Below are 144,179 nucleotides of genomic sequence, written 5' to 3'. Positions count from 1 at the left end.
AAAACTTGATCTTGAATCTTGACTGGTTCTTCACGCAGACTCTCATCTAAACGTTGATGCTCGCTAGCTGTAGGTGCTAGTTCATTGTTCTATAGCTTCTTCTAAAAATGGGACTCCAATGCTAGAGGCTTCAGTAATGTCTTGAGCACTCCACATCTTTTCAACTACTTTTGCATTTTGGATTCACCTATTTTTTCTTTTCTATTCTGAATTGTGACTTCTTCTTTTGGCCATCTCGAACCCTGTACCTCGATGTAAAACCTACTCAGACACCGAAATAAACAAACAAGCAAAATGTTTTTGCCCCAGTTTGCACTAGAAAAATTTCGTGAGTTATTGTAACAAAATTCAAAACTAGTTCTTTATTGAAAGCAATAAAAGTTCGGGAATTGTGTACCTCGATAAAAAATCAGAGACTAGGGAATGGAGACCCTATGTCTAAAATGAAAGAAACTAGGGAGTGGAGACCATATATTGAAAAAGCGACCAGGGATTGGTGTACCCTGATACTGTTAAGAAAATGTAACCAGGGGATGGCACCCTGTATTACGGAAAAGGAAATGTAACCAGGAGTTGGTGCCCTGTATTACTGAAAAGAAAATATAACCAGGGGATGGTGCCCTGTATTACTGAAAAGAAAAGGTAACCAGGGGATGGCGCCATGTATTACTGAAAAGGAAATGTAACCAGGGGTTGGCGCCATGTATTACTGAAAAAGAAATGTAACCAGGGGTTGGCGCCCTGTATTACTAAAAAAAGAAATGTAACCAGGGGTTGGCGCCCTAATACTGAAAAGGAAATGTAACCAGGGGTTGGCGCCCTGTATTACTAAAAAGGAAATGTAACCAGGGGATGGCGCACTGCATTACTGAAAAGGAAATGTAACTAGGGGTTGGCGCCCTCTATTACTGAAAAGGAAATATAACCAGGGGTTGGCGCCCTGTATTACTGAAAAGGAAATGTAACCAGGAAATATAAGATGAAAAGGTTCTACCTGGGTTAAACTACGAAAAATAAAACCTGGGCGAACAGTACTTCTGCCCAAAAATATGAGTTGGATCACCCTAGACGAAACAGTTCTACTTGAGTTAAGCTACATGAAACAACCTGAGCATAGAGTATTTCTACCCGGAACTATGAGCTGGATCCCCTTAGGCGAAATGGTTTTACTTGAGTTAAGCTACGTAAAACAACCTGAGCAGAGAGTACTTCAACTCGGAACTATGAGCTGGATCCCCTAGGCGAAAAGGTTCTACCTGGGTTAAGCTACGTAAAACAACCTGAACGAAGAGTACTTCAACTCGGAACTATGAGCTGGATTCCCCTAGGCGGAAAGGTTCTACTGTCACGACCCAAAATCCCACCACAAGAGTTGTGATAGCACCTAGTCTCTAAGACTACGTAAGCCGATTTTCATTACATTTTTGAAGCCATTTTTTTTAAAATTAAATAAGTAATTAAAGTTAACAACTAAACAAATATGAATACACAACCTTCCAAGACTGGTAGTACTGAGTCATGAACTCTAACTGAATACATAGAATGATCATGAGGACCAAATATACAATATTGTTTGATTACAAGTTAACAGTACAATGAAATGAAAAGACTCCAAGGGACTGCGACGACCAAGCAGCTCTACCTTGAATCCTTACGATCCCGCTTTAACTCTGCTCAAGTCTGTTATCTTCAATACCTAGCTCTGTACAAAAATGTGCAGAAGTGTAGTATGAGTACGCTACGGTCGGTACCCAATAAGTATCAAGACTAACCTCAATGGAGTATAGACTAGGTACAGTCAAGACACTCACTAGTCTAATAACATGTGCAATATAATATACAAAATACTAGGAAACAAATAGCAATAAGGTCAGGATAAAACAACCAGTGGTATGCGCAGCAAGACAACAAGAATACTATAAACATCATTCAACAATTAATAATACACGTACGCCCAATTAATTTCAAGTTTTTCAAACAAATATCCTTCACATATAATTCTTCCAAATAACTCTCTTTCAAATGTAGGTTTTCTCAAATGATTATTTTTCAAATATAATTCTTTCAATAAATCTTTACAAATATAATTTCCTCAAATAAGTATCTTTTAAATTCAATTATTTCATATAATTTTTTTTGAATAAAAATCCTTCCAAATAAATATTTTGAATATAATTCTTTTGATTAAAAAGTCACATGTGACATCTCATTTCATAATCATAAAAATACGGGTCTCGGCCCATTTTTATATTTTTCGTAAACACGGGTCTCAACCCATTTTCATATTTCCACGACACTTCGTGCCCATAATTAAATCATCATATTTCCCCCGGCATCTCGTGCCCTCATTTCATATCACAACTGCACAGATAATTCACGTGCCAAATATCCTCATTATTTACTCACGGCACCTCGTGCCCATATTTTATTTTATAATCCGCTTGGCAATAACCACAGGCTCTCAATTTCAACATAAATCAGATTGTTATCAATTTACCAACAACAAGACAAATTGCACAAGGTATATAAATAAACACAAGAAAATCACAACATCACATGAAAATCATCAACGACACAACCCCACATCATCGCATATCGTCCCTAACAATAGCCACCCTTATCGCTCCTATAGCCACCCTTATCGCTCCATAAAGACAATATCAATAGCCACCCTTATCGCTCATATTGCTACCCTTATCGCTCCGCCCAGACAATATTCCAACAAATACAACCACAGTGAAATGCCACCCTTATACCCACATAATATCAACTGTGAAATGCCACCCTTATATCTTCAAAATAATAATTAACACACCACAATAATTTACACGGGAAATTATCACGGCAACATAACAAAATCAATTCATATCACAATTTGCCCAATGGCTACAACCAAAAATCCAAAGATACAACCAAGTCAATTAATTTCACAACAAATAGCCGAAGGCTCCACACAATGTGTACAACACCCAAAAATAATCAACAGAGATAGAAATTACTCAACATAAAGCAAAGTCTTCATTAACTCCAAATTTTTAATAATTATATAAATACCTCTTCTTAAGCTCATTTAATTAATTATTTACAAAGGAAAAAATCCATAATGAAATTAAATTTTCAATAATTATCAAACTAGAAAAATTCACGGAATTACATAAATAATCAAGTAATAATCACATCAAATTGTCATATAAAAACAAATTCAACAAGAAGTATTTAGGCATGGAAAACAGATGATTTAATAATTTTCCACAATTTCCCAATTTACTACACAATAATGCCTAAGACTTTAATTCAATGAATTTTGCATGTATAAGCCCGAGTACGTACTCATCACCTCGCGTACACGGCTTTTTACATTTCACAAATGGCACATAAGACTCAATGCCTAAGGGGTAACTCCCCCACTCGAGGTTAAGCAAGACACTTACCTTTTTGAAGTTATGCCGATATTTCAAAATCTCCTTCTTGCTTGTATTGACCTCTGGACCACTCAAATCTATCCAAATTAATTGTATAAATTCATTAAAATTCATCGAAAACAATTCCGGATAGTAATACGTCGACTTAAAAATTTATTCCAAAAAGTCAACAAAAGTCAACGCGGGACCCCCCTCTCGAAACCCAACATAATTTTCATGAAATCCAAATATCCATTCCGATACGAGTTCAACCATACCAATTTTATTTAATTCCAATAACAAGTCGACTTCCAAATCTTAAATTTTCGTTTTTGGAAGATTTTACAAAAATCTTGATTTCTTCCATTTAAATCCGAATTAAATGATGAATATAATGATAGATTCATGAAATATAATAAATTTAGGATATAGAACACTTACCCCAACCAAGCTTGTGAAGAATCGCTCCAGAATCGCCCAAATCCGAGCTCCAAAAATCCTAAAATGAAAATGGCGAAATGACCATTTTTGGTCCTTAACACTCTGCCCAGTTTGTGCAACTGCAGACCATTTTATCGCACCTGCGAGCTCGCTTTTGCGAGCCAATTCTCGCTTTTGCGATGTCCACTGGCGCTGCCCTCGCACATGCGGAAGAGCTTCCGCTTCTGCGCTCGCGCATGTGCAGGATATTCTTCGCACCTGCGGCCTCAGTCCAGCCCAACCAATTTCGCTTCTTCGAGCTTCATCTTGCTTCTGCAATGGTCGCACTTGCGCCCCAATTTCTGCAGTTGTGATTCCAATAGGTCTGCCCAGAACAACAAAAATCCCAGCATTTTCAACAAGTCCAAATTCGATCCAAACCTCGTCTGAAACTCATCCGAGTTACCCGGGACCTCGTCTGAATTTACTAATAAGTCTCGTAACACAATACAGACCTACTCGGGGTTTCAAATTACATCACACAATACCGAAATTATGAATCGCATGTCAAATTAAATTTGGACTTTTCAAATCTTCCAACTTATATATTTTGCGCCGAAACGTATCAAATCAATCCGGAATGACTTTAAATTTTGCACACAAGTCATAAATGATGAAATAGAGCTATTTGAATTTCCGCAATCGAAATCCGACATCGTTATCAAAAATTCACCCTTCGGTAGGATTTTCCAAAAATCTTCTATTTTCAACTTTCGCCAAAATATGTCGAATTGTCCTACGGACTTCCAAATCCAAATCTGAACATATTCCTAAGACCGAAATCATCATACGAAGCTATTGTCATCATCGAAATTTCATTCCGTGGTCGTTTCCTCAAAAGTCAACTCCTCGGTCAACTCTTTCCATTTAAGCTTCAAAATGAGAATTTTTCTTTAAATTAAATTCCGAATCTTCCGAAAACCAAACTCGACCACACACGCGGGTAATAATACATATTGTGAGCTTCTCGAGACCTTAAGCTACTGGACGTGGTGTAATTTCTTAAAATGACAAGTCGGGTCGTTACATCTACTTGAGTTAAGCTACAAAAAAACAAGCCAGGCGAAGAGTACTTCTACCTGAAAATATGAGCTAGATCCCCCTAGGCGAAAAAGTTTCTACCTGGGTTAAGCTACGAAAAACAAGCCTGGGCGAAGAGTACTTCTACCCGAAAATATTTGCTAGATCCCCCTAGGCGAAAAATGTTCTACCTAGGTTAAGTTAAGAAAACAAATCATGGGTGAAAAGTACTTCTACCCAGAAATATAAGCTGGATCCCCCTAGGTGAAAATATTCTACCTAGGTTAAGCTACAAAAACCAGCCTGGACGAAGAGTACTTCTACCCGAAAACTATGAGCTGGATCCCCTTAGGCAAAAAGGTTCTACCTGGGTTAAGCTACAAAATAATAGCCTGGGCTAAAAGTATTTCTACCCGAAAATATGAACTGGATCCCCCTAGGCAAAAAGGTTCTACCTGGGCTAAGCTACATAAAACAATCTGAGCGAAGAGTACTTCTACCCGGAACTATGAGCTGGATCCCCCTAGGCAAAAAGGTTCTACCCCTAGGTTAAGCTATGAAACAACCAGGGCGAAGAGTACTTCTACCCGGAACTATGAGCTGGATCCCCCTAGGAGAAAAGGTTCTACCTGGGTTAATCTACGAAAATGAGAGGTATGAACAATAGTGATGCATGCTAAAAATAAAGGAAAATGGAGATTTTGAGAAAACTTACCTTTGGTGACATTCGTCTTTTAGGAGTTGCCATTCTGCACTGCTTTGTTCTTGCTGCAAACGTAGAAAAATTATGAGTTTTAAAAGTGGTGGTCGGTTTGTGGCCTTGATGTCTTTGGCAGCTTGGCTTTGTGCCCATCTTCTTTTGATGATGATTTTAACTTGCCACTAGATGTTTCGTGAATACCATTTGCATTTATGGCCCTAGAGAGCCTTTGACTTTTCAAACATTTACATGATGGTTGGTCGCGTAGAACTTAACCCTTTTTAACTTTATTTTGCCTTTGTGGCATTTCACTTTCGACTTCTTTCCTAAAAATTCTCAATTCCAGAGCATTGGGGAACCTTTGGCTTTTCAAACTTTGCCAAAACAGTTATCCACTTGGGACTTAACCTATTCAACTTCATTTTGCCTTGTAGGCACTTTCAATTTGATTTCCTCCTTTCGAGAATTTTTGATTTCAAAGCATCAGCCACCATGGCCAATCGGGGTTGACTTGATACCCCTGCCAAGGCTGGGTGCCTCTTGAATATTAGCTTGTATCAAACGAAAGCCATGTAAATCAGTCTTGCTACCCCTTCTTTGCCTTAGTTTTTGAACAGAGTTAGACCGAAAGGGATTCAAAGAGAAACAAACAATGGAATGGACAATGAATTTAGACAAGAGGTATCCCTTTCGGGAGAAGGAAAGGAGGACTTATCTGGAGTACATGCAGACTTCAATGAACATGACATGCCTTTTGGACTGGATGCCCGATCTGTTTAAACCGTCCGACTCTTAGAAATTCATCACAACTTTTGCCTCGAAACCGAGAAACCTTGCCCAGGACTGTCAATACCAATGGCTGTGAAGATCCTCTTTTCGATCTTTAGTGCCTTTTGTGGGTTTTCACCAGCTAATCTCTCTCATTTCTCTTCTCACCATCGCCTTATAGTGCCCTTTGCGGGTTTTCACTAACAAGACTCTCTCATTTTAGTTTTTTTACTCACCATTGCCTTACGGTGCCCATGATGGTTTTCACCACTAAGACTCTCTCATTTTATTTCTCTCATTTTGGTTGCACCAGATCCAAGTGACTGTATCCAGTGTTTTAAAAGGCGTGGGCGTAAGGCGGGGCATTTTACATATGCCTCAGCGGGGCGTAAACCCCGAGGCGCGGGGCATAAACCCCATAGGTATTTAATTTTTAATATTTTATAAAATAATATAATGACAGTTAATATTTATAAACAGGTAAAATTGCATAAAAATTGAAGAAAACTATATATATATGTGCTCCATCCCCACAAAAAACTAATCAAAACAATCTGTTATATGTTACTTACAAGCACAAGTAATTTGAGTCTAAAAGAATAGAGTTTTCTATATGGAGGAATAAAAAGGATGATTAATCTGCAATTTGAACTTTGAATTTGCTGCTATGAAGAAAAATGTAGTTCTCTTTGTATTTGTAAAAAAATTAATTTTTTTTTGCTTTTGGGAGATATTAGCAGACTAGCGGACAAGATAACAAATTGGAAAAACCATGAATTATAGCTTAAATCAATCAAAAAGGTCTTTACTTTTAAATTTAATACTTTTGATTTCCTTTTTAAACCTTTTGAGTAATTACCAAACTGACTTTTGAGAATTTGGGTATTATATGAAGGACTAATTCAACAAATTTTATTTTAATTTGAAAAGGTCTCTGGGGCTTACTCCTTACTAAAAGAATGCGCCCCGAACGCCCGGGTGTACGCTCCGAATGCCCGGACGTACGCCCCAAATTGCGGGGCATACGCCTCTTAAGACTTTCGCCCCACACTATCGCCCCAGGGTATTTTTGCTATGCCTTGCCCCGAGGCTCGCCCCAGAAATGCCTTTTAAAACAGAGACTGTATCCTCCAATTCTTGAACATTCTCGTTGATTGATCAGAAGGACTTGAAAAGGATTTGGGTAAAAAGTATTTGGATTGAGTTACAACTTTGGAACCTTTTAGGCGATACCATCACCGAACCATTGTAATATTTACCCCAGTTTCAATTTTTGGGAAAATGTGGATTTTTGTTTTGGTGTGACTGAACCCCAAAGAGAGGCTGCCTACGTATCCTTTCAGAATCAAGTCAAACGTAGTTCAATATAACATGAACTGTTTTTTTTGTCTTTTTGTCTGTTTTGTTTTTTTCTCTTTCCTTTTCCTTTTTTTTTTCTTTCTTGTTTTTTTTTCTTTTCAATAACTCCTTCTGGTTCCAAAGAGGGTAATCAAAGAAAGGTAACAGGCTCAAAGGGTTGGTAAAAGGGTTAATGGTGTTTGGGTAGCAAGAATGAAAGCCTTCGTTATCTCAATCAAAAAGCATTAAAGGTGCGTGAAGGGTCAAACATAGTACCTTTTTAACTGCATCAATTTGGAGCCAATTTCCTTTAGCTTCTTCATGATGCGAGAGGATACATCTCAGAATGAGTTGCCCTACTTCAAACTTCCTGGGCCGCACTTTCTTGTTGAAGGCACTAGCCATTCTTTGTTGGTACAACTATTCGTGACAAACTGCGACCAATCACTTTTCATCAATCAGTGTCAATTATTCCAATCGATTCTTGACCCAATCTTTATCCTCAATGTCGCCTTCAACAATGATCCAAAGAGAGGGAAATTCAACTTCTTCTGATTTCATTCGGACTTGGCCTAGGCCTACTGTTCTAATTCTTTGTTTATTTTCTCACAAGCCTTATCTTCAACACATTCTGCTTCTTGATTCTTTATTTTGAGGTCTGACATCATTTAAGGATCTTGGCATGAAGTCCGCAAGCATGTCATGTCACTAAAATCTTTATTAACAGAACTAAAAAGAGAAAAAGAAAGGTGACAAGATTAAGAAAAGAGACATTTAATGAAATATTAATTTCATTTGATTTGATTTTTTTGTTTTTTTTAAAAAAACTTTTTAAAGATAGAAAGGTTTACATCACAAAGTAAGACAATAAAAGTAAAACGTCCGCATTACACCCTAAAATAATCCGGACGCAGAAAAGATAGCAAGACCGGCTACCGAGACTCCCATGTGACAGAGAACTTTTCAAGTTTGGCGCTCGTTTTTAGGTTTCTCTTCTGCCGCGGAAATGGCTACTGTGTCTTTCAGTGCTGGATCAAATTCCTCCACTTCACAGATCTTTCCGACTACCGGTCCATTGGTGTGAGTAAGCAGATGATTGTTCATCATATTAGGGGCCTCTTCATCCCTAAGCACTATTGCCTTGACCTCGATGTGGTCTTCCACTGCTCTCTTAAGAATCCAACAGTCTTTTGTATAATGTCCCACTGCTCCAAAGTAATATTCACATCTAGCATTAGCCCGGTGCGCCGGTTCGGGGCTACTGGCTGCAGTAGACCTAGCGTGACTAGATTTTTGGAACAAGCTCGAGTATGATTCATCAACAGGGATGAACTGGTTCTTCTCGGGAGGCTTTTTTCTTTTTTTTTTGAATATTTTTTTTTCATACCTTGATTTCTTTTTCCTTTCTCTTTTTGTTGTTTTTCGCTCTTTGTTTTTCTTTTTTATTTTTTTTGTCACTCTTTTCTTTCTTTTTCACTCAGGTTTTTTTCTTCTTTTTTTTTCGGTATATTTTTTTACTCAATTTGTTTATGGCTATGATCAAATCTGATAGGGATTGCCTACGTATCATGACGCCGCATGAATCAGATCATTACATAGATCATGGAGATCGGGAATAGACCAACACAGCTGGCCCTCTTTGCTTGGAAATATGAAGAGTTTTCAAGCAAAGACTTAGTGAGCCATGTGACTAATTTTTGACCAAACCATTATTTAAAAGGAAAAGAAATAAAACATAGGGTGTAACCGAGTCCTGGTTTTGGATAGCCTACATATCCCAGGTTATAGGGGAATCAGGTCACATGTAGCTCAAGGAGAATGGTGGAATGATGTGTTGAGGAGTTGAGTGAGGTTCCGTCGAGGCTTCGGTCTGTAGTCCAGTTATTACATCAAAAATCAAAAAGAAACTAAACAAACCTATCAGCTATGAGTTAGAAGATTCCTATCTATAAGTCTTCTAAAACTTGATCTTGAATCTTGACTGGTTCTTCACGCAGACTCTCATCTAAACCTTGATGCTCGCTAGCTGTAGGTGCTAGTTCATTGTTCTATAGCTTCTTCTAAAAACGGGACTCCAATGCTAGTGGCTTCAATAATGTCTTGAGCATTCCACATCTTTTTAACTACTTTTGCATTTTGGATTCACTTATTTTTTCTTTTCTTTTATTCTGAATTGAGACTTCTTCTTTTGTCCATCTCGAACCCTGTGCCTCGATGAAAAACCTACTCAGACACCGAAACAAACAAACGAGCGAAATTTTTCTGCCCCAGTTTGCACTAGGAAAATTTCGCGAGTTATTGTAACAAAATTCAAAACTAGTTCTTTATTGAAAGAAATAAAAGGTCGGGAATGGTGTACCCCGAAAAAAAAATCAGAGCCTAGGGAATGGAGACCCTATGTCCAAAATGAAAGAAACTAGGGAGTGGAGACCCTATATTGGAAAAGCGACTAGGGATTGGTGTACCCTGATTTTGTTAAGGAAATGTAACCAGGGGATAGCACCCTGTATTACGGAAAAGGAAACATAACCAGGGGATGATGCCCTGTATTACTGAAAAGAAAAGGTAACCAGGGGATGGCGCCCTGTATTACTGAAAAGGAAATGTAACCAGGGGTTGGCGCCCTGTATTACTGAAAAGGAAATGTAACCAGGGGTTGGCGCCCTGTATTACTGAAAAAGAAATATAAACAGTAGTTGGCGCCCTAATACTGAAAAGGAAATGTAACCAGGGGTTGGCGCCCTATATTACTAAAAAGGAAATGTAGCAGGGGTTGGCGCACTGTATTACTGAAAAGGAAATGTAACCAGGGGTTGGCGCCCTGTATTACTGAAAAGAAAATGTAACCACGGGTTGGCACCCTGTATTACTAAAAAAAGAAATGTAACCAGGGGTTGGCACCCTGTATTACTAAAAAGGAAATGTAACCAGGGGTTGGCGCCCTGTATTACTAAAAAGAAAATGTAACTAGGGGTTGGCGCCCTATATTACTGAAAAGGAAATGTAACCAAGAAATATAAGGCGAAAAGGTTCTACCTGGGTTAAGCTACGAAAAGCGGCCTGAGAAAAGAGTACTTCTACCCGGAAATATGAGCTGGATCCCCCTAGGCAAAAAGGTTTTACCTGGGTTAAACAGCGAAAAACAAACCTGGGCGAACAGTACTTCTGCCCAAAAATATGAGCTGGATCACCCTAGGCGAAACAGTTCTACCTGAGTGAAGCTACATGAAACAACCTGAGCGAAGAGTAATTCTACCTGGAACTATGAACTGGATCCCCCTAAGCAAAATGGTTCTACCTGGGTTAAGCTACGAAAAGCGGCCTGAGCGAAGAGTACTTCTACCCGGAAATATGAGCTGGATCCCCCTAGGCGAAAAGGTTTTACCTGGGTTAAAATGCGAAAAACAAACCTGGGCGAACAGTACTTCTGCCCAAAAATATGAGCTGGATCACCCTAGGCGAAACAGTTCTACCTGAGTGAAGCTACATGAAACAACCTGAGCGAAGAGTAATTCTACCTGGAACTATGAACTGGATCCCCCTAAGCAAAATAGTTCTACCTGAGTTAAGCTACGTAAAACAAACTGAGCGAAGAGTACTTCAACTCGGAACTATGAGCTAGATCCCCTAGGCGAAAAGGTTCTACCCGGGTTAAGCTACGTAAAACAAGCGAAGATTACTTCAACTCAGAACTATGAGCTGGATCCCCCTAGGAGAAAAGGTTCTACCTGGGTTAAGCTACGAAAAGCGGCCTGAGCGAAGAGTACTTCTACCCGAAAATATGAGCTGGATCCCCCTAGGCGAAAAGGTTTTACCTGGGTTAAAATGCAAAAAACAAACCTGGGCGAACAGTACTTCTGCCCAAAAATATGAGCTGGATCACCCTAGGCGAAACAGTTCTACCTGAGTGAAGCTACATGAAACAACCTGAGCGAAGAGTAATTCTACCTGGAACTATGAACTGGATCCCCCTAAGCAAAATGGTTCTACCTGAGTTAAGCTACGTAAAACAAACTGAGCGAAGAGTACTTCAACTCGGAACTATGAGCTGGATCCCCTAGGCGAAAAGGTTCTACCCGGGTTAAGCTACGTAAAACAAGCGAAGATTACTTCAACTCAGAAATATGAGCTGGATCCCCCTAGGAGAAAAGGTTCTACCTGGGTTAAGCTACGAAAAGCGGCCTGAGCGAAGAGTACTTCTACCCGGAAATATGAGCTGGATCCCCCTAGGCGAAAAGGTTTTACCTGGGTTAAAATGCGAAAAACAAACCTGGGCGAACAGTACTTCTGCCCAAAAATATGAGCTGGATCACCCTAGGCGAAACAGTTCTACCTGAGGGAAGCTACATGAAACAACCTGAGCGAAGAGTATTTCTACCCGGAACTATGAACTGGATCCCCCTAAGCAAAATGGTTCTACCTGAGTTAAGCTACGTAAAACAAACTGAGCGAAGAGTACTTCAACTCGGAACTATGAGCTAGATCCCCTAGGCGAAAAGGTTCTACCCGGGTTAAGCTACGTAAAACAAGCGAAGATTACTTCAACTCAGAACTATGAGCTAGATCCCCCTAGGAGAAAAGGTTCTACTTGGGTTAAGCTACGAAAAGCGGCCTGAGCGAAGAGTACTTCTACCCGAAAATATGAGCTGGATCCCCCTAGGCGAAAAGGTTTTACCTGGGTTAAAATGCGAAAAACAAACCTGGGCGAACAGTACTTCTGCCCAAAAATATGAGCTGGATCACCCTAGGCGAAACAGTTCTACCTGAGTGAAGCTACATGAAACAACCTGAGCGAAGAGTAATTCTACCTGGAACTATGAACTGGATCCCCCTAAGCAAAATGGTTCTACCTGAGTTAAGCTACATAAAACAAACTGAGCGAAGAGTACTTCAACTCGGAACTATGAGCTGGATCCCCTAGGTGAAAAGGTTCTACCCGGGTTAAGCTACGTAAAACAAGCGAAGATTACTTCAACTCAGAAATATGAGCTGGATCCCCCTAGGAGAAAAGGTTCTACCTGGGTTAAGCTACGAAAAGCGGCCTGAGCGAAGAGTACTTCTACCCGGAAATATGAGCTGGATCCCCCTAGGCGAAAAGGTTTTACCTGGGTTAAAATGCGAAAAACAAACCTGGGCGAACAGTACTTCTGCCCAAAAATATGAGCTGGATCACCCTAGGCGAAACAGTTCTACCTGAGTGAAGCTACATGAAACAACCTGAGCGAAGAGTATTTCTACCCGGAACTATGAACTGGATCCCCCTAAGCAAAATGGTTCTACCTGAGTTAAGCTACGTAAAACAACCTGAGCGAAGAGTACTTCAACTCGGAACTATGAGCTGGATCCCCTAGGCGAAAAGGTTCTACCCGGGTTAAGCTACGTAAAACAAGCGAAGATTACTTCAACTCAGAACTATGAGCTGGATCCCCCTAGGAGAAAAGGTTCTACTTGAGTTAAGCTACGAAAAAATGAGCCTGGCGAAGAGTACTTCTACCTGGAAATATGAGCTAGATCCTCCTAGGCGAAAAAGGTTCTACCTGGGTTAAGCTACGAAAAACAAGCCTCGGCGAAGAGTACTTCTACCCGGAAATATGTGCTAGATCCCCTTAGGCGAAAAATGTTCTACCTGGGTTAAGTTACGAAAATTAATCTTGGGTGAAAAATACTTTTACTCGAAAATATGAGCTGGATCCCCCTAAGCAAAATATTCTACCTGGGTTAAGCTACGAAAAATAGCCTAGGCAAAGAGTACTTCTACCCGGAAACTATGAGCTGGATCCCTTTAGGCAAAAAGGTTCTACCTGGGTTAAGCTACAAAACAATAGCCTGGGCTAAATGTATTTCTACCCAGAAATATGAGCTGGATCCCCCTAGGCAAAAAGGTTCTACCTGGGTTAATCTACATAAAGAAATTTGAGCGAAGAGTACTTCTACATGGAACTATGAGCTGGATCCCCCTAGGCAAAAAATTTCTACCTAGGTTAAGCTATGAAACAACCTGGGTGAAGAGTAATTCTACCCGGAACTATGAGCTGGACCCCCCTAGGCGAAAAGGTTCTACCTGGATTAAGCTACGAAAATGAGAGGTATTAACAGTAGTGATGCATGCTAAAAATAAAGGAAAGTGGAGATTTTGAGAAAACTTACCTTTGGTGACATTCGTCTTTTAGGAGTCGCCATTCTGCATTGCTTTGTTCCTGCTGCAAACATAGAAAAATTGTGAGTTTTAAAAGTGGTGATCAGTTTGTGGCCTTGATATCTTTGGCAGCTTGGCTTTGTGCCCATCTTCTTTTGATCATGATTTCAACTTGCCACTAGATGTTTCGTGAATACCACTTGCATTTATGGCCCCAGAGAGCCTTTGACTTTTCAAACTTTTACATGACTTTTCAACTTGCCTTTGTGGAATTTCACTTTTGACCTCTTTCCTCAAAAAACTTCAATTCTAGAGCATTGGCGAACCTTTGGCTTTTCAAACTTTGCCAAAACGGTTAGCCACTTGGGACTTAACCTATTCAACTTCATTTTGCCTTGTAGGCACTTTCAATTTGAATTCCTTCTTTCGCGAGTTTTTGATTTCAAAGCATCAGCCACCATGGCCAATCGGGGTTGACTTGATGCCCCTGCCAAGGCTGGGTACCTCTTTAATATTAGCTTGTATCAAATGAAAGGCATGTAAATCAGTCTTGCTACCCCTTCTTTGCCTTAGTTTTGGAACAGAGTTAGACAGAAAGGTATTCAAAGAGAAACAAACAATAGAATGGACAATGAATTTAGACAAGAGGTATCCCTTTCGGGGGAAGGAAAAAAGGACTTATCTGGAGTACATGCAGACTTCAATGAACATGATATGCCTTTTGGACTGGATGCCTGATCTGTGTAAACCGTCCGACTCTTACTAATTCATCACAACTTTTGCCTTGTAACCGAGAAACCTTGCCCAGGACTGTCAATCTGTGAAGATCCTTTTTTCGATCTGTAGTGCCCTTTGCATGTTTTCACCATCTAATCTCTCTCATTTCTCTTCTCACCATCACCTTATAGTGCTCTTTGTAGGTTTTCATTAACAAGACTCTCTCATTTTAGTTTCTTTACTCACCATTGCCTTACGGTGCCCATGAGGGTTTTCACCAATAAGACTCTTATTTTATTTCTCTCATTTTGGTTGCACCAGATCCAAGTGACTGTATCCTCCAATTCTTAAACATTCTCGTTGATTGATCGGAAGGACTTGAAAAGGATTTGGGTAAAAAGTATTTGGATTGAGTTATAACTTTGGAACCTTTCAGGCGATACCATCGCCGAACCATTGTAACATCTGCCCCAATTTTAATTTTTGGGGAAATATGAATTTTTGTTTTGGTGTGACTGAACCCCAGAGAGAGGCTGCCTACGTATCCTTTCAGAATCAAGTCAAACGTAGTTCAATGTAACATGAACTGTTTTTTTGTCTTTCTGTCTGTTTTGTTTTCTTTCTCTTTCCTTTTTCTTTTTTTTTTCTTCTTTTTTTTTTCTTTCTTGTTTTTTGTTTTTTCAATAACTCCTTCAAGTTCCAAAGAGGGTAATCAAAGAAAGGTAACCGGCTCAAAGGGTTGGCAAAAAGGGTTAATGGTGTTTGGGTAGCGAGAATGAAAGCCTTCGTCATCTCAATCAAAGAGCATTAAAGGTGCGTGAAGGGTCAAACATAGTACCTTTTTGATTGCATTAATTTGGAGCCAATTTCCTTTAGCTTCTTCATGATGCGGGAGGATACATCTCAGAACGATTTGCCCCACTTCAAATTTCCTGGGCCGCACTTTCTTGTTGTAGGCACTAGCCATTCTTTGTTGGTACAACTGCTCGTGACAAACTGCGGCCAATCGCTTTTCATCAATCAGTGTCAATTGTTCCAATCGATTCTTGACCCAATCTTTATCCTCAATCTCGGCTTCAACAATGATCTAAAGAGAGAGAATTTCACCTTCTTCCGATTTCATTCGGACTTGGCCTAGGCCTACTGTTCCAATTCTTTGTTTATTTTCTCACAAGCCTTATTTTCAATGCATTCTGCTTCTTGATTCATTATTTCGAGGTCTGACAACATTTTAGGATCTAGGCATGAAGTCCGCAAGCATGTCATGTCATTAAAATCTTTATTAACAGAACTAAAAAGAGAATAAGAAAGATAACAAGATTAAGAAAAGAGACATTTAATGAAATATTAATTTCATTTGATTTGATTTTTTTGTTTTTATTTTTAAAAAAATTTAAAGATAGAAGGGTTTACATCACAAAGTAAGACAATAAAAGTAAAACGTCTGCATTACACCCTGAAATAATCTGGACGCAGAAAAGATAGCAAGACCTGCAACCGAGACTCCCATCTGACAGAGAACTTTTCAGGTTTGGCACCCATTTTTAGGTTTCTCTTCTACCGCGGAAATGGCTACTGTGGTTTTCAGTGCTGGATCAAATTCCTCCACTTCACAGATCTTTCCGACTACCGGTTCAATGGTGTGAGTAGGCAGATGATTGTTCATCATATTAGGGGCCTCTTCATCCCTAAGCACTATTGCCTTGACCTCGATGTGGTCTTCCACTGCTCTCTTAAGAATCCAACAGTCTTTTGTATAATGTCCCACTGCTCCAAAGTAATATTCACATCTAGCATTAGCCCGGTGCGCCGGTTCGGGGCTACTGGCTGCAGTAGACCTAGCGTGACTAGATTTTTGGAACAAGCTCGAGTATGATTCATCAACAGGGATGAACTGATTCTTCTCGGGAGGCTTTTTTCTTTTTTTTTTGAATATTTTTTTTTCATATCTTGATTTCTTTTTCCTTTCTCTTTTTGTTGTTTTTCGCTCTTTGTTTTTCTTTGTTATTTATTTTTTGTCACTCTTTTCTTTCTTTTTCACTCAATTATTTTTGTTTTTTTTTTCCGGTTTATTTTTTCACTCAATTTGTTTATGGCTATGATCGAATCTGATGGGGATTGCCTATGTATCATGACACCGCATGAATTAGATCATTATGTAGTTCAGGGAGATCGGGAATAGACCGACCCATTTTTCTTTTTCTTTTCTTTTTTTTATATAAAGACTTTTAAATATTTTTTTTGAGTTTTGTTTTCTTTTTATGGAATTTTGATTTTTTTTTAAAAAGAAGGAATTCTAAAGAAGGAAGAAAATATTTTGGATTTTGATTTGAAAATTGTTTTTGTTCTTTTTTGTTCGAATGAAAAACTTCGGAAAAGAAGGAAAATATTTTTGGATTTTTTTTTTTTTTGGATTTTCTAAGGAAAGAATTCTATAGAGGGAATAAAGGAAAGGGAAACTATTTTTGAATTTTTCTTTTTTTGAAAATTGGGGTCAGAACCGTTGAGGTTTGCCTACGTATCTCACATCCGGTGAGAATCAGACCCGCGTAGTTCAGTCGGTTTTGTCACAACAGGGAAAACATGATTTTTTTGACTCATTTTGAAATGACTTTTCTTTTTCTTTTTTGTTTTTTCAAAATTTCGGTAGAGTTTCTAGATTTTTCAAATACCAGGATTTTTGGAAACCGATGAATTTTCTCTCTCCTACTTCTCACTTCTGCCTTTTCTCAATTTTCTGTATTTTTTCTATCAGCCGGTCAACATGCAAATCAGATCAAACAAAATGTACAAATAGCACGTAGGATGCATCATGATGGTCTTTTATTTTTGGGTACACCTGTCCGTCTCGTCCTAGACGGACCCAACCCCTATGTTGAGTCCCCAAAGTCAAATGCACGTGATGCAAACAAACGTTCCTACTAGGGATCCGGCATGAGGCTATGTTATTCTAGGTTTAAAATTCCAGGGGGGTATTTTAGACCTGGCTTACTCAAGCGGACAGCTCGAGCCGAGGTAGGGGCAACGTACCGGGAGCAAGAAATTCTACCCGGTCTAGTTTTTGATCCAGCCTCGTTCTATTTGGGATGACCTCTAACAGAATAGTGGGCCACGCACATGTGTGCACCATAAATTTAGAAGACTTAGAAGGGAGGCGTAAGAAGACAGTTTATATAGTTCAAATAATATCAAAGCGGTAAATGACCGTCAATTAGCACATTAGGCCCACAAACACAGTAATATCAACAATCAAGAAAGCCAAGTATAGATCACATTACAAGCTCGAATTCTAAACCCCGAACCAGAAGTTCTGGGTTATTGTCCCCAGCGGAGTCGCTAGAGCTGTCACACCTCGATTTTACCCCCAAAAGATATATGTGTTATGGATTGTTGTGGGTTAACGAGTTTTTCTAATTAAAGTGAAAAATTTGAATAGGGATTATTTTATTTACAGAGTCGCCACTTGGAATTGATTTTTTGGGTGTTCCAATTCACCTTTTATTTGAATCCCTAGTCAAAGGAATGTTTGACTCTATTATTATTGGTCTACGAAAATAAAGTCCGGGTAAGGAATTCTTTTGACCGGGGAGAAGGTGTAAGGTATTCCCCGAGTCCCATGTTTCTAGCACGGTCGCTTTATTGACTGCAACTTAGCTTGAATTAATTTTAGATAAACAGTGATTTATTGGTTTCCATATTTTATCTATCCTATTTTATATTAAATATAGAATTATCTTTGAAACGAATCACGTATATGAATATGTTTTGTTTATTGTGCCAAAATCATGTCACGTGTACATGCACTCAATTAATAGCATTTTTATTATATTTAAGGTTGTTTCACGCAAAGTTGCGCGAACGCATACCTTGATTTTAGTTTTGGGAATCGTAAATATGTCACACGAACGTATACATAATCACGAAGATTCAATTAATTATGAGTACTCCTAAAGAATTATAGCGCATTCATGATTTGTTTCTTTCCTAAGTTTGAGATTATTGTGAATGCCATGAATTATGGAGTTACTGGTGGAAGAAGTGTATGATTTTAGATATTTGAATAAATAAACCATCATATACAAATACCCTACAACCCAACAATTAAAGCCCAAACTCACTAGGGTCCAAATCTTCCCAACTTTAAAAAAGGTTTGAATACCATATTTCCAAAAACATGATTAAGCATATAGCATTTAAGGACTAACTTGCATTATTATTTATAAAGTTTAAAGTCAAATAAATAAAATCACATGAAATAAGATAAAAAGAACAGAGGGAAGAATAAACCTTTAATGCAAAATTTCCAATTAAATGAGTCTCCAAGAACAGGTATAATAACTCAGACGAACGTCGAACAAGCATAAGCGACGAATAACATCAAACCTAGTGAACGGAGCTCCAACGAAATCCTCGATCTCGACTATTAACTCCACTTTTTGGCGTGTAAAAAATGATGTTATGAAGTATTTTTATTGGTTTTTAGGTGATGACTTGCTGGATTGTTTGAAAGAAAGACGAAGAAAGAATGACACGAGTAGAAATTCCGTTAGCATAGAAGAAGAAAAAACAATTTCTCTCACTTCCCTCCTCCCTTCTTTTTTTCCCTCCTTCTCCTACCTCTTTCTTTTTTCCTTTTTCTCCTATTTATAGAAACATTTTCGGAATTTTTCAGATTTTTGTTTTTAATGTTTTTATTTTATTATTATTTTTTAATTAAAAAGAATTCCCACTTCCCATTTTTCTTCTTTTTTTAAAACAATAATTCCCCGCTTTACTTTACTTTTATTTTTTAATTCCCAATTTTTTACTTTTATTATATTTAAATTCACACATTTTTTACTTTTTTTTATTTCTCACTTATTTTACCTTTTTTTTAATTTTAATGTTTCACTTATTTTACTTTTCTTTCTTTTAATTTCCACATTCTTTTACTTTTTTTTTTAATTTTCAGCTACCTTTATTTTATTTTTTAATTCAAAATTTCTTTTACTTTTCATTCTTTAAATTTCCACATTCTTTTACTTTTATTTTTTAAATTTTCCACTTTCTTTTACTTTTTTATTAAATAATTTCCACCTACTTTTACTTTTACTTTTTAATACCATACTATTAATTTTCCTATTATTTTATTCCCATCCGAAAATTAAAAAAATTATTTAATTTTTTCGGTTTTTCAATTTATTTTATTTTAAAATAAAGATAAAAATAAAAATAATACTAATAGTAATAATTGACCTTTTAAAATTATTTTTAATTTTTACCCTATATAAAAAAAAGTGTAACAAAGGTAAAAAAAATATATTAAATTTCTAAAAATATTTATATAGTAGAAGGTGATAAAAATTCAAATATAGTCAAAAATTAGGTGCTTGCAGCGATTCCAACTTTTTCTTTCTAATGCCTACGGGGGCGGATCTATGTAGGGGATTAGGGGTAGTACGTCACCCAACCACTTGAGTCAAATTGTATATATATACATATCTTTTCCTCAAAATATTAAACATATATAATCAGTGGCACCCCAAGTCACAAAATGACTGCAAGTGCTATTGTTAAAGGCTAAAGTACTGAAACTCCACATAAAATGCCCAGGATTGAGACTCTGTTGTGGTCCTAGTTGTTTTGTTGTGTAACGACCCTACCAGTCGTTTTGAGCAATTTGCACTTTGCTTGGTAGTTTGAGGTTATGAGTAACTCTGTATGATGTATTATGATTTGTGTGAATTGTTGATTTTGGTTTTCAGGTTATTCGGAATCGATTTGGAAGAATGAATTTCATGATTGAAGCTTTAAGTTGGAAGAGTTGACCAAGTTTGACTTTTTAGTATTTGACCTCAGATTGGAGTATTGATGGTTTCGTTAGGTCCGGATAGTGATTTTGGACTCGAGAGTATGCCCTAATTTACATTTTGATATTTCTAGAAGGTTTCGGCGCTAATTGGCGAAAGTTGGAAATTTGAAGGTTTTGAAAGTTCATAAGTTTGACCGAGAGTTAACTTTGGGATATCATATTCGGATTGTGGTTCCGAGAATTGGAATAGCTTTTTATGTCATTTGGGACTTGTGTGCAAAATTTGAGTTCATTCCGAGTTGATTTATTATATCTCGACGCGAGTTTTGGAAGTTGAAAGTTCAAAAGTTCATTGAGTTTGATTTGAGGTGCGATTTGTCGTTTTGATATTGTTATGCGTGACTTAAGTCCTCAAGTAGGTCCACGTTATGTTATAGGACTTTTTGGTATATTCGGACGGGGTCCCGAGTGGCTCAAAAGAGTTTCGGACGAGGTTCAGACCGTTTGGATCATTCTTGGTTAAGGTTGAGGGCATGTCTGTTCTGTTGCGACCGCATCTGCAGAGGGATGATCGCAGATGCGAGCCCGTAGATGTGGCCCTTTGGTTGCAGAAGTGAAATCAGGCTGGAAGTGTCGAGTCGTAGTAGGAGAATAAGGGGCGCATCTGCGCGTCCACAGAAGCGTAATAGTGTGTCGCAGAAGCGGCGTCTAGCGCAGAAGCGTGTTTGGTTATTGCACCTGCATGTGCACGGAAGCGGGAAAATTATGCAGGTGCGATAGCCTGGTCTTCAGTGATTTCTTGCAGGTGCGAGTCGTTTTCCGCAGAAGCGGAGGTCGCAGGTGCGACTACTTGTTCGCATTTGCGAAAGGTCTGGGCAGAAGCTATTAAATCAAGGGTTTGGTCATTTTATTCATATTTGGAGCTATAGACCTTAGATTGAGACGATATTTGAAGCGCGTTTTCACCATATGGATTGGAGTAAGTGTTCTCCACTCGATTTTAATTTTATTTCATCAATATATCTTCGTTTTTGGCATTTCATTGAGGATTTCAAGAGAGAAATTAGGGGGGGGGGGTTGTCTAAAGTTCATAGAGTGAAATTTTGAGTTTTGAACATTGATTCAGAGTAGGATTTGATTGAATTAGTATTCTTGTACTTGTAATCGAATGAGTTGTCACATTTTGTAAGTTTTGTCGGGTTCCAAGACGCGTGCCCGAGTTTGACTTTTTAGTTGACTTTTTACTTTTGATTAAAGATTTGACCTTTATCATTTGGAATTGTTTCCTTACGATTTATTTGATGTATTTGAGTTGCTTTTGGATAGTTCGAGCCGTTCGGAGGTCGGTAGGCGCGGGGTGGCATTTTTGGAGTATCATTTCGCTTGCTCAGTATTGGATTTGGCTTGTTCGAGCTAAGTAACTCTTCTAAATTTGGTGCTGAGGGTATGAACCCCTGGATATACATGATATATGTTTGGTGTTGAGGTGACGCACATGCTAGGCGACGGGCATGTGGGCGTGCACCGTGTGAATTGTGATTCGGTTATTTCAGTGGTACTGTGTAGTTACTTAAACTTATTTGTATATATGAAATCTCTATGTGCTAGAGTAATTGAGCTGTGATTCATGTTAGAAACCATGTCTAGGATATATGCTTACCCTGTTAGGACCCACCGAGGTTATTTCTGTTGTTGAGTTATTTACGTACATTGCAACTACATACTCAGTCATACACATTCATTTCCATATCATATCTCAGTCTCTGTTATAATTTATTGATATATCACATCATTATTTTGGGCTGAATTTCATGACATTGTGAGCCTGAGAGACTGGAGAGATTTATGACAGAGTGAGGTCGAGGGCCTGATTGTGAGGATGTTGATGGGATCGAGTTGCATGCCGTAACAGGTATTATTGATTTATGATGGGATCGGGTTGTACACCGTAACAAGTATTATTGATTCATGCCATGATTGTCTTATTATAGTGCTTGGACTGGATCCGCCCCTCCGGAGTCTACACACCCAATGAGCGCATGTACCTACTGAGTGCGAGTGCCGAGTGAGAGTGCCGAGAGTGAGTACCGAGTGATTGGGAGGACTGAGTGACTGTGAGGACTAAGTGTCTGGGAGGACCGAGCGACTAGGAGGACTGAGTGAATTGATACTCTGAGAGTATGCATATTGTTTTATCAGTGAGTTGCATTGCATTCGACATGCACACTTGACATACATGCATAGAGATGTATTTTTGTCGTACTGTACGGTATTGCATCATTCATGACTTCACATACACATTGACATGTAGGCATAGAGATGTATTTTCCTCATGCTTTTTGAAAATAAAACATTTACCCGTTGAATGTTTTTGGAAAAATCACTGTTTTACAAACTTACTCATATTTTGGTGATTTCGGTAAAAGATTTGGGTTTTCACTGATATACTTGAAAAGCATGCCTATTTTCTGGAACAGTGAAGGAGATGAGCATTATATCTATGAGTTACCTCTTTTATCACTTTTATTATGTTGTTATGAACTGTTGTTGGCTATTGGTGTTGGACTCTGACCTTTGTTCCAGCTCGTCACTACTTTCAACCTAAGGTTAGGTTTGTTACATATTGAATACTTGGGGTCGGTTGTACTCATATTATACTTCTGCACCTTGCGTGCAGATGTTGGATGCTGATGTTGCTGAGTACGGTGGGAGCTAGATTTGAAGATGTACTTGCGTTTCGGTCATAACTGCCTCTTTATCTTGGTAGCTTTAGAATTTTAATCTGTTCTTGTATATTTCAAACAGATGATGTACTTTATTTCATACCAGCTTTGTAATTTCTAAATCTTGGAAGCTTATGATTTGTACCACTAGCCTTTGGGAAATGTATAAAGGTTTAGTTATTTTATCATTCATTTGTCTCAATAAATCTCATTAAATTCGATAGTTATTAATTGGCTTACCTAGCGGGTTGGGTTAGGTGCCATCACGACTAGTTGGATTTTGGGCCGTGACAAGTTGGTATCAGAGCTCTAGGTTCATAGGTTCTACGTGTCATGAGCAAGTGTTTAGTAGAGTCTTGCGGATCGGTATGATGACGTTCATACCTATCTTCGAGAGGCTACAAGGCATTTAGGATAAACTTCCCATCTTTCTTTCGTTATCGTGTGACATTGATTCAGCTTGGAGCATAATTCTTTGAATTCCTTCCATGTACTTGTATGTGCATGTGAGCGCTCGGTATCAGCTGTGCATCGACGGCTTGTGATTCCATGGATGAGGTGCGAGATATGATTTCTGTATGCTGATGATGGGCCAGTCTAGGGGACTTGAGGCCGGATTTACTGTAGCTTGAGCACGGGGATTTCAGTTGTGTGAGTATATGCTTTTGGACTTATATGTTTGGTAGTGTCTCTATGAGTGGAATTTATAGCTCGATAAGTGATTGGATGGCTATATGATGAAGTATGATGTGGCTATGGGATGTGTTCAGATGGTTTGAATGTGACGAGAAGAGTTTTCTTGGTATGTAAAAAGGACTATTGGGTGATTGATTTCTGTCTTTTATGTGTTGTATAGTATCGAGTTATGATCGTAATGTAGAATCTTTTATGTTGTTTATTTGCGGAACGAAGTAGATTTTCATGTCTTGTTGATGAGTTGAGACTCATGAAGATTAAGTGAATGTGTAGTAGTTGTGGTGGTGAAAGGGTATAGAGAGATGTCAGTTTAAGGCTAAGCATGTGGGTTATCACCTGCAGGGTAATCTACGGATGTGTGATCCTTATGATGTTGTGTGGAGACTTTCTTTTCTACCAGTGGGTTATAGGTGTTGCGATTTGAGTTTGGATTAGTTGGAAAAGTTGACCTGACCGTCACGAGGATGAATGCGAGCTTGGTAGATAATTTAAAGTATTATATGGTTTGTGTTACATGGGTTTATGAAGGATTTAGTCGAACCTCACAGTGGTATTATGTCAATAATAAAATATGGGCATTGTGAGTTATCAAGTGTTTTGATCTATGGCTTTGAGCCAAGTGGGGAAGTCTGTTATCGACGATTTGATTGCATAGTTACATATTGTATTGGTTTTGGTCTGAGGCATACTTGTGGATCGGTTATGGCTTGTAGAGGTTGGTTTTGAGGATGACTTGAGCAAAAAAATTTCTGGATGCATGATGTATTACACTTTATGGGTATATGGGAATCATGGAATGATTGAGTTGTTATTCGTGAAAGGTGTAGTGCGCATGGAGTAGGATTCACTCAGTTTCTTAGAGGTGTGGATTACTTCTTTGGGTGTTGTTGTGCTAAAGGGGCACAGGTCGTTCGGCCCGTTTGAGCGGTGCAATTGATATTTGAGCAGAGTGGAAGAATCTCAAGAAGGTTCTAATGGATTCGGGATTTACATTTGGCAATTGAGAATTTTTCGGATTTGTATATGGCTAAGATCTGGGATTTGCATTGGATGGTGTCGGGACTCGCAATGTTTCTGTATCACTATGGATTCTACATTTCAGTATCAGGAGGGTGAAGGAAATGACTTTAGATTCACAGAAGGTCTCTTCAGAGTGAATGTCTCGGTTGTGGTGCTTTGGGGTGCTTAAGAGGGAATTCAACGGCTTATGGGTCGTAGGGGGGGGGTAGTTTTATGCTAGGATCTCGTGGGGTGAGTTTTGATTAAGGATCGTGGTGTTATGGCAAGGGGAAGTGTCAACTTGAGGGTAATTCGAAAGGAACTCAGAGAAATAGGACAACTTGGTAGTAGGTTGGATCAGCATAGTAATGGATATGATCGGTTCTTTGGGTACTTATGATGTGGTGAGTCTCTACCAGTGTTTTGTGGAAATCATCTTGGTTTTGGTGACCTGTGTGGCATGGTTGAGTAAGAGATATTTAGCTCTGATGGCTTGGTTATGTGCAAATGGGTTACAAAGAGTTATCGATCGTTTTTACCACGGTTTGAGATGGATATTTTCCTACCGGCATGAGGAGCATGTTGTGTATTGTGATTTTCTCATGGTTAGGATCAAATGGAAGGTTTTCGACTGACCGGGTATGTATTCTGCTTGTGACTCAGTGTTGTTTATGTGATTCTTGTACTTTTCATATGATGCCATGATAGATGCAGTGTACTGTGTGGGATTGAGATTTGCGTGTGCAAGGTCACAATTTAGTTTTGAAGGGAAGGTCATAAATTCTTAGGCAACATGGACGGTTTCAAATGACTATATGGATGATATTACTACTTGGTATTTCTTGAGAAGAGTGCAAATCTCAGAAGGCGCACTGAGTTTTGACTTACAGATGCTTCATTAGTATTGCGGTACTCGCCTTGTTGATCGACTACTGATATTCATATTTTTCTATGTGGCACGAAAGAATTATAGAAGTATTCCTCATGAGATGATCGTGTATGAGAGATGTGTTAGACATTCAGGCGGTGGAGTTGGGATCATATATGGTGATTCGTGTGTTCTATGGATTTGGAGACTGGGAGTTATTAGAAGTAGATTGTTTTGTGGTTGTGGATTGTGAAGATGTGTCCAAAGCTAGCCATATGATATTATGCGTTATGGTTAGGTCATTGCGGACTTTCAGAGGATTAATTATCTATTTGTTGATGACCAGGGTTGACTTGGAGGCTCATTGGTAGGCCTAATGAGGATGTGTATTCTATATCGGGTTGGATTGGTTGACTCTGTACTGCTATTGTTGATGGATGTTCCATTAGGCTAGAATTGATCTCATTCGTATCTGGTATGTTTTATGTATTACTCTTCTATGCTATGAGGGATTGTGATTTGTTGGTTATATGCACACATGGTGCGGTTCTGTTTGGGCCTTGTGGCGGAATCTGAGCGAGATGGTGATTGGGGTGTGGAATGGTCGATTGCGCCTTGGTTATTGCCTTTTTCCGATTGTGATTTATTGTGTTGTTTGCTTCTCCATGGTTATGGTCATGCACTTCGTGTACTTGATGTTGAATTGCGTGTGGTTGCTGATTTTGAGGATTGTGGCTTGAGATATTTCATAGGACCGGTGTTTGGATGGGGTCACGCATTGCAGCGGAGTTATATTGGGATATGATCCTTTGTGTTAGATTCATGTATCTTGGTTCTACTATGTATGATGGGTCCATAACATTGCTGTTATGGTGGTACTTGTTGAGGTTGCAGAACGATTCTCTCATTTGAGTCATTTTTTATTTTTGAGTGCATATGAATTGTTGCTTATTGGTGCACGGATTGCACGATTTGTGGCTTAGGTTGTATTGGTATGGCATGTTGATAGAATGGTTTGTTTGATGAGCTGAGGTCATTGGACCTAGAATGGGTACTATCAAACATGATTACAATATGTATGGAGGAATAATATAGGAAGTTGGCTTAGAAAGTGGCTATAGTTCTGGTCGAAGAAGAGGGAGCTCCATGACTTGTTGACCTGATGAGTGGTTATGAGTTTCTACGTGTTTCTTTCCTTATCGGCAGTGTTCGAAGGTTTTGAACGAGGTTTTATTTGAGACGAGGTTTATTACCGGTATTAGGTTTTGTTCTTAGCAGCTACTGTGTTCAAAAGTTATTGCTGTGAGCATCTGAATTATGTGGTATATCATGTGATGGCATCTTGGGCTTTTGTTATGGCTTGATACAACTTGTTCAGACTTATACAGTGTGTAGATGCGAGATTCAGGTTTTGTAAGCAATTTCGGATGTTGAAAATCGGGTTCCAAGGTTTATGGGCTAAGGTTGAATTAAAGATCTTCAGTTATGTTGTGTCGTCAGGCTTATATGAATTAGGGTGACGTGGGATCACCCCCGGGTATGTGCATGGTAAGGTTACACGGTGATTTGATGACTCTGGGATGACTCTAGGCACATTCGAGGACGACCGTATGTTTATGTGGGGGTGAATGTAATGACCCGATCTGTCGTTTTAAGCAATTTGCACTTTGCTTGGTAGTTTGAGGGCATGAGTAACTCCATATTATGTATTATGACTTGTGTGAATCGTCGGTTTTGGTTTTCAAGTTATTCAGAATCGATTTGGAAAAATAAATTTCATGAATGAAGCTTTAAGTTGGAAGAGTTGACAAAGTTTGACTTTTTATTATTTGAACTCGGATTGGAGTATTGATGGTTCCGTTAGGTCCGTATGGTGATTTTCGACTCGAGCGTATGCCCGAATTTGTATTTGGATATTTCTAGAAGGTTTCGGCGCTAATTGGCGAAAGTTGAAAATTTGAAGGTTTGGAAAGTTCATAAGTTTGGCCGAGAGTTTACTTTGAGGATATCGGATTCGGATTGTGATTCCGGGAATTAGAATATCTTCATTATATCATTTGGGACTTGTTTGCAAAATTTGAGATTCATTCCAAGTTGATTTGATATGTTTCGGCGCGAGTTTTGGAAGTTGAAAATTTAAAAGTTCATTAAGTTTTATTTGAGGTGCGATTCATCGTTTCAATGTTGTTATGCATGATTTGAGGCCTCGAGTAGGTACACGTTATGTTATAGACTCACGATGCCTGTCACAAATGCCCTTCACCATCACACACACAACTACACTCAGCAATTTACGGGTGCCTAGCACAAATGCCCCTCACCAAAGCGCATATATAACCTTGTGCCTATGGTTATTGTAATATCAGATTCCGAAGGGGCAGATCCTTGCCCGAGTGCTAATCAATAATCAATATAACTGTTGCAGTATGCAACCTAATCCAAATTTCAATCTGTGCGATGTGCAACCCGAACCAATATAAAATCACAATACGGATTTTTGGCCCACATCAGTCATCAACCTGTCACGATCCAAAATCCCACCTTAAGGATTGTTAAGGCACTTAGTCTCTAAGACTAGGTAAGACTATAATACAACAACGCCAGACAAAATATAATAACTTAATATTAAATAATATGAGAACGTGGCCCTAAACATAGCCAATACAGTAATACAACAATAAAAAAATTCTAAAACCCGGTAATACAAAGTCATAAGCTCTACAATAAGTACATAATAAGTCCCAAAATACAACACTATTTTGGATATGACAAATAGTAGTAAAGAAAACGATAGAAGGTGACGCTGAGGCCTGCGAGCAAAATGACAGGTATACCTTGAAGACTCCACAATATCCAGCTAAGCTCATTAACGACCAGCGCGCTCTGAAGTACCTGGATCTGCACAAAAATGTGCAAAAGCATAGTATGAGTACACCACGGTCGTTACACAGTAAGTATCAAGACTATCCTCGATGAAGGAGTAATAAGGTTCAGTCAAGACAGTCACTAGTTAAATAACCTGTGCAAAAATATCAAACGCTAGCAACAAGAATAATAGAAAGCAATAACTTTTAGCTCGTCAGAACAAGTGATAATAATTTTATACAAGTAAATGCTCTATGTCAACAAGTCAATCACCCTCATACGACAAAGACCACGTGTTACAAAATAAGTCACACCGTACGAAAAAGACCTCGTGCCACAATATATACCATACCCGTATGGCAATGACCTCGTGCCACAACATATACCATATCCGTACGGTAATGACCTCGTACCATAACATATACCATGTCCGCAAGGCATGACCTCATACCACAACATATACCATATCCATATCAATTACCAATAATATATTCCAGAGAAACTTATCAAAGATCAAATAAGATAATGCATGATAACAACTCCACATAGGTAAATCTACCTTGACAACCAAATCATCAAGTAGCAACAAGGCATAGAACGACAGGTTAGAAACCATGCAACAAATTATGTATAAATTAATGACACACACAAAGAAGTCATAAGCACAAACAAGAATATTCCTTTTCCACCAACACACAAATATCATCAATAAAGCGCCCCCAAGCCATCACATATCATCCCCACATAGTCACCCTTATCTCACCGCGTGTGTAACAATAAAGTAAATGTCATCCTTATCTCGTCACACGTATTTTAATAATCATCCAACCATGTCTCACCACATGTGCAAACCCGATATAACCTGCCTTGTCATGACACATGTGCAATATCAATAATAACAATAGCACGACAGAAACCTCGTATAAACATCCGAACAATCATCCTAACAAGTCCACATGTACCACAATCATAGTGCACAAGGACAATTCAACAAGGATATGCGGATGAGTGTTCAATATATAAGCATGAAAGCTAACCCAATCGGTAACAATCTTACAAATTCCCAACTTGGCCAACTAAGGAAAATTAAATCCTAAAACATGATCTCTAGCAGGGAACATAGATTAAAATAATTATCCAAAGTGAGAAAAATGTAGTACAGGAACCTCTCAGTTCAAACAAGTCATTAAAAGCAGCCTTGGGTCAAATCCGTTCATAAGTCACACACTCGTCATCACATGTGCACGTCGTTTACACATAACACAAATAAGCAATTAAGTCAAATCCTTAGGGGTAATTCACCCACACAAGGTTAGGCAAGATACTTACCTCAATTAGGCCAAATCAACACTCAAAAATAGCTTTTTCTTTAAACTTTATCTCCGCTTGGCTTAAATCTAGCCAAAAGTGACTTAATAATGTCAAGCAACGCAAGATAAACCAATTTCAATTCATAAAGTTAAGAGTTTTGCACAATTCTCCAAAATTCAACAAAAGTCAACCCCGAGCTCACTCGGTCAAAACCCGAGTCGAAGGGAAGATCTTGACTACCAATAGCCCCACAAGTCCAAATATATGTTTGGTTTTCAAATTAGAGTCCAATTTGACTTTCAAATCTCTAATTTTTATTTTTCAAAACATAGTAAAAAATCACAAAAAATTCCTTTCAAATCCCATGATTTTAATATTAAAATCCATAAGAAATCAAGTTAAAATATTGAAATTGATTAAAAAAACACTTACCCAATAGCTAGATGTGAAAATTCCCTCCAAACAATTGCCTCCCACCAAGTTTAGGGATCAAATAAAATGAGACTCAGTCCCGAAATCCCATCCTTTAAACTAGCTACAGATGTCGCATTTGCGACCTGGGATTCGCAAATGCGAAAAAGGCATCGGAAAAGTGACCCGTGAACAGATCTGTAATTGTTACAAAAGCACATAAAATTCACAAATGCGAACACTAGCACCTTCGCAAAAGCGACACCTTGGTCGCAAATGCGGTCGCCTCCCTGCCCAGGTGCCCATCGCAAATGCGATCAAAGAGTTCGCAAATGCGAACTCTCCAGGCCCTATCCCACTTCGCAAAAACAAGAAGACTCTCACAAATGTGGTGGTTGCAAATGCAACCATCTCGTCGCAAATGAGAGAACAACGCACCAGCAAAAATTGAACCTTACTCAAAACTCTTCGTAATGCATCCGAAACTCACCCGAGCCCCCAGTGCTCCACACCAAACATTATCACAGTTACATAAACATCGTACGAACTCGTTCGCACACTCTGATCATCAAAATAACATATAAAATCACGAATTGAACACCAAAATGCTTAGAAATCGCCATGAAACTCAAGAACTTCTAAAAATACAACCAAGCTTCCGATTCCTATCAAACTAACTCGGAATGGCACTACACTTTGCAGACAATTCCAAATGACAAAAGGGACCCATTCCAAATCCCCCAAACAAATTCGAACCTGGTACCCATAAAAACAAACAATGGTCAAACTTAAAAAATTTCTAAACCTTCAAATTGCCAATTTTCACCAAAAAGTTCCAAATCAACCTAGGAACCTACGAATCCATTTTCGGCATACGCCTCAGTCCAAAATCACCATCCGGACCTAATGGGACCATCTTTGAGATCAAATATGCAACAATTATACTTGGTCAACTCTTCCACCTTAAAACTTCTAAAATGAGAATCATTCTTCTAAATCAATCCCGAATCGCTTGAAAATAAAAATCGACTATAGATGCAAGTCATAATACATTATACGAAGCTACTTGCGGCCTCGACTCACGACCGGTCGGGTCGTTACATTGCTCAAGTCTCAATGGCTCTCAAACAATATCACATATAGAAGGCATCATCAACATGTGATATGACATACAAATAAGGTAAAAAGACTAAGATATAACATGCGGATGAAGAATTATGACTGAGAATTTGAGTACAACCAAGGCAAACAACTCAAACAACAAAAATGACTTTATCATGTCTCAAACAATTAAGAACATAACCTATACATGATTTCTAACATGAATCATAGCTCAAATAATCATACAAATAGAGAAAACATGGATATAATGAGGCATGGAAGCAAGCTAGTCTCATAGTAGCCTGAAGTCTACCCATATCATGAATACCCCGGTGTACGCACACACGCCCGTCACCTAGCACATGCGTCACCCCCAATACATCCTAAGTATCATAGTTCATAGGGATAATTACCCTCAAACGAAGCTTAGATATGTTACTTACCTCAAAGTGCGTGAATCAATACTCCAAAAAGCCCTTCCCATGCGAATCGATCTCCGAGCGATCCAAGTCTAGTCAAAACAACATAATATCATCAATAAAAGCCATAGAAAACAATCCCAAACAATAAAGCTATGATCTTGAATCAATTATGCAAAGTTAACCAAAAAAGCCAACCCTGGGCTCGCACCCCGGAACCCGACAAAACTTACAAATTTCGAATACTCAAATTGACCCTCAAATAATCAATTTTTCACTCTCCAAAACCATAGTAAAAAATCCCCAATTTCTATCTTTAATTCACATAAATAGATGTAATTACCCATGGGTAATCAATACAAAACAAATTTTACTTACCTCTTCAATTGTAGTGAAATCCTCTCCAAATACCGCCTCTAGCCGGGTTCCACAACTCCAAATAATGAAAAATGACCAAACCCTCGAATTCATATAGTCTTCCTAATGACTTCCGCATTTGCATACAATCAGCTGCATCTGCAGTCAAAGGCCCTCATTTGCGATCCTCACTTATGTCCCGACCTTCCGCTTCTGCGGACACCCAGTCGCACTTGCGGTAGCGCTCCTACACATCAAACCTCGCAGAAACGACTTCGCTCAAGCGCCCCAAATTCCGCAACTGCGGATACAACTCCTCCAACCCAAATCTCACATCTACGCCTTCAAGACCATATCTATTGCATCGCATCTGCAACCAGTCTTCTGCAGGTGCGAAAGCATCAAGCTCAGCAAAACTTCAACAATGCAACACAATCCAAAATGATCCAAAATCAATCTGAAACACCCCCAAGCCTCTCGAGACCCCATCAAAACACACCAACCAATCCCTAAACATAACACAGACCTACGCGAGACCTCAAATCACTCAAAACAACATCAATACCATGAAGCTCACCTCAACTGAAGCCTAAGGAACTAACCCAAACTTCCAAATTCAAAACTTGCATCGAACATGCCTAAACAACTCGGAATGACCTCACATTTTGCATACAAGTCCCAAATGACACAATGGACCTTTTCCATTTTTTGAAACCTCATTCCGAACGTGATATCATCAAAGTCAACTGCCGGTCAAACCTATGAACCTTCCAAACCTTCAACTTTCCAAGTTTCGCCAAAAGTACCAAATCAACCTACGGACCTCCAAATCATAATCCGAAAATAAGCCTAAGTCCAAAATCACTATACAAACCTATTGGAACCATCAAAATATCATTCAGGATTCATCTACATAAAAGTCAAACTCCGATTAACTATTACAATTTGAGCCTCCAACCTTGGGACTAAGTGTCCCAATTCAATTGAAAACTTCTCGGAAATCAAACCAACCATCCCTACAAGTAGCGTAACCACAAAATACACATACGTAAAGCATCAAATAAGGGAAATGGGGCTAAAATAGTCAAAATGACCGGGTGAGTCGTTACATTCTCCTCCTCTTAAATAAATGTTCGTCCTTGAACGAGTCATACCTTGGGTCTCACAAAGGTGAGGATATCTGTTCTTCATCTCATGCTGGATCTCCCAAGTAGCCTCCTAGACCGCCCGACCTCTCTAATTAACCTTCACCGGTGCTATATTCTTCGACCTCAACTTTCAAACCTGTTGGTCTAGAATAGCCACCGGCTCCATATAAGTTACATCTTCATCCAAATACACCATGCTGAAGTCTAATATATATGACAGATCCCCATAATACTTCCATGGCATGGAAATGTGAAACACTGGGTGAACTCCCGATAAACTGTGTGGCTAGAAAGTTTGTAGGCCACCTCTCTAACTCTCTCTAGCACCTAAAAAGGGCCAATGTACCGAGGGCTCAACTTGCCCTTTTTTCCTAACCTCATCACACCCTTCATGGGAGAAATTTTGAGTAGAACATTGTCACCCACCATATATGCCACATCACGAGCCTTCATGTCCACATAATTCCTTTGCTTGGACTGCGGTGCACGAAGTCTCTCCCGAATTAACTTCACCTTCTCCAAAGCATCACAGACCAAATCAATAAGTAATAACCTAGCCTCCCTAGGCTCAAACCAACCAACTAGAGAACAACATCGCCTCCTATATAAGGCCTCATACGGAGCCATCTGGATAATCGACCGATAGCTATTATTGTAGGCAAAAACTGCTAGAGGTAGAAATTGATCCCATGGTTTCCCAATATTAATGGCACATGCTCACAACATGTACTCCAATATCTTAATAGTACTTTTTGACTGTCCGTCCGTCAGGGTATGAAATGCCGTAATCAGCTCGACCCATGTGCCCAAATCACGTTGCACTGCTCTCCAAGAAAACAATGTAAACTATGTGCGTTGACTCGAAATAATAGACACGGGCACACCATGAAGACAAACAATCTCCCAAATATAAATTCGAGCTAGTTTCTCTGAAGAGTAGGTGGTCATGACTGGAATCAACTGTTCAGACTTGTTCAATCTGTCCATAATAACCCACACTGCATTAAATCTCCTCAAGGTCTGTGGAAGCCCAACAACAAAATCCATAGTGATACGATCCCACTTCCACTCCCTGAAGCTAACCACATAGTCTCTGATGCTTGTACTTCACCTGCTGACAGTTCAAACACCGAGCAACATACTCAACAATATCCTTCTTCATCCTCCGCCACTAGTAGTATTGCCTCAAATCCCGTTACACCTTCACAGCACGCGGATGAATGGAATACCGCAAAATATGGGCCTCCTAAAGTATTAACTCTCGCAAACCAATCCACATTAGGCATACAAATACAACCCTGAAGACCCAATACCCCACCATCACCAATAGTAACCTCATTAGCATCACCGTGCTGCACCTTGTCCATCAGGACAAGCAAATGGAGATTATCATATTGACACACCTTGATGTGCTCAAACAAGGATGACTATGAAGCCACACTAGCGAGAAACCTACTAGGCTCCAAAATATCTAACCTCACGAACCTATTGCACAAGGCCTGAACATCCAAAGCTAATGGTCTCTCCCTAACTGGAATAAAAGCATGTCTACCTATGCTCTCAGCCTTCTTACTCAAAGCATCGGACACTACATTTTCCTTCCCCGGATGATAAAGAATGGTGATATCATAGTCCTTTAGTAGCTCTAACCACATCCTTTGCCTCAAGTTCAGATCCTTTTGCTTGAAAAGGTGTTGAAGACACATGTGATTCGTGAACACCTCACAAGACACGCCATAAAGATAGTGCTGCCAAATCATAAGTGTGTGAACATTGGCCGCTAGCTGCAAATTATGCACTGGGTAGTTCTTCTCATGGGTATTCAACTGACGCGAAGTATAAGCAATTATCCTCCCATCCAGCATCAACATGCACCCAATGCCAATCCGTTAAGCATTACAATAGACTGTATAAGAACCCGATCTAGAAGGCAAAACCAGAACTAGATATGTAATTAAGGCAGTCTTGAGCTTTTGAAAGCTCTCCTAACACCCATTAGACTACCTGAGTGGGGCACCCTTATGCGTCAATATAGTCAATTGGGCTTCTCTAGATGAAAACCCTTCCACAAAACGGCGGTAATACCCAACCGACCCATGGAAACTCCAGATCTCAGCAGTAGTAGATGGTCTCGGCCAACTCTTAACTGTCTCAATCTTCTTCGGATCCACCTAATCCCCTTACTGGATACTACATGGCCAAGGATGCCACCAAGTCTAACCTAAGCTTGTACTTGGAGAATTTAGCATATATCTTCTTCTCCCTCAAAGTCCGGAGCATGATCCTCAAATACTACTCAAGATCCTCTCGGCTGCGAGAATACACCAATTTATCATTAACGAAAACTATGTCGAAAGAATCCAAATAAGGCTGAAATACGGTGTTCATCAGGTGCATAAACGCTACTGGGGCACTGGTCAGCCCAAACGACATAACCAAAAACTTATCATGGTCATAGCGACTCCAGAAAGCAGTCTTCAGAATATCTGAAGCCCTGATCTTCAACTGATGGTATTCCGATCTCAAATCAATCTTTGAGAACACCCTAGCACATTGAAGTTGATAAAATAAGTCATCAATACACGGTAGTGGGTACTTGTTCTTGATAGTAACCTTGTTCAACTGCGTGTAGTCAATGCACATCCTCAAAGAACCATATTTCTTCTTCACAAATAGTACCAGTGCACCCCAAGGTGACACACTAGGCCTAATGAAACCCTTATCAAGAAATTACTGTTACTGCTCCTTCAATTCCTTCAACTCCACTGGTGCCATGTGATATGGTGGAATAGAGATGGGTTGAGTGTCCGGCACCAAATCAATATCCATGTCGGGTGGCATGCCCGATAGGCCTACTGAAAACATATCTGGAAACTCCCTCACTACCGGAACTGACTCAACGGTAGGAGTATCATCACTAACATCCCTTACAAAGGTTAAGTATGCTAAGAACCCTTCTCAACCATCTGTTGTCCCTTCAGAAAAGACACCACCCTACTAGAAACATGATCTAGGGAGCCTATCCACTCCAACCTCGGCAACCCTGGCGCAGCCAACTTCACGGTCTTAGTATTGGAATCAAGAATAGCGTGATATGGTGACAACTAATCCATACCCAAAATCACATTAAAATCTCCCATGCTGTGTAATAAGAGATCAACTCTAGTCTGATAACCCCAAATGGTTACCACACAGGATCGATATACACGGTCTACCATAATCTAATCACCTATCAGTGTAGATACATGAACAAGCGTAACTAACGAATCACGAGGCATATCCAAATAGCGAGAAAAGTATGATGACACATATAAATAAGTGGAACATAGGTCAAATAACACTGAAGCATCTCTGCGGCACACGAAAATGATACTTGTGATCATAACGTCAGAAGTAACTGCCTCTAGCCTTGCAGGAAATGCATAGCAACAGGCCTATCCACCACCTGACTAACTCCTCCTTCTAAGGTGAGCTCGTCCCATGTAACCTCTACCCCGAGCTGGGAGCGGATGGTGTAGTAACTGGTACGGGAGCCATATCCAAGCCTCCCTGTTGCACTGGTCCTCTGAGAAAATGGAGGCAATACCTCCTCACATGTCCCAACTACCTACACTCATAGCAACCTCAAACTGGGAATGATTGCGGGGCCTGAGTCATACCCCGTGAACGAGAATAACAACTGGAAGATCCTGGTACTAACAAACCTTAGAATGATGGAGTACGATAAGAGCTCTAAGCCGGAAGCTCACAAACCGACCTTAGCCTCCAATTAAGGCACCACTGAATCCTCCAAAATGACGAGGCCTCTTGTTAGAGGATGTCTCTCTACTCTCACCTCTGATGCGCTCGATCCTCCTAAAGATCTCTATAACCCGAGTAAAATAAATATCATCCTCGGTCTTTCTGGCCATCTGCAGTCCGATACCATATGTAGGACCATCTATAAATCTCTGCACCCTCTCCCTCTCTCAATATGGATCAGAATAGTTTCATGGAGTGATAACTTCACAAATTTGGTCTCATACTAAGTAATGATCATACTTCCCTATTGAAGGCACTCAAATTGACTGCAAAAGTCCCCTCTCCGAGTGAAGGAAATGAACTCCTCTAAGAAAAACTGTGAGAATAGGGCCTAAATGAGAGGAGGTGAACCTGCTGGTCTGCCCCAAACATACTCCTTCCACCATATATTGGCAGAACCATGCATCTGAAATACTATGAAGTCAACATTTTTGGACTCCACTATACCCATGTTGCATAATATCTCATGGCAACAGTCTAAGAAATCTTGGGGTTCCTCAGAAGGTGTACCACCAAAGCGAGGAGGAAACAACTTGGTGAACTTGTTCAACCTCTCCAGCCCCTCAGCTAACATTATCAGTCTCTCTCCAGGTATTATAGTATTAATAAGCTGAACTGCCCTAATTGGTAGACCTGCTGGGGTCTCATACCCATGAGCCATCTGCTCTTGAGTGTGAGTAGCGGGAGTCTGGGCTCCTCCCCGGCCTGAGAAACAGTTGGAGGTACAGGGAATATACCGACCTGACCACACTCTCCATAAGACCAATTAAGTGGGCTAGGGCGTCCTGGAGTATTTGGGTAGCAACGAACCCCTCTCGAACCTGAGCTGGTCCTACTGGCTTGATCGGAATAGGGATCTCCTCCTTTTTCTCAATCTGGTGCTCAATATCAGGTGCTACTACATGTGCTCTTGGCTGAGTTCCGCCTCTACCTCTGACTATGCCTCGGCCCCGGCCACTACCCCTAGTAGTGGCTGCAGTCTGGGTCTCTAGCTCCTATTGAGCTGAATGTGTCTTCACCATCTATGAGAGAATAGAACAGTAAAGGCTCAGACTTCGGTATTAACAAATCTACATGACAAAAATGCAAGATAGTGGAGAGATACGGCTTCGACCCTATGGATTTGGACACGATCTTGACTTTTATAAATCTAGAAAGAGGGATTATCCTCTTGATTATGGCGTGTCTCCATTGATTTCTTCGTGATTAGGGCTTGTGAACTATTTTCCCTTAATCCGATTCAACGTAGGGTTTGGGACTTTCATGTCCTTTACTGATTCCGGTTTGCATGAGATATTTTCTTTCCTTTTTATGATTAGTTTGATTATTTTCCATGTTTGTTCGTCCTAATCAGTCACTATATAAACCCTAACCTAATTCCCCTAAAACGGGCAGAAAATCATTACTCTCTCTCACTCTCAATCACTTGATATTGTTATGAAATTATTGGCTCTTGGCCGGCTAAAAGCCAAGGCCACCAGAATTTGTTTAGCTAACCTTCTTAGTGCAAGCACTTCCTAGGGCCGGGGTTCATCTGAAACCTTTGGGAACTTTGAGACACTGAGTTTTGGGGTTCTATTGCTCTCTTTTCCATTGAAGCACTACTGAGACTGTTCTTCTTATTTGCTTGTTTGATTATTTGCAACTGGTAAGTCTCTTTGGCCACAACAATTTCATTCTCTTTGTTATATTATGTGTTTTGTGTATTCATGCCTCTGAAACTTTCTATGAAACAATGTTCCACTATGTCACCTTGCTTGTAGTTGTGAGATGTATTTATCACACGTGCTAGCATAGTTTTGAGGCCTTCGTGTTTATCAATAGTGAACTTGCTTGGATTCTAATTGTGAGATGTATTTATCACACGTGCTAGCATAAATGATTTCTGGTTCTCCTAAACTTGTTTATTCTACTATGATATGTTGATACTTGAGGTTAATCCTGAGTTTGCCTCTCTGTCTTGTTCTGGATTGTTATGATAGCCCAGGAAGTATTCTACTAAGTCACTCAACTTGCTGCCTTTCTAGGGTTCTACTGTTCATTATGATCCATTCTCATGTAATTTGTGTTTCCATTGTGTGTTTGTTTGACTTGATCAACTCCGTATTCTTCAGTACTAGTTAAAACCTTTAGATTAAACCTTACAACTAGCCTTTTCCCCTATATGTGGTCAACTACTACTAGATTTGATGTCTGCTTGTTTTACTTCTGAAATCGATATGTCTCTTACACTGTGACTAATGTTTAGCATGCTAAAGTTTTTCTCTGTCCAATCAATTAATTTCTTCACCATGGACCTGTTTTGTTATGGCTTCCATATTAAGCATACCATGTAAAGGCTGTGCTCAACTATGACTCTACTAGTTTTTTCATGCGTCAACCTCATGTTTAAAAGTGCTTAAGGCTAGTTCTGGCTATGCTTTGTTTGAAACTTCACTTGAATTAGTATGTTATCTCATGTTGGTCAATCATGTGACCTTAGTTTTGTTCCTAAAATATACAAGCATGAACCTGCCTTATGTACGCCCTATGAAATTGTCAATTTGTTTTAGTGAAAACTACTATTAGCTACAGCTTTGAGAATTCAGTGTGCAGACTTCAAAAGGCTATTTAATTAATCATGTGTGTAGTTTGTTGCTTGTATGGTTAAGTTTGGCATTCGGCTGGGTAAGTAAGTCATCCATTTGGTCCTAGTTTTGATCCATATATGTTGTTGGATTTGTACCTTGCAATTGTCTGTTGCCTTGGGTGAGCCTGGGATTTGAGTCTGCTATTTATGTAAAGAATAGGGCTACTGAAGGCCCAAAAGTGTCGCTGGGTTATTTTCTTTGGGCCTGTAACTGTTTATTGGGCCTGTATCTGTTTCAGCTTGTAATTTGGGCATATTTGAGCATGGATTCTTCCATTTGGGCTTGTAATAGCTTGTAACAATAACATTTGGGGATTAGTGAAAGCTGGGTGGCTTGGATACTCTATCTTCGCATGAATGGGTAGAAAGCAAGTCTATAGGGCCCTAATTGTTTATTTGCTCACAAAGTCCCATCTTTGGGAATTATTTGCACAACGTGTTGATTAACTTGTCTATTCACTTAGGAAGCTTGACCTAACGTTAATATAATTCCTTAACTTGCAAATGTTATCAAGTATGCCTATAGGGTCTGAAATTGGATTTGTTGCGCTTAGATATAATGACAATAGGAATTCAATGCAATGGCTGGAAATGCATGCTTTGGCATATTTCTTTCAGTCACGTGGCTTATCTAGATACCATGTCTATAGGACCTTAATTTGATTAATCAAAAATTCCCTTGTAGCTATTCTTATCACATAGCCCGCCGAGACAACATGCCTATAGGAATAAATAGAACAAGTATGTGTTCTTAACTATTTTGCTGCCCAGATACCAACTGTTTAGAGAGCATGTCTAAAGGATGTTACTTCTCGCCTAGAAAGCATGCCTATAGGACCAAAAATGAGTAATTATGTGCCTTTAATAGCTTCACTACCCATATGCAAAATCATGCAGAGATCATGCCTATATGATCCTTAATAGAATTATGTATTAAAATCAAGTGCTTTGTCAAGACAATATGCCCAGAAATACTGCCTAGAAAGCTTTATGTCAACTATTGAATCATTCAATCACATAAAAATCATGCCTATAGGTCTTGAACAATTCAATGCATCCTTGACTCCAGCCTTGTCTACCTACTGCTAACTGCCTAATAATCTGAATGTCGCTCATAATTGATCGCCTACTTGTATGCATGTTGTTGCGGCAAAACGCACACGCAAGTATACGCTGTCGTCAAGTAATAAAGTGACCAAAAGTCGTATGTTGAATCCACGAGGACTTGTGATCAACTATTAACTAAATTAGACTATCCTAATTATCTAAACAAGGATTAACCCCAAAATCATTTGAATCAAAACTAACTAAAATAAAGAAAAATAAATAGTGAACTATGAACAAAATAAAAGCAAATTTTAATGTTATCAATGTGATGAAAACGATCTAGGGTTATGGGATATTTAACAATCCTATTGTATTCTTCAATTGAATTAAATAATTAATTTATCTGGTAAATTGGTTGACATGGTTAATATTGCTCATAAGAATATGTCGATCTCTTACTCGCCTATTCAAGCTAACCCAACACATATATGTCTATAGAGTTATAATCAACAAGAATGCATTCATATTTCCCGTATAATAACCAAGAAAGAAAATTAGCATATGTCTATCCTAACCACGAATCCATTCCCCGATGCTCGAGTTCAAGAACATGCTCTACTCAATCCTATGTGCAACCTAGAATTCTCACTTTCGAGTTTAACACTAGATTCGTGGATATTATTGAATTAGTGATCAAACAATCAAATAATTAAGCACATGATTTATTAAGTAAACCAATATGATAAACTAAGAAATCAAAATTAATATCCTAAAAACAATCGTTATGAAAGAACCACAACCCTAGAACGTGAAGTTTAGTTCCACATAGACATGGTAGCCAAACAATAAATCGTACAAAGAAACAGAAAAATTACTATGTTTGGCAGAAGAAAGATGAAATCCGATGAATTCCGGCTCCACGACATCTCCATGCTCTCCCTTGGTCAAAAGTCACATTGAAAAACGTCCTATCCCCTCCAAAATAAGTTTAAGACCCCTTTTATATGAGTTGGGGCCGTCTTGGGTCGAAATAAACAAGTCCCGGGCGAAATAGGATAAGTTCCCGTCACCAGCGCCCTGGTAGCATGAAGCGCTAGCCCTGGTGCTGGAAGTTTTGTGCTTCTGGAAACTGTGCCACAAGTAGCGCCCCACTCTAGCCTAGGCGCTGCACAGTGCCAATTTTCCTATTTATTCCCTTTTTGCTTCAAATCGTGCACCTTTGTCCCACATTGCCTCCGGATGATTCCTACACATAAATATACGACGAATTAGCACAAAATATTATATTACACATCCAAAATTTACGAAACATGAGTAAAATGCGAGGCAATATGCATATAAATATACATACTTTAAGCCAAATATCAACACCCCACACTTAAACTCTTGCTCGCCCTTGAGCAATGGAATTAACAACTACACCACAACAATGTACATATCAACGAGGGCGGAGAAATTCAATATTTGTTTTTCAACATACACTCTACCAATGACCATGGTTAATAGAACAATTAAACCGTAGCATATGTAATCACTTACACTTCCCTTTACTTATGCCATTCTTTAAAAATATTCACAATAAAGACAACATGCTTACAATAATCCTAACCTCAAAAGCTGATTCAATGTCACAATGCACTCATGGCTTGAACACCCAACATCATAGAGAAGTCTAATAACATTACCTATCCGTCATGAAACCATGTGCCCTCACAACAAGAACAAGAGAGTAAGTTGAATCCATACATTCAAATTAAATACTCAAATATATTTTAAGGACTCACATATATCAAAGAAATCGCTCACACTCACAAAGAAATCACATGCATGCAATAAGTACCATAGGCTTGCCCTTAATGTAAATCTCTGCTAATGTAAGCATGCTCGATCTAAAATCAATAAGGACTTTTATATGATTGTAATGTGGGCTTAGGGACGGGTAGGATATATTTAGGAATAGTGGTTCACCCTCCTAAGCACTTTAACACATCACATAATCAATTTTAAACGCATATTTTCTCAATTCAACTTCAACTTCACAAACAATATCACCCTCAAAGATATTCTCTTTTTCTTTAAGCACTATCGTCATTTACACTCCACTAGAAAAACAAGATATTTATTCATCTACATTTGTTTTCTCTTTTTTTCAACTATTTTTTCCTCTTTTGTAATTTTCACTAGTGGCGTATTCTTTTACAAAAACAAGTGCACCTTTCTTCCTTTCACTGTTTTCACTCAAAAGCCACCCCACACTTAGTCTCTTCTTACTTCTTTTAGCTCTCATTTCATAATTAAAGTGCTTTAAGAGATAAAATGATCAAAACAATGTCAATTAAAAACAAAATGGGTATAGACTTGTAATATGAGTGCCAAATAAAAGTCCATAGGATCAAAAGGGTTAACTAGGGATATATTTTGTCACGACCCAAAATCCACTATAGGTCGTGATGGAACTTAACGCAGCCGTCAGGTAAGCCAACGATGATAGATCCACTTAATTACTCATCTTTATTCCTTTTGAAATCATAATTTCCATTAATTAAATAGTATTAAATAGAATTTACAGGGTGAAACAATGATAATTACGTGAACTACCATACTAAACATCCTATAGGAACTCCCAAAACCCGATATCACAAGTGCATGAGTACCAACTAGGAAATATGATAAAATACAATCTGTCTGGAATACAAACTAGACAGGAGAATGTAAATAACTCTGATGGAGACTCTGTGTGCTACAGATTCGTAACATGGGATGCAGCTCACCTAAATCCCAGTAATAGCCGCGCCTCTGCGCCCACAAGACCGTTAGACATATATGTACCAACACAAAATGTGCAGCAAGTGTAGCGTGAGTACGTAAAACAACGTGTACCCAGTAAGTATCGAGTCTAACCTCGAAGAAATAGTGACGAGGGGTCGACTTCGACACTTACTATGGGCTAACAATAAAATGCCAAAATTATAATTAAGCATGGATTAGGTAAATACATATGAAAACTCAATAACAAGAAATAAATAAATAATTCTTTCACTGATAGTAAATCCCAAATTAATTTCCATCATTTAACAAATTAATCGGTCAAGCCAATGAAACAATATCAATTATAATTGGACTCCACAAATTATTATGCATGAATTATGCCGAGGTCGTATGACCCGATCCAACATACAAATATATAAAATGTGCACTGCCAAGGGTCGAACGACACGAACCATAGATGCATCTATCTGCTATCGATGCTTTCGGCCTGCTTCACGAGAAGAGAAAATACTTTATAAACAACCGATTGAAGATTGATAAGAGGCTAATATTCAAAGAAACACCAATTTTTATTAATGGTCAAGTGACCCGTCCAAAACTCAAGTAAATGAAGTTTAACCTTTTACAATTCCTTTATCAAGTTCCAATATGATTTAAGCAATTAAATTAACAAGTAGGGTGCAAACATCGCAAGTATAACATGATTTGGGTCCTAGACTACCCGTACATAAGCATAATTAGTAGCTACGTACGGACTCTCGTCACCTCATGCGTACGCAACCCCTACAAATATAAGCACATATTAAATCAATTCACCTATGGGGTTAATTCCCTCTTACAAGGCTAGAAAAGAGACTTACCTCACTCCAAAGTTCCATAACCGGCTCCAAAGCTTTTCTAACAACTCAAACTGGCGGCCGTCACTCCAAAACTAGTAAATAAATGTGAAATTCCATGAACATATACCTTAAAACTCATAATAAATCAATTTATAACAATTTCCAACTCCGCTCGGAAAATTGATAAAGTCACCCTCGGGCCCATGTGGCCGTATTCCAAATATTTTCGAAGATAATCATTAACCGTAACGCTACGAACTCAAATATATGATTTATTCCCCATTCCATGTCCAATTTCGTGGTCAAAATCCAAAAATCCGAATTTCTAGGTTTTCCTTCAAAATCCCAAATTTCTACTAATTCTCATGTCTAAATCCATATATAAATGTTGTATTTAACTCACAATACGCGGGAATCACTTACCTTGACATAGATGATGAAACTCTCTCCTTGAATCTCTCCAAAATCATCCAAACGAAGAGAGAAATGAGTGAAATGGGCAAAATCCCCGAATTAAAACAATCTGCCCATGCCCTGTTCTTCATCGCATTCATGTGACCTAGGTCGCGTTTGCGAAGGCTTGTCCATGCACAACATCTCATTCGCAATCACCTTGTCGCGTTCGCGTAGATTAAGGTCCCCCTGACCCCCCATCTCTCCTTTGCGTTCGCGAGCCTTTCTTGAGAAATGACCCGAAACCATATCGAAACACACCTGAGGCCCCTGGGACCCCGTCAAATAACACCAACCAGTCCCTAAATATGACACAAACTTGCTAGAGGCCTTAAATCACTTCAAACAACATCAAAACTATGAATTGTGCACCAATTCAAGACTAATGAACTATTGAACTTTTAACTTCCACATCCGATGCCGGAACCGATCAAATCACGCTCCATTGACCTTCAATTTTGCACACAAGTCACATTTGACATTACAGACCTACTCCAACTTCTATAATCAGAATCCGAACCCGATATCAAAAAGTCCACTCCTGGTCAAACACCCTAAAAACCTCCAAATTCCAAATTTTTGCTAAATGACCCCGAAATGACCTACAGACCCCCAAATCCACATCCGGACGCGCCCCTAAGACCAGAATCACCATACGGAGATAATTCCAAGCTCGAAATCCCTAACAGACATCGATAACATCAAAATACACTTCAACCCAAATTTATGAAATTCTTCCATTATGCTAACTTTCCATAATAGGCACCGAAATGCTCCCGGGTCACCCAAAACCTGATCCGGACATACGCCCAAGTCTGAAATCATCATACGAACCTATTGGAACTTTCAAATCCCGATTCTGAGGTCGTTTACTCAAAAGTCAAACCTTATTTAGTTCTTCCAACTTAAAGCTTCCGAAATGAGAATTTACTTTCCAAATCAACTTCGAACTTCCCGAAATTCAATTCCGACAAAGCGTAAAAGTCATAATACCTGAAGTGAAGATACCCAAGGCCTCAAACCGCCGAATGATGCGCTAGAGCTCAAAACGACCGGTCGGGTTGTTTCATTCTCCCCTACTTAAACATACGTTCGTCCTCGAACGTGCTAAGAACTGCTCTGGAGTTTTTCGAAATCACTGTTCAACACCTCGTGCACCTACTCCTGACACCACAACTCAGTTGTGCACATTAGCTCGAGCCAGTCTGAAGATCCTCCCTATTATTTAGTCAAATAAGCCTTAGAGCCAAATTCCAACATCTGAAATCCTCTACCAAGCCTGCTTTCAACATACGAACATCGTATCAGTCACTACACCGTGTACCAAAACATGATTGTATACCATTACTGAATTCACACCATGCACCGCATAATTCACATGACCATAATAACATCCTCTGACAACAATAGCCGAAATTCCACGAATCCGATGCCCACAACACACCTCATAACGCATATAAGTCCTGTTCCAACTCTTACAATACTGCCACGACGGAAGGGATGTGTAGAAATTCATAATCACCTACCAAATCAACAAATCATTAAGTCTCTCCTCCTAACAAGAGCTGTTACCTCATTCTGAACTAAATAGCGATATGTGCCCTTTAATATGCCTTATATAAATCTGATCGCACAGATCCCAGGTCCAATAATCTCGTCTCACCTAGTACAAGCTGCTCCGGCAATAAGCCACCACAAACACTATGTAAGGTTTCATATGATGCCATCAATGCGCCCACAAGGTACAACTGGAATATGACACATAAGGAAGAACAAACTCTAGAAAAGAACTATCTAGCCCGTGTAACGAATAAAACGGCCATCAAATACTATGAGCCTTTCTCAGAGGTAAGAAACATGACACCCAAAATGAATATAAAGAATCGTGCTTAACATCTCACTTTTGCGGCATGCAACCCGATCCAAACATTATGATGATGCGGCATGTAATCTGATCCACACAACATACCCGTGGTAGCGTGTCACCCGATCCAAACAATATACATGTGGCGATGTGCCACCCGACCCGCACATGACACTCTAAAGAAAACACATATCAAGCCGTAACGCTTATACTCACGAAATGTACGAATATCAACCACAAGCACGCCAAGTGCATAATACAAATCCTGGGGAGATGGATAGCGTCGTACGCTACGAAACTCAAGTACAACTAAGGTGCGATATGTGACCTATATCTCGAGAGTCATCCTGCTCACATAACTCTACAGTTGCGCGGGACCTCAACACATGTGCGAATAACAAGCTGTCTCACAACCCACATGGAAAAATAGAGTATTACATAAAATAACTGACGACGAAAATAACATCCAATGTTCGAAGACTCCTCCATAAGAAATGCTATGCTAAATGAACCCACCGGGCCTGGTGTAGAGCACACGTCCACATTTAGACTCATCAACGGACCGCAAGCTAATTCTGATCATACCATTCTAGGAAAATTACCTTTCAAGGACCCACAATGACCTATTCATGACACATAAGAACAACAGTCAAATTCAGAACAACTCACACGGTCCAAGTGAATACACAAAGCCTCTTCCGCAGAACACCATTCTCAGGTGACACTAAAGAAAATGCCAGCTTACTCTAAACATTTGAATTTCACCCCTGCTTATCCGAGCCAGTGACATTCTTGTAAGCACTGAACCGCAACATTGATTCTCAACTTCCAATCCCCATGTCGCTCACTGCACCTATCATCCCGCTATACGAGATTACCAGAACTTATCATAACTCCTGAACTACTGGTAAAATAAACACTTCCTTGGCTGGAAAACTTTTCACTCATCTCATTTCAGAAGAACCAACGCAACATGCAACTGAATTCTCAAACCGCAGAAAATACAAATCTCGAGTCATGATCTAAACCGCCATAAATATTCCGAAATCCATTTAAACAATAAAGCCATTTGAATCAAATACCTCCCAAATCAACCAAGTTGTGGTGGCGCTCAAGCCCAAGTGTACAACCATAAACTACATGTATAACTTCATGCTGAAGAAACTGATCACTGCCACGATCATACTGATTCAACCATTACTAACCGACCCAACTTCTTCCAATTTATTCGCAACATGCCTTAGAAATAATAATAGCTCCATTCAAACGTAATGAACAAAATCCGCACTCGTCCCGAGTGACCCACATCACGAGACCACATCGTCTTATTACTCATGAATCATCCCATATTCTCCTTACGCGTACAATAGCATCTCCAACTGGTTCACCCATTCTACAAGACCTTCCACGAATCTGAAACTATTACCTCCTTTCCTCCAATACTGCACTGCATACCCAATGATAACATAGAACATCCCAAGTCATTAGGCACTGCACTTAAATTCTTGAACCCACTAGGACCACTATTGAGAGTCATCCAGTCTAATTTGGTCCCGATTATAAGCCAAACTCTAGTGCGTTGTTAGCGCGGGAACACCCTATCAAAGAAGCACCCGACTAAATTCTATTCCCTTGTACATTACACCTACCACAAGCAGAAACTCTAAGTCTTCCCAAAACCTAAACATGAGTCGATAAGGCCAAGTATAATACACATTCCTCAAATTCTTTGATCGAATTACCATTGATGTTTTTCTTTCCTTAGTCATAATAACCCACCAATACACCGATGACCAGAGACTGCACAAGCAGACAACCATGTGATCCGACCATAGACGGTGGGGCTCCCCGACTTAGCTTGAAGCTACAATTCCATAACCCTGGAACCCACCAAGATTCCTCCTTCCCAATTACCATGCTCTCGCACAATCAACCTGCCAAATTTCTCAAAATCTTTCTATTAAACATTTCATGAACATTCTGAATCACTAGCCACATTCACATATTTGACCTCTTATCGAATAGCTAGTAGAATTCTTCGTAGAAGCTTCATCAACACCACGCAACCGATAACCTACTCACAGGAGATAACCCACATGTGGAAATTTCCATGCCGACATCTTCCAACGATGCTGCATTGGGTACAGTTACTACGAAATATGTAAACCTTCCTAAGCCCGTGCTCATTCACTAGTTGTACAAGTCCGTTCACTCCCCATTGACATCAACTAAAAGTGCGACAATACATTCCTCTCGCCATGTACTTCCTCATTCTTCACCGCCCAAATGTTGCCTCAAATCAAATACATACATGTATCACCTGAACCAGTGAATTGCTACCAACTCTAAACCTTGTAGAAGATCATCTTTCTCGAGCCATCAACATTAGAAACACCGATTCGATTCTGAACCGCTGCACACTGCTATCTCTGACGACCGCTTCCCCAGCGCCCTTTCGCAATACCCTACCCAAAGGCAAATTGAAGAAGACCATAACACCGGTAAACTTAATACACTCAAAACAAGGACAACGACACCACATCACAGATGAAAATTCCACCACACTCAAAAATAACAAGTCTCGTTACTCCATCAACCTAAACCTGAATATTCGTAGTCCGACTGCCTTTACTTTGGTGCAAATAAACGCTGAACCTCTAAATCATGTGCTGAGAAATCCTCCATTCAAGTCATTCACTTCCTCGACACATAAACAAACACCCCACCATTACACCAACACTGTGCGATAACAACGTCTGAACATCATAGCACTCTACGCGTAGCCTCGACCCCATCAAAAATACAGCTACTGAGCTGAAATGACAGAATATCCTTTCGCGAAAAGAGGATAATAACTTGCTCGAATGCGCAGGGAGAAACATCCTGCTCCACGTCTGTAGTACCATTGAAACTTCTCGATGCCCAACTGACACGAGTGCCCAACACCGTACAAGAATGAATAGGAAGGAAATAAAAGCATAAGCCTCGAAGGAATCAAATTGTACGATGAGGAATCAAGAAGAGAAGTGTTCCTAACAGCCCTGTAGCCTCTTGAAGATAAGTACAAACGTCTCCGTACCAATCTGCAAGACTCTATTAGACTTGCTCATGACTCGTGAGACCCAAGTGAACCTAATGTTCTAATACCAAGCTGTCATGACCCAAAATCCACTATAGGTCATGGTGGCGCCTAACGCCGCTATCACGTAAGCCAACAATGATTGATCGACTTAATTATTCATTTTTATTCCTTTTAAAATCATTATTTACATTAATTAAACAGTATTAAATAGAATTTACAGGGTGAAACAATGATAATAACGTGAACTACCATACTAAACATCCAGTAGGAACCCCCAAAACCTGGTGTCACAAGTGCATGAACCTCAACTAGGAAATATGATAAAATACAACATCTGTCTAAAATATAAATTAGACAGGAGAATGTAAATAACTTTGATGGAGATTCTATGTGTTGCGGACTCGTAACATGGGATGTAGCTCACCTAAGTCCCTGCAATAGCCGCGCCTACAAGACCATTAGACATATATGTACCTGCACAAAATGTGCAGCAAGTGTAGCATGACGACATAAAATAACGTGTACCCAGTAAGTATCTAGTCTAGCCTCGAAGAAGTAGTGACGAGGGGTCGACTTCGACACTTACTATGGGCTAACAATAAAATTCCGAAATTATAATTAAGCATGGATTATGTAAATACAACTGAAAACTCATTAACAAGAAATAAATAAAATATTCTTTCACTGATAGTAAATTCCAAATTAATTTCCATCACTTAACAAATTAATCTATCAAGCCAATGAAACAATATCAATTATAATTGGACTCCAAGAATTATTACACACGAATTATGCTGAGATTGTACGGCCCTATCCAACATATAAATATATAAACGGTGCACTGCCGAGGGTCGAACGGCATGAACCATAGATGCATCTATCTTCTACCTTGGCGTTCGTCTTGCTCCACGAGAAGAGAAAATACTTTGTAAATAACCGATTCAAGATTATTAAGAGGCTAATATTCAAAGAAACACCAATTCTCATTAACGGTCAAGTGACCCGTCCAAAACTCAAGTAAATGAAGTTTAACCATTCACAATTCCTTTATCATGATTTAAGTAATTAAATTAACAAGTAGGGTGTCAACATCGCAAGTATAACATGATTTGGGTCCTAGACTACCCGAACAAAAGCATAATTAGTAGCTACGTACGGACTTTCGTCACCTAGTGCGTACGCAACCCCCACAAATAAAAACACATATTAAATCAATTCACCTATGGAGTTAGTTCCCTCTTAAAATACTAGAAAAGAGACTTACCTAACTACAAAGTTCCATAACCGGCTCTAAAGCTTTTCTAACAACTCAAACCGATACCCGTCGCTCCAAAACTAGTAAATAAATGTGTAATTCCATGAACATATACTCTAATACTCATAATAAATAAATTTATAACAATTCCCAACTCCGCTCGAAAAATTGATAAAGTCACCCTCGGGCCCAATTTCTAGGTTTTCCTTCAAAATCCCAAATTTTAACAAATTCTCATGTCTAAATCCATATATAAATCTTGTATTTAACTCACAATACGCGCGAATCACTTAACTTGACATAGAGAAATGAGTGAAATGGGCAAAATCCCCTAATTAAAACAATCTTCCCATGCCCCGTTCTCCATCGCGTTCGCGTGACCAAGGTCGCGTTCGTGATGGCCTGTCCATGCACAGCATCGCGTTCGCGATCACCCTGTCGCGTTCGTGTAGGGTAAGGTCTCCCCTGACCCCCAGCCCTCCTTCGTGTTCACGAGCCCTCCTTTGCGTTCGCGAAGCACAAGAAAGCAGCCACCTTTTTCCTTCTTTGCAAACACGGGACTCCCTTCGCGTTCGCAAAGAATAAAACTAGAACCAGCAACCAACAACAGCAAAACAGAGAGAAATGACCCGAAACCATCCCAAAATACACCGAGGCCTCCGGGACATCGTCCAATCATACCGATTAGTCCCTAAATATGACACAACCTTGTTTGAGGCCTCGAATCACTTCAAACAACATCAAAACTATAAATTGCACATCGATTCATGACTAATGAACGTCAAACTTTCACATCTGATACAGGAACCTATAAAATCACGCCTGATTGACATAAAATTTTGCACACAAGTCACATTTGCAGTTACGGACCTACTCCAACTTTCGGAATCAGAATCCGAACCTGATATCAAAAAGTTCACTCCCGGTCAAACTTCCCAAAACCTCCAAATTCCAATGTTTCGCCAAATGACCCCGAAATGACCTATAGACCCCCAAATCCACATCCGGACGTGCCCCTAAGACTAGAATCACCATACGGAGCTATTCCCAGGAGTGAAATCCAAAACGAATATCGATAACATCAATATAGACTTCAACCCAAATTTATGGAATTCTTCCAATATGCTAACTTTCCATAATAAGCACTGAAATGCTCACGGATCACCCAAGAACATGATCCGGACATACATCCAAGAATGAAATCATCATACGAACCTATTGGAACTTTCAAATCCTGATTCCGAGGTAGTTTACTCAAAAGTCAAACCTTAGTCAACTCTTCCAACTTAAAGCTTCCGAAATGAGAATTTTCTTTCCAAATCAACTCCGAACTTCCCAAAATTCAATTGCGACCACACGTACAAGTCATAATACCTGAAGTGAAGCTACCCAATGCCTTAAACTGTCGAACAACACGCTAGAGCTCAAAACGACCGGTCGGGTCGTTACATATTTTATTTGTGATAAGCATTAAAGCTTAAGAAGATCAAAGAAAGCCTAAAATCTTTTTTCAAACCGAGCATCATCTAAAATTTTGCTTCAACTCACATACTGAGAAAGTTCTAGACGCAAATATAATGACATGGACTACACAAAATCTCACCACACATGGCATATGATTCACTAAGGACGGTTCCATTCCGACCTTCAACTAATGCAAATATTCACAAAGCCACAAGATATTAAGCATTAGCACAAAGTGGATATAAGTCAAGAGAATGAGACATAGACGTCAATAACATGTTATCTAATCAAACGAGGCATCATGATAATTTTAACACATAGGGAAGATACTACGCATGCCAAAGCCTAAATATACTACTATCAAATAAGTCAAAAAGCACTTAGGTTCATCATTCTCCCTCCTTTTATTTCCTAAATTCTAATCTGCTCTAAGAATTTAAAAACTACTACCCAATTCAAACTACATCCCATGAAAAAAAATTGAGGCACAAAGAAAAACCACGAGAGATTATTACTACCTAAAAAAATAAAAAGACATTTTTTGTATTTTTTCTATTTTTCAATTTTTTTGTTTAGACATTAATCCCTCAAGAAAACTGTCTAGGAGATCCATGGTCGGAAAAAGTCTAATTTTTCTTTTAAAATTTTTTCTTTATTTTTCTGATTTAAAAAAAAATTAAGCTAATAAAACTACTACTACTATACTAATACCATTAATTCTACTAACTATATATTTAAAAATAAGAAGCTAGCTAACAATAAAAAGATAAGAAACTAACAATATACTAATATAATACTATATAACGAACAAAGAATCTTCCACCCTACACTTAAAAGAGTGTAGTATCCCCAATGCACAAATAAAGTAAAAATAATAAGGGTAGACAAAAAACTCCCTGAAAGGCCAAAGGCCGAAGCAATAGTAACTCACGGGGTACTCAGACTTCTCCTAAGGATGGTCCTTTGTGCGGGTACCTTACACTAGTTCCAATCATATGGCTCGCTTTTGCATACTTCTAGTGGCTTTTCTTCTATGCTTGTAATCCAACAAAATAAAAACAACACTACAAAATGAAATAAAATTAAAAAAAACAAAAAATAAAAGAAAGAAGTAAAGCTGGGTTGCCTCCTAACAAGCGCCTAATTTAACGTCGCGGCATGACGTGAACCACTTTTTGCCTCCATCTCGAACTTATGAATTGAACCCCTGATTTGGCTTCAAGTTTTCTGTTATGCTCTTTTGGTGGGGCTATAAAGATAACTAGGTCAAGTAATAAATCTTTCACTCTATACTTTTCGGCCTTTAGATGAGAAATGTAATTATGTCTCTCTGGCACGACAAATCGAAAGAATATAAGCACCTTGTCCCTCATACTCCTCCAATGGCTCAGATGACTCGATTTACATGTCATCATCTAAATACAATGTTGAAAAATGTATGGAATGAGGACCAATACGTCCAACCTCTAGAATTGTATCGCTATTCACATCCTTATATGTACACACACTATTGACTTCAAGTGCAACATTATTTACTTCCTCACATGACTCTAGTGTATCTTTCTCAACATGGGCATCATCAACAAAAATATGGTCGAATGATTGACTCTCCACTTTTAGCTCCTCAATTAGTTTTAGAAGATTTTTTTCAGCTTCACACAACTCATCATTAAATTGTTGGGCGTTAGACGCATCAACCTTTGCATTCAATTGAGCCTCCAATTCATGAATAGCTATGCCAAATTTGTCGATCTCTTGTCCCAATTCGGCTCTTCCTTCTATTAAGTGTCTCATCCCATCAATAATTTCCTCATGTTGAGGCTTATATATTTCTAATTTTTCATCTTGTTCCACTAGCCATGTTTGGCATAAAATCTCCACTTCTTCAAACTTTTCCTCTTGCTGGAACTCGCTCTCTTTATTTAGTTCTTCCAGATTGGCCTTCATTCTTGTGATTGTTGCCCTCATTCTTTTCATATCTTTTTTAAGTTCATCATGTTGCTCTGCTACTTGGCACAAAATATCCCTTATATATGCATCATGTTCCATGTCCTGCACTTCATTGCTCCTATCAAACTCACAAACACTATTATAAAGTTCATAATAAGGGCTCAAAGTAGGATAAAAAGAATAAGGACAACCATTCCATTGGCCATCGTGACCACCACACATATTACAAATATTCCACTCAAAAGATTAAGATTATGCGCACAACTCGCTCCCGGGAACATTCTGACAATTTTTCCACTAGTGTGGTCCTCCACAATATGGACAAGGATCATCAAAATAAGAATAATTATCATTTGTCCAATTTTCATTAAAACATGCCATGATAAGATAAGTAACAAAATACTACAAAAAAAGTCCCTCGTCCGCTTCTGCGGAAGCCTTGGTCTCCCCAACACCCTCCCCCATTTCCGCTTCTGCGGCCTTCACGTCGCATCTGCAACCACTTGTCAATTTCCCCAGCCCCGCATCTGTGCCCAATTGCTCGCTTCTGTGGGCTTGCACCTGTAGTCAACCTTGCGCAGGTGCGATTACACCAGAACTAGCCCAGCAGCAGAAAATCTTCTAAGTCCAAAAATGATCCTTTAACCATCTGAAACTCACCTGAGGCCCACGGGACCTCAACCAAATATACCAATAAATACTAACAACGCAAAAAACACAAACTGCGCATTGATTCAAGCCCTATGAACTTTAAAGATTCAAACTTCTACATCTGACGCCGAAACCTATCAAATCAAGTACGATTGACCTCAAATTTTGCACACAAGTCATAATTGACATTATAGACCTATTCCAACTTTTGGAATCGGAATTCGACCCCGATATAAAAAGTTCACACCCGGTCAAACTTCCCAAAAATCATCCCATTTTCCAACTTTCGCCAATTAACTCTAAACTGACCTACGGACCTCCAATTCAATATCTGAACATGCTCCTAAGACCAAAATCACCGTACGAAGCTATAAGAACAGTCAAAAAATTCATTCTGGAGTCGTCTTCTCAAATTTCAAACTACGGTCACTACTTATGACTTAAGCTTCCATTTTAGGGACTATGTGTCCCATTTCACTTCGAAACCAAAAACAAATCCTTCCGACAAGTCATAAAACCCAAAAAAGGAAATAGAGGAAGCAATAAATAGGGGTTCGAGGATAATTGTCTCAAAATGAACGGTCGGGTCGTTACAGCCGCAAAAAACGTACCATAAGCTTTCCCATAGTGTACTGCTCAACTAATCGAGCTCATTCAGTCAAGGATCAAGTAGGATTTTACTTGGTTATAATGTAGGCCGCAGGACGGGTAGGATACATATAGATATAAGAGTGACTACACCTCCCTAAGCACTTTATTACATACATTTCATTGTTCAAAACCCCACACTTATGTCAAACCAAAACTCCACCTTCACATCAATGCACATTAACTACCTACTTCTTTAAGCACAATTACATCAAGAGTCACCAGTATCAAAGAATATTTTGCACGACAATACAACATTCTTTTCTTTTCTCATTCAATTCAAGTGGCTCTTACTTTTTCAATATAGTGCACCTTTCTCCTTATTTCATTAGTTCCACTCAAAAGCCAAACCAACCACCCCACACTTCTGTTTTTACAAAGTTTATACCAAATTCAAGTGCTCACGAGAGTTACAAGGTTCAAATATATGGTCAATTCGAACAAATGGGTAAGACTTACATAGCATAAGGGGCGACACACCATGCAGGGCATTAGTGGTGAAATTCGGAGAGCTGGTTCTGATAGGGAGCAGGAAATTGTACAAGCGCGGTGCCCCACGCGTCTCCCCACGTGTCGTGGTAGTGAAGATTTCTCAGATTATGGACCAAACTTCGAGTTTTGACGTCCAGACTTAGTTATCGACCCTCGAACACTATCCCGGCTTAATCCTTTGGTCTTTTACTGCGACTTCAAAGCTCCAAATCACTCGAATTCATTTCATAATGTCTACATAGCTCAGAATCGCTCCTACAAGGCATTAACCAACATCCCACAACAACCCCACTATTTTAATTACCCACTCCCAAACTATAATCCTAACTTGTCTCTCCATAGGCGCCCTCACACGCTCTCTCCTCCCTCAGAGACTCAATCTTAGCAGACTTGGAGGATTTTCCTTCGCCCTTTCCTTATACTCTTTTATACGCGAATCTCACTTAACTTATTTATTCTTCTTGCTCAGTTATGATAGCTTTTATTACTTGTTCATCTATGGCAAGGACAATTTTCTTGAATCGGGTAGATACGGCTTTGACCTTATGGATTTGGACTCGATCTTGGCTTTATACATCTAGAAAAGGGGGATTATTCTCTTAATTATGATGTGTCTCTATCGATTTCTTTGTGATTATGGTTTGTGAACGATTTGCCCTAAATCTGATTCCAACTAGGGTTTGAGACTTTCATCTCCTTTACTAATTCGGGTTTGCATGAGATCTTTTCTTTCCATTTTATGTTTAATTTGATTATTTTCCATATTTGTTCGTCCTAATCAGTCACTATATAAACCCCTCCCCCAATTCCCCTAAAACCGCCAGAAAATCATTACTCTCTCTTACTCTCAACCACTCGATATTGTTCTGAAATTATTGGCACTTGGACGGCTGAAAGCCAAGGCCACCGAAATCTATTTAGCTGGCCTTCTTAGTGCGAGCACTGCCCTGAATTCATCCGAAACCCTTGGTAACTTTTCCGCGCTGCGTTTTCGGGTTCTATTGCTCTCTTTTCCATTGAAGGACTACTGGGACTGTTCTTCTTATTTGCTTGCTTGATTATTCGCAACTAGTAAGTCTCTTTGGGCACAACAATTTCATTCTCTTTGTCATTTTATAAGTTTTTGTGGATTCATGCCTCTGAAACCTTCTATGAAACAATGTTCCATTATGCCACCTTGCTTGTAACTTTGCTTGCTTTGAGGCCTTCTTGTGTCTCGATACTGAACTTGCATGGATTCTAGTTGTAAGATGTATTTATCACATATGCTAGCATAAAATATTTCTGGTTCTCCTAAACTTATTTAGTCTATTGTGTTATGTTGCTACTTGAGGTTAATCCTATGTTTGCCTCTCTTCCTTGTTCTAGATTGTTATGATAGCTTAGGAAGTATTCTGCTAAGTCACTCATTCCTAACATGCTGCCTTTCTAGGGTCCTATTGTTCATTATGACCTGTTCTTATGCAATTTTTGTTTCCATTATGTGTTTGTTGACTTGATCACCTCTGTATTCTTCAGTACTGGTTAAAACCTTCAGAGTAAACCTTACAACTAGCCTGTTTCCCTAGATGTGGTCAACTACTTCTAGATTTGATGCCTGTTTGTCTTACTTTTGAAATTGATATGTATCTTATATTGTGACTAATGTATAGCATGCTAAAGTTTTCCCCTGTCCAATTAAGTAATTGCATGACAATGGACATGTTCTTTTATGGAATCCATATTAAGCATACCGTATAAATGTTATGCTCCACTAAGACTCTACTAGTTTTTTCATGGTTCAACCTCCTGTCTAAAAGTGTTTAGGCTAGTTCTGGCAATGCATGTTTGAAACTTCACTTGAAATAGTATGATATCTCATGTTGGTCAATACTGTCACCTTAGCTTTGTTCCTAAAAAATGCAAGCATGAACCTGCCTTATGTATGCCCTACAAACTTGTCGATATGTTTTAATTAAAACTACTAATAGCTACAACTTTGAGAATTCAGTGTGCAGACTTCAAAAAGCTGTTTAATTAATCCTATGTGTAGTTTGTTGCTTGTATGGGTAAGTTTGGCATCCGATTGGGTAAGTAAGTCATACATTTGGGCCTGGTTTTGATCCAAGTGTTTTGTTGGAGTTGTACCGTGCAACTGTCTGTTGCCTTGGGCGAGCCTGGGATTTGAGTCTCCTGTTTTTGTAAAGAATGGGACTGCTAAAGGCCCAGAAGTGTCGCTGGGTTATTTTCATTGGGCCTGTAACTATTTATTGGGCATGTATCTGTTTCTGCTTGTAATTTGGGCATATTTAAGCATATGTTCTTCCATTTGGGCATGTAATAACTTGTAATAGCAATAGCTGGGGATTAGTGAAAGTTGGGGGACTGGGGTACTCTATCTTCGCATGAATGAATAGAAAGCATGTCTATAGGGCCCTAATTATTTATTTGCTCACCATGTCTCATCTTTGGAAATTATCTGCACAATGTATTGATTAACTTGTCTATTAACTTAGAAAGCATGATCTAGGGTTAATATAATTCCTTAACTTGAAAACGTTAGCAAGAATTCCTATTGATTAACTTGTCTATTAACTTAGAAAGCATGATCTAGGGTTAATATAATTCCTTAACTTGAAAACGTTAGCAAGAATTCCTATAGGGTCTGAAATTAGATATGTTGCGCTTATTTATCATGCCTATAAGAACTCAATGTAATGGATGGAAATGCATGCTTTCCCGTATTTCTTTCAATCACGCGACTCATTTAGATACCATATCTATAGGACCTCAAATTGATTAATCAAAACTGCCCTTGTTACTATGTGTTCTTAACTATTTTGCTGCCCATACACCAACTATTTAGAGAGCATATCTATATAATGTTACTACTCACCTAGAAAGCATGCATATAGGACAAAAAATGAGTAATTTTGTGCCTTTAATAAGTTCACTACCCAGACGCAAAATCATGTAGAGATCATGCCTATAGGATCTTTTATAGAATTATGTATTAAAATCAAGTGCTTTGTCAAGATAATCTGTCCAGAAATATTTCCTATAGAGTTTTATGTCAACTGTTGAATCATTTAATCACATAGAAATCATGCTTATAGGTCTTGAACAATTCAATACATTCTTGACATCAGGCATGTCTACCTACTGCTACCTGCCTAATACTCTGAGTGTAACGACCTGGCCGGTCATTTTACTTTCTAGATCCTTGTTCCCCTAATTAAGACTTCTCATATGTGCTTTTACTATTTTATGACTTGTGGAGATGGTTGGTTTAGGTTTGAAAGGGTTCGGGTTGAAATCAGAACACTTAGTTCCTTAATATTAGCCTATAATGGTTAAGTTTGACTTGAGTTAACATTTGAGTAAACGACGTCGAAACCAGGATTTGACAGTCCCAATAGGTTCGCATGATGATTTTGGACTTGGGCATGTGTTCGGATCGAGTTACGGATGATCCGGGAGTGTTTCGGTACTTAATATTGGAAGTTGACGCATTGAAGGATTTTCAAGTTCTTTAAGTTTTGTTTGGAGTAGTATTTAGTGTTATCGAGATTCGTTTTGGACTCCGAGCATGTAAGTAGTTCCGTATGGTGATTTATGAATTGCACGCAAAATTTGGCATCATTCTGAGTTGATTTAATAGGAATCGAATGCGAGGAAGTGGTTTTAGAACTTTTTGAGTTGCATGTCGAATTTATGTTGTTGGATGTGTGAATGTAATTGGATGGGGTCCTGGTGGCCTCGGATGCAAAACGGATTGGAATCAGATTCGGATTCGGACTTGAATTTGGACATGGGGGAACTGCTGGTGGCTTCCGGTCTGGTACGTTCGCACCCGCGTGGATTTGGCAGCAGGTGCGAGCTCGCAGAAGCAGCCCATCGATCACAGAAACGGCCTGGAGGAGGCTGTCCAGTGGTCACAGAAGAGGAGGGTTTACCACACCTGCGGGATCGCAGGTGCGAGGCAAGTGGTCGCATGTGTGGGTTAGGCCAAGAACGCTTGGGGTCGCAGGAGCGGGCATTTCTGTCACGACCCAAACCGGAGGGCCACGACTAGCACCCAGGGCCTACTCAACCGAGCGGCACGTACCTTATCCTTGTTTACTATCATACTTTTCATGGGTCATTACAGTCCACATCTATATATATAAGGAACAATATTAGAACTTAACTCGCATAACTAATTCAAAAAGATTTATATAGATACATAGGGGCCGACAAGGCCGTTGACATGTCATACCCAAAACTATACACATGATACTGTCTGTAAAATGTCTAAGAAAATATGACCATAATATAAAAGTCGGGACAGGGCTCCCGACATCCTCATAAAATAAAATAACATATATAAAACCCTAACTCGGCAATACTCTAGGAAGAAGTGGATCTCACCAACAAAAATTTGATATCTGAAGGCCGCCTACAGTGGACGGTCCATGCCTCATCTACCTACACCTGTGTGGCATGAAGCACAACGCCCCCAGATAAAAGAATATCAATACGAATAATGTAACGAGTATGTAAGGCAGGAATGAAACATAATTATAAGACACTATTACTAAGAGGGATAAGAATCAACCTGCAACATCTGACCCGCCGCTAAGGGCCATAACATCCATAATAAGATCAATCTCGTATATACATATATATAGCTACAATACCATAGTTCTGAATACATCATTATCGTGATGTTAACTGCCCAACTGATCAGTGATAACAACCCGACCGGCCGTAGCATGGTGGTAAATGCATGACTGCCCGACCGGTCGTAGCTCGGTGGTAAATGCGTAACTTTTCAGCTGGCCGTAGTTCTATGGTAAATGCATAATCGCCCGACCATCCGTAACTCGGTGGTAAATGAAGATGCATATAACATTCTATTCGTAACATTAACATCTATATCGTATGCCTCAATAGGGACTTAAAAACATACTTAGACATGCTTTGAGTATCATTTTATAGGAATGAATAACATAGAGATCCCCAACTACTAAGAGTAGAATCACTTATAGAATAATATTACATTTACGTTTTATTACTTGGATCATGCCAAAAGAAGGAAGGATTAGCCTTAACATACCTTAATTACTTATACGAGCTCGTAGAAGATCGCCTTCTTCAAATCTTCCCCACATCTTACTTCAATTGAGATAATTTGATAAAAGGGACCTCCGATTAAGACTACTGTTCGTCTTCGTTAAAATAGAAAGAAGGAACAAGACTTTTTTTTGTACTTCATTGAATTAAAAAGAAGAGGAATGTAAATTGCTACTTTTGGAATATATGTAAGTGTATGGTGTAAATAACATAAAATATTATACTCTACATTGTACACTACATTAATAACTTGACTCATTAATAAAATAATTCATGACTACTTATTGACACCTATGTAATTTTTTCAAATCTAGTTTTTGTCAACCTAATATCAAGAGCACAAATATTTTTGTACTATTAACTCTAAAATGGGTAAAAATATAAATTTTCTTATGAGAAAGTAATTTCTTTTCTTATAATACATAAAATATTCTTTAAAAGTTTCCTCATATCATGTGTTTAACTAAAACTTATCAAAAAATATTATATTAATAACTTTTGATAATCATATTTATCCAACATTTACAAAAGAATGTTTCTCTTAAAAGAAAGTACCATATCAAGGCAATATATAACATTTTAAAAATTCAATAAACTTACGGGGTCTTACATAGATAGCTTCATGTACGACCTTACTCTCTTCTAACTAATATGGTTTTACTACGATGCATCCAAACAATAATATACAAGGTGTTACAATTTCTCTGTGTAGGCGTGAGTGTGCGGATGCGGATGCGGACCATCTCCGCAGAAGTTGGCCAAGCTTGGTGAGGACCGCTCCTGCGATGGATTTTCTGCAGGTGCGATCCAAGGTCCGTAGAAGCGGAAATGCTGGGCAGTGAGGCCTTTTAATCCGAGGCTTAGGCCATTTTTCCTCACATTTTATTTAGTCTTGGGCGATTTTGAGAGCACATTTGAGGGGGATTCTCATCAATATCCTAAGGTAAGTAACTCCCACCCATTTTCAACGTATTTTAGATAGATTAAACATGAAAAAATTATGAAAACTTGTGGGATTTGTGAAGAACCTAGTGTTTTGGTAAATTTGGGATTTGACCACAAATTTGGTGATAGAAATGGGAACAAATTATATATTTTAGTTCTGGACTTCATGGGTAACAATTATATTCAAAAATTTCAAGAATCCGGGCACGTGGGCCCGGGGAGGAATTTCATTAATCTTTCAAATTGAGTTGGGTAACTGCTATAAAAGCTAAAATATGGACCTTCAGTATATATTTACTCGTTTATATGACTTTTGATTAGTTTTGGAGTCTTCAATATCGTTTGAAGGGTTCTAGTGAGGTTGGAGATTCGTATTGAGGACTTGGGACTGAGGTAAGTCTCTTGCCTAACCTTGTAAGAGGGAACTCATCCCCTTAGACGTATTATTGTTGTATGTTACTCGTCTGGGGAGTTACATACGCACGAGGTGATGAGAGTCTGTGCATAGCTATATTCCATGATATGTTCGGGTAGACTTAGATTCACATCATACTCTTAATTGTACTATTGTATTTATTATGCTTATTAATTGCCTTGATTAGGGATGAGACTAGGGATTTAAATTTTCGAATATCAACTTAGCCTTCTTATTTTGGAAAATTGGGAAATACTTAATAAACTATGAAAATCCATGTCTTCTCGTCTCGCAAGTACATCCGCAGGCGAGGTAAATTTCTCTACTCTAATGGGATCGGGCCGTTCGCCTCAGTAGTATGACAACACCACTCTTATGGGATCGGGCCGTTTGCCTCGGCAGTATGATGTTAACTCTATTTTTATGGGATCGGGTTGTTCGCCTCGGCAGTACTGAGTACCATTATTCTTATGGGATCGGGTCGTTCGCCTCGGCAACTTCATGCTTAATAATCGAAATGGGTTCCAGTTTGGGTAATTGAGTTAGTGCCTTCAGGGCTAGTTATGAGATGTTGGTGATGTGATACAGACTCTTATTGTATTTATTATAGTTTCTTTTATTTATTTGATTGATACCTGTTGTCTGCTCACCATGTCTACTTTATGCACTTATATATTTATTGTTGACCTCTAGTAAGTGTCAAGTCGATCCCTCGTCACTACTTCTTCGAGGTTAGACTAGATACTTACTAGGTACATATTATTTTTTGTACTCATGCTACACTTCTGCCCTGATATGCGGGTACTGAGACAGGTTCTACCAGTGGTCACGCAGGCACGTAGTCGATCATTTAAGGAGACTTAGTGGTGCGTTACTTGCCTTGCTATGATCCACAACATCGGAGTCTCATTCTATCTTATTTACTATTCCTGTCTATCACTTTCAGACAATAGTTTTAGTAGTTTTATATATTCTCTAGATTGCTCATGTACTTGTGACGACGGGTTTGGGGGATTGATAGCATTTATGTACTGTTGTACTCGTCATTTCTATCATCGCAGAGTATGTACTTATTATGTTGGCATTTTGTTTAAAAATACTTGTCATAGTTGCATAAAAGCTAATTTAAGCTGTTCTCTAAAAAATAAGGAATTTTCGTGTTAAATATGTTAAAAAGGGGTAAATAATTAGTAGTTTGACTTGTGGGCTTTCCTAACGGGGGCGTTAGGTGCAGTATCGACCTCTTACGGATTTGGGTCGTGACACTGAATGTCCTTAGAACTGTCCACCTACTTGCGTGCGTGCATCTATGTCTATATGCGGAGGCCAACTTCAGCCTTTAAGTGTTAATTATGTGGAGTCTTAAGTGTTTTGACAACGCGCCTAATTTTATCATTTTGAGCAGCCTAAGAAAGTCTAAAACTGACAAAGTTGTAGGTTCAAAGCCTCCTGGACTATAGGCATGGGACGGGTAAAGCACGCATAGGACACAATTTAGAATTGAACCAGAACGCTCTTAGGTAAGAAACTTCAAGATGGTAATTGGGTAGCAGGAGATGATACTCTGTGCCCGCTAAATAATATGAGCAACCCTTACACTTAAAGAAGTTGCAAAGTATTATTTATGTTGCACGGGGTGATCCTTTAGGCTAAAATATTTAGGATCCCCCATAGTAACTATTTATACACCTATTTGTGCGAACGTAGGTCAAAATAGGATATGTCTTGTAATCTTCAAAGGTTGTATTAATTGTAACCCACTTCTTTCACATATGCAGTCTACTTAATACTTGTTTCACCTTGTAATTGGATGTTTTGGACTGCTTACAAATTTACATGATCACATAGGATAACTATAGTTCAATAATCCTCACATATCATAAAATTCGGTCGGAACCCATAGTTGTGAACCTCGAAGAGTGTCCAACACCTTCTCTTTGAGATAATTTGATCCCTTACCCGATCTTTGGTGATACGGACTAGCTAAAACAGATTCATTCACAAATAGGTGTCCTAATGCACCTAAAAAATCATTAGGCGGTGACTCTTTTCTTTTAATACCATTGAAAAGAGTTATTAGATGTCGAAACCCGCTTTTGCGAGAAAACGGGGTGCGACAGTGCCTGGCACAAATGCCTCTCTCCAAAGCACATATATAACCATGTGCCTGTGCTCTCTATAATATCAAACTATGGAGGGCGGAACTTTAGCCAAGCGCTAATCAAGAATCAATATAGCTATTGCAGAGTGCAACCCAATCAAAATATCAATTCGTTGCGACGTGCAACCCGATCCAACATAAAATTACAATGCGGCTCTATGACCCACATCAGTCATCAACCGCTCAAGCCTCAATGGCTCACATCTCAAAGAACTCTGCCCAAATAGTATCACATATGGAAGGCATCGACAACATGTGATATGACATACAAATAAGGTACAAACCCTGAGATATAGCATACTGATGAAAAATTATGACTGAGAATACGACTACAATCAAGGAAAATAGCTCAAACAACAAGAATAACTCTATTATGTCTCAAACAATTAAGCACATAACCTAGACATGATTTCTAACATGAAATTTCAATTAATCATGCAAGTAGAGAAAATACGGGTATAACGAGGCATGAAAGCAAACTAGTCTCACAATAGCGTGAAGTTTATTCGGATCATGAATACCCCGATATACGCACACATACCCGTCACCTAAAACGTGTGTCACCCCAATATATCCCAAGTATTATAGTTCACATGGATAATTACCCTAAAAAATGTTTAGATATGTTACTTACCTCAAAGCGTGTGAATCAATACTCCAAAAACCCCTTCTTATGCGAATCGATCTTTGAGCGACGGGTGTTGACTCAATTATACCATTAGAAAAATTTAATATCATCAATAAAAGCCATAGGAAACAATCCCAAACAATAAAGTTGTGATCTTGACTCAATTATGCAAAGTCAACCCAAAATGTCAACCCCGGGCACCCACCCTGGAATCCGTCAAAATTTATAAATTTCGAACATCCATTCCGATACGAGTTCAAATATATGTGTTTTATCCAAATCTTTACTCAAATCGACCCTCAAACAATTAATTTTTCACACTCCAAAAACATAGTAAAAAATCCCTAATTTTCACCTTTAATTCACATAAACTAGGTGTAATAGCCCATGGGTAATCAATACCTAATATCAAAATTAAGTAAACTTTACTTACTTTTCAATTGTAGTGAAATCATCTCCAAACATTACCTCTAGCGAGCTCTACAACTTCAAATAATGAAAAATGACCAAACCCTCGAATTCATATAGTCTGCCCAGTGATTTCGGCATTTGCGGACAATCAGCGTCATATGCGGTCAAAGGCCCACATTTGCGATCCTTACTTAAGTCCCGGCCTTCTTCTTCTACGGACACCCAGCCGCACGTGTGATAGCGCTCCGGCGCATCAAACATCGCAGAAGTAGCTTCGCTCCAGCGACCCAAATTCTGCATCTGCGGACACAGCTCCTCCTGCCCAAATCTTGCATTTGCGCTTTCAAGGCACCTGCATCTGACTTAGCAAAACTTCAGCAATGCAATACAATTCAAATGATTTGAAATTAATTTTTAACACCCCCGAGCCCCTCGGGACCCCGTCCAAATACACCAACCAATCCCGAAACATAATACGAACCTACTCGAGGCCTCAAATCACACAAAACAAAATAAAAACCATGAATCGCACCTCAAATTCAAGCCTAAGGAACTAATCCAAACTTCCAAATTCAAAACTTAAGTCGAACAAGCCAAAACAATTCGGAAAACCCCTTAAATTTGTATACAAGTCCCAAAAGACACAATGGACCTATTCCAACTCCTGGAATCATAATCTGAATCCTATATTATCAAAGTCGACTCCCGGTTAAACCTATGAATCTTCCAAACCTTCAACTTTTCAACCTTCGCCAAAAAGCACATAATTAACCTACGGACCTACAAATCCAAATCTGAATATACGCGTATATCTAAAATTACTATACGAATCTATTGGAACTATCAAAATACCATTCTAGGGTCGTCTACACAAAAATCAAACTCCGGTTAACTCTTACAACTTAAACCTCCAACCTTTGGACTAAGAGTCCCAATTCAATCCAAACCATCTCGGAAACCAAACCAACCACCCACGTAAGTCATGTAACCACAAATACACATATGTAAAGAATCAAACAGGGGAAATGTGGCGAAAGTAATAAAAACAATCGGCCGACTTGTTACAAATATCGATTGGTTAGTGAATTTCTATTTTTTTTAATTCCAGAAAAAGTAATTCACAGTTTTATTTTAATTTTATAAATAATAGAAAATTTTGGATTATTTTTTTTGTTTTATAAATTCCATAAATTAAAGGAAATTTGGATTATATTTCTTTTTTTAATTCCATAAATTTAAAAAATATGATTTTTAACATCCAAAATAAAAAATTAGCATTATTTATAATTCCATGTAATTTGTGTTTTCTTATGATAAACTGTTGTATTTGTATTATTTTTTTCTATTTTTGAAATTGCAGTAGAATTTATGGTATTTATTAATTTTGTTGAATATTTTTTAATTGAAGAATATTTCTAACTTTATCATTTATTAATTAATAATATTGAACTTATTTATGTAATTGAATTTAAACAATTGTATGTTAAATATTGAACAATAATTGTTTGGCCGTCATAAACTTAGCCCTTTGTTGTATTTCGATTGTTGAACTAAAAGTATGATCATGTGCTAATCAATCAAAATACGATAAGTTAAACAAATAAAATATTTTAGGGTTCTTTGAGGGACAAAATGAATGTTGGATAGTGGTCAGTACAAAGGAGACTCGTGAAATCTAAAAACTAACGTATAAATTTTTATGAATTAGATAAAGGATAAATAGTACTTTATATCAAATTAATTAATAAAACTATTTCAATATATTCCGATAAGTTAAAAAAATAAAGTACTTACTATTCTTTGACTGACAAATAAAAATATAAATAATCATTAGTACAAATAATCTGCTACCAAAATTTTGTCATCACATCTAAAAAACTAACGTATAAATTGTTACGAATTGAATAAATAATTAATAATACTTTGTTTCAAGTTAATCAACAAAATATTTTAAGTTATTTTGAGAAGTTAAACAAATAAAAATATTATAGGGTTCTTTGATTGAGGAATACAAATTTGAATAATTATTAGTACAAAGGAGACTGCCGAATTTTTATCGTCAAATCTATAAAACTAATGTATAAATCATTGTGAATTAAATAAAAAATCAATAAAATAAATCTTTCAATCTCAAACAACAGTAATAAACACACTTATATAATTTTCCTTACAATCTCAAACAACAATAATAAATAAATTTTTCGTTATGAAAAAATAAGACAACAACATACATTTAATTAACATTATTTAATGTACAGATATGATCATGGATCACCCGACTGTTCTTCCTGGTCCCATTTCACGTGAGCCACTTAAATTCCAGGCGGGCCATAAGTCATCGCCTATATGGGATGGATATTTACTTAGTCATAACTTCCACTCGTGACGCATTGATGATTTTTGGGAGCTTATCAGGGAGAACCCGCTACATTACCGCACTGTCACGTGCCTGACTCGGACTGATTTTTAGTGAGTCATCGAGGTCGGCCGATTATAGTTTGACTGGCACTTGATCATGGCTCTGATCGAGCGTTGGAGGCCAGAGACACATATATTTTATTTTTCTATCGGCGAGGCCACCATCACGCTACATGATGTGGAGGTTATGTTTGGATTGCCCCTTGACGGTCTTGTTGTCCACTACCTGTCTGCGATTAGAAACTCTAGGAAGCTTGAGTATATACAGATGCTAGAGAGGCTCACTGGATTTCATCAACTGAGGAGACTGCCATTAGTGGGGTTAGCTGATTACAGTTATTTCCTGTTACGCAACACCTAGAGGCACTACACGAGCACATCATGGACTTGCTATTGTAGAGTTTTCGCGAGTTTTATGATTTTCCATGGAATAATGGTGTTCCTCTTACGGATTTCTCGCGCGTTATGCGTTGTCATCTAATAATTTTCCTTAAAAATTATAACTCATATGTTCATTCGTGAGTGGGGGTCAAGGGCCCGTTTAAACTTTTTATTCTAATGGGATCGGGTCGTTCTACTCGACAGGATTTATATACCATACTCTCATGGGAGCGGACCGTTCGCCTCGGCAGTTTAATAGATGCATCTATGGTTCGTTCCATTCGACCCTCGACAATGCATAGTTTAATGTTTATGTTGATTGGGCCGTACGTCTCGGCATTTCTATAAATATATCCTAATGAAATCGTGCGTAATATTTGGAAAGAAGCGAGAGTATCTGTGAGTCCTTCCCTGATTCGAATCATAACAACCTATCTGGTGAGGTCCATTATATATATATATATATATATATATATATATATATATATATATATATATATATATATATGCGTGTGTGTGTGTGTGTGTGTGTGTCCACTCCGGTTGAGGAGGAATTGCTAATTAAGAGCTAGAGCTTATTTTAAGGAGGATAATTGTACCGCACATTTACACTTGTTTATTTCATTTACTTATTTTGCCTCATATTTATTCACCTCCTTATTGTACCTGATATTATTGGACCACTAGTGAGTGTCGATGTCGACCCCTCGTCACTACTCCTCCGGAGATAGGCTAGATACTTACTGGGTACATGTGCATTTACGTACTCATACTACACTTGCTGCACATTTTTGTGCAGGTACTTTTATGTCTAGTGCTCCTTTGGGCACGGAGGCACAGATGATTCGGGGACTTTTCGCGAGCTGCATTTCAGGTTACGATCTGCAGCCAGCAGAGTCTCCTCCAGTGTTATTTGTATTTTTCCTGTCTAATTTGTATTCCAGACAGATGCTGTATTTTATTTTACTTCCTAGTTGATACTAATGCACTTGTGACACTAGGGTTTAGGGGTACTTATGAGTTGTTCAGTATTGTACTTGGGTAAAAATTATCATATACTCTATAAATTTTATTTCTAATTATTTAATTGAAGGAAAAATTATGATTTCAAAACACTAAAATGAATAATCGAGTTAATCAACTATTGTTGGCTTGCCTGACAACGTGTTAGGTGCCATCACGACCATTAATGGATTTTGGGTCATGATAACATCGTATCAGAGCATTAGGTTCACTTAGGTCTCACGAGTCATGAGCAAGTCTAGTAGAGTCTTGTGGATCGGTATGGAGACGTCTGTACTTATCTTCGAGAGGCTACAGGGCTGTTAGGAATACTTCCCTTCTTGATTCCTCATCGTGCAATTTGTTTCTTTTGAGGCTTATGTCTTTAATTCCTTCCCACTCAATCTTATGCGATGTGAAGAGCTTGTTATCAATTGGTAATCGAATAATTTTAATGGTCCTACAGACGTGGGGTAGGATGTTTCTCCCTGCGCATTCGATCAAGTTATTATTGTCTTCTTGTGGAAGGGTGTTCTGTCATTTCGGCTCAGTAGCTATATTTTTGATAGTTTTGAGACTATGCGTAGGTTGCCATGACGTTCGTAAGTTATTATCGCACAGTAATGGCGTAATAATAAGATATTTATCTAGGCATCGAGGCAGTGAATGACCTGCAAGGAGGTTTTACTCAGTGCATGATTCAGAGATTCAGTATTTTATTTTCAGCGGTGGAAAGGCAATCAGAATAACAATGTTCAGATTTGGGTTGATGGAGTAACGAGACTTAGTATTTTCGAGCGTGGTGGAATTTTCATTTGTGATGTGATGTCATTGTCCTGGTCGAATGTGCTAAGTTCGCCGGTATTATGGTTTTCTTCAATTCGCCTTTAGGGCGGGGCATTGTGAAATGGTACCAGGGAAGCGGGTGTCAGAAATCGCGGTGTGCATTGGTTTAGAATCGAATCGGTGTTCCTAGTGTTGATGGGTCGAGAAAGATGATCTTCGGGGAGGTTTAAAGTTGGTAGCGATTTATTGATCCAGGTGTTATAGATATGGATTTTTGATTTAAGGCAACAACTGGGCAGCGAAGCATGAGGAAGGACATGTGGGAGGTGTTTTGCGGTGGTTAAATTTCTCGAATTCCAGGTGTAAGACACAAGAGTCAGGTAGTTGCTTAAATGAGAGGGTTTGGCCAAAGTGGGAGAGTGGCTGAGTAGCATATGGGTTATGTGGTAGGATAGTTGCACGTCTTAGGGAAAGTTTAGAGTGATTTAGGATTTATGGTGGACAGTGACTAGGTCTACGGACTAATTTAAGATATTGGCTACTATACTGAGGAAGATTGGATACGACAGGAAAGAGTTGCTTGATATGAAGAGGGATGCAACATGACTTCGTATTAGAATGTATTGTCGCACCTGTAGTTGATGTCAATGGGGAGTGAACGGACTTGCACAGCTGGTGGAGGAGCATGGGCTTATAATGGTTTATTGATTTCGTAGTAATTGTACCCAGCGCAACGTCGTTGGAAGATGTCGGCATGGAAATTTCCACATGTGGGTCATCTCCTATGAGCAGGTTAGCGGTTGCGTGGTGTTGACGAAGCTTCTGTGAAGAATTTCTACTCGCTACCCGGTAAGAGGTCAAACATATGAATGTGGCTAGGGATTCAGAGTGTTAATGAAATGGTTAACAGGAAGATTTCGAGGAATTTAGCGGGTCGATTGCGTGAGGTCATGTCAGTGAGGAATAAGGAATCTTGGTAGGTTACCGGGTTATGTAATAGTAGCTTCAAGCTAAGTAGGAGAGACCCACCGCCTACGATTGGATTGCATGGTTGTCTACTTGTGAGGTTTCTAGTTATCGGCATATTGGTAGGTTATAACGACCAAGGAAAGAGAATATCAGTGGTGATTTGAGCAAAGGATTTTAGGAATGTGTGCTATAATTGGCCTTATCGATTCATGTTCTGACTTTGGGAAGACTCGGGATTTATGCTTCGTGTAGATATGATGTACAAGAAAGGTGATTCAGCCAGGAGCTTTTTCGAGAGGGCTTTCATGTGCTAGCAGAGCCTTGGAGTTTGATCATATTTGGGAACAAGTCAGAGTGGGTGACTCTCAACAACGGTCCTAGTGGATTCAAAAATTTAAAGTGTTCTGGCTAGGGATTTCGAGTTCGTAGTACGATTAAGTATTGAGCATTAAAGCGAATTATGAAAAAGGGGCTTGGAGTGTTCTATGTTATCATCGGTCTGCGGTGCAACATTTGAGAAATGGGAGAAAGTAATTTCGAATTCATAGAGGAATTATCAGAATGGGTGTACCAATTGAAGATGCTATTGTGTGCACATGAAGTGTATGAGATAGTTTGTGGGTTTTGAGACAACGTGGTCTCGTGAATTGGGTCACTCAAGATGAGTGCTGATTGAGTTCGTTATATTTTGAATGGAGCTATTATTATTTCTAAGGCAAGTCCAGAGTAAATTAGAAGAAGTTGGTTCAGTTAGTAATGGTTGAATCGGCATGATGGTGGCAATGATCAGTTCCTTTAGTGTGTTAAGTTATACAGGTAATTGGTGGCGGTACATGCAGGCTTGACAACCACTGTAAATTAATTTATTTGGAGGCATTCGATTATTAAGGCATGTTATGTATAGATGGATCCCGGAAGAGTTATGGTGGTTTAGACCACAACTTGAGGTTTGTATTTTCTGCGGTTATGGGAATTCAGTCACGTGTTGCAATGGTCCTCCTGAAATGAGTTAAGTGAAAGGTTTCTATATGATGGAGTGATTATTCTATTAGCGGTTCAGGAGTTATGATAAAATTCTTGTACTCTCGCGTAGTGGCATGTTAAGTGCAGTGAGAGGTAGGGGAATCGGAAGCTGAGGATCAAGGTTGCGGTTCGGTGTTGACAAGAATGTCACGAGCTCGAAGAGCATGAAAGAATTCGGATGTTTATAGTAAGCTTGTATTGTCCTTAGCTTCACCTGAGGTCGGTGTCATGTGGAAGAGGCTTTGTGTATTAACTTGAGGATTTTTTATTCACTTTACAGAATTAGAAGAGTTGACAGTATGGATGTGCGGACTTTGCTACCTGAGCGGAATGGTCGTGAGAGCATGCCCCACGGGAAGGATTGTATAAGTGTGACATGTAGTCACTTGATTGATTAATGATTGGAACCAAGCATGGAGATTGCGGTACTATCACTAATGTGAGAATTTGTGCCTGAAGGGCGCTCTGTTCAATTGGTTGTGAATTGTGGAAGTTTGTTCCGGATTTGACGGCTATTCTTGGGGGTGGATCCTTGAAAGATTATTAGCTCAGTACAGTACGATCAAAACCGACTTGAGGTCCGTGAATGGATCTAAATGTGAATGTGGGCTCTATATCAGGCCGGATGTGTTCATTTCAGCATAGCTTTCCTTGCGGAGGGGTCTTCGGGCCTTGGATGATATTTCTATCATCAGTCATTCCGTGTAATCTCTATTGTGATATATGGGTTGTGAGGTGATTTGATTATTCGTACTCGTATTGAGATCCCATGTAATTTGTGGTGTTGTGAGAGCAGGATAACTCTCAAGATACAGGTCATTTATTGCACCTTAGTTGTGCTTGGGTTTCGTAGCGTATGGCGCTATCCATCTCCCCAAGATTTGTATTATACGCTTCGCGTGCTTGTGGTTGATATTCAAGTATTTTGCAGGTATGAGCATTTTAGCTTGGTAAGTATTTCCTTATTGAGTATTATGTGTGGATCGGGTGGCACGCCGCCATAGGTATGTTGTTTGGATCGGGTGGCATGTTTCCACGGGTATGTTGTTTGGATCGACTGGCACGCCGCCATGGGTATCATAGTTGGATTGGGTTGCACGCCGCAATGGTATCATGTGTTGATCGGGTTGCACGCCGTAACAGTGTGATGTTGAGTACAGTTTCCCCATATCTATTCTTGTGTGTTGTGTTTCTCATCTTCTGAGGAGGGTTCATAACATCCTTTCGGTTGTTTAATTAGTTAAGTGGGTGGAGTAGTTCTTTCCAGAGTTCATTTTTCCTTATGTATCACCTATGAGTTTTAACATTTTGGCACATGGTGGCATCATAAGAGACTTTTGGCAGTGTTTGAGATGGCTTATTGCCTGAAAAACTTATACTGGGTGAGACGAGATTATTGGACCTGGGATCAGTGCGATCAGATTTATAGGAGGGACATTAAAGAGTAAATATCGATATTCAGTCCAGAATGAGGTAATGGTTCTTGTCGGGAGGAGAGATTTCATGAGTTGTGATTCGGCAGGTGGTTATGAGTTTCTACACATCTCTTTTGTCGTGGTTGTATTGCGAGAGCGAAAACGGGACTTATATGCTTCATGAGGTATGTTGTAGGCATCACATTCGTGGGATTTCGGCTATTGTTGTCAGGGGATGTCATTATGGTCATGTGAATAATGTGGTGCATGGTGTGAATTAGGTAAGAGTATACAATCAGGTATTGGTACATCGTGTAGTGATGGATATGGTGTTTGTATGTTGGAAACAAACCTGGTAGAGAATTTCAAATGTTGGAATTTAGCCCAAAGGCTTATTTGACTAGATAAAAGGGAGAATTTTCAGATTTACTCGAGCTAATGTTCTCAACTGGGTTGTGGTAGCACGGGTAGGAGCATGAGGTATTGACCAGTGATTTTGGACAACTCCAAAGCAGTTCTTAGCACGTTCGAGGACGAATTTCAGTTATTATGACTTGTGCGCATTGTCGGAATTGAATTTCGGGAAGTTCGGAGTTGATTTGGAAAGAAAACTCTCATTTCGGAAGCTTTAAGTTGGAAGAATTGACTAAGGTTTGATTTTTGAGTAAACGACATAGGAATCGGAATTGGAAGGTTCCAACTGGTTCGTATGATGATCTTGGACTTGGGCGTATGTCCGGATCGAGTTTTGGATGACCCAGGAGTGTTTCGGCGCCTATTGTGGAAAGTTGGCATTTTGGAAGAATTTCATAAATATGAGTTGAAGTGCATTTCAATGTTATTGATGTCCCTTTGGGATTCCAAGTCTAGAAATAGCTCTGTATGGTGATTCTGGTATTGGGAGCGTGTCCGGATGTGGATTTGGAGGTCCGTAGGTCATTTCGGGGTCATTTGGCGAAAGTTAGAAATTTGAAGGGTTTTTGAGAAGTTTGACAGGGAGTGAACTTTTTGATATCGGGTCGGATTCTGATTCCGGAAGTTGGAATATGTTTGTAATGTCAAATGTGACTTATTTGCAAATTTTGAGGTCAATTGTATGTGATTTGATAGGTTTTGGCATCGAATGTAGAAGTTTGAAGTTCTAAAGTTTATTAAGCTTGAATTGGGATGCGATTCGTGGTTTTAGCATTGTGTGATGTGATTTGAAGGCTCGACTAAGTCTGTATGCTGTTTTAGCACTTGTTGGTAGGTTTGGTTGATGTCACGGGGGACCTCGAGGTGGTTTCAGATGGTTAACGGATCAAGTAGAAGCTTAAAGGATGGATGAAGTGCACCACTTCTGGTGTAATCGCACCTGCGCAAATTTGATTGCAGGTGCGTGATAGCAGAAGCGAGGAAATGGTCGCATTTGCGGTGTAGGCGAAGCTGGGCAGTGACCGCAAGTGTAAAGGGTTGTCCGCACCTGTGAGGTCGCAGATGTGGAGGTGTGTCGCATGTGCGAGAATGAGAGAAAGACTGGGGGCGCAAGTGCGGAAGCATATCCGCAGATGCGGATGCGCATCTGCGCATGGGAGACCGCATATGCGGAAATGGGCCGGAAGATCTGGATCGCAGAAGCAATGAGAGATTCGCAGAAGCAGGACCGCAAATGCGGTCAAGTAATCCGCAAAAGTGGAAACTGGGCAGAACATAAGGGGGTCGAACTTGGTCATTTCTTCATTTTCATTTGGGATTTTTGGAGCTCGGTTCTTGGGCGATTTTGCGGAGTTTTCATCATGTAGCACAAGGTAAGTAGTTTCTTACTTGTGGTGAGCCAAATGTAAAGTTTATATGTGGATTTAAGGAGGAAAATTTGGGGATATTTTGGGATTTTTGGTAGAAAACTTAGAATTGGTAATTTTTTATTTTGACGACGAATTTGGGAATGGAATTGGAAATAAATTATATATTTGAGTTCGTGAGGTTATGGGTAATGGTTATCTTCGAAAAGTTTCGGAATCCGAGCACGTGGGCCCGAGGGTGATTTTTATCGACTTTTCGAGCGGAGTAGGGAATTATTCTAAATTGATTTGTTATGAGTATTAGAGTATATTCTTATTTGTTTGCACATTGTTTGACTAGTTTAGGAGCGACGGGCACCGGTTTGAGGTGTTAGAGCAGCGTTGGAGCCGGTTACGGATCTTCTGAGTGAGGTAAGTCTCCTGTCTAACTCTGTGAGGGTGAAACAACCCCTAGGTGATATATTTAATATGTGTAACTTATTGCGGGGACTACGTACGCACGAGGTGACGAGAGTCCGTAAGTAGTTAAATTCATATTATTGTCCGGGTAGACTTAGGTTTACATCATGCTGTACTTATACTATAGGGATTATCCTTGCTCGTCTAATTCTTTTATTTCGCATTATCACTTGAGATTAGACATGTGTAGAGTGATGGACTTGCTATTGTAGAGTTTTCACGAGTTTTATGATTTGCCACGGAATAATGGTGCTCCTCTTACGGATTTCTCGCGCGTTATGCGTTGTCATCGAATAATGTTCCTTAAAAATTATAAATCACATGTTCATTCGTGAGTGGGGGTCAAGGACCCGTTTAAACTTCTTATTCTAATGAGATCGGGTCGTTCGCCTCGACAGGATTTATGTACCACACTCTCATGGGAGCGGGACGTTTACCTCGACAGTTTAATAGATGCATCTATGGTTTGTGCCGTTCGACCCTCGACAGTGTACAGTTTAATATTTATGTTGGATCGGGCGTACGCCTCAGCATTTGTATCAAAATATCCTCATGGAATCGTGCGCAATATTTGGCAAGAAGCCAGAGTATCTGTGAGTTCTTCCCTGATTTGAGCCATAATAACCTATTTGGTGAGGTCCATTATACATATATATATGTGCTCTGGTTGAGGAGGAATTGCTTATTAAGAGCTTGAGTTTATTGTAAGGAGATAATTGTACCACAGATTTATGCATGTTTATTTTATTTATTTACTTTGTTCATATTTTTCACCTCCTTACTGTACCTGATATTATTGGACCACAAGTGAGTGTCGATATCGACCCCTCGTCACTACTCCTCCGATGTTAGGCTAGATACTTACTAGATACACGTGGATTTAAGTACTCATACTACACTTGCCGCATATTTCTGTGCAGGTACCTTTATGTCCGGTGGTCCTTTGGACACGGAGGCACGGATGATGCGGGGACTTACCGCGAGCTGCATTTCAGGTTACGATCCACAGCCAGCAGAGTCTCCTCCAGTGTTATTTGTATTTTGCCTGTCTAATTTATTTTTCGGACATATGCTATATTTTATTTTACTTCCTATGCGATGCTCATGCACTTGTGACACCAGATTTTAGGGGTACTTATGAGTTGTTAAGTGTTGTATTTGGGGAAATATTATCATTCACTCTGTAAATTTTATTTCTGATTATTTAGTTGAAGGAAAAATTATGATTTCAAAATACTAAAATGAATAATCGAGTTAATTAACTATTGTTGGCTTGACTGACAGCGGTGTTAGGCACCATCATGACCATTAATGGATTTTGGGTTGTGACAATTGTTTAGGCTGAGCATGATATATTTTCATCATTTAATGAAGGAGACATCATCTCCGCTGGAGACTTCACAACCTTTCTCTTGTCCAGTCCACTTCGGAGTTCCCCTCAAGCGTCTCATCAATGAGCCCAGTCTGCTGCCCATTGAGACACATGTTTGAAACTATATTAACATTATAATTATTTTAACATTAAATATTAGTTAGTAATGACTAATATGTTTGTAGATTTTTTTAGATTTTATTATTACCTATCACGGAGATGGTAGAATGTGATAACAGTCTACCGGAGATGTCGGACCCAATTCTGGAGGCATCTAAGACGTAGGTTTGACTATAAAAATAATTAACTTGTTCTATAATTGTTTTGTATATATTATATACAAATTAGTTTTTTGTAGCATCCTTCTGGTCCAATGGACTCCTCTATTGATCCAACTAACCTTTTTGGCGATCAATACTATGGGTAGATCGGAGGGAAGAAAAGGATATGATCTTCCAGACGATCATGCTATAGAGCACCCTCCGATAAAGAAGTGACAGAATGAGTATATGATTGTCATAGCGCGGACGGTCGGCAGGGCATGTGCCTTAGGCCAGCAAATGAACTAAAGCGTGTAGGTTGTGGGACACATTGATAGTCAACTTGTTTTGTATATGTTACATTAACTAATAGTTTTTTATAAATATTATTTTGATGATTAATATTATTACCTTAACGTTTTGTTCTTCTTTTCTTACGTATGACAATGTTTGATATCGTTGTAAGTTTAAATATTATTGATTAATTAAAAATTAGAACTACAAATAAAAATACACATTAACATACATTAGAATACATAAAAAGAACCACATAATACGTGCAAATACTTTAAAGTAAGAATACAACATAATACGTAAATATAAAACTAAAATAAATAATACAATTAAATCAGCCATGTGGTTGTTTAGTCACTATAACCTATTATTCTCTATTTCAGCCACTGAAATTTCTTCTGCAACTGATTATCTTCTTTTAGTTTCTCCTTTAATACCTCTACTTATTTTTCAGCGTTATAACATTTTTCTTCGAATTTTCATATCTTCATTTCATACTCTCAGGTACCTTTTCAAAGATTTACCAAGCATGATTTGTAGTATTCTTAGTTAATGGGTTCATCATACCAATGTTCAAAATTACATTGATCTTCCTCCTGTGAATGATCATGATAACAAACAACTATTAGTGTATCAATTTATATAATAATAATCCGAAACATATATTTTCATATTAATAACTCATAATGTATTTACACATCAAACATTTGCATCCTAGATTGCAAGTGTCCATTCATGACTTCAAACTAATGTGTTCCCCATAGTAATACCAAGGGACCTCATCTCGGCCAGACATATCACGTTGATGGAACTTGTATATTTATGGAAACGAAGATTAATTGGTGGTGTAAGTCTATAATTCTAAGTAGTGATAATTTGCAAAGAATAAAATAGCATGCAAAGGGTATTTAAAGGGAAGACTTGGTGGTTTTAAGTGAATGAAGTACATAGAATAATATTAGTTCATGTTGTTGCATAGCATATATTGTACATGTTCCATGCTGTACTAGTAAAAGAATCTTTATGGTACAAGTGCTTATATGCCTTATCAGTTGGACAAGACAATGCACGCATTTAATTTGTATTATTTTCTGAAGTGCGTATGATAATATTCGTTCATACTCTTGCATAGAGCATATTGTACATGCGCCATATTGTATTACAAAAAATATCTTTATGGTACAACTACTTAAATGCCTTTTCAGTTGGACAAGATAAGACGCGTATTTAATTTGTATTATTTTTTGAAGTGCGTACGAATATTCGTTCATACTGTTGTATAGCGCATATTGTACATGTGCTATATTGTATTAGTAAACGAATCTTTGCCGTACAATTGCTTATATGCCTTTTTATTTGGATTAGACAAGGCGCACATTTAATTTGTACTATTTTCTGAAGTGTGTATGATAATATTCATTCGTATTGTAGCATAGCGTATATTATACATGCACCATCTTGCATAACGCATATTGTACATGCACCATGTTGTACATTCGAGCTTGATAAGTTGAACCAAATTATTTTTGAAGTTATTTATTTAATTAATCCTTTCAAAAATTCCGCTTACCTTTAATAAATTATTTAAGAAGAGGCAAAAGGTGAAGGTAGCTCAAAAGATTCACATGCCGCGAGTGAGAAAGTGAATATAATCGATCCTTTTCTTGAAAAAAAACATTCTAGGTTGCTATACTAATTTGTTGGATGATAAGTTGTATGGTGTGTTACACCCCTTAAAAAATAAACCCATTAATATAGATAGATCTAGAAATTGTAGGACACATTATTGAGAGGGAAGCACATTCTACAAAGCTTAAAGCTGTGCAAATTTGGGGTGGAAACCTACAATGGGTTCCCCTATACTCAAAAAGGTACGATTATGATGTCTTATCTCATTGGCATGGTCTAGCTATACCACAAGTATTATCGGCAACGTTCCAAACTTCCACACACGGGGATGAACCATAGTTATTCGACATTTTGTGAAGGAGATCTTATATATGGAAAATGCACTAGCAGTTCATTATGCACTGGATGATCTTAACTACCTCCAATGGATTGAAGATCATCATTGGTCTTTATTAGAGAATTAAACTTGATCCTCCTTATATGACCCGGCCGATCGTTTTGTATATTTGAGCCTCATTCCCTATTTGATGCTTCTCGTATATTTTTTTTTATTTTTTTGTGACTTGCGGGAATGGTTGGTTTGGTGTCGAGAAAGTTTTGAAGTGAATTGAAACACTTAGCTTCAAGATTGGAAGCTAAAGTTACAAGAGTTGACCGATGTTTGATGGTTCCAAAAGTGATTTTGGACTTGGATGTATGTCCGAATTTTGATTTGGAGGTTCCTAGGTTGAGTTGGCGCTTATTGGCGAAAGTTAGAAATTTGAAGGTTTGGAAGATTCGTAGGTTTGACCGGGAGTTGACTTTGATATTATCGAGTTCGGTTTATTTTTTAAGGAGTTAGAATAGGTTCATTATGTTATTTGGGACTTGTGTACAAAATTTGGTGTTATTCCGAGTTAGTTAGACATGGTTCGACATGAGTTTTGAAAGTTTAAAATTTGAGTAGTTCATTAAATTTGAATTATGGTGTGATTTGTGGTTTTTATGTTATTTTTTATGATTTGAGGCCTCAACTAGGTCCGTATTATATTTTGGAACTGCCTGGTGTGATTGGACAGGATTCGAAGGGGCTCGGTGTGTTTCGAATGGATCTCGGATCATTTTGGGGCTGTAAGCAATTCTTGTTTTGGTGTTTTCGCACATGCGAGGTATGGTGCGCCGATACGGACAGGTGGTCGCAGATGCAAAAGATGGCTGGGTAGGATGGGCTAGCAGAAGTGGGGCTGTTTACGCATCCACAGGATGATAGATGCGAAATAAAAAAGGCATAGATGCGGAGTATTCCAGTTTGGAAAGATGCGCAGATATGTGCTCCCTATTGCACATGCAATGTCGCAGATGCGGAGAAAGGTCCACAGGTGTGAGAGGGCAGTGATTAAGTGAAGCCCACAAAGCGAGATTTAGTCGCATATGCAACCTCACAGAAGCTGAAATTTGGACCCTAGGTGCGAAAGTACTAGGCATAGTATATTTTTATCGAGGGTTAGCTTCATTTTATCATATTTTGAGATTGGAAGCTTGTATTGGAGTGATATTTGGGGCGATTTTCACCCACTTGGATTGAGTAAGTATTACTAACTTGGATTTGGTTGTTATTCATAATTCTATCATTGATTTTGACTTTTGGTCCGGTGAAATCTATGGAAGAAAATTTAGGTTTTTAAAAGAAGTTTTAGAGAGTGATTATTTGGGATTTGAAGTCAGATTTGGATGAAACTTATATAATTGAACTCATGTTAAAATGGGTGATCGGGTTTTTTGACTTTTTTTAGGTTCCGAGGTACGGGCCCGGGTTGCCTTTTTGCAATTTGATAAAGATTGGAGCTTTATTACTTAAAATTGAATTTTATAGTCGTGTTTGACATTATTGAGTTATTTTTGGCTAGATTTGATCTGTTTGGAGACCGATTCGAGAGGCAAGGGATTTTTGGAGTATTTATTCTCGTGCTTTATGGTAAGTATCTTTCCTAGACTTGGCTTGAAGGTATCTTTGGCCATAGGTTTCGATTCTTCTATGTGTTTGGGGTGATGCACATTCACGGTAACGAGAATTTTCTATGTGCACTGTGGTTATTCATGATTTGGGTAGACCTTAGGCTATTATGTGCCTTGTTTTACTTTTATGCCTCTGCGCTTGACTATTATTCTTGCTAGAAAGCATGTCAAGTCTATGCGCTTATCTGTTTGAGACATGATAGGGTTATCTTTCTACGTTGAGCTGTTTGACTTAATTTTAGTCATATTTTTCAGTCATGAAATTATATCTGCGTGTTATTTTACCATTTCTATATACTTCTTACCTGTTATCTCACATGTTGTTGGTTTCCTTACTTGAGTACCACGGATTTGAGTGGATTTATGGCCTGTTGGTATAAATTGTACGGTATATTGCTTTCTGATACCGTGAGATACTGGCATAGTAGATTAATGATTGTTATGGGTCCATAGAGTCGTGATGATATTGATATTGAGGTAACGCATACGCCAGCCCCCCTTATTGGGCTGAGTGGTATTGATATTGAGTTGACGCATGCACCAGGCCATTTGGACGGAGTTATGATGATCAACTTTTGATCCGATCAACGCTTGGGCTAGGATCCTCCCCTCGAGAGTCAGGTGATATCCTATGGTCATTGGGCCCTATAAGTCCAGGCACTTGGTATGTGCTGAGTGAGGGGATTTATGCCAGGAACCTGTACAGTGCTGAGAGTGTACTTCTTTGATGATTTCACTGTAATTTCATTGGTTTTGGCCTTGTTACTTGTCATGTAGGCGTAGAGATGTATCTTCCTCATGCTAATTAAAATTTTGTGTCTTGAATTTGATGACCTAACTGATTTGATTGGGAAGCAAGCTTATTCCTGTTAATGTGAATAAGTTGAACTTGATATTCTTGACCCGCTTTTCCTTTTATTATTATTATTATTATTATTATTATTGTTATTATTGTTATTATTATTATTATTATTATTATTATTATTATTATTATTATTATTATTATTATTATGATGTTACGATTATTGTTGACTGTTGAAAGTGAGTAGCGGACTTGCCAATCTCCTCTTATGCTTGCTACTGACTGAGTACATCGGATCTGTTGTACTCATACTACACTCTATACTTTATGTGTATATCAGGTGCTGCTGATAGAGATGATTTCTAGGGAGTTGTACTAATATTTGTTGGATATTTCAAGGTAGCTATGTTGTTTCGTTCGTAGGCCTTGGAGTCCTTTCCTTAATTTTGTCATTACTGTTTATGTACTACAGACAATATTGTATCGTTATTCAGACAATTGTACTTATTATTCTATAAAGCTCATGTACTCGTTGACAGTTGGTTTTGGGATGGTATTTCAAATGTATCGCTATACTGCTAACGTTATTTATCTTATTTCGCTTTGAGGATATTTATTATCGTCATTTGAGTTTATTTCTGTTTATTTAATATTGGCTTACCTAGCAAGTAGTCTTAGGCACTGTTATGGCTTTGGCGGTATTTGGAGTCGTGACAAGTTGGTATCAAAGCACTAGGTTGCTTAGGTCTCATGAGTCATGCGCAAGTCTAGTAGAGTCTTGCGGATCGGTACAAAGATGTCTCTACTTATCTTCGAGAGGCTACAAGGCTGTTAGAAAAACTTCTCTTTCTTTCATTCTCTATCGTGCGGGTTTGTTTATCCTTAAGTCTGGATCATTACACTTTCATCCTCTAACATATAGTGAGGACACGCTCTTCTGGCGCAGCTGAGCAGGCGCTGGTAGCCCAGGCTAGGTCCGTGAGAGGCCGGGGTCGAGGCAGAGGTAGAGGCGGGGTATGCGCCGCAGCTAGAGCCCCTGCTCGACTGGCTGTTATGGAGCCACCAATAGCTCCTGTTGAGTATCAGGTTAATGACTATGATGATGAGCTAGAGGTACCAGCTCACGTTCCCTAGGGCCCATTTATTTCAATAACTGTTCAGGATGCTTTGGTCTGTATGGTTGGCTTGTTAAAGAATTTGGCTCAGTTGGGGCATTTCCTGTTATACCAACTACTTCCTAGGTAGAGGGTGGAGCATAGACTCCAGCTACCCGTACGCCAGAGCAGGTGACCCATGGTAATCAGACTCCAACAATGTTACCGGTTAGGGTAGTTCAGCCTACTATTGCCGTGCTACCTGAGTATAGGCCTGCGATGTCATCTAATGAGTTGAAGAGGTTAGATAAGTTCATCAAGTTGCATCGTCCTCACTTCAGTTGTACACCTTTCGAAGATGCCCTGGGATTATCGGGTCGTTTTCATGAGATTCTGTGTAATTTGGGATTAGTGGAGTCCAATGAAGTTGATTTCACTGCCTTCCAAATGCAGGATTCGGCTAGAGGTGGTGGCAGGTTTACGAGATTAGTCGACCAACAAGATCACCTCCCCTTACCCGAGCTCAATTTTCTAGGGTATTTTTTTGGAGCACTACATACCCTGCATTAAGAAAAAGAAGCTGAGGAGGCACGTTGAGTACCTTCAACAGGCCCCGATATCAGTTACTGAGTATGAGATAAGGTTCTGGGAGTTGTCCCGTCATGCTATTATTTTGATACCACTGAGAAGGAGAGAGTGAGAAGATTCATTGATAGACTTAACCATGGTATTCACATTGCTATGGATGGAGAACAGGAGACTGGGACTCCATTTCACCAGGTTGTGGAGATAGCATGTCATATTGAGTGTTCGCATTAAGACCGGAGAGATGATGCACGGTAGGGACAAGAGGTCCCGACAATCAGGGAGTTTCAGTGGTGCCTCATCTGGAGGCCGATGTCGATTTAGGGGAGGATATTCTAGCAGGCCAACTTATCATTCACCACCACCTAGTCGAGGAGCTTCCGTGCAGTCTTCATTTAGTGCACTTCTAGCACAAAGTTCTCATCGCACTCCATCTGTTCAGGGTTCATCAGTACTCAGTTCTTCTAGTGTCTATTCTAGTTCACATGGTTTGACTCAATCCCCACAAACATTTCCAGTAAGAGGTTGCTATGAGTGTGGAGATTTCGGGCATGTTAGGAAGTATTGCCCCCATTTTCACAGGGTTCCAGTGCAGTAGGGAGATTAGACTATGGTTCCGGTACCAATTGCTACACCACTCGCTCATCCTGCTCGGGGTGGAGGTTATCCAGGACTTGGGCATCCTAGAGAGGGAGCTCAGTCTAGTAGAGGTTAGGCCGGATTCAATGCATTTTTGGGGAGGACCAAAGCTGTTGCTTCTAATGTGGTGATTACAGATATTTTTTCTGTATGCCCCAAGGATGCTTCGGTATGGTTTGATTCTGGTTCCACTTATTCATATGTTTCATCATACTTTGCTTCATGTTGATCTGGATATGCCTCGTGGTTCTCTTGATGCTCTTGTACATATGTCTAAACTTGTTGGTGATTCTATTATGGTGGATCGAGTTTTCGTTCATATGTGGTCACTATTTGTGGTTTTGAGACGAGGGTGGACTTTTTATTATTAGATACATTTTAATATGATCTTGTGTATAGATTGGTTATCTCTATACCATGTTATTCTAGATTTTCATGCTAAGACCATGACATTGGCGATGTCGTGGTTGCCGAGGTTTGAGAGAAAGGATTCTCAAGGTTGCACTCCTAGTAGAGTGATCTCATTTCTGAATGCTCAACAAATAGTTGAGAAGGGAAGTTTAGCTTATTTGGACTTTGTGAGGGATGTTAGTGTTGATACTCCTACTATTGAGTCAGTTCCAGTAGTGAGCGAGTTTCCAGATATGTTTCCAGCAGACCTACCGGGAATGTTACCCGATAGGGATATTGATTTCAGCCTTGATTTGGCGTCGGGCACACAACCGATCTCTATTCTTCCATATCGTATGGCTCTAGTGAAATTGAATGAATTGAAGGAACAATTGCGAGAGTTGTTCGATAAAAGGGTTCATTAGGCCTAGTGTTTTACCTTGGGGTGTGTCAGTGTTGTTTGTTAAGAAGAAGGATGACTCTATGAGAATTTATATTGACTATCGTCAGTTGAACAAGGGAACCATCAAAACTAGTATCCATTGTTGACACTCAATTTTGGCCCTCCGTAGTTAAATATTAACTTCTGCAGGCTTCATAATAAAAAATAACAAAAATATAGCTTTTTACACATTATTTGACTTTATTGCAATTTATTGATAATTATCCCTATTTTCACAAATATAGGATTTTTTATCATTTTATTGCAATTAGTTAAATACTAAAAATTTTGTGCATTTTTTCTAAATTTCAAATAATTTATTTATAATTGTCCTATTTTTCAAATATTAGGATATTCTATCAATTTATTGTGTTTCCAAAAAAATAAAATAACAATTACTATAACACAATTATAGTAATTACACTTTTAAATAAATACTACAAGACTTCCTAATTAAATAATTAATTTTTTAATTTATAGCACAGTCTAGTAATTACATGGAAGCCAATAGAGTTTATTTCAAAATACGGATCAAATCTGGTCAAATTCAATGTACCGACAACATCCGATGTGACGACACATTTGATGTGACATTTGAGGTGACTAGACATATGGTATGACAAGTCATATTGATGTGAAATATCATGTGATCTGACTTGACATCTCTTTTACCTAACGAGTAAAATCTTTTATCCAACAGGTAAAAACCATTTGCTTGTTTTCTCCCATAAGCTAAATAAATTGCACTGACATACATGTATATACAAGTAAAAATAAAGAGTGTCCGGTATTCGTCCCATGATTTTTGAATTGGTGGTTTCATCGACCACGTGTTTTATTTTTGTATTTTATTTTATTTTTACATCAAATAAGACTTATTGTAAATAGTTACATATTTTAACATAAATTACATACAATACACATTTGGAATATACCATGAGATTCCCTAAGGGATTCCAAACCCTAATAAAAACAAAACCAACCCTTCATTATACACGCTCAGTCGTTCCCCTATTTTCAAAGAGAGTCTCTTACTATTTCAACTGAGAGAGAAGGCAGCCGCTAGCTAGGTTTTGTTCTCTCTCTCTCTCTCTCATTTGATGCATATCCGGCAAAGCTCACCGAAAAACAGCCATGGCACTATAGATCTCTCCATTGTTTCTCCTCTCACCCCTTTTCTTTTATGATTTTGATTGAACAAGGTCAGATTTGGGCTGGTCTCCTTAGATCTAGATGGATCTGTTCAGAAAATTAAAGCTCCGATGATTTGAGAAGAGCCTTGAAGCTGCTCCGGTGTTTGCGTAGTAGTAGCGTCGCCGATCCATGGACTATGGGAATGTATACCTTCGCCTACTTTGTCATTTTCTACTTGTTTGCAGGCAGGAGAATAGTATCTCCGGTGACCCATATTATCTAGCAGCCATCCCGATTGAGGATGTTGTTTTTTGGTTGATCAGTTCTGTCATTGGGTTGTTTGCATTATTTTATCTTATGCCATTGTTTGCAGCTACTAATCCTTAACTTGTCAGATTCGATAGCATTTTGCTTTGTTCTGTGGTTGTCGCTTTTGTTGGCTTACCAAGATTGATGTTGTCTCTACCGATGTTGAATCTATGTGTATGACTCATTTTTACCATTACTGGCTCCTTCGTTTTGGCTCAGTGACTCTGTGTTACGATTCAAAACTCACTATAGGCCGTGATGGAACCCAACGTTGTCGTTAGGTAAGCCAACAATGAACTATCACGTTAATTGTTCATTTTATTAATTTCAAAATCATAAATTTTTTAAATAAGGAAATTTATGCCCTTAAAATCACGGGTACATACATAATTAGTATTGCATAAAAATAAAAGGTGGTAATAATAGGAGAATATGTAAGCATCAACTAAATATCCCAAAACCCTGTGTCACAAGGGCATGAGCATTTACTAAGGAGTAAAATAATAATACAACATCTGTCTGAAATGTAAATAAGATAGGAGAAAGTAAATAGTACGATGGAGACTCTGTGGGCTGCGATACGTAGCCTAGAATGCAGCTCACCATAAAGTTTCCTCAGCAGCTGCGCCTACGTTCTCAGATGACCATCAAATGAACATGTCATATTTTGTACATTTAGTGTAGAATTGCATCATTATAACGACCCGACTGGTCATTATGATCTCTAGCGCGTCGTTCGGGTTGCACGCTGCAACAATGTGATGTGGAGTACAGTTCCCTTTATCTATTCTTGTGTGTTTTGTTCCTCATTTTCTGAGGAAGGTTCATGACGTCTTTTCAGTTGTTTAATTAATTATGTGGGTTGAGTAGTTTTTTCCAGGATTCGTTTTCCTTATGTATCACATTCGAGTTTGTAGCTTGTTCGCATATTGTGGCATCATATGAGACTTTTGGCAGTATCTGAGATGGCTTATTACCTGAGCGGCTGGTACTGGGTGAGACGAGGTTATTGGACCTGGGATCAGTGTGATTGAAGTTAGGAAGGGTATATTAAAGAGCAAATATCGTTATTCAGTTCAGAATGAAGTAATGGTTCTTGTCAGGAGGAGAGACTCCATGATTTGTGATTCGACAGGTGGTTATGAGTTTCTACACATCTCTTCCATCGTGGCAATGTTGCGAGAGTTGAAACAGGGCTTATATATGTTATGAGGTATACTACGGGCTTTGACTCAGTACAAATTTCAGTCGTTGTGCTTGGGAGGATTGCCTTGGGCAAATGAGTTATGTGGTGCATGGTGTGTTTTAGCGGAGGAGCATGGCCACGTTGGGTTCAGTGTCTGGTGATTAATATGGTGATTGTGTGTTAGAATATGGTATCGTGGAGAAACTCTGGATATTGGAATTTGGCTCTGAAGCTTGCTAGCTAAGGTAGGAAGGATCTTCAGTCTTGCTCGAGCTAATGTACTCAACCGGGTTGTGGTGGCACGGGTAGATGCACGAGGTGTTAAACAATAATTTTGGACAACTCCGGAGCAGTTCTTAGCACGTTCGAGGACGAATGTACGTTTAAGTGGGAGAGAATGTAACGATCAGACCGGTCATTTTGAGATCTATCGCGTAGTTTGGCTGTTTGAGGCCTTGAGTAACTTCACTTCAGGTATTATGACTTGTACACGTGATCAGAATTGAATTTTTGGAAGCTCGGGGTTGATTTGGAAAACATTTCTAATTTCGGAAGCTTTAAGTTGGAGGAATTGACTAAGGTTTGACTTTTGAGTAAAAGGCCTCGGAATATGGATTTCAAGGTTCCAACAAGTTTGCATGATGATTTTGGACTTGCGCATATATCAGGATTGGGTTTTGGATGACCCAGGAGCGTTTCGGAACCTATTGTGGAAAGTTGGCATTTTGGAAGAATTTCATAAATTTGGGTTGATGTGTATTTTTAATGTTATTGATGTCCTTTTGGAATTCCGAGCATGGGAATAGATCTGTATGGTGATTTTGGTCTGAGGAGCTTGTCCTAATGTGGATTTGGAGGTCCGTGGGTCATTTGGCGAAAGTTGGAAGTTGGGGTTTTTTGAAAGTTTGACCGGGAGTGGACTTTTTGATATCGGGGTCGGATTCCGATTCCGAAAGTTGGAGTAGGTTCGTAATGCTAAATGTGACTTGTGTGCAAAATTTGAAGTCGTTCTGGATTTATTTGATAGGTTTTGGCGTCGAATATAGAAGCTTAAAGTTCTAAAGTTCACTAAACTTGAATTGGGGTGCGATTAGTAGTTTTAGCATTGTTTGATATGATTTGAGGTCTCAAGCAGATTCATGTTATGATTTAGGACTTATTGGTGTGATTGGACGGGGTCCCGGGGGCTTTGTTTGTGATTCAGAGTGTTTTCAGACCAATTCTGGTTGCTTTGGCTGTTGTTGTTACTGGTTCTGGTTTTGTCCTTCACGAACGCGAAGGGAGTCCCGCGTTTGTGAAGAAGGGCTTTTTGGGTAATTGATTTTTGTTCATCGCGAAAGCGACACAGGGGTTGCGAACGTGGAGAAGGGCCTGAGGAACCTACCCGAACGTGAAGGGGTGATCGTGGATGCGTAGAAGGAAAGGGGGAGTTGGGCCTGGAGTAGGTTGGCCTTCGTGAACGCGTCTCTTGAACCGCGAACGCGAAGTGGCAGGAGTCTGAGGCTTCGTGAATGCGGCGTAGGTCACGTTAACGCGAAAAGGAATTTTGAGGCAGTGGCATTTGGCCTTCGCGAACGCGAAGAAGGGTCGCCTGGGCAGTGTATAAATTTGGCAAAATGGGTTTTGGCTCATTTTATCTCAATCTTCCATGGGAGCCAAGCTAAGGGCGATTTTGGAGGAGCTTCTTCGTCACCCATCATAAGGTAAGTGATTCCCACCTATTACAAGTTAAATACATGGTTTATATATATAGATTTAGACATGGAAATTAGTAGAAATTTGGAATAAATTATATATTTGAGTTCGTGGTGTTATGGGTAAGGTTTATCTTTGAAATTTTTCAGAATCCGGGCATGTAGGCCTGAGGGTTGACTTTATTGACTTTTCGAGCAGAGTTGGAAATTTGTTTAATTTGATTTATAATGAGTATTAGAGTATATATTTATGGATTTGTACATTGATTGACTAGGTTTGGAGCGACGGGCACCAGTTTGAGGTGTTAGAGCAGCGTTGGAGCTGGTTATGAAACTTCAGAGCGAGGTAAGTCTCCCGTCTAACTCTATGAGGGGGAAACTACCCCTAGGTGTTGTAATTAATATGTGATACTTGTTACGGGGGCTACGTACGCACAAGGTGACGAGAGTCCGTACGTAGCTACACTCATGTTATTGTGCGGGTAGACTCAGGTTCATGCCATGCTATAACTGTACTATTTGGGTTATCACTTTCTTAGTAAATTCTTTTACTTCACATTACTACTTTGGACTAGACGGACGTAGAGTGATAGACTTGATATTGTAGAGATTTGACGAGTTTCATGATTAGCCGCGGAATAAGTGCACTCCTCTTACGAATTTATCATGCGTTATGCACTCTCATTGAAAAGTTTTCTCAAAGCTCCTTATAACTCACATGTTTCTTCATGAGTGGAGTCAAGGACCCGTCAAAGCTTCTTATTATAATGGGATCGGGCAGTTTGCCTCGGCAGGATTATGTACCACACTCTCATAGGAGCGGTTCGTTCGCCTCGGCAATATAATAGATGTATCTATGGTTTGTGTCATTCGACCCTCGGCAGTGCACAGATTATGATGGGATCGGATCGTACGTCTCGGCATTTCTATAAAATACCCTCATGGAAATCGTGCGTAATATATTAGTGTATCTATGAGTCTTTCTCATTTGAATTATGACAACCTATCTGGTGAGGTCCATTATATATATATATGCTCCGGTTGAGGAGGTAATTGCTAATTGAGAGTTTGGGTCTATTGTAGAGAGGAGGACAGTATCACGTATTTACACTTGTTTAAATTCGTTTATTTACTCTGCCCCATATCTGTTTACTCTTTACTGTATCTGTCTTTATTTGACCACTATCAAGTGTCGATGTCAACCCCTCGTCACTACTTCTCTGGGGTTAGGCTAGATACTTATTGGGTACGCGTTAATTTACGTACTCATGCTATTCTTGCTGCACATTTTTGTGCAGGTACATATATGTCTGGTGATCTTTTGGGCGCAGAGGCGCGACTATTGCGGGGACTTACCGTGAGGTGCATTTCATGTTACGATCCGCAACCTGCAGAGTCTTCATCAGAGTTATTTGTATTGTCCTGTCTAATTTGTATCTCAGATAGATGTTGTATTTTATTTTATTTCCTAGTTGATGCTCATGCACTTGTGACACCGAATTTTGGGGGTGCTTATGGGTTGTCCTTTATTGAAGTTGTGAAAACATTATCAGTAACCCTGTAAATTCTATTTCTTATTATTTAATTGATGACGATTATGATTTCAAAAATACTAAAATGAGAAAATAAGTTAAACATTCACTGTTGGCTTGCCTGACGGCGATGTTAGGCGTTATCACGACCTCTAGTGGATTTTGGATCATGACAGCATGAGTACGTAAATCCACGCACACTCAGTTAGTATCTAGCCTAACACCGGAGAAGTAGTGATGAGGGGTCGACATCGACACTTACTAGAGATCCAATAAAGCAATATGATAAATCATAGGCAGATATGAAGCACAATAACAATAATGGGGTAAAACTGTAAGTTACGTAATCTTCCAAAATTTTCTTTTAAAGATGTAAATTTCTCAGTCTCTTGATCTACCTCAACAACTCAGACATATTAAGTGCCAGTAACCAATGGATAAGGAACACCATAATAAATCCCAGGCATCAGTGGGAGAAAAATCTCGTTAATATTTGTACTGCTAGTGATATAAAGCACGATTATGCCGAGGTCGTACTGCCCGATCCAGAATAATGTGTACACTGCCGAGGGTCGAGCGGCACGAACCATAGATGCATCTATTATACTGCCGAGGCGTTCGAACCGCTCCATAAGAAAGGATGTAAATCATCGAATTACGAGACACATGCTTAAAATACAATACATGAGCACAAAGTGAATATAATCTTTACCGTTTCTCGAATAACTTGCCAACAACTCAAGGTAATAAGGCTCGGCCTAATGTGTGTATATATATTTCTAAATATATTTCAATTGTAAATTCAATTAATTAAGCCCATTGGTCTGAAATAATCAAATAATCATGAAAACCAATAAAAATATACTCCAACATCATACTTAATTAATTTATAAAAATTCTCAACTCCGCTTAAAAAGTCAATAAAGTCAACCCTCGACCCCACGTACCCGAATTCTGAAACTTTTTGAAGATAACCATTACCCATAATATTACGAACTCAAATGTGTACTTTATTCCTAATTCCACTTCCAAAATAATGGTCAAAATCCAAAAGTACTAATTTCTAGATTCTCTTAAAATCCCTAAATTTTCACAATTTTTCATGTTTAAATCCACATATATTCTATGTATGTAATTCACAATTGTATGAATCACTTACCTCACGAAGGATGAATAGAATGGCACTCCGAAATCACCCCAAGACCGGCTCCAATGAGAGAAATGAGGTGAAATGAGCCTAACACGCGTACTTAACTCAAGCAATCTTCCCAGCGACTCTCGCACCAGCGGTCTATCAGCCGCACCTGCGAAAATATCCATCGCAGGTGCGGTTCTCTCCAAGCCCAGGCAAATCAGTTTCTGCGGACCAAATTTCACTCATGCGTGACCACTTCTGCGGTCTAACCCTCGCTCCTACGCACTCGCACATACGGAGACCTTCCACTTCTGCAACCCTAGCTGCCCAGCTCGCATTCCACTTCTGCGGAGCATTCTTCGCATGTGCGGGCTCGCAGATACGGAAATATCCTCGCATCTGCGGCCATCCCAGCTCCGGTACAAATTTTACTTCTGTGACCACAACACCGTACCTGCGGGATCGCACCTGCGTCCAAAGTCTTGTAGGTGCGATTACACCAGAAGTCTTGAGCTTCAGAAATCCCTTACGTCCAAAATTCGATCCGATTCCAATATGGTACGCGCTCGGGGCCCCCGAAACCCCATCCAAACATACCAACAAGTTCCAAAATACAATATGGACTTAGTCGAAACCTCAAATCATACCAAATAACATCAAAACTACGAATCAGAGATCGAAACCTTTCTTTAAACTTTTAAACATTCAAACTTCGCCGAACGCATCCAAATCATACTTAAACATCCTGGAATGATGCCAAACTTTACGCATAAATCACGATACGAACCTATTCCAAGGTTCAAAACCCTAAGCGGACATCGATAACGCCAAAGACCACTTCAAACCAAACTTAAGAAACTCTAAAACCTTCAAAATGTTAACTTTCCACAATAAGTGTTGACATGCTCCCGGGTGACCTGATACTTAACCCGAACATACGCCTAAGTCCAGAATCATCATACGAACCTATTGGAACCTTCAAATCCTGATTTCGAGGTCATTTACTCAAAAGTCAAACCTTGGTCAACTCTTCCAACTTAAAGCTTCTGAAATGAGAATTTTCCTTCCAAAACCACTCTGAACTTCCCGAAATTCAATTCCGACAACACGTACAAGTAATAAAATATAAAGTGAAGCTACTCAAGGCCTCAAACGATACGCTAAAGTTTAATATGACCGATCGGGTCGTTACACTCTATTTGGACATTGCTATCGCTCGGTTACTATTATGAATTTGGTTCAGAACTTTCATTTTTGGATACTGGTTCTGACGTTATTTTGAACGCAATCTTTGTTGGTTCTTTTAAATGTAATACATAGGCTGATGAGAATATATGTTTTAGACCACGACATCCCGGATGACCCTCCAAATCGGGCCCGAAATAACGAGGTGATGATGATAAACATCAAAAAAAGGAAAAAGACGAGAACGCGAACCAATAAAACCTAAGGAAGGTGACACAGTTGGCCATTGGAGTCGCAACTGAGGCGGTTCCCATTCTCATGTCTTGATGGATATCAAAAAATACATATCTGAGCCTCCTATATTATTTTAAACTATTTTCCCAAAAACAAACAATTCCTAAAAACATTTTCAAACTATTTCCAAAAACAATTTCACAAAAACATTTTTGAACAATTTTTAGAAATAATCTTTCAAAAGATATTTTCAAGCAAAATCATTTCCAAAATAAATTCGTTCACTATTTATTTTATATTTTACTAACAATTTTACTTCTCTTATCTTGCGAGGTACCATCATACGAAGTCATTTTTGGAAGACGAAGTTTGGAGAAAATCAAGGATAAACCCCTTCAAATTGCTCGCCTCGTACTTTCTGTTCTTGGATGTATTCAAACGTAAAATATAGTGAAGCCATAGATAGACATTGTGCTTGCTTTTTTTTAATATCATCTCTTTGCTAAACACTTAGGGTGAATCGCATATAGTTAATAATTGGATTAAAATTGTGATGTTGTATGTTAGGTAAATTCATGAAGTTTGCGCATATATTTAAGTTATTGAATGTGTATTATAATATGACTAGTTTAGTTAGGTGTATGCTTAACTAATTAAATTAGTCATGGTTGTGGATCATGGTATGGCATAATCCTTTCCTAAAGTGAATGATATATACTAGCATGTTTAGCTAAACAAAAAATAATAGTTCAATCATTTAGGTACTCCATTCTAATTAAAGTACGTACATAATACTTGGGATTTTCAAACATACTTTTATATATATATATATATATATATATATATATATATATATATATATATATATATATATATATATATATATATATATATATATATATATATATATATATATATATATATATATATATATATATATATATATATATATATGTGTGAATAAGCTTACTTGGATTTGTATGGTTTTCCATGAAATTCTTTGGGTGGTTACATTTTTACTATATTCTTATACTCAAGCTAAATTGTAAATGGTCTATGTTTTCATTGTTCGAGACATAAAGAGTTTGTTCTCTATCTTATTGTGTGGATTCTCTTTATTCGGAACACTTTATTGAGTAGGGTATTGTTTACCCGTAAAATGATACAGTTGAATTTATATGCGGTTTTTAGACAAATAAATTAATTTGACCCTAAAATAATAAAATAATCGAATAATTATGCAATACTTAGCCTTTGGATATAGACGAAACAACAGAAGCAACAATTCTGGGAATAGGGTTTCCGGGCACAACAACAACGAAATCAAAAAGTAAGAAGATAAGATTGAATTGTGCTATGTATAGAATGTAGCGTAAGTTTGCCAGAAAATTTGTGTCCTTTGCAATGACAACTGAGCTCACTATTTATAGCTATGAAGGATGTCCTGGGATCGTGCCCTTCATTAATGTCAATTAAGAGGGACATTGATGAAAATATAACGGTGAACGTAAATGCCAAATTCCCTGTAACGGATAATTGCTCTTAATGCCATGGAATATTCTCTACTAAATGCTACCGGGCGAAGAACATTTATCACATATTTATGAGCGTTATTCTTTCTGGTGACAAACAAAACTGTTGCATCTTTGGCCATCCCCCCGTCTTGGATTCCACGTGTACCATTTTGGACGGACAAGTGTCATTGCATATTTTACCCTATACAGATAGACCCCTGCTTTCGAGTGACATAACTTTGTGTTACCAGGAAGTTGGTAGAAATACCGTTTGGCGGTAATTACTATAATTCCCTCTGAGGGTTTCTGACGGTTGATTAGACGCATGTCTCTCCGTATTTAATGCCCCGAACACGCGTCATCCCATGATTCAGCATAACGTTTGCCGATTATCGAGGTAATCATGGCCATGAATTTAGACACCAAAACTTTTACTTATACGTAACAACCTTCTCCCTTATACTTCATAATTTTTCAAGCTTCCCTTATCTAACGTGCATCTTGCTCTTCATCTTTTCTCTAATTCTCTTCAAACAAAAAACCTTCTCCTTCTTCCATACAATGGCTTCTTCCTCAAAGCGTACCGGTTTTTGAAAGAGCAAGAACAAGGCCTAGGACTCTGCTCCTCCAACAGTGGGCTCCATCATCCCTAGAAGTCTTATTACCAAAAATGACTTCGAAGAGAAATTCCCAATTGCTAACTCTCGTACATAGGCCGTCAGTAGGTATCCTTCTTCCATACGTCCTTATAGCATTCCTGCTATGAAGAAAGACTGTCGCTGCTATGACTTGGATATTATTGCTCCTAATCTATCAAAGCGAGTCACCCTACCCAAGGAGGGTTCTACATATATTTACACGTATCCCTTTACATAGGGTGCGTTCTCTTAGAACGGAGAGCTTGACTCCGTGATTGCGGAGTCTTGCCTCCACTACCAAGTGTGTTTAGCACAAGTAAGTCCTTCTGTGTGGAGGATAGTTGCTTGTCTTTGGCGTTTGTGCCAGGAGACTGGAGATGATCTAACCTTAGCTCATATGATGAATCTCTATTCTCCCAAAATCTTCCACGTGGGAATGATAAACCTCTTAAAGTGTGGCCAACATGCTTTGCTGTCTAGCATGGATGATGACAACGACTGTGGTTAGATGGAATGGTTCGTTGCAGTTGCCACCAATGTCATCATTCCGGAAACGGCTCCATCCTTTTTGGCCGCTTGGAACCGCACTCATAAATTCTTTGTTTAGTATTTCCTTTTACTAAATATTTTTCTATAGCTGTATTGATTCTCCATCATTCGCCTATTTCAGCAACTCGATGGATCCCACCGGTGGTTGAAGATTTGGATCGGTGAGTACAAAAGATCTTGGATGTTACGATGCCCGAGACTCACTTGTGGAAAGAACTGCCCCCTAAATACGGGTGGAAGGCCAAGAATCATGGTCATTCAAACTCACCTTGTATCAATTTTTCATGTGAAGAACTTGTTTGATCCCTTCTAACATGTCTATAAAATTAGGTCTACCCGCGGGCTCTGTTGTTGCTCCCGAGGAGGATGTCTTGGCTGATCTTGTTAATCCAGCGAGGCTGCTTCAGGAGCTGCTTACTCGAACAGGTGTCTCCGAGCCTGCTTTAGGAGTAAATGTTTCTTTACGGAGTCCCCAGCCGAAAGCCAAACAACCAAAGAGAATACGCTCTTCCGCAGTCGGGGAAAAGAATAAGAGGGCAAAGACTGATGCCCCCGAGTCATCTATGGTAGCGATGGTAACTGGCCGGTCATAGACACCATGACGATCGACGATGGTGAATAAGCTACTGATGAGGGAGCTTCTCTACATAGAAGATGACGATCCTCATCATCTCAACAGGATGCTCGACCTGTTGAGATAGTTACACCAACCGAGGACGATGCCTCGACACTTTGGGGAGAATTTGATTTGGTAGATAATGTTAAATCCAATTTTTGGACCCCAATTGTTATGCCCGGTACTGCGGGGCTGAGTACCGGGTCCCTGCCATCTTTGGTTGGCAAGCATCCAACAACCAGCACTGCATCTAATGCAGTTGCTTCTCACTCTTCAACTCCATCAGCTTCATCTCCATCTTCACTAATACCAGCAACTGCTACATCACTTCCATCTTCATCCACTATTCCACCAGCAATTGGTACATCATCTCCATCGGCCGCACCTGACCATGAATAAGGTGTTCCTCTTCCACAGTCCCAAGTTCATGGGAATTTGGGGCAAAATTATGCCTCCCCTTCTGAAGATCCACAAAGGAGGATTAATGTTACTCTTTCGGTCTCTACCAGATGTAACTTGTTATCCCGGTCGGTGGAGCTTGCTAATTATCTAAAGCCTTTGGCTTCAGAGAAAGACTGAAAAGATTCAGGCACTCTCGGGAGAGTGTTTATTGAACAACGCCATGCACAACGCCGCAACGGTACGTTCCTTTCTTCCTTTATTACTCCTTCTATTTTTGGGCATGACATATCCTAAATTTTACCCTTCTTACTTTATAGGTCAACTTTCTTGCTTTCAAGGGCCTTCAGAGGTTAGTTCGTGAAAAGGAAGAGATTACCTCAGCACTGGATCAGTTTTTGGCAGAGAAAGAGCAACATGTCGCTCGGCTTTCGAAACTGGAAGCCAAACCTGCTAAGGTTGCTGTGTTGGAGGTTCGTTTGTGGCAAAGCGAGCAAGAAGGGGTAACCCTTATCCAAGAAATTGGCCCACTGAGGGTTGGATTTGACGAAGCCAGGGTCAAATGGGCTGAAGTCCATAACGACGTTCTTGTTGCAATTGAACGCGAGGCTGGCTCCACTGAAAGAGTGATCAACTTAGAGGCAACCTTGAACTCCAAAATTGAAGAGCTTGCTGCTACGGGGGAGAAACACGCCCAGTTGGAAGAGAAGTACAGAAAAACTATCGAGCATAATAGGCTTTTTAGTTCATCTGTCTGTGACCTTGCTGTTATCCTCAAATCTGCTAGGTCCGCCCGGAAAAATCTTTCTGACGAGGTAACCCAACTCAAAGAAGAACTTAAGCGTCGAGCGGCTTCCCTCGTTGTTGAGAAAACTTACGCTATGTAAAACATGAGGAGAAAAACCTTGGAAAAGTCCAAAGAAGGTATCAGTGATTTTGATGCCGAAATTGCTAAGGCCCGTGAGCTTGAGTTAGCTGCTAAAAGTGGACTCTCAGCGAGGTCTGATGCACCTGGTCCTTCTGGTTTTGGTTCCGAGTTCTTGGGAACTGAAGAAGAATCGGAGGATGATGATGCTGAAGGCCAAACTGGTGAAAATATTGAGCCATCGGTGGGTCCGTCTACTTCTCCCGGGGGAGCGGACACTTCTCTTCCTCTTAGTTCCGGAGATACTGCAGTTTAGCTTTTCTTTTCTTTTTTCAATTCTTGTACCAGTACCGTTTTGACATGTTTTTATAAATAAAAACATCTTTTGCTCAAGTATTGTTTGAGTCTTCCTTTCTTTTGAATATTCATGCAAGTCTTTAATCTTTACATATTCTTCCTTTTGCTTAAGCATTTTGCGCAAGTTTTTCTATTTTGCGCCTTATTATGTGAAGCCTTGGGTGTATTCTCCCCGAAAGCATTTTTGGCACTAGGCATCTGCCCTTTTTCGTAAGGGCTTTGATAAGTATTTGCGCAAGTTTAAGTTTTGCATCCTTTCGTATACGACTTTGGGTGTATCTTTCTTGTAAGGCATATTGATTTCGGGCATAAATTCTTGCAGAACCAAACCTTTAACGTGAGGGTTTTTATAAGAGAGGGCCCTCTTATGTTTATGGTGCTCTTGAAGAAGACGTCTCTTGTTCATTACGACACTAGAATTTGAAGTACTTGTTTAACTTTTAAATGACAAAGTTAATTCATCGTTCAGACAAGAAACAAGATAAAAACAAAAGGATTCCATTTTATTCCTTCTATTTGCAAAAAGTACAATAGCATTTGTTATGCTGAAAAGAAACTGCCATTACTTATGGCTAACTTGTACAACTTGTTTCTACGGGGCTGGCCGCGCAGTCTCCGGTCCTGATGATGCAATTATATTTTTGGATTTTCATTTCCTGGTCGACGTGGAAGTCATTATTGCCGTATCCTCATATCATTCTCCCATGTGTTCGAATGCGAAGAGTGCAAATTGGAATATTGTAAGTCTTGTATTTTCGAAGATTCCACTAATGCATTGCTAGATAATCCTTAACTTGGTAACACACTTTACTTCCCCTTAGGAATTTATGCTATCGAGCGAAGGACTATCTAACAACCCTCAAGTGGTTTGTGCTCGTGAATGATCAGGTAACCTTTGCTCAATAGCAAACTTAACTTCCCGGTGGGAATTTGCTATAGAGCAAAAGCTAATCTAACCATCCTTGAGTGGATCTTTGCTTGACTTGGTCGTAGTTCGGCATGCCCATAGAACTCTGGGTAGTTCCTCGTGCCAGTTACCCTTAGCCGTTTCCAACCTTTTCTTGAGGTTTTGAATAATCACTTTGTTCGTCGACCTCGCTTGACCATTTGCGCACGGATAATAGGGTAAAGATGTGATCCTCTTTATTTTTAAATCTTGGAGGAACTTGCCATTAATATCCTACCCTTACCAACTTCAGCACTAAGGAATTTGCGCCCGAGTGGTTGCCGCATATCCCGTTGAGAACCTCTCGTATGACATAATTAGCTTCGGATGCCCCTAAGCATCGAGCCAGCGGGCCTTGAAAAGATTTTCTATACAATTGGCCTCTCTTGAAGCTATATCGCATTGCTTTGGCGAGCAACGCCGGGATACTTTGGGGTCTTCAGGTAGCTTCCTGTGGTAGAGATAATCGATGATTTCACTCCTTCAGTCCCAGACTAGATTAGTCGAATGTACCTCATAGTAACCATCTATATCTAGGACTGAGTTCATCAGTTGTACTACCGTCCTGGACTCTGATCCCTTTATTTTCGTCGATGGTCCTAGATTTTCCAATGCGTATGCTTCTGCATTATCTTCCCTTAGGATATGAGTAATTGACCACTCCCGAAATCGCACTAATAGAGCCTGAACCTTTACCACGTATTATTGTATGCGCTCCTCTTTGGTCTCGAAGATCCTGTAGACCTAAATTACCACCAGTTGTGAGTCTCATTTGATTTCGATGATTTCAGAGTCAAGTCGCTGGGCCAATTCGATCCTTGCAATCAAATCTTTATACTCTACTTCATTTTTAGTTAAATGGACCGTCCCGATGTCTTGCCTTAGGGTTTCTCCCAAAGGCGTGATTAAGACTATACCGAGCACGAACCCTTTTAGTTGGAAACTCCTTCCTTACATAAGGTCCAAACCCCTAATGTCAGCCATAGGCAATAATCCCGAACTAAAATTGACCACGAAGTCAGCCAAGACTTGCAAATTAATTGCAGTCCTTAGTTTATATTCTATGTCAAATTCACTTATTTCGATGGCCCATTTTGCCAATCTACCCGAGAGCTCGGGTTTATGGAGGATGTTTTGCAAAGAGAAAGTAGTCACCACGGCTATCATGTGGCGTTAGAAGTAGGGCCTCACTTCCGAGTGGCGACTACGAGAGCTAAGGCCAGTTTCTCCAAACGTGGGTAACGAGTTTTTGCTCACGTAAAAATTTTACTAACATAATAAATGGGAGATTGCATACCTTCATTCTCTTGGCCTAAAACCGCACTTACCGCAACTTCCAAGACCGCGAGATAAACAACCAACGTTTCACCTTCTTTTGGTTTTAAATCCCTCAAAGCCTATTGGCACTCCGGGGTCCATTCAAAATTATTTTTCTTTTTGAGCAGTGCAAAGAAACGATGACACTTTTCTGATGACCGGGATATGAACCTGATCAAAGCTACCAATCTCCCCGTAAGTTTTTCGACTTCCTTCACGTTTGATAATTGGCCCGAGATGTCTTCTATGGCCTTGATCTTATCGGGGTTTACCTCAATTCCCCTTTGTTATACCAGAAATCCCAGAAACTTACTAGAGCTGACTCCGAACGCGCATTTCTCGAGATTAAGTTTCATATTATGCTTCCTTAGGATGTCGAAAGTTTCTTACATTTAAATACTTAACGAGCATATCGTCTATATAAGTAGCTCCGGCAGTTTTCAACCCGAAGGGCATCACATTATAGCAATATATATCGAAATTCATTATAAATGAATCTTTTCGTGATCCTCCAGGTCCATCTTAATTTGGTTTACCCGGAATAAGCATCAAGGAAACTCATTAACTCATGCATGGCCATGGCATCAATCATTTGATCGATGTTTAGCAGTAGGAACGAGTCTTTTGGGCATGCCTTGTTAAGATCTTTATAATCTACACACATGCGAAACTTATTGTTCTTCTTAGGAACTACTAGTGCATTGGTTAGCCAGTCTGGATATCTTACCTCTCAGATCGAACCGATATTTAGTAAACAGGTTACCTCTTCTTTGATGAATTTATTCCTGGCTTCGGCAATCGGCCATTTCTTTTGTCTTATCGGAGGTATGTTGGGATCCAAGCTTAACTTGTGTATGGCTACCTCTGTCAGGATGCCTGTCATATCCTCATACGACTATGCAAAATAATCGATGTCAGATTTAAGGGGTTTAATAAGGTCAGACCTGAGTTCTGGGTGCAGTCCTGTCCTCAAGTGGAATTTTCTTTCTAGGAATTCATCGAACAATGCCATTTGCTCCAGCTCTTCAGTTGTGGACTTCGTTGAATCGGTCTCTTCTAGAACTTGGAAATATCTCGACACCTGATAATATTCTGATGCCTCTGCCCTCGGGCTAACTTCATCTAGTTCGAGAGTAGGTGTCGGTCCTTGTAATTGATATGCCACGTGTTCCTTTCCTTTACTACTGAAGACCGAAATTGCATTCATCTCCCTTGTCGCCGGTTGATCAGCCCTTATCTGCTTAATTCCTTCAGGCATTGGAAACTTCAGCAATTGATGATACGTTGATGGTACAACTTTCATCTCGTGCAACCATAGCCTTCCCAGAATGATGTTGTATCCTATATCACCATCTACCACTTCAAAAAGAGTTGTTTTCATTACTCATTCAGTATTCGTGAGTAATAAAATTTCTCTCGGGGTTGTCACACTTTCGAGGTTGAATCCGGCGAGGATCTTTGTGGCTGGAATAATGGTTCTGGTGAGTTTAGTTTGCTCCAATACTCTCTATTGTATAATATTAACCGAACTTCCTAGATCCACTAGAACCCGTTTAGTCTTAAAATCTAGCATTTAAAGAAATTACCAGTTCGTCGTTGTGTGGCAGCAGCAATCCGTCTGCATCCTCCTCTGTAAAAGTGATATCGTCTTCCCGTAGCCTTTTGCTATGCGTTATTGATACTTTCATCTTCTTTGCTACTGAAAAGGTTACCCTGTTAATCTCGCTCCCTTCGAAGATCATGTTGATTGTTTGACGCGGGGGATCTTCTCCTACTTTCAAGAGTTCCGCATTGTCCCGGTTACGACCATAATTGTTCTTAGCTCGGTCACTCAAGAATTCCCCGAGGTGACCATTCTTCATTAATGTTGCCACTTCTTCCCGGAGGTGTCGATAGTCCCCTGTCTGGTGGCCATTCATCCCGTGGTATTCACACCACAAGTTGGAATCCCTCTGGCTGGGATCAAATCTCATTGGTTTTGGAAACTGTGCTTCTTTGATGTTTCTCATGGCCGACACCAACTCCACTATACTGACGTTGAAGTTGTATTCCGATAACTTGGGGTAAGAAGGATCCCGCGACCCTGACGTTTCTTTATCCTGCAGTGATCGATTGTTCCGACCGCAATTAGTCTTTCTATCAATGGAGAACCTGCCCGCTATCCAAAAATGTCTGTTGCGGCATTCGGTCCGTTCGCAGGGCAAAAATTGGCCCCTCGAAGTCCGTATGTCCGCGTCATAATCATCCTTTGATTTTTCCCTATTCTTTTCTCGTCCTCTGGTCGACGATAGAAATCCAAGCTTATCATCTTCGATCCTTATTTTTGATTCATACCGGTTGTGGACATCCGCCCAGGTCATTGCTTGAAACTCGAGTAGGCTTTCCTTCAATTTTCGGGAAGCGTCTGAACTCCTTGGATTCAATCCCTTAGTCAATGCTTCAGCCGCCCATTCATCCGGGACAATCGGGAGAAACATTCTCTCCTTCTAGAATCGGGTAACGAACTCTCATAGCAGTTTAGACTCTCCTTGCGCAATCCTAAATATGTCGGCCTTTCGGCCCTGGACTTTTCTATCCCTGGCATGAGCGTTGATGAATTAATCCGCGAGCATTTTAAAGGCGTCTATGGAATGCTCGGGTAACAATGAACACCACGTCAAGTCTCTCCTCGTGATGGTTTCTCCAAATTTCTTTAGAAACGCAGATTCAATTTCATGAGAATCTAAATCATTTCCCTTTACCGTCGTTGTGTAGGTGGTAATATGCTCATGGGGGTCTGAAGTTCCGTCATACTTGTGCCGCATTTGTCTTGTATGGAAATTGAGTATACTTTTTCGAATCCGGACCTTTCAGCACTGGTGGCGCACCCGAGATTTGGTCTATGGGGGCGTTCACTTCCCTCATAAAGCTTAAAAGTACATTCTTGAAAGGATCATTCTCGTTGTTGAGGTCGGAGGAATCAGATGTTGTCTGTTTGCATTATTTGAAGCTCCCGACAGCGCCTGCTTCAACTCCGTCATAACCTTATCCTGTCGCGTGAGGTGGCCTAGAATGATCGCATGTTGCTCTTGCAAGTCCCTTACCGCGTCAACGACATGTTCTTCATCAGCATCACCCGGAATTGTCTCTCGAACATGTCGAGGATATTGCTTGCCATGCACTAGTGTAGCATCATTCCCCTCATTATGGGTGTCACTGATTGAGTCATTGAAATTAGGCTTATCCCCTCGTGTCTCGGGGTTGTGCATGTTGTTAACAGTGCTATATGCCAGTTCTTATGATTTTTTCTAAGACAAAATAATCAAAACACGTTAGTAAAAAAGACAAGGATCAATTTAATTACACGACTGTCTAGGTCCCACGGTGGGCGCCAAACTGTTTACCCATAAAATGGTACAATTGAATTTATATGTGATTTTTAAACAAATAAGTTAATTTGATCCTGAAATAATAAAATAATCAAAGAATTATGCAATACTTAGCATTAGGATATAGACGAAACAGCAGAAGCTACAGTTCCAGGAACAGAGTTTCCGGGCACAACAACAACGAAATCAAAAAGTAAGAAGATAAGATTGAATTGAGCTTTGTATAGAATGTAGCGTAAGATTGCCAGAAAATTTGTGTCCTTTACAATGACAATTGAGCTCACTATTTATAGCTATGAAGGAGGTCCTTGGATCGTGCTCTTCATTATTGTCAATTAAGAAGGACATTGATGAAGATTTAACGGTGAACATAAATGCCAAATTTTCTCTAATAGCTAATTGCTCTTAATGTCATGGAATATTTTCTATTAAATACTACCAGGCGAAGAGCATTTATCATATATTTATGAGCGTTATTTTTTCCGGTGACAAATAAAATTATTGCCTTCGGTCTTTGGCCATCCCCCGTCTTGGGTTCCACATGTCCCTTTTTGGACGGCCAAGTGTCATAGAATATTTTACCCTATACAGGTACATTCTCTGAATCTCTTTATGTTATTTGGGAATAATTTTAGCCATTCTTTTGAAATTAATATTCTTACATTATTCTTTGCCATTTGTTTGTTTTTGAAGACTAGTGTTATTATATATATATTGACTCATTTTTCTAGTGAATAATACTTTCGCACATGTATTTTGATATCTCTTTTTAATATCCTTATTTATTGACTAATCGTTTTGAAATCATTAGTTATTCATATTGTATATTCTAAGATAGTTTTTCCCATCTTCGTCCATTACTTTAAACAAGTCTTCTCTATATCTTATCCATTTATTCAAAATAATTGACCTTTAGGTTCTAATCAAATCTTCTCAAGTTTGTTCTTATGATTAAAAGTCATTTAGTTATTTTGTAAACACTCGATTTATTGCTACATGTTTTGTACATTTATTGAATCATCAAAAGACATAATTTCCATGTACTTTCATTCTTTATATGCATCATATTACATAGGTATTGATGTTTGGGTATGTGATATTCACATTCAATTACTCTTTATTTAAAATCACTTATATATTTTTTGTAAATATTAAATCCTCTTTTCTTACTTTTTTTACTATACAAAACTATTTGAAGATAATTCTTTCCCTACTTTTGGAAAATCGCTTTAAAGGCAAGTTTTCTTTCTTACACTTTAGCCTCACTCAAAGTAATTTACCCTTAGACATAAATTACATTCTTTCAAGTGCATTCTTTGACTACAATTCATCTGGCTAATTTTTAAAATACTTCACTTGTTACTACATATTTGCTTTGCATTTTATCAACTTATAAAAAATATAATTCTCATATACTTCATTCCCCTTTTGTATATAATTTATCCTACATAGGCATTTATCTTTCACCATGTCACATTCTTGTTCAACCACTCTTCATTCAAGTTACTTTATTATTCTTTGTATATATAAAATTAATCATCCTTTTAAACCTTTCCTCATTTATTTGATTGAGTCCACAGGAACAACATTTTGTGGGTTTTGAGTGATGCCTAACACCTTTCCCTCGAGATAACTTGAACCCTTACGTAGAATCTCAATGATTTTGCAGACATAGTCAAATGTACATTATATAGTGTAGTATAGGTGTCCTAGTATACTTTAAATATTAGGTGGAAACTCTAAACTTTAACTAACCTTGTAGACTACTATAAGTTGTATATTATTTTGACTTGTGAAAAATAGGGTGCAACATCCATAACAATGCATTGATGACTTATTTGATCAGATTCAGGGTGCCAGGGTGTTCTTGAAGGTTGACTTAAGATCGGGGCATCACTAGTTGAAGATTAGGAATTCGGACATCCCTAAGACTTCTTTTAAGACTTGTTACGGGCAGTTGAGTTTTCGGTGATGTCGTTTTGGTTGAGTAATGCCCCTGCAGCTTTCATGCACTTGATGATCCATATGTTCTAGCCCTAATTTGATTCATTTATTATTATGTTCATTTATGATATATTGGTCTATTCCAGTAGTTGAGAGGAATATGATCGACATTTGAGGATTGTGTTCCAGACTTTGAGGGAGAAGAAGATATATGCTATGTTCTCCAAATAAGAGTTTCGGTTGGACCTGATGGCATTCTTGGTTCATGTGGTATCTAGTGATAGGATCAAGGTGGACTCGAAGAAGATTTAGGTAGTTTAGAGTTGGCCCAGACTTTCTACTGCTATAGAGGTGAAGAGCTTCTTGTGCTTGGTTGGTTACTACCATCACTTTGTAGAGGGATTTTCATCTATTGCTTCCCCATTGACTAAGTTAACTCAAAAGGGCTCTCCGATCAGGTTGTCGGATGAGTGCGGGGAGAGCTTTTAGAATCTCAAGACAGCTTGGACTACGACTCCAGTGCTGGTTTTGCTTTCAGGATTGGGGTCATATACGGTTTATTGTGATGCTTCATGGGTTGACATTGGGTGTGTTGATGCAAGACGATAGGGTGATTGTATACGCGTTGCGCCAGCTAAAGCCTCAGGAAAAGAATTATCCATTATATACTTTGGAGTTAGCAACTATTGTACACGCGCTCAAAATTTGGAGGCATTACTTAAATGGCGTGTCTTGTGAGGTGTATACAGATCATCAGAGTCTCCAGCACCTATTTAAACTAAAGGATTTGAACTCTAGGTAGCGGAGGTGATTTGAGCTATTGAAGGACTATTATACCACCATTCTTTATCATCTGGGGAAGGCCAACATGGTAGCAAATGCCTTGCATAGAAAGACAATCTGTATGGGAAGTTTAGCATTTATTCCAGCTGGGGAAAGGCCTTTGGCTATGGATGTTCAAGCTTTGGCCAACAAGTTCGTGAGATTGGATATATTGGAGCCTATCAGGGTTCTTGCTTGTGTTCTATCCCAATCATCTTTATTGGAGCGCATCAAGTATCATCCGCATGATGATCCCCATTTACATGTCTTAAAGGACACGGTGCTGCGAGGTGGTGCTAAGGAAGTGTCTATTGGTGATGGTGGTGTATTACGGCTCTGGGGATGGATTCTTGTTCTTTATGTGGATGGGTTGGGGGAAATGATTCTTGAGGTGGATCCTAGTTCACGGTATTCTATTGATTTGGGTGCTGTGAAGATGAATTGTAATTTGAAGTAGCTATTGGAGGGGGAGAATGAAGAAAGACATTATTTTATATGTTGCTCCGTGTTTAAATTATCAATAGGACACGTATGAGCATCAGAGACATGATGTGTTGCTTCATAAGATTGAGATACCAAAGTAGAAGTGGGAGCACATCACTATGGACTTTGTGGTAGGTTTTCATGGACAATGAGTAGATTTGATGATGTTGGGTCATTGTGGAGAAACTGACCAAGTTTGTACATTTCATTCCAGTTATGACTTCCTACACTTTTGGAGCAATTATCTCAGATCAGGGAGATTGTCCGCTTGCATGGTGTGCATGTGTCTAAATATTGGATTGAGGCACTTAGTTTACTTCGCATTTCTGGAGAGCAGTTAAGCATGAGTTGGGCATATATGTGGAGTTGAGCACCGCATTTCACCCGCAGATAGATGGAAAATCCAAGCGAACCATTCAGATTTTGGAGGATATGTTGAGACACTATGTCATAGATTTCTGAGGTTAGTGAGATCAGTTTCTTCCATTACCGGAGTATGCTAAAACAAAAGCTAGAAATCGATTATCTAGATAGATCCATATGAGGCCTTATATGTGAGACGATTTCATTCTCCGATTGGTTAGTCTGAGTCGGGTGAGGCTAGGTTATTGGGAATATATTTGGTTCGTGTTGCTTTGAAGAAGAAAAAATTGATTCAAGAGTGCTTCGTATAACACAGTCAAGGTAGATGAGTTAAGCCGATAGGAAAGGCCAGCTCAGGCACCAGCTGTGCCCATTGTTATTCCAGGCCTTCAGGAGGCTCTGGCCCAGATATTGACTCTTTGCACTATCCTTACTCAGGCAGTTTCTGTTCAGACCGCGCTAGCCACTTCTCAGGCCAGGGGAGGTACTCAGACTCCCGCTTCCCGCACTCCAGAGTAGGTAATGCAGCGACTTCAGACACCGGGGGTACTACCAGCCCCGCCGGTTGCAGTTGCTCAAGCCCTGGTGGGTCCCGTTATTAGTGATGAGGAGCAAAAGAGACTAGAGAGATTTGGGAGGCTCCATCCTCCATCATTCAGTGGGGCTGAGTCAGAAGATGCCCAAGACTTCTTGGATAGGTGCCAGCGGATGCTTCGCACGGCGGGTATTCTGGAGACTAGTGGGGTCTCATTTACTACTTTGCAGTTGACTGGGGAAGCTTTCAGATAGTGGGAGACCTATGAGAGGAGGTCTATCATTGTTGAACCACTTTCATAGCATGAATTCTCCGTTCTTTTATTGGAGATGTTTGTGCCACAGACCTGCAGGGGGAGCTGCGTAGGTAGTTCGAGCAGCTGCGTCAGGAGGGCATGTCTGTGACTCGGTATGAGATGAGATTTTCAGAGTTGGTTCATCATGCAGTTTTATTGGTTCCCACTGAGAGGGAGAGGATTAGGAGGTTCATTGATGGCCTCCACTATCATATGTGTTTTGTTATGACTCGGGAGAGTGTATCGACTGCTAGGTTTGACGAGGTGGTTGATATTGCTCGGCGGCTAGAGATGGTCTACAGTAAGGAGCATAACGAGAGGGAGGCCAAGAGGCCTCGTGGTTCGGGTGATTTTAGCGGTGTTCCTTCTGGGGGCAGTCCTACCACAACAGGGTTTGTCCTTATAGGCACGCACAGATGGCTAGTCCAATTCACCGTAGTGCATTAACTAGCCATGGTTCATATAGTGCCCGACCGGGTCAGTCATCTCTCAGTGCACTCCTCGCTCAGAGTTTATCTCGTGCACCTTCAGTTCAGGGTTCATCCGCATCAGGTTCCTCTGGTAGTTATTCTGGTTCTTGGGGTCTACCTTAGTATTTGCCAGCATTTTTTGAGAGAGGATGTTTTGAGTGTGGAGGGTTGGGTCATGTAAAGTTTTGTCCCTGCCTTTTAGGAGGTCCAGTTCAGCAGAGGAGTCAGGCTGCGACTACCGCACCAGTTACTTTACCACCCGCCCAGCTAACTCGGGGTGGGGCCCAGGCAGCTAGAGGTCACCCTAGAGGGGGAGGCCGATCAGGTAGTGGTCAGGCCCAATTCTATGCTACTCCTGTCAGACCAGATGTTGTTGCTTCAGATGCAATGATCGCAGGTATTGTCTCAGTGTTCCACAGAGATGCTTCCACATTATTTGACCCTGGTTATACTTATTCCATATGTATCATCCTATTTTACTCGTTATTTGGATATGCCCCCTGAGTCCTTAGTTTCATCAGTTCATGTATATACGCCGGTCGTGTGTGGTATTGTGTTGGACGATGTGTATTGGTCGTGTGTAGTGACTTTTGGGGGATTAGAGACAAGAGTTGATCTCTTATTGCTTAGTATGGTGGATTTCGACGTGATCTTTGGTATGGATTGGTTGTCTCCATGTCATGCTATTCTGGATTGTCACGCTAAGACCGTGACATTGGCGATGCCGGGGTTGCCAAGGATCGAGTGGAGAGGTTCCCTAGATTATGTTCCCAGCGGGGTGATTTCTTATTTGAAGGCCCAACGGATAGTTGGGAAGGGGTTTCTGTCAGATTTGGCATTTGTGAGGGATGTTGGTGTTGATACCCCTACTATTGATTTTGTTTGAGTTGTGCGAGACTTTCCGGATATGTTTCCTGCAGACCTGCCGAGCATGCCACCCGATAGGGATATTGACTTTGGTATTGACTTGGTGCCGGGCACTCAACCCATTTCTATTCCTCTATATCGTATGGCACCAACTGAGTTGAAGGAATTGAAAGAGCATCTTCAGGAACTTCTTGATAAGGGGTTTAGTAGTCCTAGTGTGTCTCCTTAGGGCTTACCGGTTCTATTTGTGAATAAGTAGGATGGTACTATGCAGATATTCATCGACTATAGGCAGTTGAATAAAGTTACAATCAAGAACAGGTATCCTTTGCCGTGTATTGATGATCTATTTGACCAGCTTCAGGGAGCGAGGGTGTTCTCTAAGATTGATTTGAGGTCTGGGTATCACAAGTTAAAGATTTGGGACTCGGATATTTTAAAGACGGTATTCAGGACCCATTATGGTTACTATGAGTTCCTTGTGATGTCTTTTGGGCTGCCCAACGCCCTAGCAGCATTCACGCATCTGATGAACAGTGTATTTCAGCCATGGCTCGACTCGTTTGTCATAGTATTCATTGATGATATCCTGATGTACTCACGTAGACAAGATGAGCATTCCCAGCATTTGAGGATTGTATTATAGCGGCTGAGGGAGAAAAAGCTCTATGCCAAGTTCTCCAAGTATGAGTTTTGGCTTAGTTCGGTGGCGTTCTTGGGGCACGTAGTGTCCAGTGAGGGGATTAAGGTGGATCCAAATAAGATAGAGGCGGTTCAGAGTTGGCCCCGACCGTCCTTAGCTATTGAGATTCAGAGCTTTTTCGGCTTGGCCGATTATTATCGTCACTTCGTGGAGGGTTTATTATCTATTGTATTTCCTGTGACCAAATTGACCCAGAAGGGTGCTCCTTTATGGTGGTCAGATGAGTATGGGGAGAGCTTTCAGAAGCTCAAGACTGCCTTGACCACAGCTCTAGTTCTAGTTTTGTCTTCAGCGTCAGGCTCTTATATAGTGTATTGTGATGCTTCTTGGATCAGTTTCGGGTGTGTCTTGATACAGGATGGTAGAGTAATTGCTTATGCTTCGCGTTAGTTTAAACCTCGTGAGAAGAACTACCATGTTCATGATTTGGAGTTAGCAACAATCATTCATGTATTGAAGAGTTGGAGGCATTATGTCTACAGTGTGTCTTGTAAGGTACTTACGGATCATCGAAGTCTCCAGCACTTGTTCAAACAAAAGGATCCAAATTTGAGGCATTGGAGATGGTTGGAGCTGCTAAAGGACTATGATATTACCATTATGTATCATATCGAGAAGGCCAATGTGGTGGGCAATGCCTTGAGTAGAAAGACGGTGAGTATGGGTAGCCTTGCATTTATTCTTGTTGGTGAGAGGCCGCTTGCAGTTGATGTTCAGGCCTTGGCCAACCAGTTCGTGAGATTAGATGTTTCGGAGCCTAGCCAGGTTCTAGCTTGTGTGGTTTCTCGGTCTTCCTTATATAATCGCATCAGAGAGTGCCAGTATGATGATCCTCTTTTACTTATCCTTAAGGCCACGGTTCAGTATAGTGATGCTAAGGAGGTTACTATTGGGAATGATGGGGTGTTGAGAAAGCAGGGTCAGATTTGTGTGACTAATGTAGATGAGCTGCGTGAGTTTATTCTTAAAGAGGCCCACAGTTCGTGATATTCCATTCATCCAGATGCCGCAAAGATGTACCAGTACTTGAGGCAGCACTATTGGTGGAGGAGGATGGAAAAGGATATAGTGGGGGTTTTAGCTCGGTGCCTAAATTATCAGCAGGTGAAGTATGAGGATTAGACACCGGGAGAATTGCTTCAAAGGCTTGAGATTCTCTAGTGGAAATGGGAGCGTATCACCATGGGTTTTGTAGTTTGGCTCCGACGGACTTCAAGGACATTTGATGTTATTTGGGTGATTGTGGATCGGTTGACCAAGTCCACACATTTCATTCCAGTTGGGACTACTTATTCTTCGGAGCGGTTGTCTGAGATCTACATCCACGAGATTGTTCGCCTTCACGGTGTGCCGGTATCCATCATTTTAGATTGGGGCACATAGTTTACATTGCAGTTTTGGAGAGCAGTGCAGTGAGAGTTGGGCACACATGTTGCGTTAAGTACAACATTCCACCCTCAAACAAACGGACAATCTGAGCGCACTATTTAGATATTGGAGGATATGATTCGCGTTTGTGTCATAGATTTCGGGGCTTCTTGTGATCAGTTTTTGCCGCTTATAGTATTTGCCTACAATAACAACTACCAATTGAGCATTCAGATGGCTATGTATGAGGCTTTGTATGGGAGACGATATCGGTCTTCGGTGGGATGGTTTGAGCCGAGAGAGGCTAGACTATTGGGTACTAACTTGGTTCAGGATGCTTTGGACAAGGTTAAATTGATTCAGGACTGGCTTCGCACGGTGCAGTCTTGACAGAAGAGTTATGCCGATTGGAAAGTTTGCGATGTTGCTTACATGGTGGGGGAGAAAGTACTACTCAAGGTTTCACCCATGATGGGTGTTATGAGGTTCGAAAAGAAGGGCAAGTTGAGCCCTCAGTATATTGGGCCTTTTGAGGTGCTTCAGAGGATTGGAGAGGTGGGTTAAAAGTTTGCCTTGCCGCCTAGTCTATCGAGTGTTCATCTAGTGTTTCCTGCTTCTATGCTCCAAAAGTATGTCGGCGATCTGTGTCATGTTTTGAACTTCAACACAATTCAGTTGGATGGTGATTCGACTTATGATGTGGAGTTGGTGGACATTTTGGATAGGCAGGTTTGAAAGTTGAGGTCAAAACACATAGCTTCAATGAAGGTGCAGTGGAGAGGTCAGCTAGTTGAGGAGGCTACTTGGGATACCGAGTGGAGAGATGAGGAGCAGATATCCATGCCTATTTGAGACTCCAGGTACGTTTCTAGACCCGAATCTCTTTATGTTATTTGGGAATAAATTTGGCCATTCTTTTGGAATTAATATTCTTACATTATTTCCATTTGTTTGTTTTTGATATATATATATATATATATATATATATATATATATATATATATATATATATATATATATATATATATATATATATAGTGACTTGTTTTTGTTCTCACTAGTGCTTTCACATATGCATTTTGATAACTCTTTATTAATATCCCTATTCGTTGACTAATCCTTTTGAAATTATTAGTTATTCATATTGTATATTCTAAGATAGTTTTTCAAATCTTCATTATATCTTATCCATTTATTCAAAATAATTAACCTTTAGGTGCTAATCAAATCTTCTAAACTTTGTTCTTATGATTAAAATTCATTTAGTTAATTTATAAATACTCTACTTATTGCTACATTGTTTGTACATTTATTGAATCATCAAAAGATATAATTTTCTTATACTTTCATTCTTTATATGCATCATGTTACATAGGTATTTGTGTTTGGGAATGTGATATTAACATTCAATAACTCTTTATTTTAAAAAACTTTTAGAATTTTTTTAAATATTAAATCCTCTTTCTTACTCTATTTACTATACAAAACTATTTGAAGATAACTCTTTCCCCACTTTTGGCAAATCGCTTTAATGGAAAGTTTTCTTTCTTACACTTTAGTCTCACTCAAAGTAATTTACCCTTAGACATAAATTACATTCTTTCAAGTGCATTCTTTGACTACAATTCATCTAGCTAATTTACAAAATACTTCACTTGTTATTACATATTTTCTTTGCATTTTATCAACTTATAAAAAATATAATTCTCGTATACTTCATTCCCCTTTTGTATATAATTTATCCTACATAGGTATTTATCTTTCACCATGTGACATTTTTGTTCAACCACTCTTCATTCAAGGTACTTTACTATTCTTTGTATATATCAAATTAATCATCCTTTTGAATCTTCCTTCATTTATTTGATTGAGTCTACAGGAACCACATTTTGTGGATCTTGGGGGATTCCTAACACCTTTCCCTCGAGATAACTTGAACCCTTACTTGGAATCTAAATGGTTTCGCAGACCATAGTCAAATGTACATTATATAGTGTAGTATAGGTGTCCTAGTATACCTTAAATACTAGGTAATGACTCTAAAGCTTAACTAACCTTATAGAGTACTATAAGCTGTACATTATTTCGACTTGTGCAAAATAGGGTGCAACATCCATAACAATGCATTGATGACGTATTTGATCAGATTCAGGGTGCCAGGGTGTTCTCGAAGATTGACTTGAGATTGGGGTATCGCTAATTGAAGATTAGGAATTTGGACATCCCTGAGACTGCTTTTAAGACTTGTTATTATGTTCAATTATGATATATTGGTCTTACCAGTAGTTGGGAGGAGCATGATTGACATTTGAGGATTGTGTTCCAGACATTGAGAGAGAAGAACATATATGTTATGTTCTCCAAATACGAGTTTTGGTTGGACCTGGTGGCATTCTTAGGTCATGTGGTATCTAGTGATAGGATCAAGGTGGACTCGAAGAAGATTGAGGTAGTTTAGAGTTGGCCGAGACTTTCTACTGCTATAGAGGTGAGGAGCTTCTTGGGCTTGGTTGGTTACTACCATCACTTTGTAGAGGGATTTTCATCTATTGCTGCCCCATTGACTAAGTTAACTCAAAAGGGCACTCCGATCAGTTTGTCGGATAAGTGCGAGGAGAGCTTTTAGAATCTCAAAACAGCTTTGACTACGGCTCCAGTGTTGGTTTTGCTTTCAGGATTGGGGTCATATACGGTTTATTGTGATGCTTCATGGGTTGACATTGGGTGTGTTGATGCAGGACGGTAGGGTGATTGCCTACGCGTTGTGCCAGCTAAAGCCTAAGGAAAAGAATTATCCATTGTATACTTTGGAGTTAGCAACTATTGTACACGCGCTCAAAATTTGGAGGCATTACTTAAATGGCGTGTCTTGTGAGGTGTATACAGATCATTAGCGTCTCCAGCACCTATTTAAAGAGAAGGATTTGAACTCTAGGTAGCGGAGGTGATTTGAGCTATTGAAGGACTATTATATCACCATTCTTTATCATCCGGAGAAGGCCAACATGGTAGCAAACACCTTACATAGAAAGGCAGAGAGTATGGGAAGTTTAGCATTTATTCCAGCTGGGGAAAGGTCTTTGTCTAAGGATGTTCAGGCTTTGGCCAACAAGTTTGTGAGATTGGATATACTGGAGCCTATCAGGGTTCTTGCTTGTATTGTATCCCAATCATCTTTGTTGGAGTGCATCAAGTATTGTCAGTATGATGATCCTCATTTACATGTCCTTAAGGACACGGTGCTGCGAGGTGGTGCAAAGGAAGTGTCTACTGGTGATGATGGTGTATTGCGTCTCGAGGGCTGGATTCTTGTTCTTTACGTGGATGGGTTGGGGGAAATGATTCTTGAGAAGGATCATAGTACGTGGTATTCTATTGATTTGGGTGTTGTGAAGATGAAATGTAATTTGAAGTAGACATTGTTGGGGGAGAATGAAGAATGTCATTATTGGATATGTTGCTCGGTTTTTCAATTATTAGTAGGTCAAGTATTAGCATCAAATACCTGATGGGTTGCTTCATAAGATTAAGATACCGAAGTGGAAGTGGGAGCACATCACTATGGACTTTGTGGTAGGTTTGCCATGGACAATGAGTAGATTTGATGATGTTGGGTCATTGTGGACATACTGACCAAGTTTGTACATTTCATTCCAGTCATGACTTCCTAAACTTTTGGAGCAATTTGCTAAGATCAGGGAGACTGTCTTCTTGCATGATGTGCCTGTGTCTAAATCTCAGATCGAGACACATAGTTTACTTCGCATTTCTGGAGAGCAGTTAAGCATGAGTTGGGCATATATGTTGGGTTGAGCACCGCATTTCACCCGCAGACAGATGAAAAATCCAAGCAAACCATTCAAATTTTGGAGGATATGTTGAGACCATATGTGATAGATTTCTGAGGTCAATGAGATCAGTTTCTTCCATTACCGTAGTATGCTACAACAAAAGCTGGAAATCGAGTATCTAGATAGCTCCATATGAGGCCTTATATGTGAGACAATTTCGTTCTCTGATTGGTTAGTCTGAGTCAGGTGAGGCTAGGTTATTGGGAATATATTTGGTTCGTGTTGCTTTGGAGAAGATAAAATTGATTCAAGAGTGCTTCGTACATCGCAGTCCAAGTAGATGAGTTAAGCGGATAGGAAGGTTCGTGATGTGGTTTTCATAGAGTGCGAAAAGGTTCTACTCAAAGTGTCGCTTATGAAGGGCATGATGATATTTGGGAATACAGTCAAGTTGAGCCCTCGACATATTGGTCCTCCCAATGTGTTAGAGAGAGTGGGTGAGGTGGCATACTGACTTGCTTTGCCACCCAACTTATGGGGAACTCATTCGGTGTTTCATGTTTAGTGCTTCAGAATTACTTTGAGGATCTTTCACATATGTTGGATTTCAGTTCATTGCACTTGGATGTGAATCTAGCTTATGAGAAAGAGCCGGTGGCCATTTTTGATAGGCAGGTTTAAAAGTTGAGGTCAAAGAATATTGTATCAGTAAAGGTTAAGTGCAGAGGTCAACCAATTGTGGAGGCAACTTGGGAGACCAAGCATGATATGCAAAGAAGATATCCTCATCTTTAGATATCCCAGGTATGAATCTAAACCTGTTCGAGGATTAACATTTGTTTAAGAGGGGAAAAATGCAACGACTCAGCCGGTCATTTTGTGTATTTGAGCCTCGTTCCCCTATTTAATGCTTTTTATATGCTTTATTGTAATTTTGTGACTTGCGGGGATCCAATTATGAACTGCCATTATCTTCTTAGGATCCACCTTGATATCATCATAAGAAACAACATGACCTAAGAAGGCGACTAAGTCCAACCAGAACTCACACTTCGAAAATTTGGCATATGGTTAACGATCCTTCTAAGTCTTAAGTATGATTCGTAGGTGTTGTTCATGCTTCTCTCTACTATGAGAGTAAACGAGAATATCATTAATGACGACAATCACAGAGGAATTTAAATAAGTCTTGAATATTTGGTTCATCAAACTTATGAAGGCTGCTGGAGCATTAATCAAACCAAGAACTCGTAATGACCATAACAGGCCCTAAATGTTATATTAGGGATATCTGATGCCCTAATCTTTACCTGGTAGTTTCTAGATCTTTAATAAATCTTGAATAACACCTTGGCAGCCTGATGCTGGTCAACTAAATCATTAATCCTAAATAACGGATACTTGTTCTTGATGGTAACCTTGTTCAATTGCTGATAATCTATGCACATCCTCATCGATCTGCCATTTTCTTAACACATAGCACCGACGTACTCCAAGGTGAAACAGTCGGTCTAATGAACCCTTTGTCAAGAAAATCCTACAATTGATCATCCAATCTCTTCAACTCGACTGGAGCCATACGGTATGGTGGTATAAAAATAGGCTGAGTGCCCGAAACCAAATCAATGCAAAAGTTAATATCCCTGTCGGGTGGCATACCCGACAAATCTGCTAGAAACACCTGTAAAAACTCCTTCACAACCGGTATCGAATCCATACGAGGAACCTCCGCACTAGAATCTCAGATATAAGCCAAATACGCTAGACACCCCTTCTCCACTGTACGTCGAGACTTCGAATATGAAACCACTCTGCTCGTAGAGTGACCAAGAGTCCCTCTCCACTCTAATCTAGGCAACCTCGACATGGCTAAAGTCAATATCTTAGCATGACAATCCAAGATAGTGTGATACAGGGACAACCAGTTCATACTAAGAATGACCTCAAAATCCACCATATTCAAAAACAAAAGATTACCTACAATATCAAAGCCATTAATAGTAACAACACAATATAGGTACACCCGATAAACTACGATGGAATCACTAACCGGTGTAGACACAAAAATAGGAACATCAAGGAAACTATGAGGCATACTGAAGTGCAAAGCAAAATATGAAGACGCACAAGAATAAGTAGAATCTGGATCAAACAACACGGAAGTATAAGTATGAAAAACTGAGATATTACCTATAATGGCTGCAATGGATAACTCCACCTCAGGCCCTAGAAATGCATAATAATGGAGCATTGCCTCACCAACCTGCATTCTGGGATAAAACTTCCTGATATGACTCGCATCGCCGCACCTAAAGCAGCCTCTCAACTAGCATGGCTTCTAAATCTGAGACTGGCCCTGATGACATGAATAACCACTATATTAGCTCTATGTCATTGTGTGCTAATGGAAGAGGAAGGTGCACTGAATGCTATTAAGAACGAGACCCATAAGCACTGTGGCTGCCAAAAGTACCATGTGTGACCTGCAGGGCTGACTGTACTAGCCTGATGGGATAGCATCTACCAAAGGAACCCCTGCCTCCAGAAGAGGTGCCATTGAATCCTCCAAAAAGATGGGGCCTCTTATCAGAGGTCATCTCTCTCGCATGACCTCTAATGCGCTCAATCCTTCTCACGATCTCTACTACATGAGTGAAAGCAATCTCAGACTTGACCTCCCAGGACATATGAAGTTTGATGTTGTATATATGACCCTCAATGAACCTCCGCACCTTCTCCCTCTCAGTAGGAATTAGGATAGCTGTATGGCGAGATAAATCTACAAATCTAGTCTCATACTGAGTAACGGTCATGCAACCCTGCTGAAGTCACTCGAATTGGCTGCACAATTCCTCGCTCTTAGTAAAGGAAATAAACTTCTCCAAAAAAAACTACGAGAACTAAGACTATGTGAGAGGAAGTGATCCCGCTGGCCTACCCTACTTATAAACCTGCCACCATCTCTTGGTTGAACCATGCATCTAAAAAATAGTGAAATCAACTATGTTGGACTCCACTAGTCCCATGTTACACAAAATCTCATCGCAACGGTCCAAGAAGTCCTGGAGTCCTCTGAAGGTGCACCGCTAAAGTGAGGGAGAAACAACTTGGTGAACCTCTCCAACCTCTCCAGTTGATATCCCAAGGTTGTGTAACAACAACGGGTATATCCACTCCAATTGGTAGGACTCCTAAGTTCTGATAACTATGGGCCATTTGCTTTAGAGTATGAGTAGCAGGAGTCTGAGCGCCTCCACCGTCCTGAGGAACGACTGGTGCAACAGGAAACACACTAGCATGAACCATAATCTACATTAAACCAATCGAGTAAAGGCATAAGACAGGTAAAAGCGTCAATCTCATAACATGTAAGAGCACGTAAAAACTAAAGACATTCAATAACTAAAAGTATGAAATAAGCTAGAACATATAACAATTAAGGACATGTAACAAGTAAGGACATATATATCAAGTGAAACATGTATCAAGTGTGAGCACCTATGAAGTAACACCATGAAATAAGGAAAGGCATGGTATAGTTAAAGACATAAAATAAACTAATACACCTCGCGTGCTTAAATCTATGACAATACATATACACTTGTCACCTTACATATATGTCGTCCCCACACATAATTCACGTACCAAATAGACCAACAAGTCTTAATTCCCTTAAATCAAGGTTAACTGCAATACTTACCTCTTTCCCAAATAAGATCAATAACTCAACACGGCTTTCCCTTTAGAACAGACCTCCAAACCATGCGAATCTTGTCAATTATAGTTCAAAAACAAGTCAAAATGAGCTTTGGAAACTACCCTCATACGATAAAGGTTCGATCTTTAACATATTTATAAAAGTCTACCCAGGCCCACGTGGTTGAAATCCTAAATTAAGACCAAATCCTAATTATCCATTCACCCCAGCCAGTCCAAATATATGATTTATTTTGAAATTCGACCTCAATTTGAGGTGTAAATCTCAATTTTATAAAATTCTTAATTTTTACCCAAAACCCCACTATCTATTCTATAAAATTTGATAGTGAAACTTCATGGAAAAATAATGGAAATTGAATGAAAGAAGGTTAAAGTTACTAATCTATAAAGTTGGGGAGAAATTGCTCTACTAAAAAATCGCCTTCAATGGTGTAATGACCCGGCCGGTCATTTTGTATATTTCATCCTTGTTTCTCTATTTATTACCTCCTCTATATTTATTTGTGATTATGTGACTTTCCGGGATGGTTGGTTTGGTTCCGGGGAAATATTAGAGTGAATTGGGACACTTAGTCCTAAGGTTGGAAGCTTATGTTGAAAGAGTTTCCCGCAGTTTGACTTTTGTGTAGATGACCCAGGAATGGTGTTTGATGATTCCAATATATTTTTATGATGATTATGGACTTAGACGTATGTCTGAATGTTGATTTAGTGGTCTGTAGATTGATTTTGTATTTTTTGGGGAAAATTGAAAAGTTGAAGTTTTGGAAGGTTGAGAGGTTTGACCGGGAGTTCACTTTGTAGATATCGGTATCAGATTTTAGTTTCGGGAATTGTAATAGGTCCATTGTGTCATTAGGGACTTACACGCAAAATTTAAGGTCATTCGAAGTTGATTTGATATAGTTCGGCATGAGTTTTGGAAGTTGAAAGTTTATTAGTTTTATTAGTCTTGAATTGGGATGTAATTCGTGGTTTTGGTATTGTTTGATATAATCTAAGGCTTCGAGTAGGTTCTTATTGTGTTTTAGGACTTGTTGGTATTTTTGGATGGGGTTCTGGGGAACTCAGGTATGATTCGGATGAGTTGCGGATCATATTTGGAATTAGGGGAGTTGTTGAAGGTTGCAATTTCTGATGCAATCGCACCTGCAAGGGATTGACCGCAGGTGCGAGGCCGCAGAAGTGAACTAAGCTAGAGCTGGGGAAGTGCACAGGTGCGAGGGATTTTTTGCATCTATAAGCCCGTAGATGAGGGCAACTGAGTGCAGAAGCAAAGTTGGACAGAGGTTTGGGAGTCTGCAGATGCGGACATTGAATCACAAAAGCGGTCCTGCAAGTGCGGAGAGGTAACCAAAGGTGCTCATGGTCGGGACTTAAGTTGTTTCTGCAGAAGCAGGATTTTGACCGCAAATTGAGTTTCGCAGGTGCTAGGGTTTGGTGATTTTTCTCATAATTGGAATTTTGGAGCTCGTTGGAGTCGATTATTGGAGTGCTTTTCATTCAAATAGAAGATGTAAGTAAAGTTTGATCACTTTGATGATAGATATTGATTACCCATTGATTATTATACTAGTTTATGTGAATTTAAGGTGAAATTTGGGAGCTTTAGGCTATGTTATTGGAGAGTAAGATTTGATGGTTTGGGGGTCGATTTGTGTTTCGAATTGGATGAGATTAGTATGATTGGACTCGTAATTGAATTGGTGTTAGGAATATGTGAGTTTGACCTGGTTTCGAGGTGCGAGCTCGGGGCTGACCTTTTAGGTTGACTTTCCGATTTTGATTAAAGATCTTAGCTTTAGTGTGTGGGATTGTTTCTTATGGCTATTGTTGATGATATTAAGCTGGTTTGGCTAGATTTGATTCACTCGAAGGCCGATTCACGTGGCAAAGGATTTTTGGAGTATTAATTTACGCGTATTGAGGTATGTAACATATCTAAACTTGCGTTTGAGTGTATTTAACCCTAAGAACTATGTTATATGAAGGGTATTGGGGTGATGTACGTGCTAGGTGACGGGCGTGTCTGTGTGCACCGGTTTGTTCATGATTGGAGGTGGCTTTTAGACTATTATGGGATTGGTTTGCTATCATGCCTCATTATATCTGCGTTTCTATAACTGTATGATTATTTTATTTTAGATTCATGTTAGAAATCATATCTAGGCTATGTGCTATTTGTTTGAGACTCGATATGACTATTCTTGTTGTTTCAAGCTATTTGCCTTAATTGTACGCATACTCTCAGTCATGATGTTATCCCCGTGTATGATATCTCTGTATCAATACTTTCTTATTAGATTTTCTCACATGTTTTTGCTGTCTCATATGTGCAATGCTATTGATTTGAGTACTATGAAATGTGGTTAGCTGAGACTTGATCGGTCGATCACTAAGCTTGGGCCATATAGCGAATTTGGTATTTTTTTTGAGGTGACGCGTACTCCAGGCTCATACTGGGCTAAGTGTTATTAATTTGGGGCAATGCGTGCTCCAAGCCTCACTATTAGACTATATGATTATGATTAGCGATTGGGCAGGATCCGCCCCTCCGGAGTCTGACATGCCAATTGTGGATGCAGGTACAATTTTTTATATATGTGCTTTGTTAAGGGCATATATGCCAGCCACCCGTATAGTGCTAAGTGTTATTAATCTTGTTGGTTTCATTGTGATTATATTGAGTTGACATGTTTCTTTGACGTGTAGGCATATAGATTTACTTTCCTCATGCTAGCTATTAAAGAAGATATTTTATCGATGTTAAGCTTTACCTATTATACTTGGAAAGCATGTCTAAATTCCTGAAATATGAATGAACTGAACATGATATCAGTTAGCTGTTTATTTACAATGTTCCTTTATATCATGAGTTGTTACTGGTTATTGATATTGGTCTCTGACTGCTTTTTTCTGAGCTCGTCGTTGCTTTCTGCCCAAGGTTAGGTTTATTAATTACTGGGTACACGGGATCGGTTGTACTCATACTACACTCTACACTTCGTGTGCAGATCTAGGTACCTCCAAACAGGATGATTTCCAGACTTGAGTTGTTACCCATTTTTGGAAGACTATGAGGTAGCTGCTATGTCATCTATGGACCTTGAAGCTTTTTTTATTTATTCCCATTGTACCGTTTTATTGTTCAGACAGTTGCATTGAGGATTTTCGCTTTGTATTTTGATATTCAGTAGTGTCCATGTGCTCGTTGACACTAGATCTTTAAGATAGTTATAGCAGTATTATTATTGTTTTTATTAGATATTTATCATATTTCCACATGTTGAGTTTACTGAAGTATATTTATTCAAATTCATAGTTATTATGTGAGTGTTGGCTTGCCTAGAAAGTAGTGTTAGGCACCGTCGCGGCTCCGATGGGAGTTGGGTCGTGATAAATTAGTATCAGAGCACTAGGTAGCTTAGGTTTCACGAGACATGAGAAATTTTGGTAGAGTCTTGCGAATTGGTACGGAGACGTCTATACTTATCTTCGATAGACTACCAAACTATTAGGAAACTTCACTTTCTTGCATTCTTGTCATGCAAATTGGTTAATTTTGAAATCTAAACCTATATTCTTCTATTCTCTCACAGATGGTGAGGACACAATCAATTGATCTGGCACCAGTACCACCAGTCAGGGCTGCGAGAGGCTGGTTCCGAGGTAGCGGCCGAGTTGGGGCTCGCACTGCCGTGAGATAGGACATATGGAGCCACCAGTTGCTCTAGTTGAGGAGCATGTATCGGATACTATTGAGCAGTGGGACCAGCCTCGACACTGACGGAACCTATTGTGATACCTAGTCTTCAAAAAGCTTTGGCTCAATTTTTGTGTGTGTACGGGTTTGGCTTAGGCGGTTTCGATGCTAGTTGCACCAGCTACCTCACAAGCTGGGGGAGGACCGTAATCTCTTGTAGCCCGTATGTCATGCCCCAAAACTGAGGAGTGCGACCGGCGCTCAACCGAGTGAACCCAGTCAAGCAAGCCTATGTTACATCAACCTCTCATCATAACTCATGCATGATTTATCAAAACATAATTAGATCATGACTTTCATATTGAATACATTTGGCTCAATGGCCAATAAATTTATTTATTTTTTTCTTTTTCACTCGTGATGGGTACATAGCTTCATAAATATCCATGAACATAAATACATGACAAAACTCAAAACTTAAGTACATGACCCACAGTGTACATGGAGCTTCTATGACAATAGATACCTAAGTACATAATACCAACTAGACTCGAGTGCCCACTGGAATTGTAGCAGGCTCACCATAATTTAATGCATAGAAGATCCCTACCAAAGATCCATATCATCCTGTAGAAGTATACCTACATCCATTAAAAGATGCAGTGCCCCCGACAAAAGGGACGTTAGTACTATCGAATAGTACTAGTATGTATAACTAAACACCCTCTCAATAGAACAATTAATATTACTAGGAGGAATAATCACAAAAACAATGAAAGTCTCGAACAATACCAAAACATCAAGTAGGTTAAAATATCAAGCCTTATTACACTTGCATCATTCTAAACTTCTTTTAGGGTCAACTGAGCCATATGATCTATACGCGGAACACATAATATAAAGTAATTGAAACAACATGTACAAACAAGGCCAATAAAAATGGCTCATAATGTCTGCGTTGACAATGCGTTTTACTTGACCGCCCATATCCCTCTCTTATCTTACCTCTATGCATTTCATAGACCGTCCCTAGTGTTCACATATCATATTATACACCTATGCGTTTCATAGACCATTCATAGGATTCCATACACAGTACACCTATATGTTTCATAGACTGTTAATAGGATTCACATATACCATACGATACACTTGTGCGTTTATAGACCGTTCACAGTGTTTACTTACACAATACACCTGTGCGTTTTATAGACTGTTCACAGTGTTTACTAACACAATACACAGGTGCGTTTCATAGACCGTTCACAGTATTTACATACACAATACACCTGTGCGTTTCATAGACCGTTCACATTGTTTACTTATATAATACACATGTGCGTTTCATAGACCGTTCACAGTGTTTACTTACATAATACACTTGTGCGTTTCATAGACCGTTCACAGTGTTTACTTACACAATACACCTGTGCGTTTCATAGACCGTTCATAGTGTTTACTTACATAATACACATGTGCGTTTCATAGATCGTTCACACGATTTGATAACACAATATACCTATGTGTTTCATTGACCGTCCATAAGATTTCATAACACGATATATCTATGCGTTTCATAGACCGTCCATAGGGTTCTTAACACATCATTATACATATAACCATGTATAAACTCAAAGCGACATGATTAACATTACATTAAGGTCGTAAGTTCCTGGATCATTAGAACACTTCATTTTCATGACCATTATGGAGAAACATAGAACATTACATTAGCACATGCATGGTGAATCAATAAGTCAATTTCAATGGCACATAAGCCCAATTTCCTTTCTTAAGGTTCATCATCATTTAGCATAGGACATCTCCCTTCCATCTCGGTATTCACTCACTTGACATCTTGAGGTTATTAGCTAAGTTCATGATTCTTGAGGACTTAACATCAAAGTCATTTACATACATTATTTCAGAAGCATACAACTATAGTCGAAACCATTGGGACATACAACACCTCATAATTCTCATTTAGGCGAACAACCACATTTCATCTTCATACTATCACTTCATTAGTACTTTCAATTACATACAACATCATTATTTCATTGGTTCCCTTTTTGCCATACATATTATTCTTCATTCATGGCACGGTGGCCGTATCTTATATTCCATACTTTCATTTCATTACTTTCAATACTTATCATCAAATTTCACACATCATTTCATTTCATTGGCTCTATTGGCCACAATCAAAACTTTCATTATTGGCACGGTGTCTACACTTTATATCCCCAACTCACTACTTTCACTTTCAAGCATCTTTATAAATTATCAACAAAAAAGAATCTCAAATCACAACTTTTAATACACCTATGAGCAAATAAGAGTCTTATGTACATTGAGACTTCTTACACAATTTGGCATAATAGCATTCACTTCAAACGCTACTTGGAGTCATAATATTTTTATACCCAACTCATGCTTTGAACACATTCCCAAAGGATAATATCATATGATAAGAGTATCCGAAATACATTTTGAATATATACCTTTCAACAAAAAGCTTATTTGGAATAATTGATTTATAAAGAATATCTCGGGACTTACAAGAGCATCATGGAATTCAATTCTATGAAAGAAGTTTAGCCAACATACCTCGCTTTGAGCTTTTCTTAAATTACTACAACGTTCTGGAAATTTTAGTAATTCCAATCTATTTTGAGACATAACAAAATTGAACCATAATTAGGAAGATATTCATGGTCTCAGCTCGTTTGAGCATTTTATCAAACACTAGGTGTGCAAATTTAACTACAAGGTTCTTCTACAAGATTTCCTTCACTCCATAACTCAATCTTTACTTATTTGAACTCAACAATCTTCCCACAAACATTATTGGTACAAGCATATATACATAATACTCTTACACCCAAGAATCATACTCCCAAACACCAATCTTTTATCCCAAACTCGAAATTGAAGATTAAGGGTTTGAATCTAACCTCTTAGATGAAGATCTTGTGATTAGCTTCCTTGATTCTTGAAGATTGGTGCAAGATATGATGATTAAAATGTTAGGTTCCCTCCTTCTCTCTCTAAAATGCTCTTACCTCTCTCTAAAACCCTCAGAAAAACACCCCAAATTAAGCCCCAAAGCCTATTTATCAAAATGGGGGATCGGGTTATGAAAATAGGAAAATTGACCCTCCGAACTCAGCTATGCGGTCGCACAATGGACCGCACAATTGGTGTGCGAGTCATATAATGGTCACACAATTCGGTGCCCAGAACTGGGCTTCACTGGACAGGTCTGCGACCATTTTGCGGTCGCATAACTACTTCTGCGATCGCAGAATCGCATTTTTCCAGCCTTTGGTAATTTGGTCATAACTTCTTGTAGGAATATCCAAATGAAAAATAGTTTGAAGAGTTGGAAACTATACTCAAAGGGATTTAATTTGATAGGTAATAAACCATATAAATCTTCATATCAAGAGAGGTATGCTCATTTGAAGTTAGATCTTGTGCGAACTCACTTGAAACTTTATTCTATCATGAACTTTTCAACTTGCCTTAGCCTTGGGGCTCTTCTTAGACCATAAACCATTCTTAGTTCACTTCATACATATATTACCAAGATCAATTGATAAAATTCTTATTATATCCCTTGTCTGCACGTAAAATAATATAATTAGTGCACATTAACTTTCTTACTAGCGCGCAAGCACTTCATAATTTTCCGGGGTGTTACACCGTACTCTAGAGCAGCTAGCTCAGGGTCATCATATACCAGGGTCATCATATACCAGGGCTGTAACCAATTCAGCAAGTTGTTGCTGCTCGGGCCGAGGTTGGTCCACATATGACTGATACATAGCAAATGAGGTTGGAGAAGTTTAGGAAGCTTGATACGCTCGAGTTTCGTGGGGTAGAGTTAGAGAATGCTCAGGATTTTCTAGACCAGTTTCATCGGATTATTCGCACTACGGGTATTGTAGATATCAGTGGTGTTTCTTTCACTACCTTTTAGTTGACAGGGACAACCTATAGATGGTATTGAGATTATGAGTTACTTTCATCAAGGCTGCTGGAGCATTAATCAAACCAAGAACTCGTAATGACCACAACGGGCCCTAAAGGTTGTCTTAGGGATATCTGATGCCCTAATCTTTACCTGGTGGTTTCTAGATCTCAAATAAATCTTGAAAAACACCTTGGAACCCTAAAGTTGGTCAATTAAATCATTAATCCTAAACAACAGATACTTGTTCTTGATGGTAACCTTATTCAATTGCTTATAATCTATGCACATCCTCATCGATCCGCCATTTTCTTAACACATAGCACCGACATACTCCAAGGTGAAACACTCGGTATAATAAACCCTTTGTCAAGAAAATCTTGCAACTTATCCTTCAATCTCTTCAACTCGACTAGAGCCATACGATACGGTAGTATAGAAATAGGCTGGGTGCCCGGAACCAAATCAATGCAAATGTTAATATCCCTGTCGGGTGGCATACCCGACAAATCTGCTAGAAACTCCTTCACAACCGGTATCGAATCCATAGGAGGAACCTCCGTACTAGAATCTTAGATATAAGCCAAATACGCTAGACACCCCTTCTCCACCGTACGGCGAGACTTCAAATATGAAACTACCCTGCTCGTGGAGTGACCAAGAGTCCCTCTCCACTCTAATCTAGGCAACCCCGGCATGGCTAAAGTCAATATCTTAGCATGACAATCCAAGATAACGTGATACAAGGACAACCAATTCATACTAAGAATGACCGCAAAATCCACCATATTCAGCAATAATAGCTTACCTACAGTATCAAATCCCATTAATAGTAACAGCCCAATATAGGTACACACGATCAACTACTATTGAATCACTAACCGGCGTAGACACAAAAATAGGAACATCAAGGAAATTACGAGGCATACTCATGTACGAAGCAAAATATGAAGACGCACAAGAATATGTAGAAAATGGATCAAACAACATTGAATCATATGTATGACAAACTAAGATAATACCTGTAATGACTGAAATAGATGACTCCACCTCAGGCCCTAACAATGTATAATAATGGAGCCTTGCCTCTTCAACCTATCCTCCACTCCTAAGATGAAATCTCATCATCGGGTCTTTACCTCTAACTGACTGGCCTCTGCCTCAGGCTACCTGACCCTGCCTTTAGCTGGCTTGGTGGGTGGTGAAGCAACTAATGCCGGAACCATAGCACGAGTACCCTACTATGACATGTTGCCCTTTATTTTGGGACAAAACTTCCTGATATGACTCGCATCGCCGAACCTAAATCATCCTCTCAGTTGGTATGGCTACTAAATCTGAGACTGACCCTGATAACCTGATTAACCACTGTAATAGCTCTATGTCGGTGGTGCGCTAATGGGAGATAAAGGTGTACTGAATCCTGTTGAAAACGAGACCCATAAGCACTGTGGCTGCCAAAAGTACCATGTGTGACCTGCAGGGCTGACTGTACTAGCTTGATGGGATAGCCTCTACCAAAATAACCCCTGCCTCCAAACGAGGCGTCATTGAATCCTCCAAAAAGATGGGGTCTCTTATTAGAGGCCGCCTCTCTAGCATGGCCTCTAATGCGCTCAATCCTTCTCGTGATCTCTACAACATGAGTGAAAACGATGTCAAACTCTACCTCTATGGCCATCTAAAGTATGATGTCGTATATAAGACCCTCAATGAACCTCTGCACCCTTTCCCTCTCAATAGGAAACAGGATAGTTACATGGCGAGATAAATCTACAAATCTAGTCTCATACTGAGTAACGGTCATGCTACCCTGCTGAAGGCACTCGACTTGGATGCGCAATTCCTCGCTCTTAGTAAAGGAAATAAAATTCTCCAAAAACAACTATGAAAACTAAGCCCATGTGAGAGGGAGTGATCCTGCTGGCCTACACTACTCATAAAACTTTCGTTATATCTTGGTCAAACCATGCTTCTGAAAAATAGTGAAATCAACTATGTTGGACTCTACTAGTCCCATGTTGCACAAAATCCCATCGCAACAGTCCAAGAAGTCCTGGAGTCCTCTAAAGGTGCACCGCAAAAGTGAAGGAGAAAAAACTCGGTGAACCTCTCCAACCTCTTCAGTTGATATCCCTAGGTATGTGTAATAATAATGGTATAGCCACTCCAATTGGTAGAACTCCTGAGGTCTAATAACTATGGGCCATTTGCTTTGGAGTATGAGTAGTAGGAGTCTGAGCGCCTCCACTGTCCTGAGGAACGGCTGGTGCAACAGGAAACACACTAGCCTGAACCATAATCTCCATTAAGCTAATCATTCGGACTAAAGCATCCTGATACACTAGAGTAGCAATGAACCCCTGTAGGACTTGAGTCGGTCCTAGTGGCTCAACCTGATCTGCAACCTCATCATCCTGAGCCATCTAAGGATCGCCTATGGGTGTTGTAGCACGTGCTTTACGCTAAGATCTACCTCTACCTCTTCTTTTTCCCTTGTCACGGCCCCTACCCCTGGTAGTAGCTGTAACCCGAGGCTCCGGCTCATACTCAGCTACAGACAAAGCACGTGTCCTCACCATCTGTAAGAAAATAAGTGAATGAAGACTCAAACTTCATGATTGAATAGAGTCACACGATAGAGTACAGACGTCTCCGTACCGATCCTCAAGACACTACCAAGTTTACTCATGATACGTGAGACCTATGCAACCTAGGGCACTGATATCAACTTGTCGCAACCCAAAATCCCAACCAAGGTTGTGATGGTACCTAGCATTCACTTTCTAGGCAAACTAGCTACACTATTAAAGTAGTTTAACGATTTAAAACACACAATAATAAGAAATAAAGAGTGAAATCTCATGAAATGTATAATAAATCCATAACCATCTCTATCTAAGACTATTCTCAGAATCTGGTGTCATAAGTACATGAGCCACTAACAATGCTAAATATAAATCTTAAATATAAAAAATACAATATTGTCTAGTACAATAAGCCGTAGAAAAAGATAGGAAGGGGACTCGAGAGTCTATAAACTCCAAGCAGCATTACCTCAAGTCTCCTTAGACAAGGTCCGAGAAATCAACTGTGAAAACCATTAGGACCAACACCGTGATCTGCACAAGAAGTGCAGAAGTGTAGTATGATTACAATCGACCCCATGTACTCAGTAAGTATCGAGTCTGACCTCAACCAAGTAATGATGATTCAATTACAAAACACTCACTATAAACTTGTACGAGTAATAAGCAGAGAAGCAATAACAATGCATAGATATAGATAACTACATAACGAACAGAATTAAAGAAGTATAAAAGAGGGCCCCAGAATAACATTACGTCATAGCCTCATAACACAACATGGAACCAGAGTATAACAACCAAGAATTGTTACATAACAAGACAATCCGTTATGGCGCACAAACCGATCCAATATATATAATATCAATACTGTTGCAGTGTGCAACCTTATGAAGTGCAAAGCAATATATATGATAATACTATTACGGCGTGCAACCCGATCCAATATATATATATATATATATATATATATATATATATATATATATATATATATATATATATGATAATATTATTGTGGCACGCAACCCTATCAATATATATAATAATATTATTGAGGCGCGCAACCCGATCCAATATATAAGTAACAACTAAATACGGTGAATTACACAACATAACATAAAAGGGAACTAAAATGTACAATTCTCTAAGACAATCCTATAACATAGTAGAGTGAAACAGAAAACAAATGAAGGCAATAAGGCAAGTAAAGGGATAAGACAGGTAAAAGCGTCTATCTAATAACATGTAAGAGCACGTATAAACTAAAGGCATACAATAACTAAAAGTATGAAATAAGCTAGAACATATAACAATTAAGGACATGTAACAAGTAAGGACATATATATCAAGTGAAACATGTATCAAGTGTGGGAACCTAACAAGTAACACCATGAAATAAGGAAAGACATGGTATAAATAAAGACATAAAATAAACTAATACACCTCGCGTGCTTAAATCTATGACAATACATATACACTTATCACCTTACATATATGCCGCCCCCACACATGGATCACGTATCAAATAAACCAATCATGTCATAATTCCCTTAAATCAAGATTAATTGCAATACTTACCTCTTTCCCAAATAAGATCAATAACTCAACACGGCTTTCTCTTTAGAACAGACCTCCAAACCACCTGAATCCTGTCAATTATAGTTCAAAAACAAGTCAAAATGAGCTTCAGAAACTACCCTCATACGATAAAGGTTCGATCTTTAACATATTTAGAAAAGCCAACCCGGGCCCACGGGATTGAAATCCTAAATTAGGACCAAATACTAATTATCCATTCACCCCACTCAGTCCAAATATATGATTTATTTTGAAATTTGAGGTGTAAATCTCAATTTTACAAAATTTCTAATTTTTACCCAAAATCCCATTATCTACTCTAGAAAATCTGATAGTGAAACTCCATAGAAAAGCAATGGAAATTGAATGAAAGCAAGTTAAAGTTACTAATCTATAAAGTTGGGGAGACATTGTTTTACTAAAATATCGCCTCCAATGGTGTAATGACCCGGCCGGTCATTTTGTATATTGCATCCCCAATTTCCTATTTATTGCCTTCTCTATATTTATTTGTGGTTATGTGACTTTCCAGAATGTTGGTTTGATTCCGGGGAAATGTTAGAGTGAATTGGGACACTTAGTCCTAAGGTTGGAAGCTTAAGTTGAAAGAGTTGCCCGAAGTTTGACTTTTATGTAGACGGCCCAGGAATGGTGTTTGGTGATTCCAATATCTTTTTATGGTGATTATGGACTTAGACGTATGTCCGGATGTTGATTTAGAGGTCTGTAGATTGATTTGGTATTTTTTGGCAAAAATTGGAAAGTTGAAGTTTTGGAAGGTTGAGAGGTTTGACCGGGAGTTCACTTTATGGATATCGATATCAGATTTTAGTTTCTGGAGTTGTAATAGGTCAATTATGTCATTAGGGACTTGCACACAAAATTAGAGGTTATTCAAAGTTGATTTGATACAGTTCGGCATGAGTTTTGGAAGTTGAAAGTTTATTAGTTTCATTAGTCTTGAATTGGGATGTAATTCGTGGTTTTAGTGTTGTTTGATATAATCTAAGGCATCGAGTAGGTTCGAATTGTGTTTTAAAACTCGTTGGTAATTTTGATGGGGATCCGGGGACCTCGGGTGTGATTCTGATGATTTGCTGATCATGTTTGGACGTAGGAGAGTAATTGAAGGTTGCAATTTCTATTGCAATCGCACCTGCGAGGGATTGACCGTAGGTGCGAGGCCGCAGAAACTGCCTAGTGATCGTAGAAGCGAGCTAAGATAGAGCTGGGAAAGTGCGCAGGCGCGAGGGATTTTCCGCATCTACGAGCCCATAGATGAGGGCAATTGAGTGCAGAATCGAAGTTGGACAGAGATTTGGGAGTCTGCAGATGCGGACGTTGAATCAGAGAAGCGGTCCTGCAAGTGCGGAGAGGTAACCACAGGTGCGCATGGTCGGGACTTAAGTTCTTTCTACAAATGCGGTATTTTGACCGCAAATGCGGTTTCGCATGTGCGTCTGAGTGAACCGCAAATGCGGGATCGTTGGGCAAAAGGTTTAAATCTAGGGATTGGTCATTTTTCTCATAATTGGAATTTTGGAGCTCGTTGGAATCGATTATTGGAGTGCTTTGCATTCTAATAGAAGAGGTAAGTAAAGTTTGATCACTTTGATGATAGATATGATTACCCATTGATTATTATACCAAGTTTATGTGAATTTAAGGTGAAATTTGAAGTTTTAGGCCATGTTATTGGAGAGTGAGATTTGACGGTTTGGCGGTCGATTTGTGGTTTGAATTGGATGAGATTAGTATGATTGGACTCGTAATTGAATTGGTGTTAGGAATATGTGAGTTTGACCGGGTTTCCAGGTGCGAGCTCAGGGTTTACCTTTTAGGTTGCCTTTTCGATTTTGATTAAAGATCTTATCTTTATTGTGTGGGATTATTTCTTATGGCTATTATTGATGATATTAAGTTGGTTTGGCTAGATGTGATTCGCTCGGAGGCCGATTCACGTGGTAAAGGCTTTTTGGAGTATTGATTTGTGCGTATTGAGGTATGTAGCATATCTAAACTTCAATTTGAGTGTATTTAACCCTAGGAACTATGTTATATGAAGGGTATTGGGGTGATGTACGTGCTAGGTGACAGGCGTGTGTACGTGCACCGGTTTGTTCATGATTGGAGGTGGCTTTTATACTATTATGGGATTGGTTTGCTATCATGCCTCGTTATATCCGTGTTTCTAAACCTGTATGATTATTTGAGTTCAGATTCATGTTAAAAATCATGTCTAGGCTATGTGCTATTTGTTTGAGACTTGATATGCTATTCTTGTTGTTTCTAGCTATTTACCTTAATTGTACGCATACTCTCAGTCATGATGCTATACCCGTGTATGATACCTCTGTCTCAGTACTTTCTTATTAGATTTTCTCACATGTTGTTGATGCCTTATATGTGTAACACTGGTGATTTGAGTACTATGAAATGTGGTTAGCTGAGACTTGATTAGTTGATGACTAAGCTTGGTCCATAGAGCCAATTTGGTATTCATTTTGAGGTGACGCGTACTCCAGGCTCATACTAGGCTAAGTGTTATTAATTTGGGGAGATGCGTGATCCAAGCCTCATAATTGGACTATATGATTATGATTAGCGCTTGGGCAGGATCCGCCCTTCCGGAATTTGACATGCCAAATGTGGGTGCAAGTACAACTTTTTTATATGCGTGCTTTGTTAACGGCAAATATGCCAGTCACCCGTATAATGCTAAGTGTTATTATTCTTGTTGGTTTCAATGTGATGATATTGAGTTGACATGTGTATTTGACATGTAGGTATAGAGATGTGCTTTTCTCATGCTAGCTGTTAAAGGAGATGTTTTATCGATATTGAGCTTTACCTATTATACGTGGAAAGCATGTCTAAATTCCTGAAATATGAATGAACTGAACATGATATCAGTTAGCTGTTTATTTACAATATTCCTTTATATCATGAGTTGTTACTATTTATTAATATTGGTCTCTGGAAGCTTTTTTCTGAGCTCGTCGCTGCTTTCAGCCCAAGGTTAGGTTTGTTAATTATTGAGTGCATGGGCTCGGTTGTACTCATACTACACTCTACACTTCGTGTGCATATCCAGGTACCTCCATACGGGATGATTTCTAGACTTGAGTTGTTACTAGCTTTTGGGAGACTATGAGGTAGTTGTTATGTCATCTGTAGTCTGTGAAGCTTTCTTTCATTTATTCCCATTGTACTATTTTATTCTTCAGACAGTTACATTGAGGATTTTGGCTTTGTATTTTGATATTCAGTAGTGTTCATGTGCTCGTTGACACCAGATCGTTAAGATTGTTGTAGCAATATTATTATTGTTTTTATTAGATATTTATGATATTTCCACATGTTGAGTTTACTGAACCATATTTATTCAAATTCATAGTTATTATGTGACTGTTGGCTTGCCTAGAAAGTAGTGTTAGGCATTGTCGCGGCTCCGATGGGAGTTGGGTCGTGACAAGTTGGTATCAGAGCATTAGGTTGCTTAGGTTTCACGAGTCATGAGCAAGTTTAGATGAGTCTTGCGAATTGGCACGGAAAGGTTTGTACTTATCTTTGAGAGGCTACCAAACTATTAAGAAACGTCACTTTCTTGCATTCTTGTCGTGCAGATTGGTTAATTCTGAAATCTAAATCTTTATTCTTCTATTCTCTCACATATGGTGAGGACACAATCAGTTGATCAGACACCAGTTCCACCAGTCAGGGCCGCGAGAGGCCGGTTCCGAGGTAGAGGCCGAGTTGGGGCTCACACTGCCATGACGTAGCACATGTGGAGCCACTAGTTTCTCCAATGGAGGAGCATGTATCGGATACTATTGAGCAGTGGGACCAGCCTAGACACCGACAGAACCTATTGTGATACCTAGTCTTCAAAAGGTTTTGGCTCAAATTTTGTGTGTGTATGGGTTTGGCTTAGGTGGTTTCGATGCTAGTTGCACCAGCTACCTCCCAAGGTGGGGGAGGACCGCAATCTCCTGTATCCCACACTCCAGAGCAGCTAGCTCAGGGTCATCAGATACCAGGGTTGTTACTAGTTCAGCAAGTTGTTGCTGATCGGGCCGAGGTTGGTCCACATATGACTGATGCAGAGCAAAGGAGGTTAGAGAAGTTTAGGAAGCTTGATACGCTCGAGTTTCGCGGGGCAGAGATAGAGGATGCTCAAGATTTTCTAGACCAGTTTTATCGGATACTTCGCACTACGAGTATTGTAGATATAATTGGAGTTGCTTTCACTACCTTTCAGGTATCAGGGACAACCTATAGATGGTGGCGAGATTATGAGTTGCTTTTATGAAGGATACTGGAGCATTAGTCAAACCAAGAACTCGTAATGACCATAACGGGACTTAAAATCTATCTTAGGGATATCTGATGCCCTAATATATACCTGGTGGTTGCTAGATCTCAAATAAATCTTGAAAAACACCTTGGCACCCTGAAGCAGGTCAATTAAATCATTAATCCTAGGCAACGAACACTTCTTCTTGATGGTAACCTTGTTCAATTGTTGATAATTTATGCATATCCTCACTGATCCGCCATTTTCTTAACACATAGCACCGACGTACTCCAAGGTGAAACACTCGGTCTAATGAACCCTTTGTCAAGAAAATCCTACAACTGATCCTTCAATCTCTTCCACTCGACTGGAGTCATACGGTATGGTGGTATAGAAATAGGCCGAGTGCCCGGAACCAAATCAATGAAAAAGTTAATATCCATGTCAGGTGGCATACCCGACAAATCTGCTGGAAACACCTATAGAAACTCCTTCACAACCGTTATCGAATCCATAGGAGGAACCTCCGCACTAGAATCTCAGATATAAGCCAAATACGGTAGACACCCCTTTTCCACAGTACGCCAAGACTTCAAATATGAAACCACCCTACTCATGGAGTGACCAAGTGTCCATCTCCACTCTAATCTAGGCAACCCCGGCATGGCTAAAGTCAATATCTTAGCATGACAATCCAAGATAACGTGATACAAGGACAACCAATTCATACTAAGAATGACCTCAAAATCCACCATATTCAGCCACAAAAGATTACCTATAATATCAAAGCGATTAATAGTAACAACACAATATAAGTACACCCGATCAACTACTATGGAATCACTAACCGGTGTAGACACAAAAACAGTAATATCAAGGAAATTACGAAGCATACTCAAGTGCGAAGCAAAATATGAAGACGCACAAGAATATGTAGAACCTGGATCAAACAACATGGAAGCATATGTATGACAAACTGAGATAATACCTGTAATCACTGCAATGTATGACTCCACCTCAATCCCTAGAAATGCATAATAACAGAGCCTTGCCTCGCCAACCTGTCCTCCACCCGTAGGATGAACTCTCATTGACGGGCCTCTACCTCTAACTAACTGGCCTCCACCTCATGCTACCTGACCCCGCCTTCAGCTGGCTTGGTGTATGGCGAAGCAACCGGTTCTGTAACCATACCACGAGTACCCTACTGTGACATGATGCCCTGTATTCTGGGACACAACTTCCTGATATGACTCACATCGCCACACCTAAAGCATCCTCTCAGCTGGCGTGGATGCTAAATCTGAGATTGACCCTGATGACTTGAATAACCACTGTAATAGCTCTGTGTCGGTGGTGCGCTAATGGGAGATGAAGGTGCACTGAATGCTGATCAGAACGAGACTCATAACCACTGTGGCTTCCAGAAGTACCATGTGTGACCTGAAGGGCTGACTGTACTAGCCTGATGGGATAGCCTCTACCAAAATAACCCCTTCCTCCAAACGAGGCGCCATTGAATCCTCTAGGCCTCTTATTAGAGGTCGCCTCTCTCGCATAGCCTCTAATGCGCTCAATCCTTCTCACGATCACTACTACATGAGTGAAAGCGATCTCAGACTCGACCTCCCTGGCCATCTAAAGTATGATGCCATATATAAGACCCTCAATGAACTTTCGCACCTTCTCCCTCACAGTAGGAACCAGGATAGCTGAATGGCGAGATAAATCTACAAATCTAGTCTCATACTGAGTAACGGTCATGCTACCCTCCTAAAGGCACTCGAATTGGTTGTGCAATTCCTCGCTCTTAGTAAAGGATATAAACTTCTCCAAACCTTCCACCATCGCTTGGTTGAACCATGTGAGAGGAAGTAATCCCGCTGGCATACCCTTCTCATAAACCTTCCACCATCGCTTGGTTGAACCATGCATCTGAAAAATAGTGAAATCAACTATGTTGGAATCCACTAGTCCCATGTTGCACAAAATCTCATCGCAACAGTCCAAGAAGTCCCGGAGTCCTCTGAAGGTGCACCGCTAAAGTGAGGGAGAAACAACTTGGTGAACCTCTCCAACCTCTTCAGTTGACATCCCCAGGTTGTGTAACAACAATGGGTATAGCCACTCCAATTCATAGAACTCCTGAGGTCTGATAACTATGGGCAATTTGCTTTGGAGTATGAGTAGTAGGAGTCTGAGCACCTCCACCGTCCTGAGGAACGGCTGGTGCAATAGGAAACACACTAGCCTGAACCATAATCTCCATTAAGCTAATCATTCGGACTAAAGCATCCTGATACACTAGAGTAGCAATGAACCCCTGTAGGACTTAAGTCGGTCCTACTGGCTCAACCTGATCTGCAACCTCATCATCCTGAGCAATCTAAGGCTCGACTATGGGTGTTGTAGCGCGTGCTCTACGCTAAGATCTACCTCTACCTCTTCGTTTTCCCTTGACACGGCCCCTACCCCAGGTAGTAGCTGTAACCCGAGGATCCGGCTCCTACTCAGCTACAAACAAAGCACGTGTCCTCACCATCTGTAAGAAAATAAGAGAAGAAAGACTCAAACTTCATGATTGAACAGAGTCACACGATAGAGTACAGACGTCTCTGTACCGATCCTCAAGACACTACCAAGTTTACTCATAACACGTGAGACCTATGCAACCTAGGGCACTGATATCAACATGTCACGACCCAAAATCCCAACCACGGCCGTGATGGTGCCTAGCATTCACTTTCTAGGCAAACCAGCTACACGATTAAAGTAGTTTAACAATTTGAAAACACAATTATAAGAATTATAGAGTGAAATCTCATGAAATGTATAATAAATCCATAACCATCTCTATCTAAGACTATTCTCAGAATCTGGTGTCATAAGTACATGAGCCACTAACAATACTAAATATAAATCTTAAATAAAAAATACAATATTGTCTAGTACAATAAGCCGTAGAAAAAGATAGGAAGGGGACTCGAGAGTCTATAAACTCCAAGCATCATTACCTCAAGTCTCCGTAGACAAGGTCCGAGCAATCACCTCTGAACACCATTTGGACCAACACCGTGATCTGCACAAGAAGTGCAGAAGTGTAGTATGATTACAATCGACCCCATGTACTCAGTAAGTATCGAGTCTGACCTCAACCAAGTAATGATGATTCAATTACAAAACACTCACTATAAACTTGTACGAGTAATAAGCAGAGAAGCAATAACAATGCATAGAAATAGATAACTACATAACGAATGGAATTAAAGAAGTATAAAAGAAGGCCCCAGAATAACATTATGCCACAACCTCATAACACAACACGGCACCAGAGTATAACAACAAAGAACTGTTACATAATATTCTTTTTGTTATGGCGTACAAATCGATCCAATATATATAATAACAAAACTGCTGCAACGCGTACTGTTATGGAGTGCAAACCAATATATATATATATATATATATATATATATATATATATATATATATATATATATATATATATATATATATATATATATATATATATATATATATATATATATATATATATATATATATATATATATATATATATATATATATATATATATATATATATAGTAAAGGGATAAGACAGGTAAAAGCGTCTATCTAATAACATGTAAGAGCACGTATAAACTAAAGGCATACAATAACTAAAAGTATGAAATAAGCTAGAACATATAACAATTATGGACATGTAACAAGTAAGGACATATATATCAAGTGAAACATGTATCAAGTGTGGGCACCTAACAAGTAACACCATGAAATAAGGAAAGACATGGTATAATTAAAGACATAAAATAAATTAATACACCTCGCGTGCTTAAATCTATGACAATACATATACACTTATCACCTTACATATATGTCGTCCCCACACATAGATCACATATCAAATAGACTAATCATGTCTTAATTCTTTCAAATCAAGGTTAACCGCAATACTTACCTCTTTCCCAAATAGGATCAATAACTCAACACGGCTTCCCCTTTAGAACGGACCTCCAAACCACCTGAATCTTGTCAATTAGTCAAAATGAGCTTTAGAAACTACCCTCATACGATAAAGGTTCGATCTTTAACATATTGAGAAAAATGTACCCGGGCCCACGTGGTTGAAATCCTAAATTAGGACCAAATCCTAATTATCCATTCACCCCACTCAGTCCAAATATATGATTTATTTTGAAATTCGACCTCAATTTGAGGTGTAAATCTCAATTTTACAAAATTTCTAATTTTTATCCAAAACCCCACTATCTACTCTATAAACTCTAATAGTGAAACTTCATAGAAAAGCAATGGAAATTGAATGAAATCAAGTTAAAGTTACTAATCTATGAAGTTGGGGAGAAATTGCTCTACTAAAATATCGTTTCCAATGGTGTAATGACCCGGCCGGTCATTTTGTATATTGCATCCCCATTTTTCTATTTATTGCCTCCTCTATATTCATTTGTGGTTATGTGACTTTCCGGGATGGTTGGTTTGGTTCCGGGGAAATGTTAGAGTGAATTGGGACACTTAGTTCTAAGGTTGGAAGCTTAAGTTGAAAGAGTTACCCGGAGTTTGACTTTTGTGTAGACTACCCCGAAATGGTGTTTGATGATTCCAATATCTTCTTATGGTGATTATTGACTTAGACGTATGTTCGGATGTTGATTTAGAGGTCTGTAGATTGATTTGGTGTTTTTTGGCGAAAGTTGAAAAGTTGAAGGTTTGGAAGATTGAGAGGTTTGACCAGGAGTTCCCTTTATGGATATCGGTATCCGATTTTGGTTTCAGGAGTTATAATAGGTCCAGTGTGTCATTAGGGACTTACACGCAAAATTCGATGCCATTCGATGTTGATTTGATACAGTTCGGCATGAGTTTTGGAAGTTGAAAATTCATTAGTTTCATTAGTGTTGAATTGGGATGTAATTCGTGCTTTTTGTGTGGTTTGATATAATCTGAGGCTTCGAGTAGGTTCGTATTATGTTTTAGGACTCATTGGTATTTTTGGATGGGATCCCGGGGACCTCGGGTGTGATTCAGATGAGTTGCGGATCATGTTTTGACTTAGGGGAGTTGTTAAAGGTTGCAATTTCTTCGTAGAAGAGAGAAAAGCTAAAGCTGGGGAAGATCGCCAGTGTGAGTGGAGAAGCGAAGTTGGACAGAGGTTTGGGAGTCTGCAAATACGGACGTTGAATCGCAGAAGCGGTCCTGCAAGTGCGGAGATGTAACCACATGTGCGCATGGTCGGGACTTAAGTTGTTTCTGCAGATGCAGGATTTTGACCGCAAATGCAGTTTCGCAGGTGCGTCTGAGTGAACCGTGGATGCGGGATCACTGCGCAAAAGGTTTAAATCTAGGGTTTGGTCATTTTTCTCATAATTTGAATTTTGGAGCTCATTGGAGTCGATTATTAGAGTGCTTTTCATCCTAATACAAGATGTAAGTAATGTTTGATCACTTTGATGATAGATATTGATTACCCATTGATTATTATACCCAGTGTTTGTGAATTTAAGGTGAAATTTGGGAGTTTTAGGCCATGTTATTGGAGAGTGAGATTTGACGGTTTGGCGGTTGATTTATGGTTTGAATTGGATAAGATTAGTATCATTGGACTCATAATTGAATTGGTGTTAGGAATTTGTGAGTTTGACCGAGTTTCAAGGTGCGAGCTCGGGGTTGACCTTTTAGGTTGACTTTTTGATTTTGATTAAATACCTTAACTTTATTGTGTGGTATTGTTTCTTATGGCTATTATTGATGATACTAAGTTGGTTTGGCTAGATTTAAGTCGCTCGGAGACCGATTCACGTGGCAAAAGGCTTTTGGAGTATTGATTTGCATGTATTGGGGTATGTAACACATCTAAACTTGAATTTGAGTGTATTTAACCCTGGGAACTATGTTATATGATGGGTATTGGGGTGATGTACGTTCTAGGTGACGGGCGTGTGTGCGTGCACCGATTTGTTCATGATTGGAGGTGGCTTTTTGACTATTATGGGATGGGTTTGATAGCATGCCTCGTTATATCCGTGTTTCAAAACCTGTATGATTATTTGCGTTCAGATTCATGTTAGAAATCATGTCTACACTATGTGCTATTTGTTTGAGACTTGATATGACTATTCTTGCTATTTCTGAACTAATTACCTTAATTGTACACATACTCCCAGTCATGATGCTATACCCGTGTATGATACCTCTGTCTCAGTACTTTCTTATTAGATTTTCTCACATGTTGTTGATGCCTTATATGTGTAACACTGGTGATTTGAGTACTATGAAATGTGGTTAGCTGAGACTTGATTAGTTGATGACTAAGCTTGGTCCATAGAGCCAATTTGGTATTCATTTTGAGGTGACGCGTACTCCAGGCTCATACTAGGCTAAGTGTTATTAATTTGGGGAGATGCGTGATCCAAGCCTCACTATTGGACTATATGATTATGATTAGCGCTTGGGCAGGATCCGCCCCTTCGGAGTCTGACATGCCAACATGGGGTGCAAGTACAGTTTTTTATATACGTGCTTTGTTAAGGGCATATATGCTAGTCACCTGTGCAATGGTAAATGTGATTATTCTTGTTGGTTTCATTCTGATGATATTGAGTTGACATGTGTATTTGACATGTAGGCATAAAGATATACTTTCCGCATGATAGCTGTTAAAGGAGATGTTTTATCGATGTTGAGCTTTACCTATTATACTTGGAAAGCATGTCTAAATTCTTGAAATATGAACGAACTGAACATGATATCAATTAGCTATTTATTTACAATGTTCCTTTATATCATGAGTTTTTATTATTTATTGATATTGGTCTCTGACTGCTTTTTTCTGAGCAAGTCATTGCTTTCTTCCCAAGGTTAGGTTTGTTAATAATTGAGTACATGGGCTCGGTTGTATTCATACTACACTCTACACTTCGTGTACTGATCCAGGTACCTCCAAACGGGATGATTTCCACTTGAGTTGTTACCAGCTTTTGGGAGACTATGAGGTAGCTACTATGTCATCTGTTGTCCTTGAAGCTCTATTTCATTTATTCCCATTGTACTGTTTTATTGTTCAGACAGTTGCATTGAGGATTTTGGCTTTGTATTTTTATATTCAGTAGTGTTCATGTGCTCGTTAACAACAGATTGTTGGGATAATTGTAGTAGTATTATTATTGTTTTCATTAAATATTTATGATATTTGCACATGTTGAGTTTACTGAACCATATTTATTCAAATTTGTAGTTATTCTGTGATGGTTGGCTTGCCTAGCAAGTAGTGTTAGGCACCGTCGCGGCTCCGATAGGAGTTAGGTCATGACAAGTTGGTATCAGAGCACTAGGTTGCTTAGGTTTCGCGAGTCATGAGCAAGTTTAGTAGAGTCTTGTGAAATAGTACGGAGACGTCTGTACTTATCTTCAAGAGGCTACCAAACTATTAGGAAACTTCACTTTCTTGCATTCTTGTCGTGCAGATTGGTTAATTCTGAAATATAAACCTCTATTCTTATATTCTCTCACAGATGGTGAGGACACAATAAGTTGATCAGGCACCAGTACAACCAGTTAGGGCCGTGAGACGTCGGTCTGAAGTAGAGGCAGTGTTGGGACTCGCATTGCCGTGAGGTAGCACATGTGGAGCCACTAGTTGCTATAGTGGAGGAGCAGGTATCGGATACTGTTGAGCGGTGGGACCATCCTAGACACTGACGGTACCTGTTGTGATACCTAGTCTTCAAAAGGCTTTGGCTCAAAGTTTGTGTGTGTACGGGTTTGGCTTAGGCGATTTCAATGCTAGTTGCACCAGCTACCTCACAAGCTGGGGAGGACCGCAATCTCCTATAGCCCCTACTCCAGAGCAGCTAGCTCAGTGTCATCTGACACCAGGGTTGTTACCAGTTCAGCAAGTTGTTGCTGCTCGAGCCGAGGTTGGTCCACATATGACTGATGCAGAGCAAAGGAGATTGGAGAAGTTTAGGAAGCTTGATACGCTCGAGTTCCGCGGGGCAGAGTTAGAGGATGTTCAAGATTTTCTAGACCAGTTTCATCGTATTCTTTGCACTACGGGTTTTGTCGATATCAGTCGAG

This window comes from Nicotiana tabacum, chromosome 23, assembly GCF_000715075.1.
Source record: "Nicotiana tabacum cultivar K326 chromosome 23, ASM71507v2, whole genome shotgun sequence".
Lineage (NCBI taxonomy): Eukaryota > Viridiplantae > Streptophyta > Magnoliopsida > Solanales > Solanaceae > Nicotiana > Nicotiana tabacum.
Note: the sequence above shows the minus strand (reverse complement) of the source record.